At 37.4% G+C, this 138,670-nt stretch overlaps 3 protein-coding genes and 1 long non-coding RNA gene across 5 annotated transcripts; 2 read left to right on the top strand and 2 right to left on the bottom strand.

The window, feature by feature from the left end:
* The first annotated feature begins 56,712 nt into the window (after positions 1-56,712).
* Positions 56,713-80,730, top strand: ANXA10 (annexin A10). Its single transcript, XM_027738158.2, has 12 exons — positions 56,713-56,730; positions 64,052-64,133; positions 66,639-66,733; positions 69,852-69,965; positions 71,790-71,880; positions 72,278-72,357; positions 75,013-75,066; positions 75,189-75,282; positions 76,718-76,813; positions 77,464-77,522; positions 79,624-79,746; positions 80,581-80,730. The coding sequence occupies exons 1-12, from the start codon at positions 56,713-56,715 to the stop codon at positions 80,647-80,649; spliced, it is 975 nt and encodes a 324-aa protein (XP_027593959.2). The 3' UTR covers positions 80,650-80,730.
* LOC113996839 lies at positions 66,627-82,411 on the bottom strand. Of its 2 annotated transcripts, XR_005563240.1 has the most exons (4): positions 82,291-82,411; positions 81,163-81,221; positions 76,113-76,561; positions 66,627-66,941 (listed from the first exon to the last, which is right to left on the bottom strand). It is a non-coding gene; the product is annotated as an uncharacterized LOC113996839 (long non-coding RNA). The 2 variants fall into 2 exon arrangements; XR_003543902.2 differs by lacking the exon at positions 66,627-66,941 and having other exon boundaries at positions 75,818-76,561.
* A 161-nt stretch (positions 82,412-82,572) lies between these two features.
* LOC113996818 lies at positions 82,573-91,647 on the top strand. The gene is made up of 8 exons (XM_027738146.2): positions 82,573-83,326; positions 85,140-85,226; positions 85,409-85,642; positions 87,125-87,147; positions 87,907-88,052; positions 88,625-88,716; positions 88,811-88,906; positions 89,831-91,647. Exons 1-8 carry the CDS (start codon positions 82,784-82,786, stop codon positions 91,583-91,585), a joined length of 2,976 nt encoding a protein of 991 aa, XP_027593947.1. The 5' UTR covers positions 82,573-82,783; the 3' UTR covers positions 91,586-91,647.
* A 2,133-nt stretch (positions 91,648-93,780) lies between these two features.
* On the bottom strand, positions 93,781-137,818 carry DDX60 (DExD/H-box helicase 60). The gene is made up of 38 exons (XM_039380447.1): positions 137,689-137,818; positions 135,449-135,825; positions 135,254-135,323; positions 133,475-133,652; positions 132,991-133,332; positions 132,411-132,518; positions 130,824-130,985; positions 129,758-129,916; positions 127,406-127,547; positions 126,126-126,287; positions 124,654-124,756; positions 123,825-123,940; positions 121,626-121,789; positions 120,363-120,615; positions 119,372-119,535; positions 117,132-117,284; positions 116,696-116,845; positions 115,556-115,675; positions 114,689-114,784; positions 113,899-114,014; positions 113,219-113,364; positions 112,892-113,001; positions 112,680-112,784; positions 112,432-112,560; positions 111,711-111,838; positions 110,164-110,319; positions 108,788-108,932; positions 107,559-107,711; positions 106,791-106,895; positions 105,532-105,732; positions 104,366-104,470; positions 102,983-103,121; positions 102,179-102,300; positions 100,472-100,619; positions 99,260-99,402; positions 98,157-98,308; positions 95,137-95,199; positions 93,781-95,043 (listed from the first exon to the last, which is right to left on the bottom strand). Exons 2-38 carry the CDS (start codon positions 135,807-135,809, stop codon positions 94,941-94,943), a joined length of 5,472 nt encoding a protein of 1,823 aa, XP_039236381.1. The 5' UTR covers positions 135,810-135,825; positions 137,689-137,818; the 3' UTR covers positions 93,781-94,940.
* Positions 137,819-138,670: the final 852 nt, after the last annotated feature.

The raw sequence follows: 138,670 nt of genomic DNA, 5'->3' as shown, positions 1-138,670 counted from the left end.
TATAGCCTAGTACACCTATAGCTTTCCTAGAAATTCTGGTAAATAAACTAAACCAGTTCTTCTGAGTTAGAGAATGTCTCCCTGTGATAAAGCATGGCATTAAGGTATTTCTGAGGCCATAGAAATCAGTTATTCTATTTATTTAATTTAGAATGTGACATCAGCACCAGATAGGCAGTTGCAGTTCATCTTATCAGGTGCTTCGACATTAACAACTGGTCTAGAAAGGCCAAGGTTAATTTTGTTCTGATGTGTTACAGCCCTAGGCTTCACCACATCACTGTTAACCAGCAGTCAGGTTTGCCTTAGGTCACAGACACTAGAAGAAGAATATTTGCAGACCAGGGTAGCACAGACAATCACTTTTTTTTTGTTTTATATAGTACCATTCATTCAGCCAAAGTTCCTCGCTCAACCAAAATGAAGTACCCTGGCAGGTTTTGAGCTCTTTCAAATAAATGCTGTAAATAACAATGAAATAAACATTTTCAACTACAAGCATTTTTTTTTTGAAAAATGATGACTAAATATTTCAACTATTTCAATTATTCAGGACTTAAAGCAAACCAGCTAAGCAGACACAAACTTGCACACTGCTTCAGAAAACTTAAATGCACTCCCCCTTTTAAAATAACTGTTAAAAATTTCACCTAGACCTAACTGAGAACAATGTCAAAAAATGTATGGCTCACATACACCAATATAAATACACATATGTTATCAAGGCTACATATATAGCCTTGAATAGATGGAATCAAACCAGTAATTTTAGAAATTCAGTTACTTATTGCAAAACAATAGAAATATTAGCAAACTTTAGCAACTGCCTTTTCCAGATCTATCCTAAACACTGAGAAAGCCAAAAAAAAAAATATCTTAACCATTAACTATAGTAAAATCTACACTTTAGGTATGGATTAATTCTAGAGTGCTATTTATCATTTTCATATAGCACTTAGAGAAAGGAATATTGCTTAAAGGATTAATTTTTGCACCTTGCTAAAATGCTGAACTCGCTATCAAAGTATCACCACCACGACCAGCAGAAGATGCTAAAAAACCCCAGCAGTGCAGCAGTTACCCAGTTCAAATTCTCATTTTATCAAATTAAGAGCCTGGTGCTGCACCACTGATTTAATGAATACTTTCACCTCTCACACTAATGGCATCTTTTCAGCTTTCTGAAGAAACAATAATATATTATGGATTCGCAATCACGAAATGCATTGTGACTACAAATTCTATTTCATATATCTCTCCACATATAATTAAGATTCAAATTCCTTGCACCGTATTTGAGCTATAAGCAACCCTCCAAGGGTTTTTAAATGAGCTTTAATGATCGCTCCACATGAGGATTTTGAATACTAACACTATCAATAAAAATGGTTCTATAAAATATGCCATCTCCACAGATCTATTTCTCATAATATAATGCTATTGTTATCATTGTGAGGAGCTATATCATCCTATGAGCAGAGGTAGATAGGATAGTATCCATTAGAAAAAGCAAACATTATATTGAAAACAGAATTGCAAGGCTCATTAGTATTTCCTGCTAATATATCACTAAGGTTGGAGTCCAGTAGACTTTTCCTTGTTTACTTTGCCTTAAAAACGTTCACCCTGGGAGACGCATATGAACATTCAAGTAACATTTACATAGCACTCTAGTGTGCCCATGATCAAGGATAGCTATTCTATTTCCACCTACTGGCATATTGCCCATGAGAACTGAGAACTGTTCCCTACAGCGGTAACACCTGAGGAGCACCCACTGCACCTCACTGCTGTCCCTTCTGTAACACTGCTCCTCTTCTCAGAAAAAAAAGAACCAACACGCAAACAAAATCCCAAACTCCTTTCATAATGGCAGTTACACCACAGGCTAGCTGAATACCCTTGATTATTCACCTTATACCAACACTGTATTGCTTTAAGTCTTCTCTTTACAAAATGCAACAAATTATTTTAAGTGAAAGCTTGTGAAAACAAAAAACGGATGCACACTGCAATAAACTTAGCTCCCAATTATAACAATTCAGGTCTAACCTTGGTCCTAACTCTACTTCTCCAAGAGGCAGCCAACACAGTCCTAGGCAGAGCTGCAAGGTAACAAAGGAAACCTTATGAAGTTCAACGAGGGCAAATGCAAGGCCCTGCAATCTGGGAAGGAAGTGCAAGACAAGTCAGGCACCATCTGCCTGAGGAGTAGTTCTGTGGCGAAATCCCTGGAGGCCGCCAAGGTTTCCAAATCCCCTGGACAAGCCCAGGCAGTGGGGTTTACTGACCACCTTGGGCTTCTCCAGTCATCCCAACATCCACACACACCCACCCCTCAGGCTTCAGGGCTTACCACCCAGGAATTCCAGCCTTGGCAAAGGCTGCTGCATGCACTCCTCCTGCTGCAAAAGCCCTTCTTGGAGCGAGAGTCTGCAGACACCCCTGCCCCCAAGGGCCTCATGGCTGTCCTCCCCACACTGCATACAGCTGTGAGTTCTGTAACCCTGTTCAAGACCAAAATCAAATTTCTGAATGAAATTCATTCTGAGGAGAGGACCATCAGAGACCTCGATAATTCCAATTTCATGATTAACATACTTCCCCTTCTTTCCCCCAAAATGATTTACAACAGAATTGACTAATGTGAGTAAGATTTTCACTAGCCTAGTGCTTTGCATTTTATCATCAAAACCAAAACTGATACAATGAATGTTTGATAATAAAATAGCATCCAAAAACATGCAATTCCCCAAAATGACCTTTATAAAACGTAAGGAAAACAGAAGTGAATTACTTTGAACAAAGCATATTCTCATGTATTTAAGGTATTACAGAGATTGCCCTTCAAGGAGTAATTTACAGAAAACATATTGAAGTCTTGATTTAAAAACAATGTGCCAAATAAAATATGCAAGCATACAGTCTAAATAAGGCTTTTCAGCTTTTCTCTAGAAAAAGAAATTGTTCCCTGAAAGCACACTGGAGGCAAAGAAGATGCCTTCACAACAATTTAAATTGTGTTCCTTAGAAGCTCTGCACCTCTAAAAAAGTCATTTTGCTTTTTTGTGACTCTGTCATCATTAGCTTTTATACACTGGCTATCTAACAGATTTTTTAAAATAGAAAAATATATAAGGAGTCTTGAGTTAATTTTAAAATCAATAGACGCCTTGGGAGTCATTGAAGATGAACAAACTCAGAAAGAGCCAGTCCTTTAGCTTCAATTTTGCAAAGTTTCTAACCAATTTTACTTGTGGTCAGTCCTGACACCAGAGAGGCAGGACTTGGATAGAGCACAGCATAGTGGCAATCAACGTTTGGGACTTCGTTATACTGAAAACCCTGAAACACATTAATATATGAAAGTCTTTCCAAAATTATATATTCTATCTCTGGTTTTATAGCTCTCTATAAGATTAATTCTTCTTTACGAAAAAATGGGTTTTCTTCTGAGGGCACTTACATCCAAACAGGAGTTCAATTTCCACATAATCTAAATTGAAGTGTAGTGAATGCAATACTCCCACAAAAATCAATATTCAGTCACCAGAATGCTTAGCTTTACATTGGGCTGAATGCAATATGAGCTGGGCAAAAGTACACAACTCAAAAGTTTGCAGGAATGTTTGTGTAGGTCAGAGATTAGTTCAGAACAGACTTTATGAACTTGAGCATATTAAATAAATGTAATACTGCTTTGACAAAACCAGTACATCTAAGTGCTGTAGATGCATCAGAAAGCATTCTTTGTTTAGAAGATATTGTTCTTAAGATTTGTCTTCACAGTCTGTATTACACTAAAATTAATATATACATCTTTGAATTATTTTTCCTCATTAGCAAGGGTGTAGAAGCACTTTTCTGCTTCAGCTTATTCCAGAAAACTTCTTCCCAAAGGCATCTGAAGTCCCCAATAAGTTATTTTACAGCATTTCAGATACCGAATCCAACATCAAAGATCCAGTCCAGAAAAAAATGCTAAGAGTCATAATGATTGTGCTTTTATTCCCCCCCCAACAGCAATCTTCAGTTTTCGATACTAAAACATACATAAACTCCAGACTGTACTCTTGTGTGCTCAGTAGGGTGCAGTCTCCAGCAGTGGGGAAAACAGAAGTAGAAGTTTAACTTGCATTCAAAGTGGTGACAAGAAGATCTTCTGCATAATTACACTGATGCCAGTCTCCATGATACTCGGAATTATTAATACTCCCTGCAGGGAAGGGAGGGTGTATTACTTCAGGGAAAAATTAATGGTATTTACAAAGTCAGCATTACTAAATTTATTGTTTCCTATGAAGAAGTAGCTGGCAAAATGTACACAATCTTGCAAAAAAAAAAAGAGAAAAAAGAAAAAAAGGAAAAAAAAAGTCTTTCCAATTTTTGTCATCATACTTTTCTTCCTCCAGTATTTTACTTGGCTTTCTTCTCTATGACAATTGCCTGAAAGTTATCTTTTGTGATTAAAATCACTAATATATCAGAAAAGTGATGCTATAGCCACAAGCAGTAAAATTACTGGGTATATTTTTCATTCAGAATACACTTTCTGGCACAAAGGATAATCAAATTAATTTTGTGCTCCCTGCAGTGAATGGAAGGGGGCTTATTTACACAAACTGACATATGTAGCATTTGTTACACAAATATTTACATATATTCCCTTAAACAGTATTATGTTATTTTTCTGTAAAGCTAATGCCAAGTAGATCATGTAAATGCAGGACAGTTTCTACTAACGAAGACTAGAAGAGGCCTCCTGGATCATGAACATAACTTCTGTGCTGCAAAATTCGGTTATAACAAACTCTATAGATTTATTAAGGTTCCTTTGCAGAAACAAGTTCAGACTTTTTTTTTCCCCCACTCCCATCAAGGCATGTACAATAATAATTTCCTCTTACAACTAGATTGCCTCCTAATATGTAGCCCAACTCCATTGTCTGCTTAAACAAAGTTCTCTTAGTTATTTACTTCCCTCTCTCTTTTCCTTTTATTTAACCCTTCTGCGTATTAATAAAGAGAAATGGCACACCTGGACAGGCTCCATTTTGCTAGAATAAACAAACCAAAAATCTCTGGGTCCTAAGATGCCCTCAGAAATGGGAGAGGAAAAACAGTTTTCACTTTGCAATTTCAACAGTGTACGCATTAATGCAAAGACTTACCCTTTTGTTCTGACATTGGTGTTTCAATGTCTCCTGCCAGATTTCATAGGATCAGGATCAGTTGCCTCTGTTGCAATGTCTACAGCATTAGTAGTACATACTTTTCCTATAATATACTAAAGTGACAAGCCACATCTCGTAGCAAAAAGTTTCTTAAGATAACAACCTCACACTCTACACTGTTAAATTGCACCTGGCCCTACTAATATAGTCCTTTTTCTGAACACTAGTGATCTGTAAAACCAACAGCTCTTATGGAGATTGACAGCCTTGTGTAAGAAATAAATGCAACCTATCCCATTTTTCAGTTCAGGTCACCAATAAAAACAGGCAAGACTCAAAACCCCTACAAGGTTAGTGTGGCAGAACAGACACCATTATGGATCTCCTTAGTTTTCCTGAGCATCTCTCCATATTAACTTATCTAGAGAATCTGTCACCTACATAAACACTACAGAGCAATAGCTTAGAGAGCAGCCCTGTGGAAAGGCACCTGGAGGTCCTGGTCTATGGCAAGCTGAATATGAGTCAGCAGTGCCCTGGCAGCCAGGAGGGCCAACCGTGTCCTGGGGAGCATCAGGCAAAGCATCACCTACTGGTCAAGGGAGGGGATTGTCCCAGTCTGCTCTGCACTGGTGTGGCCTCACCTCGAATACTGGGTGCAGTTTTGGGCACTGCAACATAAGGATATAAACCTCTGAGAGAGCATTCAAAAGAGGGCTACAAAGATGGTGAAAGGACTTAAGGGGCAGCTGTATGAGGAGAGGCTCTATGAGGTCACTTGGTCTGTTTAGCCTGGAGAAGAGGAGACTAAGAGGAGACCTCATTGTAGTCTACAACTTCCTCCTGAGGGGAAGCAGAAGGGCCAGCATTGATCTCTTCTCTCTGGCAAACAATGATAGAATGGCCTGAAGTTTTGTCAGGGTAAGTTTAGGTTGGATAATAGAAAAAGGTTTTGCACACAGAGGGTGGTTGGGTGCTGGAACAGGCTCCCCAGGAGAAGTGGTCAAAGCACCAAGCCTGCCAGAGTTCAAGGAGTGTTTGGATTATACTCTCGGGCACATGGTGTGACTCTTGGGACTGTTCTGTGCAGGCCCAGGAGTAGGACTTTGATGATCTTCATGGGACCCTTTTAATTCAGGATATTCTATGATTCATATTTGTCAAAAATTAGACTGAAGCATTAAACATTTCCCAATGCTACTGATTTTTAATTAGCAATCCAAGACTGAACTTCCTTTTTTGTTTGTGGTTTGTTGTTTTTTTTTTTCCTTCTGGTGGCTCTTCTAAACCCCTGGGGCAAAATCTATTATCCCAAATGGATTTTTCACTGTAATGCTAAATTGAGCATCCCAAATTTGTAGTACACTAATTCAGCTCAATTTGATAAGCATTTTTGATCAGCAAGGCTTCAAGTGCTTGCATAGGAAAGGTGTAGGGCTATTCGACTTGAGTTTAACTCTGTAGGTTTCATTTCAGAACAATATACAAACTGAATTTCTCCTCAGGGTTATCCCTCTTAGGCAAGAAATGACCTCACTCAAAGGAGTGCAGGGAACATGAAAAATGGTCCAGATCAAACTACAAATACACATACTCTGGAATACTGGGGATGAGAGATCTCCCCAGCACAAAGCCCAGAAATTAATCTCTCACACCTCTAACTTCTTTTGTCATCTGGTGGAAGTTGAAAGCACACATGAAATGTAGGTATTGCTAATGAATTAGTCACAATACTTACTAAATCTGTCTAGAGTAAAATACATCATATCTGAAATATTTTGAACCAGAATCAAAAAGCTACATACACTTTCTCACTATTCAGTAAAAATAAGCAAGTTGACCAGAAATAGACTAGACAAGTCCAAAAGCCCTTCCCAGTCAACACTAAGCATGATTTATCATGAATGGTTGAATAAAAATCTACTGGCAACTTACACACAAAGATAGATTCAACAACATTTAGAGCCCTGATTTCAGCTGCAGCCTTTTACACCAACTGCTTAAAGAAACAAAAATAAAAGAAAACCAACAACCAAACACCCAAAACACTAAAACACTCAAGAATCATTTCTGTCCAAAGTAAATGCTGTTCCAAGTTACACAGGAGCATAAACCTTGCTATTATCTACTGATAGCATCTACTATCATCACCTTTTTAAGGTGATCCAGTGTTTCAGAAGCGTGCTTTGAACGGTAGGATATGTTACCCTTGTGGGTCCCTTAGAGGTTTCATCTGCCAAAGTTGCTATTTCAGAATCAGATTCACCTGTTAGTAGCCACATTTTACTACTCACTTGCTGTTGGCAGAGTTAGTCAAACAAACAGCATAATGTTACATCATAGATTTTGTTTCAAATTTTTTTTCTAAAACTTGCGGTCTGAAACAATTAATACCAGTCTCAAAGAGGCTTTCAGCATGTGCTCTGAAAATAACAGGTGCACAGGTCATTATGGAACGCTTGAATGAGAAAATAATCATGCTGCCAGGCATTAGGACTGGCTCCCGTAAGTAAATCATTACCCCAGGTGCCTGCAAGAGCTCTTTCTTCATAGTGATTGTCAGGTTTGGTATGCAATGTCCTATGTTTTTTTGAAGAGGGGATTTTGAGTAACTTTTTAAATACATACAAACTCCACACCTAGACATCCATAGACTTGGTGTACCTTCCCCAACTAAAATAAAAATTGGCATTTTTTTCCTCTATATTTTCACTGTAGTTGCTACTTATCGCTATATCTTCATCTTTGTGGAGTAACAAATTCTTCCCTGATGGCTCACACACATCTAAGAAGACTGAGCATTTACTATGTAACAGAATACACAGGTATAGCAAAAGTGCGTCATAGTTCATCTGATGGATACCCTGGCTATTTTTCTTTAATACACATTTTAAAAAGTCCCTGCTGTAACAAAGAGCAGTGTTGTGCAACCCACTTGGTTCCTTTCACTAGTATTAGAAGTTATGCTCAGTAAAATAATTTTACTCTACAATTATTTAGAGGGCAGCATTCTGAACTTACATCTACTCTCCTCCCCAAATATGTGTGTACAGAATAGTATATAACAAAGATTGACATTCATGCATAGCACAATGAAACACGGGAGGGGGTTTTGTTGTTAAGATGACACTACTCTTTATCACTTCCAGAAGTGGTGCAAAAGCAATTTTCCAAGTCTTTGACTTGATTTTATTGTCAGGGAGGTACTGAGTCTGAGGCCAGGGGGTTACTCAAAAACAGTGAAGAACTCAGGGATGGGTGGCTATTAAAGCCCTTGAATTGTGAGGACAGCTGTGTCAGCCAACCTGCAACACGGGCTTGTCAGTATTCGTTATGCTGTTCCCACAGCAGAAAGGAGCTTAAATGCTTATTAAACCTGGAACTCTTCCAGACATTAAAGCAGTACGCTGACTTGTCTAGCCTTTTAGATATGCCAGCATCATACCACCCTCTGTTTTTTATGATTATATCACCTCCTACACTGAAAAATTCCACATCTAAGCCACTTCCTTAATTTTTAAAAAATAAATAACAGCTGTTATGCCGTTAGTACTTATGGTTAGTCACACATAAATATATGGGGTATAAGAATTAAGAAATCTTTTTGATAGCGCTGCTTGATCATTTAAACACAGATGTTCTCCAACAGCAGTTCTTTATACTGACTGATCTTATGATACAAGTTTGCAATAATTTCCAGCAGCTAAATTGCTAAGGAAGACAGGTAAAATTCATTCAGTACTTTCTCAATATTCCTTAGTCATATACGCAATTGGTGTTTTACCCCATTCACCCAGCGTGATAGTAAACGAAAGGAGATTGCAGTCAGATTCCCCAATCTGCTCCTGCCGCGCTGCATCAATACACTGCAACTTACCCTCGGCAGAGAGCCAAGGCAGGCTCCAGTTCTAACTAACATTGCTCCCCCTCAGTTTAGAGGTTACTTTTTCCTGAATGAATCCCTGCACTCTTGTGCTGGTTTAAAAGTAAACCAGCGGGAGAAATGAACCCAACTCAAGAGAGATTACAAGTCAGAGTTGCAATTTACTAGAAAGATTACAATAAATACAACGATACAGAGAAAAACTGGTTTTAACCCACAAAGATGGATGTATAACCCTGCACCCTGGGACAAGAACAGAATGGTGTTTTGTCAACCCCTGTGCTGAGCATCACGTGCCCCCCCGGGTGCAAAGTAAAAGGAAAGGAAAACCTGTTGGTCTGGGTGATGGTTGCAGTCCTGTTGAGAGTGGCAGTCGCAGTCCTGTTGGAGCTCTGGTCGTCCTTTGGATCGGAGGAGTGGTGCCAGAAGTCCCAAACCCTGAAGTTTATACATGCTCAAATTCAGGTGGGAATGCCCAGTATCTCCCCCAGGATGGGGAGTTTCACAATGGGTGAATTAACTCTGTGAGTCATGGGATATTTTTGGAATCTTTGATGGTCTAGATGTTGTAGCTGCCTATTATGCCAGTCCAGTATGGCCCATTAGCAGCAATGACCCCTCAAGCTGGGTGTGAAGGTGTTAATGCCTTTCTGGAGGGGAGTTATCACAGCTGAGTCATTGGTGTGGAAACAAAAGAACACTCCACTGTCTCACAGGGTTTCTTTAACACTCAGCTTGTAGCCTGAGATGTCAGGTGTGCCCCGGGCAGCTACTGCAAACAATACATTTATTAACAGTCCATCAGAAATGACACAGAGGGTGTAGAATACACAGTTTTGGTTATACCCACATAGTGATAAACTGGTCCCAGTCCCTATAACTAGGACAACTCTATAAAGAAAAACATCTCGTATTTCATCTTATTCAGGGTTGGTTTTCTTAGAATGGCACAAGACTCATCAACTGTAACCTGCCTTGCGGCGTTTTTTATGATTTTTTGATGGATATCATTTACAAATGAACACACAGGGAACTAAACCTAAAAAGCAGACACAGAAGGTTTCCTGCATCACTATTTGATCACTGAATTACAACCATTTACAAAACTTATAAGACTCATAAGAACAAAGCTCATTGATTTAATCTGAGTTATTAGTTTACAGACATGGAAAGGTGTTATAAAGTTCAAAGCGAAGCTTATATCAAGAGAGGAATATATAATGGGGGGAAACATCTGCAACAGAATGCAGACTGCGAAATAAAATTAAAAACCTTTCCTACACAGGTCCTTTAAGTCACCAGCACCATCATACCAGCTAAAACACCCATGAAAACAACTACCCCAAAAAATAAACTACTATTCTTCACCTAAAGTAGGCATAAAAAGGTGATGTACTTTTACTCTTCTTCTCCTAGTTAAACATAACTCAAAAATAATACATCCCATACCCCATTCTCCTCCCTACTCCCTTTACATATTTCAGAAAACAATCACCTGGAAATCAGCTGTGATAATTATTCCTCCTGTCACCTTCTTATGCATTGCAACTGTCCCTTTAACCTTCCCTGGAACACTTGATATGGCCTGAACTTGGCCTGGAAATTAACCCCTTTCTTTCCCAGCTTTTGATTTGTGTTGCACCTGGTCTTGTATTAGCACAGTTACATTTTGAGTCTGTAAAAGAAAACACATCTATTTGCAAGTGACAATTCCAGGTTCAGACTGGATAAGACCAACATACTTTTCTTGGGTAAGGATTTTTGACAAATTAAAGTATAAACATATAATAAAGCACAGGAATAATATTCAGAGGTCCTTTGAGATAGTGTTTTTGTTGGTGGTGGTTTCATTGTACTCACAATCAACTATGAAATTTAGAAAGTATACAGGATAATGTCACAAAACCATATTTTGAAGTGAAAGAATAATGCTGATAACTGACCCACAGAATACTCTGGCCATGTTCTCAGTCTAGACTGCATCTATCAGGCAGGTGATTGAGTTACAAACAGCTGCTTCATTAAGTAAGGTTAATATATGATATGAAATGGAAGATTCCTCCTCTACCATTTAAACCTGAACTCACAGAAGTACCCATACATCTCTGCCAACACAGACTCAAAGTAATCTTCAGAACTTTTTTAAAAAACAGATGCCTATTTTTAAAATAAATGTGTGGGGAACTTTAGCGGGATTGGTTGGCAGTAGACACAATTAGCTATGGAAGTCTAAAGACTCAGAACTGAAAGATGCAGAGTGGGGAACTAAAATAGATTTCTCTAGGTAAAGTTTTTTTACTCTAAACATATACCAGTGTTATAAAACACTGAAAACTGTATAACACTATATTACATGGTCCTTGAAGACTACATACACCTTAGAGGAACCATAATACAGACAATGAAATGGCAGCCAACAGAACTGATAGGTAAATGAAATGGAAATGAATTTATATATATCAGTATTTATATATCACAAACTACAGCAGGCTGTCAGAAGTTTGCCCTTGGTATTTTTGTTTTCTTTCCTACATTTTACATTAGTTTTACTTACATTGCCTACATTCTTTACCTTTTACATCTCTTTTATAACTGCATAACAAATTTTACTTGTGATGGTTGCTTTGTTCTAAAAAATGGCATTCTTTTGTGCAAACAAACCACAAATTAAAGAGACATCATACAGTGTCCATTCAGTCTGGTTAGTGACATGAAATGTGCCATTGCACCATACTGCATGCCTTTACAGAAAAGATTCCTCATCATGAACTGGTAGACAAAGGACCCAGAGCTGAAGAGGAGCCAGATCTATGTGGCTTTATTTCCCTGTGTGAAGTGGAGGTGGATCCATGCCCAGCTGCCCTATGTCCTGCTGTAAATTCTCCCATAAGAATGACAGAAGTGCAAAGCAAGCCTCTTTGAGAGTCAACATCATAAAATTTTCCCAAGCAACAAGAACTTGAAAAGCACTTGAATTCCAGCAATTGTGTATCAGGCAATTTTCTTCACAGATAGCTCCCATTCTTTTCCTCAATACCCAGTATCTTGTGTTGTATAGTAGCTTTAATATGTCACTAATCACATTTATAAACCTGTGTTTATGTAGTGCGTGAGTTCATCTTCTGTGAGCTCTTTTACCAGGGACCAGCTGATGTACTGTTTTTATCATTTTATGACCAGCAACACGTTTGTCAGCACTGTCTAACTTAAGACCATTGCTTACCTTGATACACTTTCAGAGCAAAAAATGAGAATACCATACCTGGGAACTGAGTCCCTCTGCAAGCTATGAAATAAACACTGTGCCTTCCTCATGCCACTGCAGAGCAGGACACTGGCCAGTTGAGCATTTAGAGATGAAAAGTTCCATCAGCGGATAGAGTCTCCTGGCTACCAAAGAGCCAGAACAAAGGCAGAAAAATATCTTCTCAGATATATGGTTTCTCTTCGCACAGCAACAGTTTTGCTAGTGGCAAAATAACTTCCTACAACTATGCCTAGATCATTCACAGACAACCCCTTTATTTGAGCAATTCATGCAGAGAGAATGGGCAATTTTTAGGAAGAGGAAAATTGTAACCAATTGCTATGATGCTTTGGGGACTATTCCTCAGAAATAATAGGTCACAGAATGTAGCTAGAGACAGTGATGAGTTTCAGATTATCTCTATAGCAACTACATTTATTAAAAAAGAAAAAAAGAAGTAAAACCTTTTTACATCATATAAATAGTGGTGTCTGTCTCGGGAAGTTTAGAGGGGATTTTTGTGTTGACTGCTGCATGCACATCACTGCTGCTTCTTCAAAACCAGTGCTTGCATCTTCTGCCTACAAAGAAATATGGCATCGGGCTACAGAGGCAAATTAAGTTTTTGCACTGGTCTCCAAACATTAGTGATGTTTAAATATAATTTAGAATTTAAATATAAATATAATTTAGAAAATTATATTTAAATATAATTTAGAAAACATGATTGTTTTATATATTAGAAAACAGAATTGTTTTCTAAAAAAAATTCATTGGTGAACAGCAGACATCTGCATAAATACAACAGCAGTCAAGTGAATCAAACTCTGCTTCTCTTCCTTCCCCAGCTGACTGAATAGTGGAATATTTCTTTTCTCACCTGAAACATTATTTTTTAAAACCAAACCTTTACTTTAATAGTTCTGAGTTTTTTCCTGATTCACACAGACCTAAATTTGTGCACTCTTTCATGGAGGTAACTGGCAGGAAATAGTATTTATGCTAATATAAATAATATGAATAATAAGCAGCTTTCATAGCTCCATACTATGTAGACAGGATGTTTCCAGAGTTCAACCTCACTTAAACACCACCTTGTCAAGCAGCAACTTTAGAAACTGCAAATATGGAAGTTATGAAGCATAAGCTGAGCTGTGGCTGACCAAGGGAGCTCCATAACTGTGTGAAGTAGGAACCAACATAGGGTAAACTGAGCAACATTTATGGCAGATCAATATATTATCCTAACCTGCACACCAAAACCTGTTTTCCCTTCGTGGCAACTCCCAACAGAAATCTTTGATCAGAAACAGAAAAAGAAACTACAACTGCTGTTCAAACCATGAGAGGGAAACAAAAGAGATTTCAATCACAGGAGATTTAGGGCCAGCTGTTCCAAGCAGGCTGTATATACAAGCACAGGTGGTTCAGAGAAGGAAAGGGCATACACTTTAAAAGAAACACGAGTTTTAAGGAGGTTGGATTGTACACCTATGTCTACTGCTCATTTCTGAGAAGACTCAGCTCTTCCACACAGGCTTGCTAAACCCTGTAGCTGAGTTGACTGAAACCGGAGATTACTGATGTGTCTGATTTGGTTTTCTGATTTGGAGAGCCAAAGTGTTTTTAAAACTCTTCTTGAGGGAATTTACATACACATACACACATCCCCCAGCCCTCTTTGGAGATTTGTTTGTTTGTTTTGTTTTGTTTGCTTGTTTTTATTTTTACCAATTTTAAAATATATATCCAACTCTAAGCTTTGGGTTTAGCTACCTTAATCATCACTGAGTACTGTGCCATTTCACTCAACAAACAAGGAGGAATTTGATTCAGAACAGATGATCTATTTCAAAAAGGATTCATTAATAACAACATTAGGTTTTAAAAATTATAAAAAAAATATTTCTAGCATTTCCAGCATATAGAATAACTTTGTCCTAAATAAACAAAAATAATTTTTCTTAGAATTTTGCAACAGAGAAACATATAGTAACTTATTAACAGATTTAAAATAGACATACCCAGAGTATTAAACAAGTTCAGGTCCAGCTTGCAAACTATCTGCATTGGCTGAGAGCTCATCACAGCCTCATAATTTATTTAGTATGCCTCCGTGAGTTTTGAAGTCTATTCTGATATTAGGTGGTTAAAATAGGTCCACAAGAGCCTAACCTAAAAGGAATTTTTGCCTCTAACAGCCACTGTGCTTTGGAAAGAGCTGGAATAAAAAGCACAAGTGGATCTGTTGTCGTCGCATGGCTCTACAAGGTTTTGGAGGTACAGATGCATTTGAATGACCTACTGTGTAATCAAACTATTTATCAAAGTACCACTAGCTCACATTTTGAATCAAGCAAAGTGAAATGATAACTGTTGAACAAATTTAATCTATCAGATTTTGAGAAATCAGTGAACAACTTAAAAAAAAAACCTGTATTTTTATATTTTAAAAAAATTAAAATATTTTGTCACCTGTCAATATGATCCTAAACAGCAGCGTATTTTTAATATGTTCTCAAAAGTGTATGAAATACTGAAGGAATGCAGACAGCATCTTCAGACACCAAACAGAACAAGAGACAAAGAACCCAGGGATTACCAATCTGCAGATAAGTATTTTTTAACTTTCTAATAAAATAAAGAAGAAATCCTTTTGAAGGATGAGCATTCTGATTTCTTTTAATCTTCCCTACTTTTAGAAGGCTGAGCATCCCTCAGGAGGTCTTTTTCCTTCAGGTTCTGTTTTTTCCCCTGTATTTTTTGGTTGATTTGGGGTTCTGCACACTTAGCATAGCATAGCAATACATAGCATGTTGCTTCTCAGGACAAAACATTGCTGTTTAGGAAGACAGATTGTTTGTGATGAGTAATCTATACTACTGCCTTAAACCACTCCAAATGCTGCTTTCAGACCTCATATTGATGTTTCCGCAGTTACTTGAATCCAATAATCATCAGTGGAATTCCTTTTAGGTATACTTACTTATGTGGCCCTGAAAGCAGTAAAGACTATAGGACTGTAAAAGGAAAAGATTATTAGCACCGAAAATTATTTTAAAAAATTAAATACTGGAAGCTGTAAGTTAATGAACACTGATATTAACCAGGAGATTCTGAACCAGGAGTTTCATTTTTTTCTTAGAAGCGTGATGATAGAATAACAGGAAATAACCAATTAGGCTGCTAAAGGCATTTCATTTTCTCTTCTGTTTATTCCAGAAATGTATGGGTTCATGGAGGGAAGTTAGTTCCAGCACTTATTACCTTTCACAGCTGGTATTCCTATTCCATGCATTCTCTTCAGATTGCTTCCCTTAAGGACTCCAGGCATGAAAATATTACAGAGAAACAGAAGTCCTCTTCACAAGAAAAATTATGGTCAGGAAATCCAATTTATCTTTTCATCATCTAGTTATTTTTAGCCAAAGTCACTAGAAATCTGTAGTTGCCAGGCTAGTTATTAAAAACCAAACCAAAACACCAAACAAACAACTCCATTTGCTAAAAGAAATCTAGTCACAAATCTTTTTAAAAAACTTTTTACAGCACGTAAAAAGCAATTAGTTATATGTTTAATTACTATCTTCATCAGATTAATTTGCCTACTGTCTCTAATTAACTTAGCCTTTGTGTATCTTGCAGCTCAAGATCAGGAGTCAATATTAAGTAGAGCAAAGGAAAAAACATTAAATTTTTGGTAATTTAGTCCATCACCAGCTATTAAGCCTATGACAGCTATCAGAAAGATCATATGTGATAAGACAATCAGTAAGTTTTTCCAAGGAACTCAAGTAACAGAAAGATAACAAAACCAAACTCATTACACAAATTTAATCATTGCCTTTGTCAGGTCTTGGTGAACTTCTGTCTCTAAAAATGCAGAGAGGAGACAGGCTGTGTCTCCTCCCAGTCTCCCATGTGCTCTCAACTTCCTTGCCAGCATGGCAGTATGTAAACCCTGCTCAGCAATAACAAAGACATCTCTATATATCAATCCTGTGTTCAGCACAAATCCAAAACACAGCCCCATACCAGCCACTGAAAGAAAAATTACCTCTACTCCAGCCAAAACCAGCACACCATCTCCAAAATTATTTAGTCACATGCCATATCCTCTCCACTGTTTATCTGAGATCCACTGGTTTATGTTACTGACTGAAGCCTCCACTGATTTAGCAATTATTAAACAGAAGAGCATTGAACTGCTCCCTCATTTAGCCTGCATAAAGAGCAGCTGCTCCAAGAAGTTCAGATCCAAACCATACCTGTAGTTAGTGTAGAAGTGATTCAACTTTGTGAGCTGACAAATCAAGACGGTAGAAGCAGTAAGCATGAGGGTAAATAATATAGTTAATTTATTTGCATGATTGTTCAGCACTCCACTATTTTTTCCCTTCCTCCTACACATACACACATTTGAAGCGAACTGAAAATATGATATAATGCAGACTTTTTTAAAACTGAAATGTGACTGCATATGCACAACAGGTATGCACATTGGCAGAACAGTCAAAGATTGAAGGATCACATTCATTTCTCCCACGGGAACTAAAATATATAATGTGATTTATGTAGTTCATCTAAGCTAGTTCAGTTTAAAATGTTCATACAAACTCTTCACAGACAGTTAAATATCTGGAAACATTTATAGAAATATTTTGCTAAGAACTCCAAGTACTAAAAACATGAAGAAAAGAAGAAGAAAAACAATATCTTATTTTGTGATTCTATTAGCTATTCTATCACATGTAATTGCGACTTAGATGGCCATGCAAAATATGACCACTGTTTATATCCCTTATTACCCTCAGTTTTATTAGCCCTCCTTTTCTCAGTATTTTAGTTCCTGAAAGCAATACTTGACCTCCACAAGGAAGAACTTAATCGTGCTTCCACAGAGTTGGATTTTTTGTACAAACTGTTCAACTCACCCTCCCAGTCTGCCACTTTGGCAATAGCAAGCAGTATAATGGAAATGCAAAAACTCACAAATCCTACTACCTGGCAATTCTTTTCAAATACTGAGCTCTTTTAGCAATTTCTTTTAATAATGACCACATGCAACATAGGTGCACAAAAGTAAATATAACAAAAAGGGAATTTGTGAACCTATTCGTGAGTAAATATTGATCATGCTATATTTGCTCATGAAACTTTTTCTTGCAAGAATATGTTATTTAAAAAAATATTGAAATGTTGAAAATACCACAAAAATTTGTGTAGAGTAGAGGAAAATGCCAATAAAAGTTAGCATCCAGAAAAATGGTAATGATTTTCTAGTACGTATAGGTTGCATACAAAACTATGTACTGCAGTCTTACTACTTATTTAGGTCAATAATTTGTAGTGTGTGGTTGATTATAATATTGCATATGGTACCAGTATTAAAATTTCCCATACTTCATACAGTGTTTTCTATGATAAATTACACATACATTTGTTTTACACAGCTATATCTAAGAAAATAGAAGACAGCACATAATGTGAGGTGATTTTTTTTAATTTTAAGAACTTTCAGTTAGGAACTTTTTCTGGTCAAGTTTTACATGTTAGCAGCCCATTTGAATAGAAAAGAATAATGTATTCTCCTTGGTCACTTTTTCTTCCTGTTTAATGCCAAGGTCCTTCCAAGGAATAAACTTCTTAAGAATGATGACTACTCATTTTATGTCTTATTCCTTGACTATTGTGTAATTTCATTAATATTTCATCCAAACCTGCCTTTTTTGTATAGCAAAAGCCTCCTTCTAAAGATGCATTACAATATTTCCACTGCCAGAAATTTAAGACATGATTTATTCTGTATCCTATTTTTTAAGAAGACCTGATTTCAGCAATTTTTTTAAACTGGGCAATATTTTCCTACTATTCACAAATTCAATTATGCTTCCTTGATATGGAGCAGTCTTTTACATTATTTTATTTTGCAGCTTCAAGTTTTCTTCCTGCTGATTTTTTGCTTTGCTTGCTTTTCTAAGTCTGCCTGCCATCTTTTGATGATGTGTCAGCAGGTCTCATCATGGGGGAAACAAACAACAGTCAAGAAGTAAAAAGCAGCTTCAGTTTGAATCAAGTTAAGGTGCAGACTTCTTGTTTTCCTGCCAAGACTAAATCCTTCTAGTAGCAGTTCAAATAAAAGTGACTCTTTCCTCACTGTACATTCCTCCTGTAGTTGGCTTTAGATCTTCTCCCACCCCCTTCAGCTGATCTAGGAGAAAACAAGTCACTGGAGTTACATCTAGCTGGTGGCCAGTCACAGCTGCTGTTCCCCAGGGCTCAGTTTTAAGGCCAGCCCTGTTTAACACCTTCACTGATGACCCGCACAAGGGGATCGAGGGCACCCTCAGTTTGCGGATGACACCAAGTTGGGTGACCATGTCGATCTGCTGGAGAGTATGAAAGCTCTGCAGAGAGAATCTGGACAGGCTGGATTGATGGGCTGAGGCCAACGGTATGAGGTTCAATAAGACAAAGTGTTGGGTCCTGCCCTTGAGTCACAACAACTCCACATAATGCTACAGGCTGGGGGCAGAGCAGCTGGAAATCTGCCTGGTGGAAAAGTGCTGATCAACAGCTGGCTGAACAGGAACCAGTAGTGTGTGCCCAAGTGGCCAAGAAGGCCAATGGCATCCTGGATTGTATCAGAAATAGTGTGGTCAGCAGCACCAGGGCAGTGATCGGCCCCCTGTACTCAGCACAGCAGAGACTGCACCTCGAGTCCTGTGTTCAGTTCACTACAGGAAGGACATTGAGGTGCTGAAGCGTGTCCAGAGAAGGGCAATGAAACTGGTGAAGGTTCTGGATCACAAATCCTATGAGGAACATCTGAGGGAGTGGGAGGAGGCTCGAGGGGGACTTTATCACTGTCTACAGCTACCTGAAAAGAGGTTATAGACAGGTCTCTTCTCCCAGCTAACAAGGGACAAGATGAGAGGAAATGGTCTCAAGCGGGGTCTGGGGAGGTTTAGATTAGACACTAGGAAAAATTCCTTCAGAGAAAGGGTTGTAAAGCATTGGAACAGGCTGCCCAGGGAAGTGGTGGAGTCACCATCCCTAGAAGTGTTCAAAAAATGTGTGGATATAGCCTGAGGATGTGATTTAATGGTGAACATGGTGGTGATACTAGGCTGATGATTGGATTTGATGATCTTAAAGATCTTTTCCAACCTAAACAATTCTGTGATTCCATGATTCTAAAAAGCATTTGCTGCATAGTTTTATAAAATGTGCCTTCCTGGAACCACATGAATGAAAGTTTGCATCATTAAATGTACTTATATCCTACTGTCACTGGTTTAAGCAAAGCTGTCAGCACTTCATGACCTTCCCAGCAGCACAGCTGCATCACACTTGGCAGATACTCACCATGTCTTTAACTGCACTCTTTGGGAAGCACCATTTCCAGCACCTATTCTCCCAAGTTCATACTCCTTCCAGAGACATCCCTTTATGCTCCAGTGTTAATCTGTTTGCCTCCAACCACTGCCCTACTCTTCAGCAGCCCTGGCAGTTGTGCATGTTTAGTGGTTTGCGGTGTTTATATATTAGCTTGGCATCACTAGAACAGATGAAACTTCATCATTCCTGTATGGCACCAGCTGCAAAGAGAGCTAAGAAGAGGCAGCTAAACAGAGTTTGTGAGTAAATACTGGGTGACAGGCAGATGCTGATACATTCAGCTAGGTTTTATTATTCATATCCCAAAATAAGACTAAGAATGTGAACATGCCTATGGCACAGATAGATCCCAGAAGTCATTAATTCAGCTGAATTTGAATAAAAGATTCTACTCAAGACACTCATAAACCGCAAATTACTATTATCTAAAACTAATATGAAATGACCAGTATGAACAAATACTTTTTTTTTATATGGATGTTTTTCATATTGTCTAAAAATAACACAACACTGACTTCATGTTTACAGTAGGCCTAAGCATTTTGGCCCCCAGGCAATTCACACTGTTTGCAGTTATATTTAGACCTGCTCTTAAAAAAAGTGTACTCTTGCTCTTCATCACCACCTCAGATGTCAAGCTATCCTATCTCTCCCAGATAGAGACTCTACTAACAAAAGACCAGCTTTCAATAAATCCTTCTCTACAATTGTCATTTCTGCTGCAAACATTTTGTCACAGCACAAGCTGAATTTCTGTCTTGTTTCTCATTTTCCAGGCTGGCCTCATTCTATTCTCAGGCCTCACCTTGTTTGGTAACAAGGACTTAGGAGTACAGGTTAGATAAAATGTCCTGTTGAAGAGATCAGTTGACCTGGAAGTACTGACTCACACCAGGTTTTCTTGTCAACAACCTGTTGTCAGTGATGCCAGTCCTTTCTTCAGGAGAAATCCTCCCACTTTGAACAAAGCCTGTGACATCATAAATTTATATGAATTCCTCTGAGACAACACATGCTGCCCACTCTTTGCCATTCTAGTGGAAATAAGAAATTGGACTTTTAAAAGCTGTTCAGAAAACAGAAAGGAAAGCACTGTCATTCTGCATCTTGCTAGGATAAAATTGCACTTTCACAGATGTCGTGGTCCACTAAGAATATGCCTCCCTCTACTACTGCTTTGAAAGAGTTTAACAAAAGGTGAATTTCTTCTTTGCAAAGACTGATAGAGGACAAAAAAATATTGCAAGAAACTGATCAAGAAACAAAACAATGTGATGATAAAAGACCATCACAAATGATGTAGAAGCAATTTAGCAGAGCTGTTCCTGGGTAGATAAGAAGAATGGAAAGTTGCAGCTGATGTATTTGTGTAGTTAAATCCAGAGTTCAGATCACAGTTCAAATTCTCAGACGGCGAAGAACTGCACAAGTTTTGTAGTCCTATGGAATTGGAATGAAAAACGGAAAAAACAGGCCTTATATTGAAGTGCATTGAGGCAAAACCTTTGAAAGAGTCTCCATTCAATTTCTCTGCAAAACTATAGATACCTAATTTTCTGTTACTTCCTATCACTGTTATGAATCTATGCTGAAGTGTTTTTCTCACCCAAACAGGTGATTTTGGAAGAAACAGCTGTACAGGGAAACCAACCAGAGAGAGACATCAAAATCTCGAACATTCAGTTAGTCAGAGAAATTTCTCCATTAAGATGGTCACATCTGTAGCCTTGCATTTCTTGCTCCAGTTTTCTTTTTTCAAAGCTTCATTGCTTCTGTTACCCCTTCCTTCTATTTAATTTCTCATATTCAGCCTACCCTCTAAACTCGTAACATTAGAAAGGTATCTGCTACTCCTCAGATGTTGGTATTTCTGGTATGATGCTTCTTTTGCTCACTGTTGGCTCTGCTTTGTCTAGTTTGATTGTAAGCACTTATATTGTTATTACCGTACAAAAAGCAGTAAGATTTATGTGCTGCCACCCAAGTGACTGGGGGTACAGCAATTAGGAATTAAATCAGGTCCCGTGACTTTTAATAGAAAATTTGTAAGGATCATTAGGAGTCACATCTCCAGGACAGTCTTGCCATTCATGATAGGTGGCTCAAGCCTTTTTCATTTTGACTTTTTTATTTATTTAATATATACACAGCTGGGACAAGGGCTGACTTGGATCAAAATACAGTGACTCCTCAAACAGAAAAATTAACTGTTTTAAAGAAAAAACATTACCACCCACATGTTGCCAAATACCTACAAAATCATCAGGATAATAGAACCCTCTAACACCGCAATTTTAGTGTCAGAAAGCAAGACATTTCTTTATTCACAGCACTGGAGGGGGGGGAGGGAGTGTGGCCAACAAAAGCCCAGCCTCCACACAAACACCAATACAACCTTGTGGTCCATAAATTCTGCATGCCTTGTATCCAATTTCAATGCTACATCTTTCTTCTCCCAGGATTTCTTCATTGAAGCATATCAGTGTTAGCTAACAAAAAAAAGTTTTAGTAATTTTCCCAAGCTGTGTTCTCATGAAGTCAGCTCATGTTAAACTCTGCTGAATGCTAGCTGAAAGTGATTTAAGGCCTAACACACCACTCATGATTAAATAAAATGATTCATTAAAAGGTTAATTAAAATAATTTAAAATTATGAAAGTTATATCATTTCCAACACAAAGAAGTAACCTACCACATGGTTAGCAGTTCCCTTTTTGGGGGGTTGACCCAGAAGAGACCAAATTTTTAACTAAGCATTTAAAAAAAAGCCTCTGTAAATTCTTGACAGAATGCAGAAATTTCATTCATTGAATTTAATAGCTGACACAGCCAATTAAAAAGTCTTAGTGAGTAGGAAAATAAAGTTAGTATGATGGTCTGTGATTGCTCAGGTTATAGTCATCTGTCTACTAGCATTCTGGTGAGGGTTATCCTAAATTTCGGAGGGAATCTGTCATACCGCAGAGATGAAGTTGCCAGCCACAGCTGTTTCAGTGTACTGCTGTATGTATCTACTATTTGGGTTACTGTATCTCTATTACACAGCTTTGGCCAATGCTTACCAGGAGTATTTAGAAGCACTAGCAAGATACTAGGAGATGAAAATGGATCACGAAGCACTGAAAGGTTTCCAAGGTGTTCTACTGCATTTCTAATATGATATTTCACCTTCTTTTTGATTACTCCTTGCCTAAAGCCAAATTAACACAGAAAAATAATGGTATGCATTTAAAGTCAGTTAATATATTCTGAGTTACTGCATTATACGTCGCTATCATTTGGAGAAACAGTACAATTTTGGCCTAGGTTGACTTAGCAATGAATATCTTAAGGGTGACTAAGTACTTTCTAGCTCATCAAATATAGACATAGTTCCATTTTTCTCATGGTTGTTAAAGGTGACAAATAAAATTACTTTTGGCAGTTGCACTCCATTCCCCACAGAGCAAGAGTCAAATTGAGAACACATGCAATAAAAGAATGCTGCATACATGGTACTACTGAGTTCGAGAGGTTGAAACAATCTCAGCAGGATAGTAAGGACAGACTGAAACAAATAAGGCCTCATAAAGGTGTCCGCAGTATTTGGGGATTATATTATTCAAGTGGTAGAAGTGATGGAAAACTAACATATCCCTAAGCAAAAAGTGTTTCATGTCTGCCTCCCCCTCACCTTGGTTTCTAAGTTAATAACTGCTGCATAAATACCTTGTTGCAACATGAACTCATATGTTCAGGGTAAAGATGGTGTAACTGTATTGCCCTGTAATAATGAACTGTGCACAGAAATAAGCAGGAATTATTCCATGTAGAATAAGGCATTTATGGATAACCTAATAATACAGAAAAATACAGGCCTAGTGCACTAGCAAAGGGTTGAGAAGTGAAGAAACATGGGGAGCAGAGAGGAGTGCAGGCATGAGAAAATAAAAGATGGGGCACAGGCCCATCTGAAAAACCTGAAGCTGTAAACAACTCACCAGTGATCACTAAAAGAAAAGCGGTCATGCAACTAGACAAAAGGGGGTTTAGCAAAATAAAAATAGTAGAATCCAACACATGTAAAAGGCACAAAATTTGGTTTGAAGATGAAGAACAATGAGGAATGACAGCTGATAAAGAAAAAGCAATAGCAAAGGCAAACATACAAAAAGAGTCCCACAGAGATCCCACCACAGAGAAGAAACCATCAACATGAACATTATTCTCAGCAACCTGGCCAAGAAACCACTGTAGCACCCTCACCAACCACTGGCCTTATGTCCCATAAGTGTAGGGGAAGAGAAAGTAGAACAGTTTCTGACCCTTTCCCTCCTAAGAAGCATGAGAATAACAATTTTAATTCTTTTTTTCATTATTATTAAACTTTTCTGCATAGATGTATTCTTCTGTAATAATTGCACTTAGACCAGTAATGGTTCTTGGATTAGACTATTAAGATTTCAATTATGTTAGCAATACATTCTTGGCTTTGTGTGAGGTGCGTCTAATTTCTGCCCATAGAAAAAGTCTGGAGTGCAACAGTGGTTGGCATTCTAACCACACAGAAGTTCTGAAAAAAAATGAAACAAAAGCTAAGGAAAGGTCACCTGCAGACCAACTTAATTATTCAGTAATAATTAATTAAAAAAAGGGAAAGCAATTATTCAAATATTTTTCTTACTCTCACAAATACTTCTATAATATTGTTGTGTATAATTGGGACTGTATCTCTAATTGAGAATACTGTATTCTGTTCTCCTTCATGGTGGGCTGGCTTATTGTCAAACAACTTAATAAGACCATATTATAAAAACCCTTAGAAGCTAAAATGTTAGTCAGTATGTCAGAAAACCTACTACTATTGCTACTCAAATTAGCTATATTTTGCCAGAATATATTTATGCACTACTTGTACTTATTTCTTCCAATGTCAACACTGTCCATTACACAAAAATTATCTTCGCTACGCATGATGTTTATCATTCTAAAATACTGAGTGACTGCCATACTTCTCAGTCTTTATTTTGCCAAACTAGAAAGCTTTTTTAAATTTCCCAGTGAGACAAACTCTTATTTTCCTGTAACATCATTAACCCTTCTTTTTACTCATTCCAGTTAGACTCCATCTCTTCTGAACATGAATAAGAACTGATAGTCTTACTACCAATCCTTACTGTTAGTCCTTAAGTGCTTGCCTTGTCCTTTGTACTATTAGATTTATTTTTAGATTACATCAAGCTTTAGTTGCTTTAGTTCACAGTGCTGTCCAGCTTCTTCTGCTATTGCTCTCCACATTTTCTTGAGAATCTGTCAGCACTTTGCAAGCATACATTGAGCAGTACATTTAAAAAGTGTAATTTTGTGCCTCAATAACTTATGAAGTTAATAAATATTATCAGTTCCAACCCCAAGCTCAGAGGAACACTACTTAAAAGTTCCTTTTATTTTAGTAATTTCCCTGTCAGTATAACCTACTTCCTGTTTAATCTATTCCATACATAACTCCCACATTTTAAGTCCCCATCTTAATCTACCTACTGCTTTTCCATGTGGCACAATGTCAAATGCTTTATTGAAATCTATACATATTAATTATTTTCGGTTTCTTTTGACTGGCCAATCATCCTTTCAGTCAAAGAAAAGTATCAGGTCAGCTAGTATTATAAAAATATTCAAGCTTGAACTTCTATGACAGCCTGTTTTCCAGCTTCTTGTATTAATTCAAAAGAATTAAATTCCTGTGGTTGAAGGTCTTGCATCCCACTGCCCTCAAAGCAAATAATTTCAAAGTACAGTGTTTGACTTGTCTTCCTCTATTATTCCATGCTGAACAGAAAATGATCACCAGTTTTATGTTGATATCTATAATTGAAGATCTACACAGCTCTGCCAAATCCATAACCTGTACAATTCTACACACAGTTTTTTAACATCAGGAGGCTTTAACCAACACCGAAAAAGCAAGAACATATTAACTAAGCAGCCATTTAATGGGCATTTTTACAACAAACTGGAGAATGGTCTGTCTGTAGATATAATTGCCATTTCAGCAGTACAGCATCCTTTTCACCTCACTTTTTATCAGTGTAACTTACATCAAAACTATATGCTTTGAAAATTTCAGGTGAAGAAACTGAATATTTTCCCAAGTACTTAGATGACATCCCAAGCACTCATGAGTGTCTTTCCTAACCGATTTGCTTCCTCTGTTTACATGTAACTGTCTTGTCCATGACCTTCAAAAGCTGAAAGGTACTAAATGCCTGCATATACCTGTAAAATAAAAGCAGACCAAACCACTCATCTTCTAAACTGTTAAATGCAGTTCTAGCATTAACTAGTTATCTTCAAAATGATTCCTGACAAGGACCCAGTTCAGGCATTAGCACAAGATGGGGACCATTATCAAATCTGCAGTTTTCTCATGGTATGTAGCCTCCTGTTTTTAAGGCTAAGAAAGTTTAAAAGGAGCAGTGCAGGCTAATCCATGTCAATTAGTTGGTTTCAATGCTCAGAAACATTCCTGAGCATGTTTATTTGTGTAAGTATACATAAGTATAGCCTAGGCACATAGCTACTGAGGAAATCTTACACTACAAATTAAAAAACAGGTGTAAACAGATCCCTTTAACCTTTAATATACACAGAACAAGAAATCAGTTAGTAATTCCTCATTTTCTCCTTTCCCCAGTCTGGAAACATATAGGGACTAAAAGACTGCACTAGGAAGAATTATTTTGTGCCATATAAATTTATAGCCCCAGACACTCTCCTCATCTATAGGTATTTGATCCACGAAACTTTTCCACAGACAACCTCATATTATGCAAATAATATGTTTATCTTCGCACCTCTAATTAGGATAATGGAATCAGAGAACCATTAAGTTGGAAAAGACCTTCAAGATTATCAAGATGAAACTTTGATCAAATACCACCATGCTGACTAAACCATATTTCAAATTACCAGGAATCTTGATCAGCAACCGAATCTATACCGGAGATGTAACACCTAGAGGTCCTAGTGGCCCTGGCCAAATTTTTTCTGGGGCCAGCTTCCACACCACAGGCCCCAGAGTCTGCTTCATCCCAGCCCCAGGTGGCAGTTGTAGAGGAGTATCAGCTCCCAGCTCCACCACACACCGCATGGTTCCCAACCCTGACCTGTATGACCGACTTCCCAGCCTGACCTCAGGCCTGCCTCATCACCACAAACCCAGCAGGAAGTCTCAATTGTTGCTTAAGCTTGTCTGTCAGCTCTGGGTCTGCCCTGCTTGCTTCATCCAGATGGCAAGGGCCACATCCCCGGCTGGCCACACTATCACGCTCAGCTTCCTGCTCCCTAGGGAGCAGCCAGCCCCTGCTGCTCCCTGACAACATGCATCAGTGATTAATCTCTTGATAAAGAACAGATTTTGGGGGTTTTGCAATATTTCTTTTGAAATTCTGTAACATACGTACTAACATTGCACAAGGTCAAGGTGACTACATCAGCCACATCAATTCGCCAGGCCAAAATGCAAATTTTCAGCCTAGAAAAATGTTGCTATTGGAGTTCCTAGGAGGATGGCTTAGGGAACAGTCTTATTTAATATTGACACTCGTGGCCTTGGCTCAAGGAGTTGATATATACTAAAGAGGTCGAGTAGTGGCACGAAGTTGACAGGGATACAAGTGAAAGCAAAAATATGCTGGGGAAAAATAGAAAAAAACCTGCAAAACTGAAATAGTACAAGCTGAATGAGATCTAACACAACCAAACCCAAGCATGGGAAGCTAGCAGCTTCCCACATGTCCTTCTGCTATAAGCATGACTAACATCACTTGAATATGACAAAGGAGAGACCTTAATGGACTAGTTCAGCGTCTGATGGCTACACACCAACTCTGTGAAGTATCTGCAGAAGAAAAATATGAACAAAAGTAGTCCAACTGTTGTGACCAGAGCGCATTAGATAAATTCCTACAACACATTTTCCAGTTTGTCCAAAGTCAATCTAGTTAACAACCTGGGAAACCACTCTGCAGTGCAAACCAAAGCTCAGTAAGAGGACACAACCAGAACACTTGCTTCAAAGGTTTATTCTCCTTCTGAATTAAAACATGAGATTGTTATCGTTACAGCACTGCCAGTCTTAAGCTACACATAGTTTGAGATAGACAAAATCTTACCTTTCCATAGACCCAGGTACTCTCCCTGAAGTTAATCTACAGCAGAAGGTATTTTAGCAGATGCTTTCAGACCTCTTTTTGCCACGAGAAAAATATTTAGCTCATCCCACAACCCATGGTATGACAGCACTATTCTGGATAATCAAAACCACAGGTGAAGCACATTCTGTATTAAACAGGCATTGCTATGGCTTGTTTGAGAAGTGGAAAGCTAGTCACTTTTCTATCCTGCCCTATGCTCATTAAATATAAGCTTAAGAAAGGCAGTTTCAAGGCCAAGCTGAATTAATTTCTGTTTTCTGGTCTGGCCTTTTTTTTAACTCCTTTCCTTTAGACTCTCAATAAAACATTAGTTGTGAATGGCTGATTTGTTCAATTTCCAGTAGGTACACTCCAGGCTCACTGCAAGGCTTTTCATTTTGAAAATGTTTTTGACATAACATTGCTATGTTACCATCTGCCTGAGTGACAAATACCAGCTAAACAGCTTTATTGGGACACTCTGTCCCTTAACATCCAAACTATTCTAAACTTCCAGGGGCAATTTTAAATATCTTCAAACCAAAACCAAACACTACAGCTTGCACTGTATGGAATACATGGAAAGGTTACACTAGAATATACAGTATGAGAAGCCCATACAGAGAAAGGGAAGTGAAAAACAGATACTGTATATATTATTTATTAAGAATGAGAAAAAAGCCCAAACAGCCTACAATCCAAGCCATGATGTTTTTTCCATCTCATGATAGATGTCATAACAAGCTGCAAGACAGAAACAGGAATGAAAGAAGTGAGCCCTTTCCCTCGGAGGGGGGCTAGGAGTCTGAAGACTTTCTGTACTTCACGGCATATGCTGAAAGAGTAAAGGTCCTTTGCTGCCACCACCTGGCATAAATGAAACGAGAAAAAGAAACTTCCTCTTCAAGCAAATACACTCAAAACTCATTAAGTTATTGCTGTTATGCGGATACAATGACACCATAGCCCTGGTTTCTCAGAGAAACAGCGAAATTAGAAAACGGTATCTCTCAAGAGAAACAGATATATCTTCATTCAACATCTGCACAATGAAACCAAGCATGACCTCTGCAAAACACAGATACCATTCCACACCCCAACATGGCCAGGGCTTCCATACCTGCTATGTTCACAGAAGGATCTGGAAGATTAAACCTGCAATTACCAAAGTGATAAGAAAACAAAACAAGGCTCCAGGAGATTGAGGAGAAAAAGTAAGAAGGTAAATCAGAATCAGCAGGTGTATCCGGCATAAAGGTAGTGGGGCTGTCAAATCTCCATTTCTTGATTATGGTAAAATTTAGTTAAATATTATCAGTTTTCTTTATGTTCCCCACTGACACTAAAATACATTCAGGTGGTGTTTGGAGAGAAACAGACACAAAACAGTGTTCTAATCCACAGACACATGTAATTTGTCTGCTCTTCATTAGATGCCATATAAAAATATTATCTTACAGCTTGATGTGACAGACTACTACAGCTGAAACCAACAAAGGAATAGAAGAGACAACAATCACTGAATGCCCCTCATCCTCCACTGTATAATCATCCAAGAGTACACTGATCCGCTAAATACTGAAGATACACTAAGAAACTAGTAAGAGCTTCCCCACTTAAACGGGCACCACAAAGCATTTTTGGGTCAAAAATAAAGGTTATCCAGTAGCTTTGGATCACTTCTCAGAGATTTTTGTATCCACATTTTAACTCACTGCAGTGATTTAGTTCTATAAATACTCAGATGGTATGTGGACCAGCTCTATGTTGTCTGTTGTTTACATATATCATTGAGGAGTTTTAAGACTTTCAAAATCAAACAGGGAAAAGTATCCATAATTCTTTGAATGAAGTCCGTGTGGTCAGGAGGGAAATATTTACATAGCTTGACATTCAATAAATTGTCTTTTCTTATTTAATAAGGTAAAGAAAAATGTTGATGTTGTATTTCAAAGTCTGAAAGGATGAGATTTCAGGAAAGCTGCAAGTTCAAAGAGTAGAAAACTCAAAATACCGATGTATTTCTCCATTTTTTAAAGTGTGTGTTAACAAGGGGGTAAAGATGCACAATAACTGTCACTTTGATGGTTCCTGAACACTTGGCAAAAGCTGTCCGCTGAGGCTTTGATTTGGACAAGCAGTAAACAGGTTAGTGACCTGTATTCCCCAAGTTTTGTGGATGCAACACTAGCTAAAAACCCAGATATAAAATTCTTCAGTTAGTATAGATATTTATGGCTCTTTCATATGAGATATCTATTCCTAATGTTTCACTGTGTGCCTTTTCACATCCAGTCAGAAAGAAAAGACCAAAAAATGAAAATCAAAATGCACACACGCTCAAGTCGAATTTTAATTAAATCCTTGTGCCCACTTTTTGAAGATGTTTCTTAACTGTAACACCTATCCCTGATCAAAAATAATAGGCATCACAGACAGAAAACCTAGTGCATTAAAGATATTACATGAGAGAAACACGAATATAAAGCATAAGAATAGAAAAGCAGCTCTGTGGGGCTGGAGCGTGAGTGGTTCATGCCCTATAACGAGAGGCTGGCTCGTGGCAGCACACCTGAAACAGCAGCCTTTTGAGGAGGTATGCTGCACTACTAACGCACTGCTTGCACACAGAAATATTTCCAAAACGCACTTTTGAGCACTTAGCCTGACAAAAACCATTTAACATTTGTTCCCATGACCAACCATGAAATTCATGAATTTGTCCCAAAAGAGAATCTCCAGAGAAGACATTTTGAAAATAAAGTCAGATGCCAACACTAACTATGAAAACCAGCAAAAGCGAAAATATCAACATAACCACTAATTTTAGTTTTGCATGCATCTCCTTAGCTTAAAAAAGAAGTAAAGCACCTATGGGAAGGATTTCAAAATCTGTTAAAAACTTTAGAAGCCCATATTCCACTGGAAGTCAGAGATTTAAAGGAGATTAGTATGATATTTATATATTGTTTCTTCAAGGTCCTGTTGGATCAACAGGATTAAATTTCCACTCCTGGTTTTGTCACATATACATAGAAGCAAAGAATCATGGGATAATGCAGGTTGGAAGATACTTTTGGATCATCCTGGAAATCATCTTGCCCAAGCCCCCATTCAAAGCAGAGACACTTCTGAAGTTAGAGCAGGTTGCTCAGGGTCTCATGCAGGCAAGATTTGGAAAGCTCCAAGGATGAGTATTCTGCATGCTCTACAGGTAACTTTTTTCACCTTTGTCAGTTCATTCAATCAATCGGAATCCCACCTGTAAGATGGAGTAAGGACACAACCTTACTTCAAGCAGTTTTATGGAAATAAATTCAGTGCCTATGACACATATTATTGATTAGGAGACCTACATACACACATAATCAATGTGTCTAATTCTCATGCATTTGAATATGTCTTTGCTAATATTTAAAAACTTGGAAATGTAATTTTAAAAGGTCATGGAAATCAAATACTTCCGGAAGGCAATTCCAATTTAAATATCCATTTTGGAATATTTTTGAATAGTGCAATATTTAAAACTATAAGAGAAACTGGAATTAGCTGTTTGATGAACCTCTACAATATGTTCTTATTTTTTTTAAAAGCTTCTTTAGAAGAACTGCTCATTACCTTGTTTTTGTAGAGCACACTGCAAAACAAACCATTCTGTTTTCTTGCCTTATCCCCATTTTAGTTCAGGCCTTTTAGAGCCGCTATAAAACAAAATTGTAATAGTATCTTTTAATAAACCCATTCAGACTTTATAGGTAATTGTTTTTGCCATAGAGTGACCCTCTCTCAATTCAGGCACAGCTGCAGACTGCCAAGCAACAACTTTAGTCTAAAATATTTCCTGATACATTTTCTTTACATGAAGTTAATGGGCCCTGAGTCATTGCCTCAGGCTATCAACCCTCTCAATCAGTCATTAATCCCCTGAAATTGCCCAGAGCCTCAACTGTTATTGCTAAACAGACTAAATTAGGTTTTGAACAAACAGAACAAATGAAGGTCAATATCAGGAAACAGAATTTAGTAAAAATTAAAGAAAATTTTGAGAAGTATGTAATAGGTCGGGATCAGTTCAAGGGATACGAGGACTTGATCACAAGGTCTTCTCTGGTTAGTAACAACAAGACCAGAAGAACAAGGAGTTTACCTCTAACCTGAATGAGATTTAGGTCAGATTTTAATGCTATAAGCAATCATTTCTAGCACAGGGTCAGGTAATAAAAGGTGCCTGTACTGTCAAAACACTGAGAACAAAATATAGTTGCATAATATTTTTAGTTATCCTGTTATAGGTGATGCATTTCAAATACACTGTCACAGAATTCTACAGATATTGGAAATGCTTTTTTCTAGACTTTACAAAAGGTATTTGGGAGCTACCTTTATGATGGGTTTTGTTTGCTCCCAACACACACAAATAGGAAAAGAAAGCATAGTGCTCTTCAGCATTACAAATTATATGCATGAATCCTTGTAAAAGTTGCTGTTTCCTTTCCCCTCTTCATTTTCCAGCCTCATTAATTAGTCATTACTATTGCTATTAAGCAGTTATAATCAACATTCCTAACCAAGAAACATGAAACTTACCAGCTGTCTTTGGATTATTTTGTTTTCCTGTGTGATGTAGTCAGCTGACTACACCTGGCCCATAGACGCCCTCCTGCAAAGGCAAATACTCCACTTCTACAAAACCAGTTGAGGTTGCACCACTAACACCATCTTCCCCCTCAGCTCCTGGGGAATTCATATATGAGTGTACACAGCAGCAGCATATGGGCTAGTAAGGCTTAATGGACCAGAATCAACTCAAATGCAGTACAAATATTTAGCAACAAGAAAGCAAAAATGGAGCACAACATTCATAAGCCTAAGCAAAATAACACTTTCTTAATTATGCATTGTATGATATACGTCTGCAGCTCTTACAGAGAATAACAGGGCAGAACTGAAGCAATTCAGAAGCTGTAAACATTGATAACAAACTATAACATTGATGTTGTAGAAGTAAAAAACACATCACGTAACATCTGTAGAAAATGTCTATGTCATTATTTTATAGACCATTAAGTAACCAGTGAAACATGCAACTTAGATAATGCCAAATAATTAGGTAAGCAGGACTTAAATGGTGCCTCGAGTTGGTCACTTCAGTCCATACAGGGTAATTAACAGAACAGAGAGGACTGATTTTCACACATTCAGTATTGCTTCAGAAATGCTGTACAAGGAAACCTACTTTGTTTTGCATGGTCTCTGCTAGAGCTCCTATGTGTTACTGCAGTACCAAAAAATCACTACATTTACACAAGTACAGCCACTGGCTACCACCATAACATAAGCAAAGATTATGCTGAAAGGTTTGTTGAGGAGGATCACCCAAGCGACTGGGAAAGATTTAAGGCCTGAAGGGACTTGTATGGGGCCTGAAAGGACTATTGATCCACAGACTTTCATGTTATTCCCCAGTTTCATACTTTGTTCAATGTACTCCCATCTTAATTCTCCTTGGTTTGTACTCTTCAGGGCTTGTCTGGACTTGCCCTCATGTTTTTCCCCACCAAAAGTTGTTTACTCCCTTGTTCTCTCCTGGTTTTCCCGCTCATCTCTCACCAATTGGCTGATGGGTGCCGCAGTGCAGAGTGAGCTCCCATTGGTCCCTTCCCTTGGATACTCCTAGGTTCCCCCATCTTCTCCTTTTTCTTCTATCCTGTTTCACCCTGAGTTGTCAATCCCATTCTCCACCCCAGTTATCAGACCTCCCCTTACCCAAACCTTATGTAAGTCCTTGTTCTCCCTAATAAACTGGCCATTACACCGTGACCTTCTACTGTGTCAGAACCCTTTGTGTAGTGTTGCATCCCTATTCCCTTTTCCCTCAGGCCATGGCAGTTTGTCATTTTCTTCTAATTAATACCTGATTTTTGTTAGCTATACCTACCTTTCATAGCTTTCCAATGCAGAGTAACAGCATGGGACCTGGGTGGGCTTTGGTCACACATGATCTACATTGAAAAAAAACATTTCTTGCTATCTTTTGTGAGCATCACAGACTGTACCTGCCATGTAACAGGGCACATAGGATACTTTTATCCTAATTTCCACTTTTGTCTCAGATAAATAAAAGCAGCAAACAGACAGACACCCTTCTATACTTAACAATAAACCCATTCTGCTAATACACCCCCAATACTTTTACTTAGCCAGCTATTTAGATCTTGGGAAGATCATACACATTGTTTAAAATCTACTATTGTCTATTGGGTCTCTTATTAAGCCAATATTATGCACTGACTAAAGCACAGCTACAGAAAACTACATAAAAACATATTTTAATCTCTTTTTATTCCTGCCTTATTCTGGACAATAAGCTTGTGAGTAAAATTTGCAGCCAGTTAGAATTCCTTTTTTTTTCTTTTTTTTTTGACCTATTGTAAATAAAGACTTGTCAAGGTAGTCACTTTTACTCTGCTGCTACTGCTCGTTAATACAGATCAGATCAAGCAATAAAGATCTATATTCCCAAAGAAAACATGCCACATTGAGCAAAAGTAAGCCAAACACAGATGACCAGCTGCTCATCTGTACCAAGGAAACAGGGATTGTGTGTTGGTGTGCCAAGTACAGCCAAACTGGCCTTCCTCCTTCAGCAGTCTCTGGATTAGTGTTAGAAAGTGGTACTCAGAGCTAGCTACTGTTTTAGGAAGTGGCCTCCCACAGCAGCAAGAGTCACTACCCCAGCCCCAGCTGAATGCTGGCAACATCAGGAAAACATCCTTATGAAAGGCTGCTCCCTCCCTAAGCAGCCATCCAAGAGACACAAGGGTTGCTGCTGGGAGACACGAGCTTTCTCCTATGGTGATGGAGAAGGTCACTGAAAGTGCAAGTGTAGCAGTTTTTTATGAAGGGGACTGAGAGAGGAACAGGCTGGCCCAAGAGCAAGAGCAAAATCATTCCTCAATCTTTGAAGTTCCTCTGAGCACTCCCAGTTCACCTTCCTTATCAAGAATCCCACTTCACCAGCAATCTCTGGTCATCCACCTTGACTCACTGGCCAGTTTTCACATCACTTCTGAGCATCACAGATTCCCTCATGTTCTTCCAGCTGACCCTCAGAAGCCCTATTAATTCTTTTCCTAGCCCTCCATGCCAGTCTCCCAAAGCATCCTCTGATCCTCAACTCCACACTCTCTGAGACATCATGCTTGAATTTCAAAAAAACAGCAGAAAAAAATATATGGAAAAAATACATAGACAATTTGACAAGAAAAAACCTGCTATATTCTTTTGCACTCTTTTCCAAGCACCTACTATTGGCTGTTCTCAGAGTCAGGAAACCATCTTAGATACACAGTTGGTCTGATATGCTTTTACAGTCATGGTCAAAAACAAGGGGTTGTTTATAAAAATTTTGAAACCCACTTGTCTTTCTTAGGTAATTATTTTCTCTGCTCTTTTGCTTGGCATTGTCAGAATTACTGATCCTGTATGTTTGACTCCAAAAGTAGTTGTCATGGAAATTAGGCTGATCTTGCAAACTGTAAACACCATTTCCCTCTAAAAGTGTTTAGGAAGAGAATCAAGAGTTCTTGTTTGAAAGTGAAACAACAAATTCCAGTTTGAGCTGGACAGTCACATTTCACTGGCAGACAGTAAGAGTAATGAGCCAGCAGAAAACATATTTATACTGCAGAATTTATCTAAATTTACCTGGCTGAGGCTGACTACATCCTCCCTTCTTTCTTCCCTCAATATTTTATAGTAATTTTCAAATCAGTTTGGAGTTGCATCAGTAATTATTCAAACACTTTAATTTCTGTTTATTTAAAAAATGTTGTAGTAAATGAAAATGGACCTAAACTCAACTGCCATGTATCCCAAAACTTCGGTGAGAAATGAGGAATTTCAATATTAATCAAGTTAGAAGTTGGTAGGTGACAAAACAAATCAAGAAAATAGTTATAATTCCAATGTAGAAAGTTTCTGTCACAAACCTTCTTTTAAAACAATGTTGCCCTCATCAATGTACTTGAGGAAAATGTATCAAAGTACTTAGAGTAGTTTGCATTCACTTCTTCCTATGTGTCACTCCTTTTTCAATATTTGTATTGCGCTGGATTCTATGAAATTATAACATGACTAATTGGATATCTAGCCTCAATCACAGCACTCAAAATACTAATATTAAAGAAAAAAAAAAAAGAAACACACCCACCCCCCCCAAATGACTACTCTCCTGCTGTAGAATCCCAGAAGATAAGGGGCTAATATGTAATGTGTCTCAAACACAGATAGCTTGATGGCTGTGGAGCCAACTAAGGATTGTTGGTAAGAATTTGCTGTGATAAAGAACAGGATGTGGCTGGAGAAGGGGGCCATGCAGAGACAAGGCAAAAATTTTCTGTGACAAACATCCTTGTTCTGGCTCCTGGAAATAACCACAACACAATACAGCGCAAGCACAGGAAGAAGGTCAAGAAATGGGCATGGACTGCCAACTAAAGGTCAGTTCAGTAAGGGGGGATCAAGACCACCAAAGATCCCTAAAGCCCTTGACCCATTTCCAGAAAGGTCTAGAAGAATGAACTGCACATAATAGCTCATTTGCATAGGAAGAGATAAGTTTAGCCCCAGGACTGAGAAAAATTATCTGTAAAAAGCTACCCCAAAAAAGCCCAGGTGGCACCCCCAGGACCCTGGACACCCCATCAGCTGGATCAACATTGGAGCCAGGACTGGTGATCTTTCATTCTATCTTTCCTTCTTTCTTTCTTTCTTCCTTTCTTTCCCTCTCTTCTCTTTCTTATTTTCTTCTCTTTCACCTCATTCAAAATTAATTGCCTTATGTTTATATTAGAAGATAAAGGACTAGCTTACACCAGTGTCCGTGTCATTTGTAAAATTTACTAAGAAAACTCTGTAAGTATTTGCGAACCCTCGGACTTTTGTCATTCCATTTCAACCATGGGCATTTACTAATCTTGGGTTTGTATTTACTGGCTTCTCTTTCTTCAAACTCCTGATTAGCTAAAGGTATCAGAAGATTAAGTCATCTCTTCATTGCTATGCAGAAGAGAGACTAATTAGAATCCTACCTACTATATATGTAGCAGCTCTACTTCACATTTCAGCTACTTAGGATTAGGTTCTCAGCTCACTGGGATCTCATCATACGTGTAAGTTATTTCTATCTTTAAAAAGTTCAGCTCAAACTTTGTATTTATGATAGGAAACAAAACCTTTTGCTTTCAAAATTACCATTTACTACTTGCATCTGTATTTTGAGCTTCAACACCTGCTAGCTACAGACTCAGTTATTTGCAGCTTTAAGACTTTCTGATGGTTGTGTTTTGATTTGGTTTAGGGTTTTTTAACTAAGTAATTAATTGCTGGTAGCCAAGTCTTAAAAAGAAGAGTGGTTCATCTATATTTTTATAGATGCCCCTGCCAAGATTTGAAGGCAGATGCTAGAAGTGAAACAACTTAGAAAATCAGGATGCCTAATTAGGCACGAAAATGAGATTTGGGAACTATATGTCATGCATTTCTGAAACCTTGGAAACAAAATTCACTGGTATGTCACCAAATTAACTTCCTATCAGGGTTCTGCTTCATGATAACATTGTTAAGATTTTCAGAATTATTTGTTTGGGAACCATAAATGAAAGCAGTGAAAAAAAGGCACAAGATTTTAAATTTTCAATTAGACCCATGTGAGCTGCTCTCACTTCAAAATTTTACAACACTAATACCCAGAATTCTGGCTTAGCCTATCAGTCAAGGTTTCAAGTAACATATCTCTACATAGAAAGGATACATATGCAGTGGATGCTGAAACTTACTGCTATTTCTTTATCTACACACACCATGTGATATGCTTATGAATGTAAGACAGTATTTTAGATCCTCGAATATTTCTCCTCATCCTAACCAATCACTGCAGAAGCATAAGAAAAACACAGACACAGTTGGTACAGTCAGTTTGGGTCTGCTTGCACGCTGCTTGATGATCTAATTCTGGAATTTTTCCCCAAAATTCTCATGGAAGCTCTATCTTCCCCCAGAGAAAAATATCATTTGCTCTGCTGGAATTTTCACTTCCTTCCCTTCCAACTAGAGTTGCACAACTAAAGAAACAGTAGTTGGAAATACTCCAAATTTGGGAAGGAAAAAACGCAAACCTATCTGCCAGCCCCCTAAGAGAAATTTTCTTCTTTTCTTTACCTTCTTTTCAGTACGGGAAACAGTGGAAGTACAGCCTATACCTGTAGCCAAGGACTCAATCATGGGAGTATAATTACAAGCCCATAGTGTCATTTCCCCTTAAGATAAATAACAAAACATTTGTTTCACTTGTGTACACTTTTCTCTTTTCTATACTAAAAAGAAGTGTGATATTAACAGAATAATGAAGAAGCTTTATCCTCCTTTCCAATACTTAATATTCATAATTACACAGCTGTGAGAGGACAGAGGTAATGTTTGTCACATGTTGTACTTCAACCTTTAAGGATTCAGTGGCTTCCACTTACTCTTTTTGAATTCACAAGCATTGCCAGAAAAAGTCCAATGCACTACTGCACATTAACTAGCAAAACGTGTGTAATTATCTAATAAACAGGCTGATGGATCATTTTGAATAATTTTCTTTTAAAGCACTGTCCAGATCATCACAAAGTTCATAGTATTATAAAGTAGTTTAACTTCATATCACTTTAAAAATTTAGGTAGATTTTCACATAATTATTGACAGAGATTAACAGCCTTAACAGCAAGTCCAAACCCAGCATTTTTAGCAATCTGCTGAACTGCACACAATACAGCACGTGTTTCTACACAGCTGCGTAGCTAGACTGGTTTGGAAGCTGCTACTCTGCAACTACATGCTATTCAGGTGTTTATTTTTCCAGAGTTCTGTTCCTAAGCCAGTAACGTTGTACCCTTCCTGCCACTAAACAAATTTAAGCTAATCCATATTCATCAGAATTAAGCTGGTATGATTTGAAAATATGACTTTAAAAAAAAAAATAAGAAAGAAGGAAGTAAAACTGTAAGATGACTATGTTAAACATGTTACTTTCCTAACTATTGTTCCTGGTAAAACCTAAAAGGAATTCTTTTACCAAGAAAGCTCTGGTTCATGAAAAACATTTAGGCATATTTAAGTATTGTATTTTCCTAAGGTCTATCAACATACCAAATTTCCCTGAACTGTAGCACGCTAAGTGCTGCTTTTAAATGAGAAACATGTTCATTTTATTCGCTCCTGTGAAAAATCAGATATACACAACAAACCTGCACAACCAAGAGTCTCTTACTGAAGATCAAGTCATAATGCTCCAGGCCTTTTGCCCTCAAACTGTAAGAATCCTTCCATTGTAGAAGAAGCCAAATATCAATAATTACAAAATTTAGAGGAAAATTCAGTCTCTCAATTCTTCTGCTATTCTAAATCCTGCTCAGCCGTTTCAAGATGCCTCTAAATAGAATAAGTGACAAAAGAACCTAAGGCTCAGTGGTAATATTACTCATAACAAATATGTAGGTATTATTTCAGAACGGTATTTCTAAGTCAGTTGCTGTGTATTAGGCCATGACAGGAGCTTTCATAGTGAGTTTGTCAGTAGCACAGACCCTGATGCTAATACATCAGTAAGTAAGGAAGACGAGAAGGACAGTCTTTCATAAAAGAAACTTACTTTCATTACGGGCCACACTCTTTCTACACTAGTGAAACAATGCTGATGGGGGCTAGGTTTGCACTGCATTCCTGGGACAATATGTAGCAGCTGGAGAATTTTGGGATGATAGGGGAGATCTACATGAAGCTCACAGTGCAACAGCTGATCCCTCCTGTCCAGAGAGCACGAGCCTCCTACGCTGTCAACTGCTAAGTAGGTGCTGGGGGCTGTAGCTGTCTTCAGCTGGAAAAGACTGAGCAACTTGCTTTAACTGGAACTGGCTTCATGTCCTTAAAAATAGTTCCAGAGCTCTTAATCTTGATCTGTCCTCTGAGAGTAGAAAGATCCTGGCTCCATGTGATCTGCACAAGGCACATAGACCGCTGCTGGATTTCCAGTAATGGGCACATGTTACCATGACAGTGTCCTCAGAAAAAGACTCCAGTGAAGCTAATTGGCCATGGGTGTCAACATCATCTTTCCCCCTTTAATTACCTATTGTGATTATGAAGTTTTACCATTTTATCTTCAGAGAGTTATAACAGAAGAAGCCAGGCAAGCTGAAAGATGCCTGGTAGTTGAGACACAACAGAAGAGTTAATTCAGAAGATTTCATGATAAGGGGAGGAACTAACAACTGAACAGAAAACTTCTATTATCCTGTGATTTCCCATTGCCTAATCATTGCTGGAGAAACAAAAATGAAAACCCTTTACAGGACTGGAAAGGAAGCTCATGTTTTACAGATTGACCAAGAAATAGCAAGATTCACTAAGCTGTTTTTCATCACATTTCTCACACTCTGCCAGGTCAAGTGAGTGGAGGGTCAGCAGAAAATGCTTTGGCAACAGAAGCATGGAGGGTGGGGAGAATTTCACAGGCAGTGCCAGCCTCGGAGGACAAAAGTGCATTTAGGTTGTCATCCTCCTAAAGAGGAAAACACTGCAGCAAATAAAGAAAAATTAAAAATACACTAAAGCAAACAAATATGTTTGCAGAATATATTCTGAAATGTGATTATGTGTTCTCCTTTCATAACCACCTTCATCACAGAAATATTTCCATCTTTACATGAATATGACAAAAGCAAACCATTCTTTCATGGTTAAACCTTGCCTAATAACATAAATTACTCTCAGTGATCTAACTAATAGACTATATAGTACTTCTCCAATAGAGAAGTTGTATTGCTGTTGGAGCATCCCACATCTAGACTAGGCTCACGGCATACAACAGTCTGTGCCATAACCCTTCTCCTGCAATCCTTGCTGTCAGCTCCTCACCACCTACAGACCTACTGGTTAGCTGCCTACAAGCTCAAGGCCCACTTCTGACAAAACACAGCTGCCTCACCTTGACTCAGACTGCTTTACACTTTTGGGTTGTATATGTTCAACTCACAGAGTTTTTCTGTACCAGCTAAAGACACCTAAATGTACCCACACAAGCAGGGAAAAATGTGCTCCTAGCAAGAAAGCAGAGGAGAGTGAGAGAAGCTCACACCAACACCAGCTAATGCTACACTACTGTTCAGGGCACTTACTGCCCTAGCAAGCAGAAGCATTATCAAAAACAGCCATTCCTCCCACCAAGGCAAGATAAGAACTGTGCCAGGCAGACACAAGTTGATTCAATGGCCCCAGGCAAGCTGGTGCAAATTACACCTCCGGCTACAGACCACCTTCTAAGTTTGTTTAAATTTATTTTTTAATTCCAAAGTTCTGATACAATACAGATATTCATCCAACTGAATTTCTTGAAAACACTATGAATCACTATTGAAAGAAGAAAGATTTCTCAGATACCTTTTTCTTCATGACCTGACTTCAGCTGTACTATGAAACAAGATTACCTCCTGCCTGTAGCCTTCTTCACAAAGAAGCAGAAGTGACTCTCTGATGAGCCATTTAGAAATGTGAATGTGCTGTGAAGAAATACCTACTCAGAAGCCAAAATCAAGAGAACAGATGTTAGCCTAAAAAAAAGAATCAGCAAAAGAGGCAGCAATTTTTACATCTGAGAGAAAAGTTAATGTATCCTCTGACAGGAGAACTTAAGCAAACCTGAATTACAATCAGCAGCTTGTTTTACAGGATTCCTAATGTCTTCAGTTCTTTTTTTTTTTCTGAGGAAGGAGGAGTCATAAGAAGCCATAGTGCCTAATACAAGCCATAGGAAGATCAAATCCATTATGTTGATTGGTAAAGACCAATTGTAAATTATTAATAAATATGAACATATTTTTTCTAATGTTTTACCCATGGGATTATCAATGTCTGTGATGTCCTCAAGTCCCTTTTTTGCCAGAATTAACAATTTCCAGGATTCACCAGGCAGTATCTAAAAACACTCAGAAACATCATTATATAAAATGATGTGTGAAGTGCTGGTTCAGTAATGCAAAAAATAATGCATTTTTCTAATGTGCTGCCCTACATCTACGAGACAGGTCTCTGTCAGTTACCATGTAAATATGAAGTGAATTTTATTTGTCCATACCACATTTTCTGCTCAGCATCTTCTTTCCAAATGCCTTTTAAAGCCATAATACCTCTTCCACTCTCTTTCTGTCACCATCATGGCATCACAGAATCATAGATGTAGCAACATTTAGCTTTGAGAAGCCCTTTAAGGTCATCAAGTTGAACTGCCAATGCCACCACTAAACCATGTCCCTAAGCACCACACCTACACGTATTTACAGCCACCCCAATCATGAGCATCCAGTTTCTCCAGAATACTATGGGAAATGGTGTCAATGGCTTTTAGTAATGTTCAGTTAAATAACATCCACTAAGTGGGTGTAACACCCCAGTCCTGAAGCATCAAGCTTTCCTGGGAGCATCACTTTATATTTAAGACTCCAAGAGTTCGCAACAAACTTTTGCAGAGCCTTTCATTCTTAATACCTTGAAGTCACTAAAGAGAAAAAGCTACAGACTTTTTCCCAAGAGATTTCTTTTAATTTAGTGAGAAAACAGGCATTTTGGCAGAAGATTTACAGAAGTAACATACAACCAAGGAGAAGATTCCACTAAAGTACCCAGCAAACACCAACCCACATAGGACTTAGTAAAAATACAACTCATTGGTTCTAAGTTACCCACAAGAGATTAAGGAAAGAGTAAAGGAAGAAAACAGATTAAGAGAAGAAAGGAGGAGTGGTTAGAATAACCCAATTGCATAGCTACCACCGAAGGGTCACATGTTGATGGCAGGTCCTGAGACAAAAGGCAAAATGGAGCTCTTGTGCTCCTGTATTTATCTGCTTTGGCTACCATGGCCACCTCTCTCAAGTGGGACGTCCATCTCAACTGACCACTCAGTGCCTTCCAGGCCAGAGTGAGGGGTGGTGCAGCCAGTCAGAGGAGCCAGGTGGGCCTTTTGTTTGACAGCTGCCCCATGGGAGCATCGTGGTGCCCTTAGGCTGTGGGCCATGTGCCTTCTGTCCTGGTCAAATACACACACACACAAGGTTTGTTCTGACACAACAGTCCAGTGGGATTAATCCAGTCTCTCACAGTGGGTCACCTTATCATAGAAGGAGATCAAGCATGACCTGCCTTTCATAAAACTATGCTGGCTGGACCTGTTTGCCTGGTTGTCACATATGTGCTGCATGATGTCACTCAAGATGATCTGCTCCATAACCTTCCCCCAAACTGAGGACAGGTCTCTAGTTCCCTAGTTCCCCCTTCTGGACATTCTTGTAGATGGGGCATCACATTTGCCAATCTCTAGTCACTTGGGACCCCCCTGGTTAGCCAGGACTGCTGGTAAATGATAGAAAGTGGCTTGGTGGGCTTTCCACCAGCTCCCTCAGTACGTTTGGGTGGATCCCACCTGGTCACATAAATTTGTGTGTGTCTAAGTGGTGTAGTAGGTTGCTGACTATTTCCCCTTGGATTATGAGGGCTTCATTCTGCTCCCTGTCTTCCAGCTCAAAGAGTTGGGTACTCAGAGTACAACTGGTCTTGCTATTAAAGGCTGAGGCAAAGAAGACATTAAATACCTCAGCCTTTTCCTCATCCTTTGTCACTATGTTTGCCTCCGCATCCAATAGAGGATAGGTTGGACTCGATGATATCAGAGGTCTTTTCCAAGTTGATTCTGTGATTCTGTAATTCTGTGGATAGTGATTCTTCTTAGCACTCCTTTTGTAGCTCATGTACTCATAGAAACATATTTTATTGTCTTTTATGGCAGTAGCTAGATTAAGTTCTGATTGGGCTTTGGTCCTTCTAATTTTTTCCCTGAATAAACTCACAGCATCCTTGTAGTCCTCTTGAAATACCTGCCCCTTCTTCCAAATATCATAAACTCTCCTTTTTTTACCCCCAAGTTTCAGCCAAAGTTCCCTATTCAGCCAGGCTGATCTTCTTCCCTGCTAGCTTATCTTTCGGCCCATGGGGATGGCCTGCTCCTGAACTTTTATGATTTCCTTCTTGAAGAATGTCCAGCCTTCTTGAACTCCTTTGCCCTTCAGGACTGCCTCCCAAGGGACTCTGTCCACCTGCCTCCTAAACAGGCCAAAGTATGCCCTCTGGAAGTCCAAGGTAAAAGTTCTGCTGACTCCTCTCCTTACTTCTCCAAGAATCAAAAACTATTGTTTCATGATTGCTCTGCCTAAGATAGCCTCCAACTATCACATCATCAATCCTTCCCTGTTTGAGAACAGGTCCAACAGGACACCTCCCCTGGTTGACTCCCTCACCAGCTGTGTCAAGAAGTTATCTTCCACACACTCCAGGTACCTCCTAGACTGTTTCCTTTCTGCTATGTGGGATTTTCAGCAGACGTCTGGCAATTAAGTCCCCACAAGTACAAAGGTCAGCAATTACAAAACTACTCCCTTCTGCTTATAGGGTATTTCATCTATTTCTTCATCCTGGTTGGGTGGTCTGAAAAGATTCATACCAGGATACCTACCCTGTTGGCCTCTCCCAATTCCTACCCATAAGTGCTCAACCCTATCATCACTATCATCAAGCTTTAGACCATCATGCTGCATGCACTGTTGTAGATGCCCTTCAGTTGGGCTATTGATCCTGCCCCTCTTTGGGGCGAGAAGCCCTAATTCCTACATGACCATTCTCAAGCACTTCCATGGTTTCTAACACATCCATAGTCCTTGTGTCTTTGCTGCCTCATGTATCTCCATCCCCTACCTCCACTGAGACAGCAGAACAAAGGACCTCATTAGCACAATGAGGTCATCCCTCAAATATTGGTGTGCTGCCCCAGGCTTAGCTCTATCAAGTTTGGGTTAATCTCTTTCTGCCTTCAAATCTGTTTTAAAGCTCTTCCAATAAGTCCTGCCAACTCCTAAGGTAAGATCCTTTTCTTCTTTTGAGACAGGTGTACCCTGACTGTCACCAGCAGGCTTGGCGTTGTATAAACTAACCCATGATAAAAAAAAACAAAATTCTGTCATCAGACTCAGAGACAGGTATTGATCTGCTGTCTCTTCCTGTTTCCTTCATCATTCAGTGCACCAGGAAGGACAGAGGAGAACATTACTTGTGCTTCTGATCCCTTAACCTGTTGTCCCAAGGCCCCGAAAGTCTCTCTGGATTGCCCTTGGATTTCTTCTTCTTCTTCTGGATGATAACCTGAGGGCCATATGAGGGCAGAAAGCTTTCTCTTCACATCTTTAGCCTGCTGCCCAGGGAGGCAGCAGACTTCCCTGAGAAGTGGGTCCAGTCTGTATATCAGGCCTCTGTTCCCTTCAGAACGGAGTCTCCTTTGATCATGACCCATCTGTTATGGAAGCAGTTTTGAAGCAGGGCATAGGGCAACTTAACCTTGGTGACACCTCCAAGCTAAATGAACCATCATCCTTGCTAACCATTGTAATTTTTTGGTTCTGCTCGTAGATCCTCCTACCTATTACGCCAGGGCACCCGGGAAGGTGGCTAAGGTATTCACCCCAATAGTAATATCACTTAGTCAAAGCCCTCAACGAGCTCAAAATTTCAGTCTTATTCCTCATATGTTAGAAGAACAGCCTAAACCAAGATGAGTATAGGCTTGGGTTTTGTTCTTTAAAATCTAACAATACTTTTATCAGCTGAATGTTTCTACTTCTGCTTGGTAGTATGCCAGCAGATTCATTCAGCCAGTAACACTCCTGTGTCCACACTTGTTACTATCACCTCCAACTTTAGCCACTGGCACAAAGGTGCAGAGGCTCACAGTCTCCTCACAACTTGTTTCATCATTGGCTGAATTATGAATCCCACTGTATGCTGAAAAGCAGGAGTGTTCTTGAAGGATGCAAAGTCACTCCATTGTATCCTGCCTGGATTTTGTAGTTTGCTAAGGAAAAGTTAACACATGACTCTTACATATGCTAGGGTCAGAGAAATATGGAAACATCTGTAATCAAAGTTTTGGTAAAGTAAGGTTCAAAGATAAATAGCTATCATGAGTGTAAACACAAGGTTGAATTCAAATTACAGCCTCTTCTGTGAAATCTTCATTCAATCAGTCACTGATGAGGAAACTATCAGATCATGGGTATCGAATCAAAAATATAGACTATAATATTCAAGGCCGAAATGTTTACAGGAGTCATCTGTACAACATTTTCAAGTACTATGCAATAGAAAAGAGAAAAAATCAGAATAGATAAAAAGAGATTCACTGACTACAGTTTTGATGACAGGTGTTGCAGAGTTTGTACTGAATGCTACTGAGATTACTCTAATTATCTTTTTATTAAAGATTTTGCACAACATCAACATAATGCAAAAACACTGTTACCAGGTAGGTCTCTTATTGATACATAAACAAAAAAATTTGTGGAATTTTTTTTTAAACCCTTGAAAGATAGCACGAGTAAAGGAATAAGTATAAAATATTGATTAAACATATCTGGAAAATAAGTTTCCCAGCATCATGCTGTAATGGTTATTCTTTGTGGAGAGATGTTCACTGGAGGACCTAAATATTGCAGGAACATATAAACTGGTTTGGTAAAAATGTAATGGCTTCAGAAGAATGAGAAGGAAGTATAATGCAAGTTATGCAAGTTTCTACACGATGTAAAATCTGTACAGTGGTGTACCTCCTCCAGCTTAAATATAAGAGTCTATGTACAGTGAAAACTGTGGTTGGGTGTACATAAATTCTGCGGACTGGAGGTAAAAATTAATGGTGATCTTTCAATATAGAGATCAAACCAATCATAAATGAAATATTCATTTGTCTCTGAACAATAAAAGAAAGGGGACTCGTACCTTCTTTGCCATGGAGATATTGGAAATCAAGCTCATACTGTTTGTTTTCAGCCTAATGCAATGTTTCCTGTCTCACTTTGTAAGTTATTTATACTCCCAGAATAATATATTGCATACAAGATAAGACACGTGTGTATCAGTTCTTATTTAGTGCTTTTCAGGAACAGCATCTATGTAACTTTATAAAAGGTATCTTTATACCCACTTACGGAGAGAAGATGGGGCCTCTGCCCACTGATTGTATATCTTAGAATGCAAATCAGGCATCCTAAAGTCCATTTGGGGGTTTTATCAGTTCTTTCTCACAATACTGAAAATTATGACCAAAATACAAATGATCACAGAAAAGAGCCATGTTCTCAACATTGGAGAGGGGTTTAAGATGATTCTTTCTTTTTGTGGCCAACTTTGGAAAATTAGGCTTATATTACTGGCTATATCACTATGCTTTCTTCCTTAGGCATAGTAGACATAAATAATGTTATTTTTTTCAGATGAAAGTGCATATGCTAGTGCCAACCTTACTCAAGTTACTAAGGCAACAAGGAGAACACACACACAAAATTCACAAGGCAGATAAAATCAGCTCCTGTTTATGCATGAGTTGTGACTATCAGCATTGGCAAAGATTTTAAAAACAGATGACTGGCACTGGAATATTAAACAGACAGCATTAATTTTACTCTTTCTTCTTCTGTACACATCACATTTTACTTATGCTCTTTTGACTTCACTCCCTAGCAGAAAATTGTTCTAGCTTAAGTATGGAAGTTATTATCATTCCTTGCTTCAGATTCAGGCATCCAAATAAATGAAACTTCAACAGTGCTTATAATCAAGCAGCTTCCAGGCTCCAAGGCTAATAGAATCACTAGGATTAAAAGTGGTAAGAACAGGCTTAACTCTCTGGAATAATGTAAGCAAAACATGTCATTTTTATGTGAAGCAATTTGATGGTGAAAACATAATATTGAGCCTTACATTGTACCTAATCAAGGCTAAGTTACAGCATCATATCAAGCCTTTATTAAATTAATCTCTGGAAAACAATTCTCATAAGTTCATTCACTCTACCCACAACACTTTAGTCACAGTAGCTGTAACTCTGCTGTAAACAACTTGCTAATTGTATTTCTCAGTCTTTATGGCGAGAGATGTGCTAATGGATTTAAGCATGTCATTACAACAGAAAAGTTCCTCACAAGAAACAAAAGCTCACAAACAAACCACTCTCCAGCTAAATTGTAGTTGCCCCACGCACACACCCACAGCCACTTTGCTTCTTTCTGAGAGTTTGCATAGGAGATAAGCAATATCCATTGTCATTATAAACATGCAGTAGAGAAATGTTTCATCCTCTGCAAGATCAAGTGCTTGCATAATGGAAACGATGCTGTAATTTGACAGCCTAGCACACATCAAGTCATATATTTTGTTTTCTAAAAGTGTCCCTGTCAATCAGTGGTCTCTAATCACTAATTAATTGTCTATGCTGATTTTGGTGCAATTCACAATACATGACAGGACTTAACAACATTTAAAACAGTCATTAATGTAGAAAGTTGCAGCTACATCTTCCAAACATAGCCAGTCTCAATAAATTGCCTCAATTGACACCGTTTTATATTTTTTTTATATATATTTCATTAAAAAAGTAATGTGTCATCTATAGGAGCACAATGAACATTTCATTGTATATATAAAGTAATTATTAAATGTTCTTCATAAAAACATATCAAATCCTCAAAGTGCTTTCAGTAAATTATATATGTATAATTACCTGATTTATTTTTGGAACTGTTATCAGATAAATTACATGTCTATGATTTATATGTCGTGACATTAATAAATTTAGTAATAAAATACTGCATTAATCAGAACCAAGAGTTAATCCATGTATAGCTGTATTTCTAGAAAACCATATTAAATTTAAACTGGAACACCATCGTATCAAGAAGGCTATGAAACACTGCTGCCATCTACACAAACTGGTAGTGAAGAAATTTGGAATGCCTTTTTCCTCTGATATGGTTCTCTAGCAAAAGTGAATTTTGTTGAAATTAATAAAACAAGGCATTTTTGAACACTATGAAAAACATCCAGGAGAATATTTTAAGTTGTATTTAGTAAAATTCTGTTTAAGCATAAGAAAACAACTTCAAGGAAGACTCACTTCCACTCACCCTTATTTCCACTACCTTGCCCTGTAACTTCCTGAATTTACCATACATTCACTATATTCTGTAAGTTTACCTCTGTCTCAGGCATGAATTAATTCTCTTCACAAAAAAGTCCTAATTCTCATGCCCAACCACCCCATGAAAAAAAGTCAAAATAAAGGAATAGTTCATACAGTGCTGGACCACAGCCAGTGCTGCTATGTCAGCAGAAATCTGTCTTAGTTCATATAAATATTTCATTTCTATAGTGAATATATTTAAAGCTTAGTTTTTTTCTTATAAATGCTAATTACTTTAGCCTTTTGAGTCATTAAAGAGAAATTATTAGAAGGAAATTAGAATACTTGAAATGTAATTCAGAGAGATGCCACCATAGGACTTCAGTGTAGACATGTGCACATCTTCTGAAATGGACAGTGGACAATCACTTGAACCATGCTAGACAAGAAGAAAGCAAGAAATCTGGGCACGTCACTCAACACAGTGTGGCACAGAGATCCCCAACTGTCCTAGGCTACACAAAAATTCTGGTATGCACCTTTTCTTTCCCCCAAATATGCTTTTTTGGCTTTTTCATGTTTTGCATTCTTTAAAAGAGTCTGAACTGCTAGTGATTAATGACCAAAATATTTGAGCACCTGAAGTGACTGCCCAGGTGCTGGAGGACACTGGACGATTGGTGCTGACGGCTTAGTCAGCAGTGTGCTTTGCTAACAATATGCAGAGTGGCCACCCAGGCCAGGGGCTGAAGGTGTGCACACCTGACACCTCAAGCTACAAGCTGGATGTTAAACAAAATAAGAAAAGAGGTGGGGTAGTGTTTCTTTTTCCTTACACAGATGACTCAGCTGTGATAAGTCCCTGGAACATTCCCACCCAGTCTGAAGGGGTTCATCTCTTGCTGATGAGACCTAGGGGGTCAAAATGGACTCAGCTGCACTGATGTAAGAGACCACTGCAACATCCTAAAAAGTGTCAAATACTCCCAAAAATATCTCCTGACTCACAGTATTACATTATCAAGTGTACAACTCCCTGCCCAGGGGAGGTATTGGAGGTGTTCCCACCTGAACCTGAGCATATATAACTCTGTGTTTTGGGGCTTCCCTCACTGCCTGGGGCTCCTACCACCACCTTGATGGATCCGGACTGTCACCATCACTTCAACAGGAGTACACCCACCACTTTGACCAACAAACATGGAAATTGCAACAATGAAGTCTTATCCTTGGATCCAGTGAGTGTCTTGCAGGTCCTTCCAGTTGCATGGGGGGTCTGCAGCCCTGCTCTGACTGCCTATACCAGCATGGCAACCTCATTCAAGCACCATGAAAGGGCCTGCTGGCATTGAATCCCAGCTATCTGCTGTTTCCTAACAGCATCAACTTTTCAGCTATTCCTGACAGGTTTTCTGGGCAGGAGGAGGTGAATCTTGTGGAAGGGCAGCCACCTTGTCTCTGTCCTGTGACAATGTATGTTCTTCCAGGTGGGGGAGGCTGGCTGCCTCCCAGTTTGGTCTGGTGGGTGGGGCTTGGGAAGTTTCTCCTCATCAGTTGGTTTAACCCAGTTTTATCAGTATTGTCATTAGCATTTTTTCTTGGTAATGTTATTTTTTCATTTACATCCCTCTGTATTGGAGAAGCCAGGGGTATTGAATCCAAGGGAGGAGACTTCTGAGGTCTCTGCCCCTCCAAATTGTCTCAAACTGAGACACAAATGCAGCACGTACTCAAAGTGGATATGTACATCCACATGTTCCAGGAGCACTACAGAGCTGTTGGTACTGAGCTGAGCCTAAGTTTACAGCCCTCCCACTCAGAGCCAAATCAAAGCTACTTGAGTTTACACCAACTAGACTATGTGGTATTTGTGCCCTATCATTAGTCTCATGCCTCTGAAATAACCTTAATGGCACGTGCTTCTGTCAACCCATCACCTTATGAGACTGTTTTCACTAGAACAGCATTTCTGACAGTCTTCCTGTGAATGGAAATCTGTGCTAACCGTAGGAGAGCAATTTTACTTAAAGGTCTGAAAGCCTTGACACCTGCTACCAGCTTCCAAGGTAATATTACACAAGTGGCTTAATCACTATTTCCTTCATTTGGGAAATAAGAAAATAATCCTGTTTTTCTGTGGACAACATGCAATAAATCAAAGTGAGGAATATAATCATTTATATGGTGCTACAGACATCAACAATTAGTAAACGCTTCTGTGAAGTGAGATATTGATAGGAAAAGGGAATTATGAAGTTAATCACACAGTTTTTACTTAAGCAAATGATCCTTTAAGCTTCATATTCAATGAAGCCTGAAGCTGATAAGAGCTTGGCCAAAATTCAGTGTAATTTACTAAGCAGTGCTAAAATATGCAGAATACAGCTCAGAGTGAGATACAAGCTGTAAATAACTGGTTGTGGTAAGACCTTGCCTTTAATTTGCTCATTTGAATGTCTATTCTTTCAGTAATTAATCTTTTGCTCAGTTTTACTGTAATCTTGGGAAATACAACAGTTGAGAGGTAAACAAGGGAAACGGGATTAGACATAAACTATGAAGCACAAAAAAGGCAACTTCCAAATAAAGGAATAATAAATTAGACAAAGCAGAATGGTTTTTATTGCATACTCAACCTTTGAGGCAATATAAGTGCTATGAACATGTTTGATAAATATGTACTTTATTTCAAGTCGTAAAAACAATTACTATGGCATTTCCTTCCATCTGTATTGCATGGCTTACCATGCTATCCATGACTAATCATTTAAAACTAACTTCTGTAAAGAAAACATCTTCCCTGAACAGGATAAAAATCAGTTTAAAAGGGAAATAATTTTTAATACCAATTACCAGTTGCCATGGTAATAACAAAGACTCAAGAAATATGTATTTTACTTGTCTGGTATAGACAATATGCTTCCTAGAAAGGTGTACAGTGAGAAAGTGAAATGTCTGTAGGAAGACAATACCAAGGTCAGATTCTCATTCTGCTGGAAGTTACACATTGCCATTGAAGTTGCATGCTGACACTATTAATTAAGCTTGGTTGACTCCTTTTCTTTTTTTCTTTTTTTAGGCAAATAATTGGAAAGTGAAAAATTCCTTCCATGGTAGAGAAAAATATTTTGAAATAATGTGATTTTCCTTGCAGTATGAAACTTAAAAAAAAAAAAAAGCACTCATGGTGACTCAAATACAACTATTCCAAAGGTATCAGAAGTTCTGCTGAAATACTTGTATATAGGTTTAATAAGTTTTTAAGGAAAAGTTTTTCTTGGCTGGAAACATGCAGTTATCTTTCATGTAGCTACCAAGCTTTGAGAATGTAAATCTTGAGTCCTTCATTACCATAGGTGTTAAAATTGCATGTATACAGATGTTTGCTTTAATACTTTCTCAAAATTCAGAAAAACAGTTGCAAGAATTTTAGAAACATGCAAACTTGTCAGTGGAAGTAAGGTCCAAAGAGCAAGAAATCTTCCTCAAAATGAATTCACATCAGCTGCTTCCATTCCTAAACACAATTTTGTAGAAACAGTTTTCACACGCTTAAAACACACAAGTTACCCACAAACACTAGCACTGTACCATAAAACAAGAATAACTTTAGAGGAAAACACAGCATGACACTAAGAAATCATATCTAAGCAATATCCCTAAATAATATATAAACCAAATATATTCTTCTATAGGAACAGACCCAGACTTTTTGTTGAGAAAAGCATGCTTCAAGCAGTTCCCCAAAACAAGTGATCAGAACACTAGGAAACCTAGGCACATATCTGCCACAGTCTTAAACATAACCTAAATAGGTTAAACATGAAAGAGCTATACAAAGACTGTAAATTAATGCCATTACAGTGGCAGGAAGAGTCTATAGTGTAAGATTAAAAATTATAAAAGTGATTTTTATATCCATCCCATTAAAAACAAACCTCTGTCCAGACAACACTCTAAAATTGCAAATGTGGTAACAACTGTATATATTTGTGTTCACCTTCCCTTGCCTAACAGTAGTTTAAATGTAGCTTGCAGATTTAAGAGGAAAAGAAATACAGAAAACTTTTGAAGGGTAAAATGGGAGGAGGTTTTGTGAGGCAGTGGAGCTAAAGGGGAAACTGACCCACTAGAACTGTTTTCTCTTAAATCAGGGATCTGTTCTTTTGATATGCTGATTGCTTTTTTTTTTTTTTTTTTAGATGACCTATGCTTGTCCCAAGAGAAGTCACCTGGATCCTCTCTGGGTTTAAAGATCATAAAAATCTAGACTCTTTCCAGTTCTTTAACTTTCCTTCAGTTCCTTTCCCTTCCTATGATACCACATAAGGTCTTTTGTAGATGAAAATGTCACATTAAAATAAAATGCCTTGCACTTTCTGAAGTCTAGCTTATAAATCACTGACTAAACTTCAGAGCCCCAATCTACAAAAGCTTTAGCTACCTGGTTACCCCTTCAGGCTGCTAAGCCCATGTGACATTGACACCTCAAAGTCTCCTGGCCATACCCAGCTCCCAGTAGAGGCAAGCATCCTTGTCACACCAGAGCTTCAGAAGGGAACAAAAATCCAGCATGTTTTGCTCCTTCAACCCTGACATCTAGTTTACATGGGTACCTACCCAGTGTGGATAATCAGGGGACCAGGATGAACAAGGATGCTAAGAGCACACCTGCTCCAGAGAATAAATACTGCCTATGAAGCTGCTGGTGCAATCCCTAACTCCTTCCAAATAAATCTTCCCCGTAGCACACCACTTGAAATTCAAAGAAGACCTGAACATGCTTAATGGCTTTACCTCTGTATTGCCATTGGCAGGTTGGGAAGAAGAAAAGAGGAAAGAAGGAAGATCCACTGGACCTCTGCTTTCAGCATCTCTCTTTGAGGCACCAAGACCACGAATGTTCAGGGTGATGCTGTTGGCTCTACCCTCCAGCTCAGGAGACTTGCAGCCACCTCATGGAAGGATGTCACAAAATGTTTGCTGTGAGGCCTGATGTTTTGTATTGTGGAAAAAGCCTGCAATTTTTTATGGGAAACAGCAAGCACTTTGAGAAATTAAAGGAGAGTATACCGCATCTTCCCTAGTTTTAAATAATCTATGTGATACTTAGAAATGAAGGCACCTCTGATAGTGTGCTCATGCGTTCTGTACTCTGGTGAGAGCTAGAAATTCTACCAGCCCCAGTTATATTCAGATTTTCTTTCCACCACATAAACTGCACGTTCAGAAGCACAGAGTACTAAGTCCCATGCTTTTAACACATTACTGCTTGCCACTGCAGAAATATTGGACAAACATTTCAATTATCTGATGAGACTCCAGAGCAATACCAAAAAATTATTACACCAATAATGTGAATTTTGTTTTCAATTTATTTGTAACCGATATACAAGAAGCTAATTTTCAGGGAAAACAAATAGAATTATTTAATATTTAATAATTTGTAGTTCTAATTTTAATAATATAATTTTTTAGGCGGATCTCTAATAAAAATGAATTATGTTTCATTATTTTTACTCAAGGTTTCCAATAGAATAACATGGAAATGATCAGTTACAATGTCTAAGCCTAAACACATCAACGAGCAGGACTGGGGAAGTTTGAGAAAGAACCTTTAGCACAGGTGAGAAATTCCAATATTTGTGAGGACCTGAAGAAGAGGTAATGGCCCCTCCTTGCTTCAACAGAAAAGAATGAAGATTGTCCAAAAAAGAATAGGTAACAAAGTGAGAGATGAGAAAATTAAGAAAGAACAGAAACAAGAAACTTTTTAACAACAAAAAAGAAGGAAAGCAACCAGACCAGTAATTAAATGCCTAGTAACAGAGTAATGAAAATCTCACCCTATAACTGTGTGAGAACTGCAAAGATTAAATAGAGGTGAAACAGAAAAAAAATTTAATCTGTCCAGTTCACTGTGAACAGGAAGACAAATTATTTTTCCCTTTCCCTTGCAACACCTTTTCTTTTCTTTAATTATTAAGGCTCCTTTACTGTTCTTTAGTTTAAACAAACCATGTGTTTCCTATCTTTCTGCCTAAGTAATTACTGCTGCTCTCTTCTGCAGTATCTCCAAGCAGTCTTTTTTTTTCTTCAAAAGTGATATTGCCAAAAACCCTTGCAACACAACTTTGGTTTTCCCCCAAAATACAAGATAAGCAACTCGTCTAGAAATGACTCACACCTCTGACCTACTGAATCCTGAAGAAAATGTGAGGTTCAACATGTTCACTCTGGTATACAAACACTGGATCCATTTTGCTGAGCATTACATGGGCAAATATGTTATTCATTTCCTTGTTGGTAAGCCCTGCCTCTTGCCTTGGAGGGGAGATGGCAAGAAAGGACAGCCAAAGGACATTCAAACGGAAAAGCAGGTTGAAACCTTTCTCTCCCATTTTCTCTAGACTCTCACCACTTTTCTCAGAAAGTTTCACTAAACAGAATCTAGTTCATTAATCAGTTAAGTGCTTTCCTCACATCACGTGCCAGGCATTAGTGTTTCACAAAACAACAAATTTTGACTATTTATTTACATCCTATGGCTCCTGACCACTGAAGATTTTGACACAAGCAGAACAAAACATTAATGTAATCCTGTAAATTTAATCCATTTTCTGTTGTATTGAAGATTAACTGTATTACATTTTAATCCATATTTTTTTGATTCTTCCCAAAGCCTTCCTAAATTGTAAGGAAAAAAAGAGAAGTTTTAGTAAGTGCTTCAAAGCCTGTTATGGATACAATAAGAAAACCAAGAAAATTTGGAGTCCTTTAATTCAGATTTGCCGCTACTACTACTGTCAAACTATTGGAAAAACATTACCTCTCTATGCTGGTACCCAATCAGGATAAAGGTAGCCTATGCCTTCCATTCAAGTTGTACTAGAGGATATATAGACTGATTTGCACCCCTATTTTTATATTCCTCTATTTTATATTCCTTTGTGTGTGTGTGAGAGAGAGAGAAAACTCACTATTTTATCAATGGTTTATTACAATAATAGTTATCTTGAGCAGAAAAATACACGTTATTAGATACGAAAAACATGGGTTTGCTGTCAGTTGGCTAGTTCGGATTCTGTAGAAGTCCTCAAATACAGCAATGTTACAGGATTTTTTATGAGCTCTTCACAGGATTTTGTGAATTGTAACTTGCTTGAAAAAGCCCTTCATCTGCACAGTTCTCCTGAGGCCTACCCGATTACTCTGGGTAACATACAGGGGCTATAAAGCATCTTCCTATGCACTCCAGCTACAAAGAGTTCTTGGAACGAGCGATGAGCTGAGCAATTTCAGCATAAGGAGAAAGAGGAACTAGACCAGACCGAATCTGAAAAGTAAATCATTAACACAAGCACTTTCTGTAGGCGAGTGTTTCACTCGCTGACTAGCAGAATTCTGATTCTTAAAATCAACACAGCAGAACAGAGGGTGTCGTACTAATGGCTCTGTTTACTTACATTACAATCACACTTATTCAATACATGACTAATGACTAAGTATACAGTGAATCTATAAAACCCAAGGACATACTGTACCCACAGGTGTTCTGCTTCATTATTACTTTGGAGCCTTATTCACTTGATATCACTTTGATTGGATGGTTTCTCTCAAATCTCCAAAACAGAATAAGACTTAACTATAACATTAGTTTACTGAACTATTTATTACTTTTAGTCTGGAAAAGCTACTGTTTTCATCTCAACAGAACTTGAAGACTCAAATCAAAATGTATTGTGGAGCTTATGTGAGTAGAATGATTTGTTCTCTGAAATATTTCAAAACTTTTGATTCCTCTTGAGTTCTCATCACATACGTTGGGATCCATTTCCCTCTACTGATAGAAATTAATCTCAGGTGAAGTTAATTTATTTGTGATTTGGGTCTAATTCTGCTGTTACTTACAGTATATATATCAAGTGTCTGAAATGAAGATTAAAATATAAAGAATTATCAGTTCCTGTCTCAGAATTTTAGACCTTTCAAGAAAAAACAATTTGAGCCTCCTTGTGAGGCTCTGTTTGTGGGTTTTCTATGCTTGCACTTAGCTACTACACAAGAAACTAAATTACCTACTAGCACCTAATTGTATTTAAAATAAATATGTGAATTTCTCAGAAGATACCTATTCCTGGTACTATTTTGAGGGGCTTATAACTTCACAAGACCATCTGTAACTGCATAAAGTAACTGAATAGATTTAACATTTATAAACATCTGTTTTTGTTCACAGTGTGAAAAATATTTTAAAGCAAAGAAATGCTATCTCTACAAGGGCCATAACTCATATATCAGTTATTGTTTCCCATCAAAAAATGTAGCAAGATACTAAATGGTTTCATTAGTGTTCTTTAAGAAAAGTTCATAGTGCAATTTTAAATCTCCATTGTGGAAGCTATTAGAGTTTCTTGACAACAAAATATGAAATTGCTCTCTGTACCTGGCATACTGATAATTATGTTCACTAAGGACTATCTTTTAATTATTATTAATAAGAATAATTATTCATTCTCTCAAATTTTTTTTCATGTACATTCCCAACAAACTTACAAATCAATACAGAATTTTCTAAAGGAGAAAATTTTTTCCTTACTTAATTGAAAGTATAATTGACTAATTAATCCAATCCTGTCAGTAAAGTATTTCATCTGATAAAATTCTACTGTATATATTTGTTTTTCTAAAATAATAGTTATTGAATGGGCATTATTAATGTGTTTGGTTTTCTGCAATTTGGGATCTCGCATCCTTTACTAGACCAGCTAAGAATTTAAAAGGGATTTTCTTCTTTGTTTCTTTTTTTATTCTCTTTAAATTAGAGTGATGCTGTAATCTATTTCTAATAATTAAATGAATACAGCAAGACTAAATCTACCTGACGAAGGTAGTAGATTAATTTCTGCCAGAGATTTCAAGAAATTCGGTTTCTTTTCTCCTACTGATTTATTGATAACAACTGTATTTAAATAATTGACACTGTATTTGCATATAGTATGTTGTCTGATATTAACAGTAGTACATTATAAAATAACTTACAGGAGAAATTCTTTTGCTTTTCAGTCATTACAATTGGCAATTATGATATTTGTAATAATAATAATGCAATATTTTGATAGTATTATAAAGAAATTCTAATACATTAGATGGTAATTCTTAATACTCCAAAATAGACAATGTTAATACCATCTCTTTATTTCCTCTTCTTCTAAACATAGAAAGGCACACCGATATGCCCTTTGTTTTTTCCATAATCACAGAAGTAAGAAAGCAGAGAAGCAACTGTAGACAATGGGGTGCATATCTATAACCTGATTACAGGCTTTCTCTGATGGATTCACAGGTTGAGTAAATTTTTTATTCTTTATTCCCATTTCCATGTGTTGTGGAGTAGAAAGGGAGAGAAATTAGGGTTATTTTATGAACTAGATTACTGGATCCTAACCAGTGGAGATTACCCTGTTGAGACACCCAGACAGAATGGGGACATGTAATGCAGGGCCCGTGTAAACATTCTCCCCTGGGTGCCTGCTGGTTCTTCAAGATAAAGTCAGTCTTGGAGCAGTGGCAGTTTTCTCAGAAGACACTCAGCAATAAAATAGCAGAAAAATCACTCTAGCAAATCTCAAACAAGAAAATAGGGCTTACACAGGACTGAGTGGTGAGGCTATCACATTAATTTCTTGTCTACTCTCCTGAAAGAGAACATTAAATTGAGAAGAAGTCCTAAAAGCACACTTTAGACTTAAAAATATTTTTTAAGGAATCCTCAAACATTGATATACCATTAATTCAGAAGCATAAGAAACATGAAAAAAAGAATTGGAAGCACTACTTTCAGAATGTACTTGGTTCTTTAAGATTACCTCTGTTATATTTTATGCCACCCATATTAGTAATTACGTATTTTATCTATGAATAACTGGATAGGATGGAGTCCCCCCAAGATCAAGAATGAGATGTACAAACTATTAACAGCAGCAGTCTTGCCAGATTCAGCAATGCAGGGCATCATCATTATCAGAGATTACATAGAGAAAATGGCTCCCCACAGTATCACAGGTAAAACTACAAGAAATTAGACAAGATGAAATCTGTGACCTCTGAAATACACATTCAGGGAGAGATGGGAGGCTTTGGAGAAAGAGTTTTCTATATTTAGAAGTATCCCTTCCACTATTGCAAAATTTATTTTTCAAATTAAACGTAACACATACAATAAACACAAAGCAAATAAAAATACTCATGAAATTTTTATTTAATAAAGTTGCACACAAAAGATATCTTTGCCAAAGTATAGCTGGCTCACAGCACATAGCTATGCAATAAAGCAAGCACTTTATTTCAGTAGACATTCCCTATGGGAAACATTCAGACTAAGGAGTCTGACTTTGATTGTTTGTTATCAGCAGACTGACTTACTGAACAAATATTATTAGAAGGTTGTTCATACTTCAGATTGCTTTTTCCATCACAAGACTGAATTGCCTGAACTTTACATAACATAATTTGATAAAAGCAGCCTCAGCTTTTACTGATACTTTTGTTGAATGCTTATGGCTTCGGTCAGAAAAAGCTGTAACTTCCTTGCTCTTGCACAGAAGGAAGGTAAATTGCGAATATCATTTTTTAGAATTATTATAAATTTTTCAGTCTCTTTCCAATTTATTTTGTTGTTTTGATTCATTCAACCAACACCACACAAACCTGTCTGCATTCCATCAGCACAGTTGACTGTGGAATCAGTTCCTTACAGGCGAGTTACATGAACACGTGTGAACAGAGAGATATGTAGAAAGTGCTCACCTGCGCCGCCTCTGTGGAAACAGATCTGTGTTTTTGTAGATGAGTACATGAGGAAGACAGCAGAAAGAGGATTAAAATCCTTAAAGTCAGAAATAACTGAATCACCTATGGAGATTTGTTTGCCTTACCTTTAGGTGCTTGGACACTTTGTGAGAAAAAAGCAAAATACTCTTGCTATTCTTCCTTCTAAACAATAGATACGCTCTTCATTAGGATGCTCCAGGAGAAAGCCAGTATGAAAAACATTTCTCCGTGCTCACATACATCATTTTGTCTAAACTAAACCATAAAAAGGCCAAATTGCCCTCAGAAATAACGTTCTTCAGATGCCCTTTGAAGGCGCTCTCTTTCCAATGCAGAAAGCCCTGCCATGCTGAATGCTGTGCTCACAATGGGTGCTCCACCAAACTGGTGCACATGTCATGAGAGATGCCAGAATCCAGATACCAAAATTAAAAGTCTTTTAAAATGTGCAATCCCTCACATCCTTTCAACGACTATACCAGACATCAACCCCTGGTTTCTTCAGAAAATCTGGCTGTATTTGTGTGTATTTGTCCATGTATTTGTTTCTTACCAGTGACTTGGAAGTTTACAGTGAATTTGTATCATATTTGGCAGAGGAATACAATCTCTTCTGAAGAAACCCGTTGTTATTAGCTGCAGTGTTCACAGAGGAACTTGTATCACAACACGTTGAACACACCTGATTTTGTATTTCAAAACAATATACCATACTAATATCCACAAAATCCACAATCTTGCACCCAACTTGAGGAACTGAATCTGACATTGTTTGGCAAGCAAAACACCTTGTGTATGCACTTGTGAGGATGGATATTTGTGAGTGCAGATAACTTGAAGGAAAAGTTTAGATTTCTGTATCCCGTCCACTGTACTAATGAATATATCTAAACATATGCAAATCTGGGAAGAGCCACAAAAAATTCATGAGTTTTCTCAAGGTTCACTATGAAGGTAGTGGGAACATGTAGCATATTAGTAATGAGGATATTTGAAGGATATCTGAGTAAGAGAGGAGTTACAAGACTATTCGTTTAACCATCATCTTGTCTAAAACAAAGCGTTACTGACTTTGACCAAGTTCTGTACATTTACACCAATTGAGGACCTAGACCATATTTCTTCTTTGCTTCTTATGCTTTTTATATCTGTGTTTCCTTAAGGCAATATTTATTATTAAAAAATTTATTAAAAATTTTTATTAAAAATCCCCCTCCCCTCTTTTTACAAATTACTACATTTGCCATGAGATGAATAATGAGCTGTCTGCACTGACTTTGATCTTCTCCCAGATGCTTAGAAGTTCAACTCTGCAGTTTTACTGTATGCCAACACCCCTTGGAAAGGTGTAGATACATTCAGATACAGATGAAATAGTGAACAGTTTTTTCACTATGGGATCTGTCCTAGATTATTATAAATAAAACTCATTTAGGGAAGGAATATTTTTAATGTGAGTGATTTATGACTGGTAAAAATAAACTGGCTTGCTGTAGCTTCCATACAGACATTACAGTTAGGTTCACTTAATATCATAGAATCATTTAGGTTGAAAAGACTTCCAAGATCATCAACTCCAACCATAAACGTAGCACTGCCAAGTCCACCACTAAACTATGTCCCTAAGTGCCCCATCTACATGTAAAAACCATAATTATTTAAATATTTAAATATCCATAAACAACAACTTTATTTTATGTGCAAATATCAGTCTGTCACTTCTAATAGTCAAATCTCTTAGGCTCCTTGCTCATTATACCTTTGCTAATTTCCATTTTTAGGAAATGAAAATGTATAAATAAATTGCACATGAAGTTCATAGTGGTTCTGAAAATTCTTTCCAGCATGATAACTCAAATAATCACAGTATGTACACTGGACAACAGTGATCACCAGATATAAATTTCACCAACACAGATTTCAGGTTTTGTGCCTGATCCTGGAAAAAAGTTTAGAATTCTTCAAAATGTATGTCTGGAATTAGTATACATCCTATGGGACTGACACACAGAGAACAATGCAAGTACCTTTATCACTCAATCCCTTATCATTGAGACAAATGGGTGTTTGATAATGTTTACTTATTTTAAAAATGTTATTGGAGAAATTTCTGTTACTTTTTTGCATTGAAAAAAATCATAGAATTATCAGATTGAAAGAGGGTTTTTAGGTCATCTAGCCCATTGTCCTAGTTAGGACAACTGAGACCAGTTCATCATGGTATGGGTGTAACCCAAAACTGTGTATTCTATAGCCTTCCATGCCATTTCCCAGGAACTGTTGTGAACAGACTGTTCGCACCCTCTGCCCATAGAGCCTGACTCCTCAGGCTATAAACTAGGTGTAAAGAGGCCTGTGAGATAGGAGGATGCTCTTGTCCTCACACCCTTTGTGGAACTCCCCGCCCTGAGGGAAGTACTGAACATTCCTGCCTGAACTGGAGGGTATATAATCTTGGAGTCTTGGAACATTTTTAACCACTCTGTGGGATCCAGAGAAAGACTGCAACAGCTCTTCCCCCAGCATCTCACTGCAATCACCACTTTGACCAGACTGCAACAGCTCTTCCCCCAGCATCTCACTGCAATCACCACTTTGACCAGACTGCAACAGCTCTCCCACCAGCAGGTTCTTCCCCTCTCCCTTTACTTTGGACTCAAGCGGGGCCCAAGGAACACCACGTTGTTCATGCCCCAGGGTACTGGGTTATACATTTGGGTTTGTGGGTTAAGACCAATTGTTTGTTTGTATGATTGTACTTACTGTATTATTTTAGTAAATTGTTATTCTGACTTATAATCTCTCCTTTGAGTTGAGTTCATTTCCCCTGCTGGTTAACTCTTAAACCAGCACACCCATCCTCCTTGTCAAAACAGGAGCCACACTAAATTCAGACCAAGTAGATTAGAGATTTGCCCAATTCAGTTTCTACAACCTCTCAGGATAGAGGCTCCACAATCTCTTCAGGCAACTTCTTCTACTGCTTGGTTATCCTCACAGTAAAAAAATGACTTCTTCATATCCAGCCAGAATATTCTTTGGTTTGTTTTATGACTGTTGCCTTTCATTCTTCATGTACCTCAGTAAGGCGGATGGCTCTATGTTCTTGATGGTCTTCCCATAGACACTGCAGAGCAGCTGTTGGGTCCCTCCAAAGTTGACTCTTCTCCAGGCTAAGTCAAATTTCCTGAGCTTCTATTCACAGGGCAAGTGCCCCTTCCTTTTGACCATCTTGGAGACCCCCTACCATCCATTAACAAGCTCTCCTTACTTTTCTCAGCAATATGTAAAACAGTTTTACTTATTAAGGGCACAACCTAAAAGCTCCCTGAAATCAATAAAAAGACCTCCACCAATGCTGTCCATGAGATGTGGATAAAGTTCTAGTATTAATAATGTTAAGTGATCCAAAAATGTCTTTGGTCTTCTCAACTTACAAAAAGATTCCTGTTACTTCTGAATCACAATTTTGTCTTACTTGTGTGGGTGGGTTGGAGAACATTGTATTTAGAGAAATGATATTCAGTATGAATGCCCTCAAGGGTTCTGACATCACCAAGACAACCACGATACAACTTTCACTGCTGTAGATTTAGCTTTGCCATGAAGTGTAATTCCTGCTCATTCTGGTAGTGACCATCTTAAGGTACGTGAAAGAAAAGTCACAAGATCATACTATTAGCATTCATTGGTTACAAATTACATAACTTGTTCATTAATTACTAATCAAACCACTACATGCTAGCTATACCTGTTGCTTCTCATGCTAATTGTCTGTATGTGCAGTTCTTACCTACCTTTGAGTCTGGAGTCTACTTTGAGTCAATGAACTGGTGGTCATGAACAATGAGTTGATGGTCATGAACTCCCCCGAAGGAATTACCCTTCCCCCAGTCACTGCTCAGTTACTTCTCAGTTCTTCTTAGTTATTCTCAGTTGTTTTTCCTTAAAACAAAAGATTAGCCAGGCATGCAAGATTCACAATGCAATTGCTTAATTATAGCTTGTCCAGCTATAGCTACTGATTAACAGCTAAAAAAAATTTCAGTTTTGTTCAAATCTTGAGGCACTCAGACCTTAAAATTTCTGACCATGCACTCTTTTCCTCAGTTAGCCACAATTTGTTACCCTCATGAGGAAAAGATAATTTAAAGTTACGACTGTTAGTTTTCAAAAGAATTATATACGCAGTGCTATAAATGTTAAACACCTCAATTAAAGTCTGCTTTCTCCTTCAGCAGACACAAGGAACGATTTTTCCTGCTCCGAATTTTAACCCTATTATGGATGCCCAGTTGCTAGGAGGAGCCCTACAGGGAATTAGTAAGTATTCTGATCTATTTCCTTTTTTTCTAGAAAGCTCTCATAAAACAACAAGCATGAGGCAAAATAAAAACACATTAAACAAATTAAAAGTGTCACTACCTATCTGTTGATTCTTCAAGGAATCACAATAAGACACACTGATGATGTCCAAATAAATCACATATTTCCATTTACAGGAACTAAGAGATGATCAATCTAAAGTCTATACCAACACTTAGAGTAATGAACTCTTCCTTGAGAAAACAAGAAAAAGAAAACAGAATCTGTGATATGTCACTACAGTGAAGGCTGAGAAACGAAAGGTTTTTAGTTGTAACTTCAACAATTAACTGCTACCAAGGTCTGCTAACTATTAATCAGTCATCAAGAAATAAAAATAAATGGAGTAGAAAGTTTAAAGAATTTATTATCTTTGACACAGGAGCAATCTTTGCTTTCAATGTATGTACAAAAAAACTTTTGTTCATCAAAGCATTATTCTCTGTTCAGTTTTTTGTTCTCCTGTAGAACATTGTTGCTATTGCTAAGAGTCAGAATATTGATCTATTTTTTTACTATCTGAAACATTTTCCTCACATGAAAATTGTTTTCTGTATCAGAACTTTTATATGCCTTGGGCTTTTCACAAGATTGTACAGCACCAAATCTTGCATTCTGTTTTCAGTTTCTTTAATGTAAATGTGAGGACTCAGACTTAATGTTAAATGAATCACAATGAGCATTAAAGATCAAGGGGTATCTGAAGTATCTTTATGTTGGCTACAGATGAAAAGTTTCAAACATTTTGCTAAACTTCAAAAAATACTTTTAATGCAATGTTGCTAACATGAAAAGGCAGAGATGATATTCTTTATTTAATACTGTAAGTACAAGCACATTAACCTTACTTTCAGTGCGGTTGTGACAAACGTGGGTAGAGACCTTTCCCTAATCTTCGTTCGCGAAGCCCAGCCATGAACCTTACTTTCAATCTACCTATCAGAGTACATGGAACAAAGTTCTAATTTCAAGGACAACTGGCAAAAGAAACAGTTCAGTTTCAGAGGAGTTAAAGTCATCATATCCTTTACAGGCACTGACACCCTGACCCCGAATCTTGTACACGACATTCATTCTTATGAGGAGGTTCAGTCACATACGATGTCCCACTGATACCAGCGTGATTACAGAAATGAATAGAGCTATTTATATTTCTAAATATTTCCTGGATCTGGATCCTTCTTATTTTTACTTTAGAGACCACGTAAGCCATACAGATTCCTGGTGATAATTATTTTCTGAAAAGTAAAAATAAATCCTTATGCACAGTTTCAGTAATACTTCTATTTTATGAGTTTGATGGAAATGAATCAGCCCAATGTTAAACTGGAGTCTTGCTAAAAACCTGGTGTAATTGTGGCTAGATGATCCAGCAGAAAGAGAACTAAACCTGCGGCATAAAGAGCACTAAACCTGCGGCGTAAAGAGCAAACACACAACTGTTCCTCTGCCAACTTTAAAAAAAAAAGTATTCAATGCCCAGTTGCAATTGTGTCAGAATGGAACCTGACAGTTATAGATTATATGACAATAGCTGCCTTACAAAGGTGCAATAAGTACAGAATGTGTATCTGTAACATATGTATATATGCCCATACAACAGTGACTGCTAGAAACTTGAGACATTATCCTACTCCATTCAGATGCTAACTGAACCCCATGCTTCCCAGTCCAACTCATCTAATCATCACAAAGTCAATTGATTTACACTTGGGGATGCATTTATGCTGGAATGTCACTAAAATGCTCAGCCATCTGAAATTACCAAAAGTCAACCTCTGGGATGCAAAAAAAGTTTTATAATTCTAAAATAATTTTCTGAATATGCTAGTCATCTTCTTTTTCACAAGCAATAAATAATGACTCATTATAGAAGTTTAGCAGTATGCTCTAGCCATCAAGCAAATGATCACAGATAGCCTTCAATAAAATGTCTTTGGAAATGGGGTAAAATACAGGGGTTTTTTAAAACTTCATAATTTATTTTATACAGTTCGTCTGAAAATATAGCTGGCTTTTTCAACTAATGGTCTAACCACAATTTGTCATCCCCATAAAAGAGATCCCTAAGCCTGAAATGACTATTTAATCAATATCAACAGGGCATACAAGTATGACTTCCAAGGCTTAGCCACAAATCCTGTTACTGTGCCTAGTTCTGCATAAATGAAAGCCTCTATCTGTTTTATGGATGCTTTCAAATCCATTGAGCTTGAGAAAGGTGATGATGCATCTGGTAATAACAGACTACTTCACCTTTTTATGGTATTACACCAGCAAGTGCAAGATACATAAGCAGGGTAAATATAACTAATATTGGTAAATACCAGTGGGATATTAGTCTATTGACCTAACTTTTTGAGAAATTACTATAATCTTCTCGAATAAAACACGAAAAATCACAGATGTAAGTAAATAACAACACACTGCTAATTTAGAGTCTGTGTCATGTTTCCTTTACAGGTTGTGAAAAAGATGTGTTGATTGATATCCTAACTCAGCGTTGCAACTCCCAGCGGCTTATGATTGCCGAGGCATACAGGGACATGTACGGCAGGGTACGACACAGCCACTTTGTGCTTTCATTTACTTCTTTCTCTCTTGCCTCCAGTGCAGCTGGTCAGCTCTTCTCTCAGGTCAGTCACTGGAACCAAAAGCCTGTCAGACAGCTGGCTGGCACCGACAGGTCAGCACACAACTTCGCTTGTTGGCTATCAGTACCTCTGACAGTATCAGACTGACATTTACCACACAGTAGAAGCACGTCTGCCACACAGAGTTAGAAAAGGACATGATAATAAAATAGTATTGTAACCAAAGAAAAACATCATATGAACAGTTATAGGCTTTTTTATCTTACATACTGATTAATGTTCTCATCTCAAGCACTGACATTCTAAGGCCTCATTTCATGTAAATCCATCCATACACTAAGCACAGTACTCAGCTGCTTAATGTTAAATTTATGAATCTTTGAAAGGTGTTTAAAAAATTTTAAGACATAAAAAGTTAGCCTTTTTTCAAATGTAGTTTATCTATCTTTACTGTATGTAACAATGTAATTTTTGTTATATGAATTCTTAAACATACACAGAGATAGATATCCTCACTCTATTTCCATATCTACTATTGATAACCAAATAACTTCAGGAAAGTTGCAATGCCTGCATTTTCCTTAGTTACACCAGCTATACAAGGGCAAAAAAATAGCAACACCTTTTCCAAAATTAATGTGAAATCTACTGATGAAAAGTTCTGTATGAAAATAAATACTGTTGGATTAAATTGACTAGACATGCTCTTCCCCTAAGAGAAGCCAGGCAAACACAACAAAATCCAGTTTTCTTCTTTCCCTGAAGCCTGTAAAACTAGCAGCTCACTGGAAAATTCCTTTAAGGTCAGTGTCTGCTTGCCATTGAATCGATCAGCGTGAATGAGAACAATGAGCTTGCACAGATGCTACCACACAGCCATCAGCCTTAATTAGAGTTAATCAGAAATGGTTCATTCAAAAACTCCATATGATGTGGCACTGTTACACCACCAGTTTGTTAACCGGTAGAACAGTGTATTTTTTCCTTTAGGTAGCCAACATGTTTTCCACAGACAACCTTTGTGCCAACTGTATATCAAAATACCTCAAAATCATTGATTCCTAAATATGTTGAAACACTCACTCTCCTAGAACTGGGAGCAAAAGAGCTGGATTTAATCAGTGTAGTGGGTTGATTTTGTGTTGTTACTCATCTCTAGGAGATCATTGACTTTATTTGGATTGTTAGCAAAAATCAAACACATAATATTTGAGATACTTTAGATGTAGCCTTGAATGGATGAGTGTTTTTTGAACAGACATTAAAAGAACAATAATTGAATCACAGTTACCCACCTTCCAAAGACTGCAACAGTGATTGAAATCAGCGCACCTAAATGATTAAAACTGTTTTTCTACTATGAGGTATTTATTAGGTTACCATTACACTTGCAAACCACACACCTTGAACTGCCGATAATTTAGCACACCAGTGATAGCACTTCCCTGGCTGTGATCTGTCCTAATGGTTATATTGCATTGAGCAAATGTGCTATTTGGCAGTCCCAGTTCATGAGTGGTAAACATTGCAGGGCATAGAAGACATGCAGTGAGGCAATAGCAGTTTTAGCCTTCTCACTTCAATTTAAAGTAAAACTGGTGGTCCAGTCCTCTTCCCTCTTAATTTCACTTCAGTCTGCTCAATATGGCAGCCGCTATGCCCATTCATTAGACAACATCTTAGAAGGAGAGAAATATAAGAAGAGGAAAGAAAGACCTGAACTAGCTGCATGATTCAGACATACAGAGAACCTTTAAAACTCCTTCCTACAATTAGCCTTCAAAGACTTTGTACAGCAAAGATGATTAGGAAATTAAAATAATGACAATTTAGAGTTGTCTTTTCTTATTTTTTAATACTTCACTTCCCTTAGCTCTGATTGCAGGAGTAATTTTTAAATAGTATCCATTTTTATTATTAATCCATTTTCCCACAGGCATGTTGTCAGAAGTGAAATGTCTTAATGAATTAATTTCTACTCCAGGTGTGATTTAGGGGTTGTCAAATTCATCTAATGTGCATTCACTGAAGACTGCGTATGTTTCTTCAGCATAAATTTAATTTTTAATGTGTATTTGTCCTCCTTCATTGCTACTTTAGCTATTAATTTTATTCAGAAATATATCAGTTATATTCAGAAATGTATCAAAAGCAAAGTACAGGCCTGAAAAATGTGCAGCTCTGAAAATGTAATAGTTTATATCATGGGAACCATTTCAATTCAGACTTAGATCAGAACATACCTGACAGCTGTCTAGTGCTGCACATAAAATACTAAAAAAAAAAAAAAAAAAAGCATGCACAAGTATCCTTTAACAGAATCCCCAATAGTAAGTATCCTTTAACAGAATCCCCAGTAGTAAGCTAACAAGCTTTTGCATTTGCAGTGTTTTGAAGGATGCTACCGGGAATGGAGAGAGTGAGGAGGAAACTCTGATCCATTACTCAACTATTTTGCAAGAAAGAACTGAGACACATGAGGGGGAAGAGGGAGGTTCCTTATTATTAATCCAGTATCTGTCAAAAGTAGTGAATTTATTTTAAATATAAAATATTCAAAAGTACATAACCTTCCAGCAACTCAAAGCAGGTATTTTTATGTACTAGGAGCAATACAGATGATTTTTTAATTTATTCACATGGTGAGTGACACTGAAAAAAGCACAAGAAATCACCTGGATTCTATGTGATTCAATTTCCAAAGGTGCTTACCTCCCACAGATTTGCACAGGGAATATGCCAAGGAAAGCTGCAGATGCTCTGCCATGATATTCAGTGTTCTAAAATTTTAAGTAGTAGTTGCACTTACAATCCTGCATTTTCTTCTGTATTCTAATGAACCAGAAACCAACAAACCATTGTGGTCTACTAGTTTATGCATCTTTTCTTATCTTACCCATACTAGTAGAACAAGCTGGTACTATTTAAAAGAACATTTTTTTCCTAATCTTAGCCAGAATTCATCTTTGACAGTCCATCTTTATTCATTTACAGAGAAAATCACTAATAATTTTTTAATCTGTCTTAATAAAGTGCAACTATTGAAATAATCCTGTCTATGCACTTTCTTTTTCTTTTCAAGGATCTGATAACAGACCTAAAAGAGAATCTCTCTCATCACTTCAAAGAAGTTATGGTTGGCCTGATGTATTCACCTGCTTCCTACGATGCCCACGAGCTCTGGCATGCCTTGAAGGTAGTTGTCAAATTCAGAATTGCTTAGAGTTGCAGTCACTAATTAGAGTACTGAACATATGTTAAATTATTTTTTTTGACATTTAATTGGTTGATAAACTGCTGGAAGTTAGTACACTAGAGTAGTATACTACCACATAGTATACTAGGTCATCAGAAATACAGTGCTATATGAACTTTATTCATCGGTATGCTAAAACCAGCAGAAATAATATCCTTGTAATGTAACAAATATAACCCATTTAACACCCACGGTAAACTCAGGATATTAAGAAATATTATACAGGGAAATGTAAGGCCCTGTTCCTGCAAGCTATTATGTATGCTAGAAATCAAATTTATTTGCACACCCAGTGCCATACACTAAGAATCCACCTCTGGAAACACCAATATTTCTTTAGCAGAACATGTCTTTGCATAAACATTTACAAATTACCCTGTGACAAAGCAATGATCACTCCACTCAAACTAAACTGATTGCCTATTTCGAAAAAAAAATTTCATTTTCTTCACAGGATCTGAGACTGTGCTCCTTACACAACTGAAGCTTTGAAACAAAAATATTTTTTCACATATCATGTATAAATATGTATATTATATTTATGTATATAAAAGTGAAATCCATTCCCACAGGGCACTGTGGAGGCAAAAAGCACAAGTACTTCAATAATCTCTTTGAAAACAGGTTCACTGTTGGCTATTGAAAATAATCCTTCTCAGAAAATTCCTGAATAGTCCATTCCTGAAAGATAGGAAGGTATATCAGAGTTCAACACTGGTTTTTTTTCTTTCCATGAATATTTGCTACTGTCCACTGTAACAAATAAGTCACAACTTATACGACTTTGTGCAAGATGATCTATCTTGACAATTTTGAGATTCCCCTCAAAAAAAGAAAAATATTAACACTTCTTCAGACTCTTAAATAAATGCACTTTGTAGAGCTACTGATACGTTTTTATTACAGTTGTCATTAAAAGAATTGTGAAATATCTTTGTTAACAACAGAATCATGTCCTTTATTAACATTATTGACAAGATTGCCAAACTTTATTTTTTTTCTAAATGTGGCTCGAAGTTGAACTTTCTTATAGTATTCTATCTTGGTCTGGATTTATATAGCCAAAGTAAAAAAATAGGTCGTGTATCTACAGGTTCAGGCTCAATGTCATGTTTTCCCATTATCCCAAATGCAGAATACTCACCAACACTATACATGTGCATATCAAAAGCAGCATACGCACTGCATCTTACGTCAACTCAAGTTTATAAAATTAATTCAAATCCTGCGTCAAAATAACAGTGATTTGCAGCACTGAATGCATGGCCATGATGCTTTCCTTAGATACTAAGTTCTATGGTAGAAATTTACAGACTGTAGCATTCCTAAATAAATTAAAAAAAAAAAGAAAAAAGAAAAAAAGGAAGAAAGAAAGAAATAAAGAAGGGTACGATAAAAGACAAACATAATAGCTGTGCTCACGTCTACTTCAGATTGCCTTAATATTTGCTGGGGACGTTTGCTCAATCTTTGCATCTGATTTCTTTCAGCAAATCCTAAATTCTTACTAAAGCTCTAAAATCATTCCCATTATGTTTCCGTCAACACTAGTCTTGCTTCATTCCTCACTCGCTATATACATGCTGAAATTCAGATTAAGTAAAAATATATTTTAAATACAGGGGTTTACTATTAACATGCACTCTGCACTGCTCCAGCAGAGACTGCTATTCTTTTGCTACTTCTGATAAGCACAGCACTGCTTTCCTTTAAAAACTGTGGTTTCTCCTACACATCTTTTTGTATTTACTTCTTTCCACACAGGGAGTAGACACAGAAGAAAAATGCCTAATTGACATATTAGCCTCAAGATCAAACACGGAGATCTTCCAGATGAAAGAAGCCTACCTAATGCGTAATGTTTTCTAACAAGTGCACTGTAGCAGCTGTACTATGTGTGCTCTGGACATATTAGCACACACAAAGGAGGAGAACTACAAAAATGACTCCTCAATACTGACTGGTTCCCTTCCCCATCCCCTCCCCGACTATATTCCAAAGGCTTAAACAACGTGGGTGGGTGGACAGGCAAGTGGGGACTGCAGCTGAGGGCCCCCAGCAGGGCCAGGCAAAGTGCCAGCCCCATGGCCAGGTCCATGGAGAACCTGCTCAGGTTCCAGTGGAATAAACACCATAGAGAATGGACAAGTATTTGAATCCTATTTATTTATCCTTTGTTTGATAATCTTCATTTGTACTATGCAGAGCATAATCATTTGTGATTTTGATTACACGTTTTTGGTTTAACCTAGAATATAATACTGATCTTCAACAAGATATCAATTCTGAGACTTCAGGGCACTTCAGAGATACCCTCATGAACCTTGCTCAGGTACTGTAAAACCAAGTAGTAAGATTTACATTTCTAAAAAATTCATAATAACTTTTGATACTATTTGAGAAGTCTCAAATTTTAAGGTGACTGTGGTTAAAGCTAGTTTAATAGGACTACACTTCCAAAAAAGAGGAGGGGGGGCAAATCAGATGAGGGAGAAAGTAATCTTCTCAGACTTTGGCTATCAGATGGAGGCAAAGGTTAAAAGGTTATTTTATAAAGTCCCCTGATTATTCAACTGCTGATCCTCTGCTCCATCTGTCTCTTCTCAAAAGGAGTCTAGTTGCATGTACAAATGAGATTGTTATTTTTAAAGCTCTCTTTTCTCCATTATTAGAATATATAATCCAGTTGAAACATTATGTGAAAATGGAGACATATCCACATTTGACTAAGAAATAAAGTATTAAAGAGATCTCTGCTTTAAATATGATGTTCTTTGTGCTACTGCATATGCTAAATCACAGCATGTTTGCACAGAGGCAAAGTGTCACTATGACACACTAACTTCTGCAGTTTTACCAGTTTGTAGTTTTATACAACAAAGTGGTCATCCTTGCCAGATCATAAGCTCCCACTCTCATTGTAGTCACTGTGCTCATTATCTTAAAAATCTTTTGTAATCCAGAGTAACAACTAATGACAAAGGCACCGCAAGGAAATAACAGCATACATAAGGTATATCTGTATGTAAATATATGTATGTCTGGGGAAAAAGTTCCTACTGAGATATGAAAGAGCAGCAGGTTTCACTGAGGTACAAAGAGCAGATGCATCAAAAGTAGAAGCTATAAACAGGAAATATTTTTTTCTCTTTTTTTTTCCCTAATAATGAAAATTCTTACTTGCTTAAAAATTAAAAGCTAGAGGTTAAGCAACCTCACTTCTCATCTTTATTAAAACCATATTTTACCCATCAAACAAACTAAATTTAAAATAATCTAGGATTATACATTATTAGTCCTTATTTTCTTAAACCCCAGGCATTGATAAAGAGGTCTAAAATCAGCAACTTCTTAGCTAATAAGATCTGCTATTTCTCTCAAGACAAGGAAAAGCTGCAGGAAACTTCAACTTTACTCCATTATACTGTCTACTTTTGAAGATTGTTAGTCAAATCACCCATGTTTGGATATGATCTTATATTTAAACTCAGTGATATTTTATTAAAATAGGTCCTTTCCAGTTCCTTTACCATGCAATTTACAGAAGATTATTCTATAGCAACATTCCAATGCATCCTTTAATGCTTTTTTTCAGAAGCCCTTTGCTTTAATTTCTATTAAATCTTGGGACTGATGACACACATATCTGACTACAGTTGGAAGTAAATGTGCTCCACATATGGAGAGCAAACTATTCAATTACTATTGTGTTGTATTTACAGTTTTCAAGTCCAGCATGAGGCAGATTAGAAGTTATAGTTTATAGTCCTTCTTAAAGAAAGTACAAATTCAGGCTGACTAATATTCTAGTCTGAGATGAACAAAATATGATAATTTTCTACAATTTAAAACATAATTATACAAATGTTACTGGGAAAAGTGGGCATTTGACTCATGCAGAGTATTATTTATGTTATTGTTCACTTGTCTTTGTTTCCTGTGTTTTCTTGTGTATGTAACTTTATGCAGTCATTCCATCATAATTTACTTCAAGTAATTTATCTTATTGCTAGGAATTTCACTGTGTGAAATTCTTACTGTTTAATTAAAATATAAACTAACATTTTTAACAAGAAAGAGCTACAAATCAGTCGTTCTACAAGATGACAGCCAATACATAATTTTAATTCTCCCTTTCACATATAAGGTAAAATACTGTAAATTTTAAACTAAACTGTTTCAAACACATATTAAGGCAGTGATTACATGAGCTTGAGATTGTTAAGAGTTCTGCAACCAAGGCTGATTTCTATCCTTACAAGATTGCTATGGTCAAAAAAGCAATTCCAAGAGTTGTGTGCTCTTCTCTTTTTCTAACAGCTATACAATTCAGTTCATAGTGTGCTTATTAAAGAATTTAGCTCGATTTGTGTAACTGAAAAGCTATTAAATATATGGGAAAATTAGAAGTATTCTTCAGTGTTTTGTGTATAAAACTTGTCAAATGATTTCTTAGTCTTGGTTCTTAATTTTAGACAATGATTGAGCAAGCAAAATTTCCATTATTTGACGAGCTTGCTCCTATGATTTGCACAGGGAGAAAAAAAATTGAGAAAAGATTCTTCTGGTATTATGTATATTGATAAGAACTAATCAGTGAATGGCAAATGTTACTCTTACCCTTATTTTCCCCTCAGAGTTACATATTACAGTAAGCAATATAATATCCATACTTCTGAAAATGGTGGTGGGATGGTGGTGGTAGGTTAAAAGCTTATTTAAAATGGGACTAAGAATGGGATAGGTTTATCCAATTCCCCCATTTTTCACTCTCACGACTGTCATTCCAGAGTTCCTCTTATTAAAGAAAATGAAGATATAATGTGACAACTTGAGGCTATTTTCTACATTTGCAAATTCAACCATGGAATATACTTTTCCAATCTAAAAGCCCATATATGCGAGTTAGCTTCATACAGAGATAACTGTATATTCCTACAGTGTTTTAGGATTTAATTTTTGAAGAAAATGTTATTTTTTTTCCCAGGGAACAAGGATGGAAGGATATGCAGACCCTTCTACGGCTGCTCAGGATGCAATGGTAAATATGCTCAGATGTGAACTTCTCAAATATTAAAAAAAGAAAAACTTAGAAACTTGGAAAAGTGATTTAGGACTGACTTAAAATATTTTGCATGTTTTTTCCTTTTTCTGGTATACTAGATTCTATGGGAAGCATGTCAGCAGAAAACAGGCGAACACAAAAACATGCTGCAAATGATTCTCTGCAACAGAAGCCACCAGCAGTTGTGGATGGGTAATCCAGCAGTTCAGCTGTTTAGGCAGAGTGGAAAGGAAAAATCTGACTTGCTAATAAAGCCATGCTTTGCATACCAAGACACTCAGTGTGCAGCAGGGCATTAGCCTGAAACCTAAGTGTGAACTGTTGGAGCTCAGACTCCCACTGATGTTAATGGGATTTTGGAAGTGATGCAAAACTGAACTTTGCCTGATGACTCCTGACAGCTGTAGACAGAACAGACAGGCACCAGGATGCCTAATAACAGAGGGAAGAATGCATGACCAAAGAAAGGCAAATGCTATGGCTGCACAGAATTTACACATGACACAACAGGATGAAGTGGTTTTTCTTAATGATTTTCTTCATTTTCCCTAAGTAACTTTTGCGAGGGAAAACACCTCAGGAGAGGCAGATGGAGTATTTTCAACAAATGTTTGTATGTGAAAACCCATTGCTGTGTTGAAGCTTTTCCCTGGAAGTTTCAAAGAAGTTTTTGATGGGAGCACTTCAGTGTGTACATCCACTCTCCCATAACAAAAATACACACAGAAACACAAGGGCCATTTTTATTCAAAATAGAGAATCAGACATAATTGCAGACTGCAAGAAATTCATGTGAGCTCATCCAGATCTTCCACTGTAGAAAAGAAACCTATAGTATCTGTTTGGTGACAAGTATGAGTTTTTGCTCTGCAGTGGAAAAACTGTCTGGTGACAAGTTTATCACTGTGCAGCCAACTGTATTTCTTATGTCAACTGCTAACAGTAGCTTAGAGTTACTTTGCTATCATGGATCAACAAATTCATTCAGCTGGTGTTGATAGGATTAAAATAATGTAACACACCTGCTTTATGTTCTGCTCTCTTCCTGAGATTTGAGGGCTCTGCCTGTACTGTAGTCCTCCACAAGTTTTGTAGTAAGCAGTGAGCTGAAAATTTTCCTCCTTCCCTAAAGGAGAAAGCATGCTCTGTATATTTGTATGTCTGGATACACACATTATGCAGAGAGTGTCCAGGTCTGGATAGTGACATGTTACACATGTCATGCAAGCCAGGGCTTCCTGTCACAATCCATGAATCTCTGGCCAGTTTTAGTCAAGCTGAGCAAGGAACTTGCCTTAATGACCTGACAGTCTTATGTTTCATAAACAGATGTTGCTAGATGGAGAATTTATTAAAGCTTCCAGTGAAACAGGGGCTGTGGCATGCATTCATTTCAGACTGTAGACTGAAGAACCCAGGCAGAGAATCTCCTGGAAGCCAGGTTTCAGGCTACTCATTTAGATTGTCTTACCTGGGGAATATAAACATAATGAAACACTGTGAATAATAAGGCAAAAAAATGAACTCAATAGTTATAGTACTGGGGGGAGCAATTAACTAAAAAAAAAGCAAACTGATCATTATTAATGAACTAAAATAAAACAAGGGGTTTTTTTTCCCCTCCAAGTTTTCCAGGAGTTCCAAAATATCTCTGGGCAAGACATAGTAGATGCCATTAACGAATGTTACGATGGATACTTTCAAGAATTACTGGTTGCAATAGGTAATGTAATAAAATTATTTTTACTAGCACTAATCTCTTAGTAAATATCTAGTATGTTATCTCTTGTGCATCAAGAATATTATTTTCTGATATTTTTATTCACTTTAATCTCCTACATTGTGCAATTAAATTCTCAGACATAATTACAGAAGAATATTTTAACTACTTTCCCATGTCTGTGTAAATCCAAAAATGTATCCATGCAGCACAAGCTCCTCACTGACCAGAACTAGTATTTGTTCTTTATTTTGTAACAAACTTTGTGTGATCAGTGATAACTGCATTTCCAACTGATGTTAAAAATATTAAATAATTGGCAATGTTTTCAGGACTTTGGTGGATGTAAACACGTTTCAAGCTTTATGTGCCTTTGTTCTTCATTGACAGAATAAGAATAATATTTCAATAAAGAAGTCATTTGAGTGTATTCACTGATATTTAATAACCCCTTTGATGCAACAGCAATGTGGACTCACCCAAAATAAGTACCATATTTTAAAAATATCAAATACAGTTATGTTAGTGAATATTGGTAGCTTAATTTTAAGCTGAGTCATGAAAAGCCAGCTTTATATTTCAAGGAGCCCAAAGCCAAAAGAAATTATTTTATAATAATTTCCTGTTTATCTCTTGCAACTCTTCTCTCCTAGTCCTCTGCATTCGGGACAAGCCTTCCTACTTTGCTTACAGGCTTTATAATGCAATTCATGTAAGTAGTCATTTTTGACACGTCTTAAAAATCAGATTCCCTTTTTTATTTGTTTGTTTGATCATTCTTAAACAAGTACTTACAAATCACTCTGTTCAATCTTTGCATGTTTTAAAACTGTTGGTACCTATATAAATTTCAAAGCAGTAGTGCCTAAGCTACAGTTAGCATTTGGCAGTAGAGGGTTAAATATTTAGATACCTTAAAACAGTATCTGTCTGGTAACTTTGTCAATTTTTTTTTTAATTGAAAACATTTCTTTTCTATGGACGGTATCTCCCCCTGCTGTGCAGAACTCAATGTGCACTTTTCCTATGATGTAATTTTTTGTCTGTGGAGATTTAATAAGTATTGGTAAAAATTAAATAATAAATTAGTGTTACATAAAGACAAATGGTTATATTTTCTTGTGGGACTCCATGCAGGTTCTTTTATTTTTTGAGTAAGTGCTAATATACTAAAATAAATGAGTGCCAGGGAGAAATGTGGGTAAATGCAAAGAAACACTTTCAAATTCCTCTTACTAGGGAGGAATGTCACTGGAGACATTTTCTTTTGGTTTTCATTCATTAATGAAAATAATGATGCATTATGTTTTATAAAAACAAAAGTATAATCTTATAAGGCTAATCTTTTAAGTATAATCTTTAGAAGATTGTCATAAGAGTAGGCCATGAGTAAGGATCACCTAAGAGTAGAAATGACACAGGTAGGAATTCCAAGCCAGAAACATCGAACAAAACTTCCGAGCAACACTCCAAAAGTGCCCCAGTAACCTCTGCCAGATGCTGCCACTACTGCTGTCCAATGTTTCAGCTAAAACAACAACTGTGGCAGCAAAGAAACAAGAAAAATCCCGGGGTCTGAAAGAAAGAGGCAATATTTTGTCTGACTTGTCAAAAGGGGATTCTGGTACATGACATGAAAAAGGTTTGCCAAAACTACCAGGAAATATCAACTATCAGGAGAAGTGATATTTCTCAATGTTCTGTATCAAGACTGCTTTTCAAGTTAAAACCTCCTTTCCAATTTTAAGAAATATCACATAAATAGCTTTCTTCTATATTATATTCAGACAACATATGTGATACAGAAATAAGGTTTTAATTATTAAGAATAAACCTCTACATTTTGTTTTAATTAATATTTTACTATATTTTCTCAGTGTTTTAAAGAACACAGAAAATTCGCAAAAGAAATGTAAGAATTTAAAATAGTGTCTGGTTTTACAGCCAAGCTATATCCATATTAGGTCAAAAGCATTTTATACATCAATTTATAATACAATATAATAAAACCCACCCACAATTCAAATGCTTGAAAACATAGTCCATAATGGTTTAATGGTTCATAAGAAAGATTTTAATCTAGCCAATCAAACATGTATCAGATTTTCTACATGCAGCTTTTTAACACAGTTCACTTGTTTTTGGAGAATAAGATTTCAGTATCAATGATTAGCTGATAAAACTACAATTTAGCTTTAAAGAATCTAAATTGGTCATCAGTTGTCCCAGACCTAAACCTGTTTTGACTACTTTTATTGTCACTAGATGTCCCCATTCTCCACAGAATTACAATATGAAAATTTATTTAGAAACAGAATAAACACGTCTGAACACACATTATATGAATTCTAAACCAATGGTTAGAAGTCTCACTGAATTCGCATGTGGCAGCAGTTCTTGTGAAACACATTATTGGCTTCAGCATAATTTAAATGGACTCCACAATGACAGTCAAAACCGCTACACACAAACTGAATTCCTGAGACTACTGACAAAAGATCATCAGATTTTTGTTGTTAAAAGTTTTGGTGCATGGATAAAACACTGGCATGTGGGCACTCCTTCTTATTCAGTAAGATAAATTCTATCATTTGAGCACATGAAAACTCTATAGGATAAAATCCTTGAATGTTTAGACTCCTTTAAAGTCTAGGATACCTTTATGGATATATCTCATATATCCTATATACCTTCCTACACTATATAGATATATCTTATCTTTATCTATTAAACATTATTATGAACATATACAGATAAGCAAACACATATTGCCCAATTGTCAAGTTTCCGCTCATCTTCTCTTTTCATTTCAGGACTTTGGGTTTCACAATAAAACAGTTATTAGAATTCTCATCGCCAGGAGTGAGATTGACTTGATAAATATACGGCAGCGATACAAAGAAAGATATGGGAAATCACTCTTCCATGACATTAAAGTAAGTTTCTGCAAACTTTTGCATATATTCAGCACTGGCATCACACAGACTGTGCAAAGCCCTACCAGGAAAATACAGAGGGTTAATCTCCATTTAACCACTTGGTTTAAAAAAAAAACAAAACACAAAACCAAACAAAAAAAACAATGTATAAAAACAACAGAGAATTTTCAGTGCCTTGGTTTGGCTTCAGTAAGCGAGTAGTGAATTCTCAACTCACTCCCTCTCTGTGATTTTGTCCCTCCCCAATGCAAGAGGAGTATATAAACAGGGCAGGACAGTGTGTGCTGAGGAGTAGTTTGCATGAATGGTTTCGACACTAATTGAAAACATCTTACTGTTACCTTGCTGTTCTGCAAGGTTAGGCTGATACCACTTTTGTGCAAAACTGAAATAAATATCTGGTTTTATCCTTATGCTTAGACAGCACTTTCACAAAAACTATTCCTCTTGTACTTTTGGTCTGTATCTTAAAACAAAAATTTAAACTGTTTAATTGTACAAAAAAAATTACTCTTGCTAAGACACTTTACTTTTTTTATATCACTATAATCCAACTGCAAGATGCACAGCAACTTTAAGAAACTGCTCAGGATTTTTCGGTATTGAACTTAAGAAGTAATAAACAGATTTGATCCAGCATTGTTTCTAGGTGCCTGAGCAACTAAAGACCAAGGTATGTGAAATTAAAAAAAATCTCAGCCTGTAATCCTTATGAAAACAGTGTAATATCTTATAAAACCGTATAGCAGTCTAGTCCTTGTCATACACCAAGAGAAGAAAAATTCAGAAAAGGTATAGTTACTGAAATGTTGATTTTTTTTTTTCTTGCAGCATTTTGCATCAGGGCATTATGAGAGTGCTTTACTTGCTATCTGCGCTGGTGATGCAGAAGATTATTAAGTAAGAAGACGAACTTTGAAGAGTGCAAATCTATTTTAAATAGAAATTGAAGCTATACACAATGCAGTAACTGTAAGAGATCCCTACCTTACATAATAGATCAGCAAAATCAGTACTATACATCTGCTAATATTAAATCTTTCTTGAGGAAAGAAAAAGATATTGGTAGGAAGCTGGTTTTATTCCTAGTTCTAATTAATATTTCTGGTTTTATGATTAATGTAAATTAATGAAGCAAGTGGTAAAATTACTCCATGTAAGCATATGTTTATCATTTCGTGTCACAACACTCCAAATATTTGTCAACAGGCTCTGGAAGAATCTACTCACTTCCACACTGGAGTAAGAAAAAAATATTTTGCTTTCTTTAATTTTATCAGCAGGATTTCTTCCTTTAGGTAAATTTTTTCTGCTCTTTCCTAGTTCTTATAGCTCATATTTTCTGCTCTTGAACATTATTGTTTTAGTTACTATCAAATCAAGCATCTGCCCCGTCTGTTATCAGTGACTCACCAGAATCCTTTAGTATTCTCTTTCATTTGGCCCACATAGTTCATGGCATTTCCCTTATTCTGTTTGAAACAAAACAAAAAATTAGAATCAAGTACCCAAACCATTCTTGATTCAGTGCCACGCACTGGAAAACCCTGGAAAGTGAAACATTACTTAGCTTTGAGCAGAGTTCCATGGAATAAACTCTGAATTCCATCTGTACCTATTTCATTTTAATCATTAATTAAATATTGACCTTCAGAGCATGGAGGTATATCCAGGATGCCCTGGGTGGTTTAATTCAGGAGCAAACTACTAATCGATGACACTGCACCTCCAAATGAGGCTGAAGATGTGGCGCTCCCTGGAATACCTGCAAACACAGGCTGACAACACTTGGTGACAGCAAGTCACATCGCAAGGAATAAAGACAGTAGAGCTCAGCCTTGAGTCCCCGTTCCACAAGAGAACGTGGCGCTGCTTTTTAAACACCCCGAGTCTATGGAGGGCAGCCTATCCATGCGACTTCCCAGCCTGTGTGCACGTACCTGCTGTCAGCGTCTTACGGACATAGAAATGAGGGAAAGTGTGGTAATATTCACTGAAATATCTGCCCTTAGTTTTTGGCCTGCAGCCACAAGGTGTCCGACCGGGAAGAGCCGTTCTCCATGTTTTTACACGGGCACTTCTGCAGGTGCAGCTCAGTGAGACTGAATAAAGCACTGCTACAGAAACCTACAAATATCTGGTTGCTTTGCTGCCGCCTGCTCCTGTCCTTCCCTCAGCCGGTGGAATTAACACTATTTGCAGCGTTATCTGGCTTCTTTGAAAATACTGACTTCACGTTACAACTCTATTGATTTATAATAAACTTAAAATTTCATTCGAGTCCCTCTTGAGTTTAATTAATTTCAAAACATTTCGAGCGCATAGTTTAATTGTTAAGCCTGAACTTTGGGAGGAACGGCTTTGGGAGCAAAAAGAAACTAAGGGGAAAAAAAAAAAAAAAAAGAAAAATGAGCTGAGCACCGTCCCAGCTTCTAAACACCAACACAACCCTAAACCGAAGTCCTGTTCTGATTTTGCAGCTGTAGCTAGAGGCAGCTCGCTACAGCCGTACATCGGCGCTGTGGAGTCACTTCGTTTTACCCCTGCACACCCGCAGACCGGAACGAGGACACATCCCTGGACCGCAAGCGCCCCGGGCTACCGAACTTCCCGGCCGGCACGCGGGGCGGGAACTCCGCGCAGAGCCCGTCACAAGATGGCGGTGTCGGCGCTAGGACCCTGCGCGCTCCGTAACGCAACTGCCCGCGCGTCAAGCACGGGGCGAGCCCCATAACCCTCCGCCCCACCCCCCGTGTCGTTGCCTGCTTTTATTGGACAGCAGCGACGTCAATCTCAGGCCTCCGCCTATCGCCAACGCGGCTCTCCTCGCTCCGCCCTCTGCGGGCGGGTGTCGCTCCTTCGGGAGTTGCCGGCTGGAAGCGGCGCTGGAGGCGCCGTGTTCGGGGGCTTTCGGGCTGCTCGGCCGCGGCCGCAGCCCCTCGGTGCCGCCGAGCTGGAAGCGGCGGGGCAGCGGGACGAGTCAGGCCCAGAGCAGCAGCAGGAGCGGCGGCCGCCCGGCTCCTCACCGCCGCCGATGGAGGCGAGCCTGACGTGCGCCGTGTGCCTGTCGCTGCTGGAGGAGCCGGTGACGCTGCCGCTGTGCTCGCACAACTTCTGCCGGGGCTGCGTGCTGGAGTGCCTGGCCTCGGCCGAGGCCGCCCGCCTGCGGCAGCTGCAGCGGGGCCCGGAGCAGGCCCGCCTGGGCCGGGGAGCGCCGGGGCCGGGCCCGCCCTGCGCCCGAGTGCCGTGCCCGCTGTGCAGGAAGCTGTGCCTGCTGCCCCGCGGCGGCGTCGCCGCCCTGCCCGTCAACACCACCCTGGCAGAGGTGGTCAAGCTCTACCGGTCCGGCGCGGCGGGCGCCGCCAAGACCGGGGAGGCGGCGCCGGGGCCGAGGCCGGGGTCCGACCTGCTGTCCCCGCTGGCGCTCGGGGGAAGCTGCCACAAACACCCGAGCCGGCCGGTGCAGCTCTACTGCCGCATGTGCCGGCAGGCGGGGTGCGGGCAGTGCGTCTCCGAGGAGCACCAGGGCATCTTCCACTCCGTCAACCTCATAGACACGGTGTACCAGGAAGAAAAAGTAAGCCCGGGGCGTCCCCTCCGCGCCAGGGTCCCGACTGGGAAGTCGGGCTGTCCGCTGGGGATTCCACCAGTCACGGGTTGTGTTTACTCAGAAACGCAGGGAAAACCGCAGTGTGGTGGTCAGGAGAGAGGCAGAGGGATTGTGCTGGTTCGAGCCAGAGTCAGGAGTTGTTCATGTCTGCCGGGGTGTGCCTTCCCCTGCTGCCGTCACACTGCATCCACCACACAGGGGACCAGGCAGTATTACAGTATGAACAGATCTGAACCCAGTTTACCGAAGCACCTGGAGAGTTTTTGTTTCGGTTTCGTTTTTTGTCGTTGCTTTGGTTTGTAGTGGGTTGGGTTTTTTTCATATAGAGACTTGCGGTCTTTGCCGAAAAAACACTGATGCTAAGAGTTTACTGCATGTCTGGATCCAGTTTTTCCAAGTTCAGGAAGATGCCAGTCTTACTAACACCACCAAAATCCACCTACAGCTGTTTTGTTTATAGGTTCTCTGAGCTGCCTTAGTAATTTGGGTCATAGATAATTACATATTTAGGAATAGATAGTTTGGGTGAGTAATAATTAGATAAATGTAAAACCAAGATGCCTTCCAGTTTGCATGAAGGAAGCAATTGCCTGGCCTAATGCTTGGTTGGCTGGTTGTAATGGTTGTGTTTTTTGCCAAAATATTAGGATAGGATGAGCTCTTCATGCCCTGTTCAAACTGGGTGCAGGTTGGCATGTCATACATCAGTTCTGCTGTAGAGTAATTGAAACAACTGCATGGTAGTGAATGAAAAGTACTAAGTACAGCACTGACTATTCTTTAAGACAAAAGTTGCTTTTACACTGATTTTTCTCCTGCCTTTCCCATCACCAATTGCGTGTCAATCAGGAAACCAGGGGAAAACAGCCTTTGCACTAGACATCCTACATAAAATTTAGTGATACTGTAGCAAAAAATCTGTGATAATATTAGTTTAAAACAAGATGTCTTGGTTGTGAACAGCTTTCTATTATTTGATGTGAGGTATAAAAAAAAAAATTACTATCACACAGTTTGTTGTCAAACTGGAATTAAAACTTACATTGTGATAGATGTGTGTGAAGGGAGAGGTTAAAAAAAGGTTGAGTAAAACAATATTTTAACTATAAAGCAGCCATTTCAGCAGTACGCATTGTAGGTAAGCCTAAGAACGTTACTTTGAGAAAGAGCGAAAGAAAGTTTGTGTACTGATCCAGGAAAGCATTAAATGTTTTAAGTGATATTTTGAATTGCGACCTTTGTTTCATACGTTGTACAAAATATCACAGAATAGTTGGGAGGGACCTAACTCCCCTGCCAAGGGAGGGTCACCTAGAGCAGGTGACACAGGAATGCGTCCAGGTGTGGTTTGAATGTCTCCAGAGAGTGGAGGCTCCCCAACCTCCCTGGGCAACCTGTTCCAGTATTCTACCACCCTCAGTGTAAAGAAGTTCTTCCTCACATTGAGAACTTTCCATGTTCTAGTTTATGGCTGTTGATCCTTGTTCTGTTGCTGGGCACCAGTGAAGAGTCTGGCACTATCCTCTTGGCACCCAGGTTTGAGATATTTATATGCATTAATGAGATCCCCTCTCAGTCTTGTCTTCTCCAGACTAAACAGGCCCAGCTCATGCGATCCCTCCTCATAAGAGACGTGCTCCAGACCCCTAATCATCTTTGTGGCCCTCCACTGGGCCCTCTCCAGTAGCTCTATGTTTTTCATGATCTGATTCTAGATAAAGACTGAAGTGTATTTGTGGAATGGATAAACTCATAATAAAGTGTTTCAATTGTCTTTCAGTTAACCTTCTTCAGCACTCTGAAACAAATGAGAATAATAAATGAGAAGCTGATGAATGAGATCTCAAAACGACCAAATGATACGGATGTGAGTTACAGATGCTGCATATTATGTGTGTGTGTGTCTTTGTTTCTCTTCTCATGATAGCTTAATCATAACATAGAGCATCAGGTCCTTCTTGTGGCATAGATGTCCTCTGAACTTACTTAGAGAAGTCAATATACACTGCTACTGCATTTGCATCTGTTCCTATGTTCTTGCACTTCTAGATGATGCTGAACAACGATGTGGAGATAATTGAGCTGAAATTTGGAGAAATTTTCAAAACTCTAGAAATGAAAAAACAGCAGTTACTAGAAGATGTTGAAAATCAAAGAGGTAAAAAAGAGAAAGAATTTCAGATTTGGAAGAAAATGAAAGAAACTCACAAGAAGACCATTGAGAATTTTTTGAAAGATTGTGAAAAGCTTGTCCATGAGTGTGATCCTCAGCGTTTCCTGGAGGTGATGGCCTTTTGTTTCTATTTGATGTCACTTGTATAATGAACTCAAATAGAGCCTGCTATATTGTAGGTTATGATTATGACTCAATCAGGAAAAAAAAATTTGATAAATAAAAAATAGACTAAAATTATTTAACTCTTCATACTTTATTTATAACAAAGTTTGAAAAAGCTTTCTTTTCAGCTTATCGGTGGTGATTTTTAGTGTATTCAGTAGACACTTTTTTTTCTTCACTAACAAATGAAATTAAAGTTGACTGTATAGTTGTTGCTGTAACACTTGCTGTGTTACGCTACCAGCTGTGAAAGTCAGCTGCCTTAGTGCAGGATGAAGAGTTATTTACTAGTACTGCCTTCAAAGTTGTCTCATATTTCTTTATTTTTCATATTTGTTTTCAAATACTTAGTGTATTAAGCACCTCCATTGCATTTTTAAACTTGTAAGATACTAAAAATGCTTTCTGGGGAAAGATTTGAGGCAGAACTTTTAACTTGCCTGTGCTGCACAGTGGAGTACTGTGTTGAGATACCTGAGCTAGGGTGATTATACTGATGCTTAAGCCTGCCCACCAAGGTGTGCAATAGAGGTAAATCAGGCTTTTCAAAGCTAAGCTTTGATACTTCTGGCATACGCTGTGCCTACGTAGTATGTACACTTACGTATGGAAGACCCTGAAAGTCTTCATCATAGTGTTCAAGGGAACTGTGCCTTCTGTTCCTCCTCCACTTTTGCCTTTGGTTCCTTCTTACCCTTCTTACCTTCTTCCTCCCATTCCTCCTGTTCATTTTCTTCCTGTTCCTGCTGTTTGTTCTCTTCCTCTTTAACTTAGCACCTCCCAGCCTGCCCTCCATAACAATATATTGTTTTTCTTTGAAGATTCATTACAGCAAGATCACCAGGTTTTTATAGGAAAGCAGCTATAATCCAGTCAGTTTTTTTACTTTCCATTACCTGTTCTTTGGGAAGTGCCACTTGATTACAGTACAGTGCACTTCTTACTGCCTTTATCTGCCTGATTTAAAACTAAAACACAGCTTTTTAAATAGTGTAATAGCATATTGAGAGCACATAGCAGATGTTTTCCTCATCAAGAAATACAAAATAGACTTTCATTTGAATATTAAATAAATATCTGAACATCTGAAGTGGATTAGGTAACCATATGGATCATGATTTAAATCCCTTCATTTGGCTCCGAAGGAGTTCTTTTTGTCTTTAACACAGAATATTACAAGATAAACCATCCTAGGCTTTTTAACATTTGAATGGTTTGGGGGTAGTGGTTTTTGTTTGCTTGTTTGTTTTGTTATTGGTGTTGTGTTTTTTTGGTGGGTTTTTTTTAATATTTTAACAAGTTTATTTCCTATAGTTTCATGATATGAAGACAGGCAATTGAGTCTCTCATGTATTTTGATAAAGCAATAACCTTCTTTTGACAGTTGGACGAAAACTCTATCTTACAAATTCTTGTTTTATTTATAGGTTGCCTGTGGCTTGAATACAAGGTATATTTTAATTTTTTTCATGTTTTGTTTTCTGTAGTGTTATTTTAGATATTTTACATTAAAAACTAAAAAAACCAGTTACTTTGGATATCATCAGATAAGCGATTTAAAATGAAAATAGTATTGAACAATTAAGACATAATACTTTATGATTTTTGGATGTTCTGTATTCCAAATTATAGAAAGTGCATCAAGAATTTTAATAATTGACTACAGGGATCAGAGATAATCAAGCTTTTGAATTGGCTACCTGACAAAAAGCGAATATGGAAATTCATTAATACTTGGTGATTGGATATTTTTAGGTATCTTATTTAAACTCAGGAACACCAAAGCATGCTTGGACTTTTACAGAAATCTTTTAACTGTAAGTGTGTGTGTGGAGATTTTGTAGTGCCTTTGTTTTTGTGCTTTTAGTGTACAAAAGTACACTAAGAAAACTGTAGAAGGGTAATCCTTTTGCTGAACCACAGGCACTACTTCTTACAATTTTCATTGAGTATGGAACCTAATTCGAATGAATCATCAAGTAATAAGTTTTAAGAAAAAAAAATGTGAGGAACTTGACATTTTATCGGAGACTTAATTTTTCTGATTTCTTCTCCCTCCTAGTGATTTCTTTTTAAAATAATTTTTTTCATATTAGGCGGATGTAGTTTCATGGCTAGGCTTCACGAACGAAGATTTGGGACAGATGTAGTTTAGTTGGCATGTAAACACTAAGTGTTGTAAATTAGTTAGTTTTTTTTCCTTTTTCAGAATGAAAACTCAGCTTGACGTGATGAATATAGCATCCAGCTGGGAAAGACCACCAGTGTGTATGCCAAAGAAGATGGATATCAAATCTGTGGTTAATGAAATCATAGCTTTGGAGTTAACACCTGTTAATGTAGGCATTGTTAAAGGTAGGGAAGAAGGACTTAATGGAGACAAGATTTGGGAGGTCACTCTAGCAACCTGCAACTTGTGGAATCAGTTCCTAATGAACAATCTGCATGGCAGAAGCATGCGAGTGTTCAGAAAGCATCAGGGCAAATTAAATGGATGATAAACTCATTGAGGGCTTTTAAATGCATTTTATAAATGTGTTTTCTTTAGAAAGTTCCTAGGCTGTATTTTTGGAATCTGGGGGAAGTATACAGCCCAGTCATATACAGCCAGTATCGCTGCTGTCAGAAGTGTGTTGCTGAACTAGATGGATATTTGTTGTAGTGTAATGTGCATGTTGGCTATGCTCGGAGTAAATGGTTTTACCTCACAAGAGAAAGCATTGGATTGGGCCTCTCCAGACATTTGGAAAACTGCTTACTCAGGCCTCTGGCTTTATATCACAGAAGTTTCAACAACGACTAGGGTCTCATTTAGGGCAATATACTCTTGTTCTTAATTGGAATCAGTATTTAGGTACACAGGAGCCTTTCTGTGTTTTCCATATTTAATACACTCTCCATCCATATTCCTGTGTTCTTTCTAATAGGATTACCATATGAAGGAAATGAGAACTCAAGTCTGTTTAAAGATATCACGAAGCAGTGTCAGGACCAGAAGAATATACCAAACACATTTCTTGTAAGTTATTGATTATGTAGTCTACAGCACTACTATATCATCTGTTTTGGCTTATCAAAATGAAATATAATGCCTGCTGCAAAACATTTTTCAGCCTGTGGCGGGACAGGATGAAGCAGACGGTAGCAAGATCTCTACTCGTTTTATGTCGATATCACAAATGTTAGCATTTCAAAATATGAGTCATGAGGTATGATTGCACATCTGTTGTAAGTATGGCTGAGTTACTGTAAGTTATGATGCAACTTTCTAAATAACTGAAAACTGTTTTAAAAGCTTTTCTTAGTAGAAAGTTACCCTTCCAATTCTAGAATGAAATCTGACTAAGTATTAAAGCTGTCAGGATTTTACTTTTTTTTTTTTTTTTTTGTCTTCAGAAGGCTGGAACTTAAATCTTACTACTGGCTTCAAATACTTACTTTTATATTTTAGTGTGGCTTTTTGAGTCACATCTGTAACTTTCTAATCCAAATAAGCTTTCCTATGCTTATATGAAGAGAAAGTCATCTGCCAGTGTTCTGTTTTCTGAAGATAATAGAATTCTGTCTTCTAAAGCTGTATAATTTGAAATAAAACTGAATCCAGTCTCTTTTTTGTTCGGTTTCCAATGATGTAGTTACACAATTAGATTTTTTTCACTTACTAACAGTTCCATTTGGTTGGCTGAGTATTGTTCTGTACAGAATAATTTTGGAGAACATCTATTTTCTGTTGCCATTAAGAATGCAGTTTCATATAATAACAAAAACCCCACCACCCAAATTGATTTCAGATGGCTGTTTTTAATGAGAAGTTGTCACTTAATATCTAAGCTAGTATTTTTAGCTATTTCTGATTCTGATAGTGACTTTAAATACAGTTTCCTATAGTATCGTGTTTCAAAACCTACTTTGTCATCAGGATTCCTTGTGCATCTTGTTCAATTGTTTTTGAAGAACTTTTTTCTGTAATGACTTGTGTTCTGTTGCTTTCCAGTAGCAATGGAAAAATGCATCATAAATGCTATAGAATATATGAAAACTTTTCTTCAGTGTTAGGATCATATGTGAGTTTTATAACCTCTGAATCCACAAATGCCATTTTAGATAACGGGATTTTTTTGCTGTCATTGTAGGAGTTACGTTACAAATACTATATGGAACTTCAGAAACTCAACAATTTGTTCAAGACACAAAATTTACCTGCAAATAAAAAATATAAATTTTTAACTGCTGAGGCCTGGAAGGATAAGTCCTCAGGAACTCCTTTTGTATCTTCACCTACCAAAGCAAGTAACACAGATAAAATAAAAGTGGCAACCCTGCGAAGAGCAGGCCGCTTTGACAAAAGAAATTTTCTTGGAAGCATCCCATCCACAAATACAAACGTTTCTGAAACAAATGGTGACTTAAAATTGTTTCATGAGGGAAATTCCCAGGAAGTAACCACTCAAGACTCAGAGAACTCTAAAGACTTGTTAGTTAAAGAAAAGTTACAGCCATCCTCAGTTACTGTTTTCAATGAAATGGACACAAATTCTAGCACTTCATCAGGTGTAAAACCAGCAGCAGCAGTAGCTGTTACTGCTGCAAGTTCAGAATCTCTAGATATTTCTGCAGAGAGACTTTCTGGTGTACCTTTTACTTTCAGTGCAACTAACAACTCATTACCAAGATTTATTAAAGATAGAGCTATATTTTCCTTTAGAAAGCAAGACAGGAAATGTGCTTTCCCTCAGTTTTATCTAGGGAAATGTGATAATGTGGATAAAACTGATAACCGGGATAAACGTGGTTGTGAAACCAAAACCACAGTTTGTGATTCTTCAACCAGTCCTAATTTAGACTCAGCAGAAAGCGCAAAGCCATACATTTTGTTTCCCTTTGGCAATTCAGAAAGAGATTGGTTTGTACGATCAGAAGTCAGTAATTCATTTAAGGTTTTACCACCATCATCGTTTCTTAACCAGTCTGAGAAGCCATCTGACAAAAAAATGTTATCTCCCATGAGAGAAAAAACACTTTGTGCAAAAGAAACTGCAGAATATGGTACACAGAAAGCATCTGTCTTATGGGAACAAAGATCTCATGCCTCAGAATCCAGCACAACTGTAGCTTGCGTTACTTCAGAAACCAATACTGCTGCTGGGGTGAATGATGTCTCTGAATCACCCCTTCTAACCAATAATTGTGCATTTGCCTTCAAAAGTAACTTTCCATTATCTTCATCAGTATTTTCATTTGGAGGTATTGTCAAAAATACCTCTGAATCACCGACTACTTCTGTGGTTTTTTCTGGAAACAGAACTGAAAAAATGGAAAAGGAGAAGAGCAAATCTCCTGACAAAACACTTGAAAATCTAGGGAAGCCTGTATCCTCTGAGTCTGCAGAGCCTGCTTCTAGTTGTAGTCATCCATGTGAAGGCTCATGCTTTCCTGTGAACTCAGCTAAAAAAGCTGAAAGTGCAGAAATGCTTGATGATGATAATGCTTCCTGTAGTCAGCCTTTATGTTCAGTTATGCTTCCAGCTGAATATGAGAATACATCTTCCATTCAAATTACTACAGCAACAAAACAAGAAAAAAAGGTAGAAGATGAAGAAACTGTTTCTGCAAACAGCTGTATGCGTCCTAGGAGGGAAGATGAACTTGAGCCTGTACAGTTTCAGAATGCAGTGTGTTCTGTTCCTGGCACATGCAATGATCCGTCTTTAGGAGGTTCTGTGCATGCAGTAAATGAGACAGGAGGAATGCCAAGTGACAGCAATTCTGACACTGAGGAGCTAAGTCAAACATGTGTCTCTACTGATACCAACCACGCATCAGAATACTTTTCTGTTGCAGAAGACAAAATGTCTACTAGAAGAAAATCAGACATGAAGAAAGAGTGAAATAGAAGATAACTATACTTAAATAAACTAGAAATAAATAAATTCTACTTAACACTTTAAAAGGTGGGGATATTAGTGATTTTACAGCTGTTCTTCTCCCTGATTCTTGCCAGTCGAGGTATCAGCAAGTACAGTGCAATAAAGCAATATTTGTAGCGTAATCACAAAGTCAGGCAACAACCAAAAATGTCATGTCTTGATCAAGACAGAAGTATGTCCATAAATGCTGCATCTTCAAGGATGCAGACCTTCTGAGAAGTGCAATTGGGGCATGTTTGGGTGGTGTAGAGCTGAGGTGTCCCAGAAGGCAGGTTGGGTGAAGCCTCAGCAGCAGGATTGCTGTTTGGGTACAGCAGCACTTGCACTTGCAGTAGAGTACAACCAATAGCATTCACCTCACAGGCAGGAAGGGAAGAAAGCCACAGGGAAAATAAAGGATGTTAAAGGCATTACTGAAAATTGCATTGTGTATCTCACTTTGGCTGTTTCCTTTTCTGTGATGTATTTAATGTATATTGAAGGTGCAAATTCTAGTATAATTTCAATAATTTCTCTTGCACTTTGGAAATTGAAGCATCACATCAGTGTTCTTGTTACACATTGCAGAAGGGTGTCAGTTACGTTTCTGAAATGCTGCCTTTAGGAAAAGGAAACATCACAATTCACTTTCAGTTCCTTTTGGCAACAGCTTGAGTATACTTGGACGGATATTAATTTGCTGTTTTGATGAAAGCATTAGGAGAATCTAGCTTTTAAAACACAAAATCTTCCTTTTAAAATCCGTGTAACAACAAGAAAAAGGGAAAACAGCACTTCTTTCTGTGTATTAACGATTCAAAACTCATTGACTTTTTAGCCTGTGAAATATGATATAAAGTGAGGATAAAAAGACCATCTTTTCTACTTTATTAAGCCTTTTGTTGGATCCAAGATATAATTGTGCTTTAATTATTGGAATACACAGACAGTAGTACTATTTCAGAGTAAAGCTCTATTTCCTGTTCACTCTTCACCAAAAGCTGGTGCCAGATTTTAAATTAATTTTACATCAGATAGATATGTCAACTGGCAAGTATTAAATCAAAATGCAGAATGTTTAATACTCCTTCAGACTTTTTCAGTGGCAACTAGAAAAATCAATAATCTGCACATTATCTCTGTAACTTTATAAGAGAAATACTACTTAAATCTCTGCAACACTTAATATACTTACTGTGACATAGTACTTAGAAATACTATTGTTGTTCTAGGAAATGTTTACCTTACTTGTGTTGAATTCTTGGCCTCAATTTTTCTGTGGCAGTGCATTCCTTTATTAAATGTGCTGGGAATTTCTAGTATTTATAAAACTTGAATAATATTATCTTTCTGTCTGCATTATAGTAAGGAAGGTGGTAAAAATTCTCTTAATTGTCAGTTTTCTAGTTCTTTATGTTCATCTCTTAAATATTACTGTATTTCGGTTTTCTCCTAAGAATTTCTTTGCTATTATGTCTAGACATTCTTGTCATGTTCTTCTGCATGTGTAGGAGAGAAATGGAAAACAAAGGCTGAGTGAGATGATCATTGCAGAGATTGTCACAGATGGAAGTTGGTCTCACTCTAATAAAAGTGAGAGAAATGGAACAATTTTAGAGAGTCAGATAAGGCATCTATAAAATTTGTTGCCAGAAAGTTGTAGAAAATGTTTTTTTTCTGCTAAAAAAATTCCTAATGAGCTAGGGTTAATCCCAAACTTTATGAAATTTTTAGAGTATTACTTCTTTTCAATGTGAGGTGGTATAGAATAACCTCCATGTCCTAGCCATGCCCGCTCCTGGCTACTACAAAAATTCACCCTGTCCTGTCCAGAACCAGGGGAATCAGTGATCTTGGATGAACACTAGAGCCAATTCAAATAAACTATGGGATTCAGAGCTGTCCTTAGTGCATGACTGCTAATTATCAGTAGAGAATAACTTACATCACTCCCTTGGTCATTATGAAATTCGGCATGACGATGAGGATTGTTGTCAAAGCCTCACTTTCCTATGTTATCTAAACATAGGTATGTGTGTGTATATATTTTCAGATTACAGGTAGATGAAAAGGTAGTGTTAAACTGAAGCATTTGTATGAAAATACTGCTGAAAACTTTGCTCTTCCCAGAAAAAAAACCCAAAACAACCCACAAAAAAATGAAACACCAAGAAAAATAGTTAGAAAACATATTTTACTGAACTCAGTGATTTGTATTACACAGATTTCTTGACAAGTATGTATCGATGGGGAGGCTCAGAGACATAGCAACAAGACCAATGTGATCAAAGCAATGTCCAATTTATTATTTAAATCAGTTAACTTTTATACAGTTTAGTTTGCTCAGGGTACATGCTCACAACAAGATGATTGGATAGCTCAGTTTGTGCACGCGTCTCATGCTCTCAGTTTATTGGATCTGAGGCTCTGTCCATGCGACCTGAAATCATTCGTGGCATAGAAACCTCTTTCTAATTAATCTGCTTTTAGGGGTTTTTCCTAGATCTGCAGGTGTACTTTTATCTCTAGGTTCTCAAGGTTTTCTTACTATAAACATATTATGTTCTCAAACCTTATAATTAGACACACAGCTAACAAGTATAAACATCACATATTTCCACGCAGTCTATAAGTATAAACAATACACGTTTGTCACTTCCATGGCAAGCAAGGCCTACAAAGTGCAGGAAAAATTGTTCAGAGAAATCTCTCTGTTCTGGCGACAAGTATGCCATAAGTGTCCTGGATCTTTCTGACTCTTAAAGAGGTGAAAAATGAAGCAATGTGGTTGGAACTTTTTATTAATCAAACTTCCGTGTTCTCTTTAAAATTTTGTAAACTAAAACTGCAGACCAGTTTAAAAGCTTTTATAATGGTTCATGAAAATAGTACTATTCATGATTTAATAGAAACCTTGGAAAACAGAACAATTTCTTTTATAATTGCTGAACATCCTTCACAAAGGAGCTGAAAGTTTCTAATACTGTCCTACTGAGAGGCTAATCTCACCAGCTGTCAGAACTGTGACATTTGTTCAGTACATATCTGAGAGCTATCTTAACACATATGCCACTGCCTGAAAAAAAGTGCAACTGAAAGATAATGTATAATTACTTAGTTTTGTAATTTATTAAAAATATTATTTAGTTGACATTAGAACTGCTAAAATGTCAATTGGTAAAGGTTAGCTTCCTAAAGTAAACTTTTTATTACTAGTACTGATTATTAACTAAAGCTTTATTCTGAAATTTTACTTGGTAACTCAGATCTAGTAATTTTTTAACCTAAAGGCTGCTATCTTTGGTAAGAATATCTGCTGCTTTGGGTTTGGTTTTTTTTAAGTAATACGCTTCAGTTTCTCTTCATATTTTTCACCCAGTTGTTTAAATGCCAGTAGAACATTATCATTTGGATCATCACATAGTTCACTCAGACTTGTTCTGGTTTAAAAAAAAAAAAGATCATTGTTACATTTTAAGTTGCTTTTAAAATGAAATATATATTGTATTCTAAAAAGTACAAGTTCATCATACCCAACAGACTTAATGAGGAGTGAAAAATCTTTGAGGGCGTAGTAAGCATCTCCTTCATTTAACCTGAAGAAATAAAAAGAAATAATCAAATGAATATGCACTATAACTGTTTCACCTTTAATAAACCCAGCTATGTAGGTTGGGTAAGGATGCAGAGAGCACATTGCATGACCTCTTAACACTGACATTAGTTCATTAGGATCAGTGGAGAAAAAATATAAGCTTAATAATGCTGCAGAGGCTAATGTTTCTATAATTAAACATACAAGACTCAGTAATATTAGAAAAGATAATTTATTAATATTATATTTGGAGCATGGTTTCAAATATTGGAATAACTAACCTGTCACAAGCTAAACTGGAACACTATACTTCAGATGAACCTGCTGGCTAAACTGAGCAGGAGATTGTGTAAGCTTTCTACCAATGAGGAAGATCCTATATTTTGCAAAAAGGACCACTGATTACTATAAAGGAACTTAATAAACTCAGTTTCTAGTAATTGAGAAAAGCACTTTTTTTAATCAATATTGTGTTGAAATACTAGAATTATAGAAGGGTTTGGGCTGGAAGGGACCTTTAAAGATCATCTAGTTGATCACCTGGGTCAGGGCAGTCCCAAGCACAAATCCTGGCTGGGCAGAGAATGGATTGAGGGCTGCCGTGCGGAGAAGGACTTGGGGGGGTAATGGTTGATGAAAACTCAACATGACCCACCAATGTGCGCTCGTAGCCCTGAGAGCCACTTGTATCCTGGGCTGCATCAAAAGCAGCGTGGCCAGCAGGTCAAGGGAGGGGATTCTGCCCTAGTGCTCTGTTCTTGTGAGACCACACCTGCAGTACTGCATCCATCTCTGGGGTCCCCAACGTAAGAAGAAAATAGAATTGTTGGAGCAAGTCCAGAGGAGGGCCACGAAATTGATAGGAGGACTAGAGCACTTCCCCTGTGAAGACAGCCTGGGAGAATTGGGGCAGTTCAGCCTGGAGAAGGTCGCATGGAGACCTCATAGCAACCTTCCAGTATCTGAAGGGGGGCTACGGGAAAGACAGAAGGGGACTGTTCGCCAGGAACTGTAGTGATAGGACAAGGGGGAATGGCTTCAAACTGAAAAAGGGTAGGTTTCGATTAGACGTTAGGAAGAAATTCTTTATTCCAAGGGTGGTGAGGCACTGGAACAGACTGTCCAGAGAACCTGTGGATGTCTCATCTCTGGAGGTGTTCAAGGCCAGGTTGGACAGGGCTTTGAGCAACCTGGTCTAGTGGAAGGTGTCCCTGCCCATAGCATGGGGGTTTGACCTAGATGATCTTTAAGGTCCCTTTCAACCCAGGCCATTCTAAGATTCTATAGTCCCAACTCCCCTGCTATGGGCATGGACATATTTTACTAGATCAGCTTGATAGAATCAAAGAACGTGATACTATAATTGGTATATTTCCATGTGTCTCGATAATGTGGCATTAATGCCAAACTCTCCTATTGTAACCATAACAGTGCATGGAATGTGTATTCTAATTATTCTGATTAGAATCTGCTTTGAAGAGTTTACAAAAAAGCAGATAATATTCTATGTTCCAAACAGCACCCCCGGGGTGAGGTAGTATTCTCTTACTCAAAAGTTACTGGCTATGAGCATGACAGCAAAATTAAGATACTTGATAAGAGGAGCTGAGAGAGGGAGCTTGTGGTTGAGCTTTTTTGAGCCAAGGTTGGAAATAAAACAGTTATGTGAATGGCTTCATTAAGAACTGAAAGCTAGACATTTTATAGAGAGATGGATTTAATGAATGAGGTTACAGAAGGCCAGTGAGGATCAAAGGCAAAATCAATAATGATGAAAATTACACATAACATTTAGCAAGTGCATCTCTAAAAGTTTGAAGAGGACAACAGGACTGTAAACGGCAAGAGCAAAATAAAGAAAAAAATTTAGCTTCTGAGAAGAAGACTAATGCAGTGTATAAATTGCTTAATTAGGAGGTGAAAGAGTGTCAAAGGTTAGTTGTTAGGAGCTGTATTAAGTGTAAGAGCTTAATTGGCTTGTCAGAACTTTCAGGGGTTTTTTATGTAATCAAGGTTTTCTTCACAGTGAAGAACAGGGAATTCCCTGAAATGAGGATGTCCAATGCAGTAGTCCAGAAGATGGTAACACAGGAGCAGAGAGATGTCAAAAGATTGGTCGAATAATACAGAAACAGATTAAAGTGAATGAATGATCAGTGTTAAAAGATACAGGCAAGACAACCTAAAAGTAAAGATTAAAACTGCAGTTTTGGAAAAACTGCAGTGTAAGTGATCCAGGCAAAAAGAAGAGAGGAAGACTGCATGTACCACGGACTTAAACATGAAAATATGATTCCATATGGCAGTGGTTGGCCAGCTTGGGCAAAGAGGTTTTTTTAGTGTATGGTTGTGCATTGGTTTTGCTTTTGTTTTCTTTAAAGAGGAATCCTAGTATGATGGATTTATCAGGCCAAGTTGCTAAATGCTTAGAAAAAATTAGGAAAAGGGAAGTTTTGAAGCAACACTAATACAAATACTGAATTACTGACAAATTTTGTCCAAGCTTGTGTTTTGGATGCCTGTATCTTTTGACACTGATCATTCATTCACTCATTAATCTGTTTCTGTATTATTTGACCAAGCTTTTGACATCTCTCTGCTCCTGTGTTACCATCTTCTGGTCTACTGCATTGGACTTCCTCATTTCAGAGACTCTTCTTTTTCATTGTGAAAAAAAGGCTTGATTAAATAAAAAATGTTGTGAAGAGCCTGTCAAAATTACTCGTGTTGCTGAAGTCAAGACTTCCCACTTATGGTCCTATTTTGAATAGCCAGATAATATTTTACAGCCATTGCCATTAGACTTCAGTTTGGTTTATTCCTATTAAAACATTTGACTAATCACATTTAACAGCTGTTTCATCCCTAAAGTCTGGAGGGAGAAGGCTTTAAAATCAAAAAGATGAACTTGTGTACCATATTGTAATGTTTAACAATTTTTTAAATGGTAGTACATACCAGTTATCAGTTGTCAATGCAGTCAAGGAACCGTGCTTATAAAAGTCCAGTGCATATGCATTGAGTGGCCTCCTCCTTCCCTGATTATCATACTTGTTCAAATAAAGCAGGGGGCAGTTTGTGACATTAACTCCAAGAGAATGTAAGACAGCCTAAAACCAAAAAATATTATTGAATAGATACTGTGGTTTTGTTTATATGCCTATTTTGTCAAACCTACACCTTTAGACCCACAGCTAAAAAGTTCCACACTTCTAATCCAGTCCAAAAATCTGCACAAGTACATGTAGACTGTAGACACAGGAGAGAGTTTGTTAGTAATGTGATTTAAACTGCTAGTGCAGCTATGGAGTGTTCTGAGTAATTTAGAGTTTAACTAGGCAACTTTATTTCTCTTGAGTTTTAGATTAGGATTTTTCCATATGCATAGATCATCTATTAAGACTCATTGATGCTTTGAATTCATTAATTACACTTAAACATGGAACATTTTAAAGATGAAGGTGAATTTCAAATCTCCAGTTGTAGGAATTTAATTTTTTACTATTACAGAATTATGAGTTGTGTTAATTCCCTAATATTGCAGAGCCCATGTAGAATAACACAGGAAAATGCAAGTTGACAGTAAATATGTTGGTGTATATTAGAATTAAGCTAACTCGTGCTATCTAACACAATGCTAGTTACAAAGCAATCAATGCCATATTGCATCCATTCGCTAGGATCCTTGAGCCTACTGTGTGGTTGATTTAAAAACAGAAATGAAAACTCCTGACATGGAGAAAACAAAATGGGGATATGGTTTGAAATTTTAGAGTATTTTACTTGTGTGAGAGTCAAAAGCAATGGAGACCTTGTAAGAAAGCAAAATATTTACAGATTTTTTTTCCTACATCCATCTATTCTGTGATTTTTGCACTGTGACAATGAGGTGCTACTTGATGCTGGATATTTATTTTTTGACACTTTCTGAATTATTTCTCCTAAAGAGTGACACTTGCAAATAGTGCTATCATATTAGGCAGAGGGAAGAAGATTGTGATTAAACAAATACTTTATTGAACTCCAATAAAATTTTAGCCCCCATGAAAAAAATAACTTACTTTATTAATGATGTTCTCATGAAATAGATCATTATCAACCACTCCAGATAAACATGCAAAAGGTGAGATGGCAGATATGCTTTTGGTGTTGTCCATCAAATAAGATGCTAGTTCAGAGCCGTGCCAATTCTGAGATGTAAAGTCTAGACAAGAAGTTTCATATACAACATCAGCTATTGAGACACAAACCCCTTTTCAGCAATCTAGTTTGAAAGTGGTAAGTTTTCAGTGCAGTAGATAGTGACAGGAAATAGAGTTAATGTTCCAAACTTAAATCCTTCTTGATATATCTTTGTTTATTTTGTTCACAAGAACTTCTGTGTAGCTGATTATAGTGTACAAGAAAGAGCTTTCTAATGGTAAGAATTACTATGTCTCAATCTCCCCCCTTGTAACTTAAACCTTTCTTCTTGACTCATCTGTAGCCAAAAGTTATGCCAAAAACAAAGGCAATGTTACCATTAGAAGACTTAGTTTACCATCATCTTTTATTCTGTCTTACATTGAAGGACAGAATAAAGGACGTCCTATATTTGAAGTGCTTTCTTATTGCAAAAATAGTATTTTTGAAGGCATGTTTTTTTAGAGCTAGATAATGGGATAGTGGTATATTACATTGCTTTAATATCTGTCTTCCAGGAAATAATTTGAGATTATGAAGTAGTTAAATATTTTTCACCCAAGGGCAATCTATATTGCTTGGTAATTTGCTTGCCTTTTCATATTGCTTTTCTTACTGAATATCACTTATTGGCATAAATAACTCAGCTGATTTAAAAAAAAATGTGAGGTTCTTTAATTGATACTTAAATCTTAAGGCTGTTCAGATGTTGAAAATCTAATCTTTGGTAAGATTCTGAAAGCAATTCAAGTATTCTAGGTATTTGAGGATCTGCAAATGCACTGATGATCAGATAAAAAGGCTTTTATTCAATAATTTTACTTAGTTTTTTTTTCTTTTATAGTCCCTTTGGTTTTTTCCTCTACAGAATAATGGAAGAATAGCAACTAAAATGATCCTTTCTCTGTACAAAACTTCTGCCACATACAAATTAATTGGTAATACTTGTAAAACAAAAGTGAAATAGAAATTGTAGGTCTTTATTACTGTATCTCAAGCCAAATGTTTTTTCTTTACAACATGAGAATTAACCTTATCTTCCTAATACAATTTCACAAATTATAAACATGCATTAATTTTTCACTTCATACCTGTCTTTGACAGTGGAAGTTTGTATTCTTGTTCCATATCAGCCAGCTTGGCAGTTGTCAGAAGAAAATGAGCAAAATTTTCTTGTACTTTGGTGTTGTATTCATTTAAAGCATCTGCAAAGTCTTCTGGTAGATCTTCTAGGAAGACCTTAAATAACACGCAGTTCATTGCTTAATGTAGGTGATTTGTCCAAAAGTGTCAGTTCTACATTGTTCCATACATAAAATATTAGTATACACAGAGCATATTGATAGAAAGAAAGAAAGTGTGCAATTTCAGACTTTACCCAGCTTGTCACACTGCCTGGACATTTGGAATTAACAGACCTTAAAGAGTGAATTTCAAGCAGAAAAGGCATGGAAGATAAACAGTAAGTATAAAATTCCTTACAGGGTACTTGGCAAACAGCTTTACTAAAGATGTTTCTATCTAGTTATAAGTGGCCTTTTGAAGGGCTGCCTTTCTCAGATCTTGTTTTGTCTATCTTGGTGTTCAACAGGTTTCCCTGTCAAAATGACAGACTGATGGCTGCCATTAGCCACAACAGTCCTGTAATCCCTCCTACATGACTAACCACTTCTCAGAAATAAATAACATTTTTTCTCTTGTAATGCTTGCTGGAAACTGGCCACATAAACAGTTTAATACAGAAGAAGTTTCCTCTGTTGTTCCAGCCATAGGTGTGTTCTCCAACATTTTAAGGCCTTGCGTGGAAGAGCCAACAGCAGCACCTTATAAGTGTTTCACTTCCCTGCCTGCACCCATGGTGAGTTAACTTTGTGCAGAACTAATGGTAATGCTCATCCTACTAATACTGTCCCATTTTTTGAAAAAGCCTTAAGCCTACAGTGTCATATACCACAGAGCATGCTGGTGTCCTTCTGGATCACTGGTATGTGTCACAAAAAGCTTCAGCTCCCTAGATGGAGACAAAACTCTAGCAGAGTGAGAAGGGGGAGAAGGTGCTCCAAGTAATGAAGCAGATTCCCTTGCAGCCTATAGAGGAGAGCACAGTGGAGCAGAGATTTCCTTGCGGCCATTCTGTGGAGAGGACCATGCCAGAGCAGATTCACTTCACTGCAGCTTGTGAAGAACCCCACACCAGAGCCACTGAATGTTTTCTGAAAGAACTAGAGCCCATGGAGAACCCACAATGGAGCAGGTTTATCCTGAAGGACTGCAGCCCACAGACAGGACTCACACTGGAGCAGGGGTGACATGGATGAGGAAGGAGTGACAGAGAGAGCTGTTAAAAATGGACCACAGCTCATTTCTCATTTCCTATCAGCCATGCACTGCTTGGGGTGAGGGAGAGGTAAAGGAGTCAGGAATGAAGGAGTAAAGTTGAGCCTGGGGATGGTAGAGGCAGGGGAAGGTGCTGCTGAATTTTTATTTTTTGTTTCTCACTACCAAAATCCATTTTAATTGGCACCAAATTGATTTCATTTTCCACAAGTTAAGGCTGGTGTGCCCTTGATCATAACTGGTAAGCAATCTCCCTGTTTCTTGTCTCAACACATGAACTCGAGCTCCTCCATACTATTTTCTCCCACAGCCTGCTGAGATGGAGGAGTAAGAGAGCATCTGGGTGGGCAGCACCAGGCCACTGTACATCCATAAGGACACCAGTCTAACTGAGAAAAGGAAACAAATTGTTTGAAGTGGTACACAACACAAGTTACAGTAAAGACAAATGCTTTCTCTACCTTTGACTGGGAAAATTGGCGTTTGTATTTCATTGAGCAGGCTGGAAGATACATTCTCCCAAATAAGTTTGCTAGAATGAGAACTAACTTTTCCATGACATCTTCTGAAAAAACAGTTGAGTCTGTGTCAAAACAGAAAGTGCTTGGGTTAAATATGAAAGTGTAAAAAAAAATTATGTGCTGTTGGGGTTTTTTTGCTTACAATAAACAACTCCCATTCAGGAGTTTCTTTGACCATAACAGCTGTCAGGACAGAGGTTTTGCAAAACTATGTTGGATAAAGATCAACTCATGAGATACAAAATAGATAGTAGTAGATCATGGTAGATAATTAAGCAACTAATAGTATGTACAAATCATTACTGTATTCCTATATGTTAACATATTGTATCATATCTCAGTGCACACAATAGATTTAACTCAGGTAATGAGACATTAGTAGTACTTACTTTTTTCATTTGTTGATATTCAGAGTAGTCATCCATTTTATTTGCTAGATAGAACTCAAATCTTACTCTGGAGTCAGAATTATTAATTTTTCTATGTATGGCATTACTTCTTACCTCACCAGAATGTTTCACAAACAGCAAAGATACAGCAAATGATACCAGCATTGCCAAATGTGTGCCTTGGCTTTCTCAGACAGAAATATAAGCATATGCAGAGTGTGTAGAGGCAGAGGTCAAGGATCTGAAGATGAAAGTGAGGCAAGCAAAAGGTAGCAGCAGCAAGAAGGTACCCGGTATCATTGAGGCTACAGAGCCTGCCACAGATTGCAATTAACTTGAATGGAGTATTACTTACCTTTAATTGGCTGGCACAATTTGTGCAATAAACCTTTCACAAGAAAGCTCACTAAAACGAAATTTGAAGGTTCATGATAGTACAAGTGTGTCACAAGTCCAGCAAATCCTACGGGGTTACATTCTTGATCCAAGTAGCCCTATTTAATTTGAAAGCAAAAAAAAATAGCTTAGTTGTAAAAGATGAAATTAGATACAACAAAAATATACAATTGTGATATTCAGAACAGTCTTTCAGCCTAATGTATAGGTACCTATTGAGACTACTGAATTTACAGTGAAAGGCAAAAATTTCTGCAAGTATAGATTTTGACCTTATAGATTTAGATCATGTTGCAAATGAAACGTGCACATAGTCATCAAAGTAAGGCCTGATGCAATGTGCGTTAAAGAGAAAACTATTAACCTAAATGTTTGACCAGATAAAAGCCCAGCAAGCAGTGTTCTGTCAAATGTTTTGCTGCAACATGTTTGGATGCTAGAAACTTATATAGTTTTAAAAAGCAACAGGACAAGCTCATGGATTAAAACTCCTTTAAAGGCTCTAAATTCCAGGACAGCTCTCCTATGAGAGATCAGTCTGCATTATGCCTTGTAAGCAAGTACAGAGTATTCAGAGAATCATCATATGGTTGTTTTTTTTTTAATACACTAATTATTGGAGACAGGATACTAGGTGTGTGGGCCAGGCTTTGTCCAGTTCTTATGCTAACTGTAACTTTTTGGAAACATTACTGAACTCCTGTACATTGATCAGATTCTTCTCTTCAACAGAAGCATCAGACCCCTCATCTCAAAAACAGCAGACACCCAGAAGAGGCAGAAATATTGGTTAGGAATCATACTAGGAGAAGGAAACCTGGGCACAGATGATTTTTTAATATAATCACTTACTGCCTGTAGTCCTCAGCTGTAAGCCAAAATAGAGTCATGCATGAAAGTTTTCCAAAATGGTATCCACCGAACATAAAACTATTACTATGGAGAGATGTACAACTAATTTTCAGTCTTATCTAAGATCTACTTTCTAAACTTTTGCTTTGGAAATCATGTCATCCTTAGTATGTCTTAAACTCCTATCATTTCACATGCATGCATTTTCATACATAACATAAATGCACAACTCTAACTTTCCTAATCTATTTGTAATCTTATAGACCATACCATATTGAATTTATTGCATAACATAAGTAGCTCAGAATTAACCTCAAACTTAAAACGTTAGAATTTTATCTGTTTCCTTAAATTTGTAACAGAAAGAAATAGCCTACTGCTATGAAATAAAAAGTATATGGTTCTTTAAATTAAAGCATGCAAATATAAACAAATAAGAATCTGTAGATTTAAGAAAAACTATCCTTTATGGGAACAAGTCAAAACATACCTCTTTGATAAGAAATTGCAAGGAAAACACAAAATAAATTTTTAATATTTCAGCATATCTTTCTTTTCTGAATGACATCAGTGAATGCTTCAACACTGACAAAGCCTGGTCAAATAAAAAGGAAAAAGAAAGTAAAAAACCCCAGAAATCAGAAATCCAAAGGAATGTTGATATTGTAACAAGAAAAAAACGAATATCCAGCTTTTATGCTTTGTTTATCAATTGGTTTTCAGGATAAAAAATGCTATGTAGAGGTTATTTAAATTTTATGTAAATTGAATGCCTAACTCTTGGAAATGCTAGTGAAAAAGTCTATCCTCTGCCAAATGTACGCTCATTTTCAAAATGCATGCTGGGGTTTGTAAAGTTAATTACATTAAATTCATACAGAGATCTAAAAGACAAGGATTTAAATATCAGTAAACTAAACCCAGGAAGTTTTGAAATTACTCCTTTCACTATAATACCTTTTGAACATAATAAGTATTTAACACAGAAGTTTACCAATCTCCATTGTTATCTTAAGAATTCTTATGTCTGAATTCATTCAGTGAGTTCTCAAAAATAAATGTCTATATGCTGAAGTGGATGTAAAAATCAGATCATCTGGAGGTAAGAGTTCCTTAACACTTACAAGAAGAGATCTCTGACCAATTTGTAATCTTTATGGGTTGTTTACTTAAATCACTGCATTAAATGGCAAGAATAAGAATTCGTTGATTACAGATAGTTAGTATGTGTATTTAAACAAGTTAGCAATACATAGAATTTCCTCATTGTTTCAACTGAGGTAGCACTTCATAGCACCTATCTTCCCTGTGGAAATATATGTTCTCATCTTTTCTTCAAATACAACTAAAATTTTAAATATTGGAAGCCTTGCTGGTTCTCCGGTTTAATGCAAATACTGCATAGAACAAAAGCTGATAAAATTACTTTGCTGCTAGTGGCATTCTTTCTGATGATAAAATTTATTGCAAAGAATAAATGCATGACAATGGACAGCAGAATACTGCGGAGAAGATGGCACAGGTACTAGAAGCAGTTATAGCAGAATATACCATTTCATTTGGGCCAGGCTGGTTACCTGTGAAGTGCATAACTTTCTGCTCATGTTAAGGAAACAGTATTTAATTATATTGAAGTTAAGAAAAAACATATTAAACCTTTGCTCTAGCATCTGCTTTGTCATCAGCCTTTGCAGCCAACAGCATGAGTCTCAATATTAAGGAAATAGTCAGAGGAAATTGGCCTTTCAACTGAGGTACATTGGATTTGATAAGTCTTTCAACTTTGGGCAGTGGGATGTCATAGAAGAACACATTTCCAATCATATCTTGTCCCCGTCTTCCAGCACGCCCTGACATCTGAGAATAAAATATTCATTAATCAAATTATTAATACAATAACATTATTAATTTTTAAATAAAAATACCTAACTTGTATATACCATCTATACAGTCTTAATAAAGCATTTATGCAGAATTATTAAAATAATGTGTGCAAAATATGTTGTACCTCAAATCTAGCTGGTTTACAAAAGTGGTGTGTTTCTTTACTTTTTTTAATATGAACTTCCAAATTTAATGGAAGACCTAAACACTGGCCAGGATACTTAAATTCTCTCAAATGTCATTTTAACATTTATTTTTCTTCAAGGTAAATTTTAACTTTATTTATATCTATACACCAGCTTTGTTTTCAAGTTACATTTAGTTCCGAATAATTTCTGAGTAGATTTGGAGCAGAGGTAGTCTCAGAATGAATAAAGAGCAGAGAATATAAAAAAAGAGCAGGGAGAACCTTCCTAAGGGTATATTCTCTTGCTTGGATCACCTATCCTTTGTCTGGTCCATTGCAGGGACTTGCCCCTTGTACCAGATGATGTGATAAAGCTGGAGTCATATATATATATATGTGCAGCAGAAGGGAGATGCACATAGGTCCAGATATAGTACAGATCCACTCACATTGGCAGTATTTCATGAATACTGGTTTGAAAAGTAGCACAGGAGCAGGAAACAGGTGCTGATGAAGAGGTTAGAGTCTCTCAACCCACCTAGTAAGTTGTGCCGTGAGTAGAGACATTCTGCTTTGTTGCATTTGCAATCTCACCTCCACACTGCTGTGTTGCATTGTGGAGTGCCACTTCCAAGACAGAAAGAACTCAAATGTACCCATTAATCCAGTCAACAATCTTTCCTTTCATTGTTACAATCCCACTGTATGTTCTTACAGTGTAAAACCCTGGCTGGAACCAAACAGCTTTTGTTTTTCCAGCTTCCATAACTAAAAGCCAAATATATGCCTTTACTTCACTCAGCAATTGTAATCTTTGAATTGCTGAAATAGGTCTTTTGACTACACACTGTAGTACACCTGTATAGTGTTCTTGTAATAAAAAGTGGGTGTTTTATTTCCATACCTGTCTGTAATTTAAGGCATCTAAAAAGACAGAATCTTCAGCAAAGACAACAGATTTACATGGCATGTTGATTCCCAGAGCAAGAGATGAAGTAGCTGTGACTACCTATAAAGTATCAAACACGAGTGTATCTATTAGAAATGGCAATATTCAATTTAAGAAAAAAAAACAACACCTGTAATATTCAACTTAAATCAACAGGAATTTTATTATAATTTCTCATATTTTGCTTTAATTTCTCATATAATGCTAAAATTTCTCATCTATCATGCTTTAATTTGGTGAATTTAACAAAGCTATGAACATAAAGGAATTTCACTCTTTAGTGTAATTCATATAGTTATTACATTTGCATATTAAACTTTTTATCCTGAAAGTTATACCATATCTATTATGAAAATTGAAATAACTAATAAATTGCAATAATATTGGAATTGAACACAAACTGAAATATTTCATGAAGACAGTACAATATATAATATATATAGACTTCATTTAACTAAAGCACATTTGGTTGGGTGCTGCAGTGAAAGACAAAAAATGTTTCTATAAATACATTAGCAACAAAAGGAGGACTAACAAGAATCTCCATCCTTTACTGAATTGGGGGGAAACATAAAGGCAAAGGGTGAGGAAAAGGCTGTGGCACTTAGTGTGTAAATGCAACATATTTTACCACTAGTGAAAGTACACTATATTTCAAAATTAAATACATGGACAAACTAAGACCTTAAAAAAAAAAAATAAAATTGATCCCAATTCACCAACCTTCACGTATCCCAGCCTGAAAAGCATCTCCACTACTTGTCTTTGCTTAGCAGACATAGATGCATGATGATACCCAATTCCCCTCAGTGCCATCTTTTGCTGCAGATAACCTCTTCTCTCAAACCTAAGACGATGAAAAATCTTCCTCAAAGTCTACAAATAAACAAATGTTAAGTATAAACCACAAAAGTATTAAGCATAACCAGGTGTTGTTAATTTTTCAGTATTTTCTGAACTTCACTCTACAGCTAAGTGTTATCTGTTCTGAAGTTTAAGCTACTTCTTCACTGCCTTAACCCATGTGCTACTGTGGGAAGCAGTGTTCCTTCCACATCAGCTGACAACAGTCCAAAAATGCTATTAGACTTAAAAGTTCCCAAGATAAGGCATCACGAGTTTGATCCCAATGCACACAATTTTCCTCTTTCAAGACAAATCACAATAAGCAGAAAGTATTATCAAGATACTTCATCAAATTAAGAATTAAGAGCTATATATATCACAATTACATTTGCTCCATGAAGAGACAGCTATATGAACCACAGCCATGTTTTACAAAATTTAGACCAGAGGGAATCTCTTGGATCAAGGCCCAGGCACCCACTACTGGTGAAAACAACCTCATATAAATATATTTCATTAATTATTCATTAATTATTTCTATCCAAATATATACATTAATATTTCTGATGAACACCTGCAGATTTTCAATGGTTTTCTCATCTTTTCTTTCCTTGGGGGACATAAACACATTGAAAAGCGAAGAAAATTTTGCTTTGTGAGGACTAGAATTTTTGGAGTCTAAAAAAAATTATTATTTAGTATTTTTACAAGATATGAAGGTCTGAAAAATCTTTTGTTAAGTACATAAATGTGCCATACACACTATGCTGATGATTCAGAAAAACAGGAGTCAATAAGTAATAGAACTGCATTGCTGGAAGTTCATGGAAGTGAATTAACTGTATTTTATCCCAGGATTCCTATCGCAAGAAGTCAACATCTTTTTATTTGGCAGAATGAAAGTTGTCCATACATCTTAAAAGTAAAGTTATCTAAGATTGGAATCACATTTAAATGGGAATATTCAGAATATTTCTTGAAGTCAATGAATGCTGTTATAAAGTACAACCGCATCATTATATGCTTTTTATGCATTTATGCATGAATTCACGCATTTTAGACATACAAGAATAAAACCAAGTTAGAATTATCAGTGAATTACTTACATCTTCATCCACTGCTTTATGGTCAGCGTAAGTACACACAGAAGGGATCGTAGTTAGTGTTTTAAGCCTTATTTCTAGGTTGGTTTTTTTAGTTGAAAGAAGTTCCATCCTTTTTATTTTATGAGGGCTCAACTTTTTGGTATCCCTATGTAAAATATACAATTAAAAATATTTTTTTTTTGTAATTAACATACATTTCTCAATTTTAAAATGTTCTTTGGATACTGAAAGATGCAGACTCATTCCCTTTTAAACTGTAGGCTCAAACTTGTAGGTATATATGTTAATGTAAATACTGATAATGCTAACAGCTTCATTTTATCATGGCTCATATGAAAAACTGCAAGTAATTTGGGGTGAAGTAGAGAGGACAAAAATTAAGGAAGATAAAGACAGAGACTATAAGTACCTCAATTAGCAAATTTGTAAGCTAACTAGATTTCATAGGAGAAGGATTAAAAGAAAAACATGATGGATTTACTGCCAATAATGTCATGAACGGCAAGGATTTAGGACAGGATTTGAAGAAGAGAGGGGAGGGAAGAGTATTTAAGGGCAAATTTTTAAGGTACTTCAATGTCTAAATATGTGTCTAATAGTAGTAAGTGAGAACTTGAAAATCCAGTAGGAATTTAAAGTCAGCTAAGTTCATTCTTCCATGATATGTCCAAAGAATGCACTGTAAATTGTCATTAGGAGGACAAAACGAAGATGTTTTATGTTCTTGAAATTCCTGATAACTATAGCCATATTTCACTCCCAAATGTCTTATAAAATCCATACTCTATGATCATAAAATTGATAAAATGAAAGGTTAAGGGGGGAAAAATACAGTACAATCCAAACAAAAGGCTGACAAATATTAAAATAGGATCTCACCATTTGGTGAACCTGTATTTCATAGATCCACTACCCTGGTGAGGCTAAACTATGAAAATATTCTCCCACAGTGGCTGACCCAGAAGCAGGGTCAAATGCTACACTGTTTTTAGGACTTGCACAACTAAACTTACTGTTTGGAAAAAGAGCTGTTCTGATATGTTGATATCTCAGTAGTTAATTACTCCAAATTGACCAATCTCATATACTCAGGTCTCTCTTTGATTCTTTTGTTGTAGTGCCAGCACCTTACCCAACGTCAGCAGTGCTGGCATCTTCCTGCTGCCTGACTATACAGTAGGTACTGCTGATTGATACCTGCCACTCGGCTGCTCCAGCAGTGTGGGGTACTAGAGCACAAAGAAGAACAGGACTACTATTCCTCAAGCTAGATGGATGTGCTGCTGAAAGGTGCAATCCCCAGAAAAAAGTTATCACAAAATTACACTCTGTCATAATACGTAAGCTTTTTAATAACATCTTGTTATAATACTTACTCAGGGAATTTTGTTAGCATTTTGGTCACTTTTCTTAGTTTTTCCCTTAAATGCTCTTCTTCCCTCTCAGGATCTGGACCTTGTATACTTTCTTGTTTTTCCAGCAATTTAGAGAATACAGTCTTGGCTGCACGTTCGACTGAATGGATGTTAAATCTTGAAGTAAACAATATATAATATACATCAGATAGGTGACTCTAATACAGTTTTATTACAATTTATATGTAATACTGTTAAAATAGTATTCATGAGCCCTATCATCTGATGATAGTTAGAATCTAAACATTAGAAGCTTATCCCTATTTCATGTCCAACATACTCTACGTTCTCTTTCAAACAGCTATTATTACAAAACCAAGTGGTAAAATGATTCTACCAAAAAATTATCTACAGGAAGTATGCTCAACTCTATGTTTCCCTAAGATGGACACTTGGACATAAAGTAAACTGCAGCTTAAGTCACTTTAGTTCTTCTCAACTACCCAACTGAGAATCAGTGCCTGTCCTCATCTTCCACATGGCTGTTCTTCCTCATAGCTTTTTCACTATTGGACTGTGGAGTTTAACTGGGATGAAGACTTCTCCAGCTTCACTCTCAAAAAGAATTTTTTTCATTCCTCTTGCTTCAGGCGGATAATGTTAATTAAAACCATACAAGATGCTGGCAACACATACAGTGAGGCTGCATCCAAACCCATTAGAATATTCACAGTCAAATCTGTCAGACACCAAGATCAGGAGCAAAATTTTCACCTTCACATAAGCACGTGAGGACTGAAATTGCAGTGAGTATGCTAATCCTAGTGTCTAATGCAAGGACAGGCAAGGCTTTATACTGAGATGAGCAAACTTTCCATATTTACATGATTGTTCCAGTGCATTATTACAGCAAACGTATGCACTAGACAGCTGTTTACTGATAAGTAGCTTATTTTTATTAAGTCCAGCATTGAAGTACATGCCTAATTTACTAATATAAGCAATATCACTGACAATAATGGTATTATCAATATGATCAAAGTTGTGCATATTTGATATTACATAATTACACCTCATATATGCAAACCAGGTTGATTGATGCATTGTCACTGGATGTAAGATGTGATTTTTAGAGGTTATGCAGTGGGAGCATCACCATGTAACAAATGAATACATTAACTAAATCACATCTCACCCTTTTCCGTGGCAAATCTGCCTTTACATAAATCATTTCCACCTCTAAATAGACAGCATACACTTTCCACAAGTTTTACTGACTACACCAGAGCAAAGCAATGGAGAATCTGATTTTAATGTGATTAAGTTTCTTGTAATTTTCTCAGACATCATGCATGGATTCTACCCTTTCCACACAGTAATTAAGTGCTCCCAGTTTTATTTCAGCTAAACTTCAGTGCCATAAAGATACATGGGTTGATAGACCTTCACTTTTAAGGCAAAGGTAATAAATACCATGTAAATGGCATTTGCTTATCAATGCTTATCTCCATACTCATTTTTCTGAATATAGGCAATACACATATAATACCTGAAATGTACATACTTACATAAAAAATATGGCAGGCAACTTATCCATCTCATGTAATTTATCAACAAAGTTTGCAAAATGTTCCCACTTCTGCTGTTCTGAGCAATCCACAGATTTTGGCTTAAGGTGCTCCAGTAGTTCATTCACCTGAGCGAAGTAATAGTTTTATGGAGATTTTAATGGCAGATACTTCTGTCTGGAAGCTAGCAAATACAAAGACTCCATTTTCCTGTGTAAAATTCTATCAGTTCAAATTTTTCAAATCATTCAGAACTGGAATAGTCACTTATAGTTTACAGACTAAAAGGTCTGAAAGTTATCAACTGACTTTGGCAAGAGCTCAAAATAGAATTTTCATGGCTACCATGTTTTTCAGCTCATTGCTCGAATTTCTGTCTTTTACATGGGAACATACATAATGTTACACAGAAGGTTTCATATAAGCAACAAAAAAGAAGAAGACTGAAAAAGCAGATCAAAGGTACAATATTCTCACCAACTGTAGGAGGTACCCAAAGGAATCATGAATTGATATCTCACAGCAGTATCAGAAATCTGATTCCAAGAGATGAGAAAACATCACCTTAAAAATGCTTATTAAAATGCTACAAATAGTGCTTATCTTTCAAGTAAAGCAACAGTTAAATATGGACAAACTCCCATAATTATGTTACTAGATATAATTACTATTATACTAAAGCTGGACAAATCTGAAGAAAGTGCCCTCTAGCAACTGTTACCTTCTGCCTTTGGCCAAGTACAATCCATTCGCTTAGTTCTTTCTTCAGTTCCTGTTCATATTTCCTTGCATCTACCTTTTTTATTACTACTTTATTCTTGAAAGAGACAAACTCCTCAGGATCTAGCTCCTGGAACAATATTAATATTTAATGTTAATTTAAAGAGTTCTTAATCTATTACTTTGTTACTCTAGTACTTTGCCATCTATTTATTTTGATAAGTTTTGCTTACAGCTGTGTATGCCCACCTGTGCCCTTGGCCAGTCTTGCCAGACTTTTGCCATTGTGTCATAAAGCTGGATGCTCTCTCGTGGAGACAGAGAAAGATCTGAAGGAATGCCATAGTTCTCAATCTGCAAGGAGTATAAACAAAAGAAAAATACAGAAATAATTTTGATGGAATCCATGTTGCCTAAATGTAATAGTTGCTAAACAATGTTGACACCAGTGTTATGCTTACATGATTGACTGTTAATGCAGCACATGGATGACAGTGTTCAATGGTAAAATCGCTACCCTTTAGAGAACACACATACTTTTCCAAATCATTGTATCTTTCTTCATACAAGACTGTGAAGAGACAAAAATGCTGTCATGTTGCACTTCGTTGTTTGAAAAAGCAAGTATTTAATCCTGTAAGGTTTGTTGTTATTCAAAAGAAAAAAAAACAAACAAAAAAACAACAAACCAACAAACCAAAACACTTAAGTTTACACACCATGACTTAAGTTTTTGCAGAAATCACACTAAAGTTTATTTCTTAGTTACAAAATATTGCAATACACACCTAGTCTAACACGATATGATTTCTTTTGTTCTTGTACTTTAGATTTCACTTTACATTGTCTTGTAAAGTTCTTTTCAGAGTTTGTAGAGCTTCCTTCTATTTTATTCTCAGCACGTTGCCAATACCTTTTCACAGATTGTAACCACCTACAATGGAAAAATCAAATGAAAATAAGATTTGTAAAATATATTTTAAGAAAATCAGTACAACTATAACATATGAGTTACTACGATCTGCTTAATTTCTCCTACAGAATTTCCAGTCCCTTCTCACCAATTCAGTGCAATTTTCTCCAGCTTATCCCAGGGTGCAAATAAAAAAAATGTGAAATAGTACCTATACACACACACACACACATATATATATATATAGTGTAGGAGTCTTCTCTGACTGATGATGGATAAGTGTGCTTTGGCAATTCAAGCAGATGTAAAAGCCTCCTGAATTCCTCCACACAGCTCAGAGTTACAGAGTCTGAAGGAATAAGTAGAGTGTGTTCTCATTACAAAGTTAAGAATTACAGTATAGTTTTGTGTCGATTGGGGAGTGACGGTACCATAATACATATAACATTGTAATTCCAAATCAGTTGTCCTTCCAATACTAATTGACCTATCTATCTAAAACAGCTCATATCTAATGTAAATATGCTCCCATGGGCAATAAAATTCCACACGTACTCAGTTAGGTGTTCCGGGTTACTAACAGTAGCAGAGAGTGCCAAAAATGGACATCGAATTGTTATCAGAAGATGTTCCCAAATCTCTGCTCCAATTTCACCACCAAGACAATGTACCTAGGTTTTTGGGAGAAAGGATTAAAAGAAAAGAAGAAGTGTTCCTTATGAACGTGTATCCATAACAGGAGTTTTGTGTTTTGCAAAAATCAAAAGTTTGGCAAGATCAGAACTGAATAATCCTTATGTTGTAGCAAATGACCATGGATCCAAATCAAATGTTCAGTAAATACCTCTCCAGACTTAACTAGATAGCAAATTAATTTAAATTTCAATACTACATTTACTGTTTGTACCCTACATGTTCACTGGTGTCATTAGCAATTAATTCCATCTACAAGAAAGAATACAGGAGGAATTTTAAATTTAACAAGATTAATCATTGACTTCTTCCCTGGAAAGTCTGACCAATAGAGTATGATGTGTCATGTGTATGATCCCAGTCTGGTATGTTCTATTTGTGCCATTGAGACTACAGTGGCGGCTTTTAGTTTTTCAGTTGACTGACTTGAGAGAAATAAAGGAAGTTCCTGGTAGTTTTTATTGAATTGTATGTCCTCTTGAAGAATAACAGAGTTTTAAGTTCTTTCACTGGAGGACAAGTCTGAAATAATACTTCTGAAAGCTGGTTTTTTTACCAGTAATAAACTGTGTAATGAAAAAATGAGTCACCAACATTTTTCTCAAGGTTTTTCTTATATTTGTTAAATTGGTTACTATTAAAAGATGCCTACCTCATCAAATATAACATACTGTATTCGTTGGGTCCATTTCTGGCAACGAGGAGACAGCATCAAAATTTCTAAGCATTGAGGCACTGTCACTAGTATCTAAGAAGAAAGGTTTGAAAAACATTATTTGCAAGCAAACAACAAGCAGATTCTATATTAAAAAAGCATTTAAAAATATGTATGTATGTGATTTCAAGGTAAACAAGAGTGAATGCATGTTTGTCACTGCTGTCTTCAAGAAAGGCAAGAAAAAAGACAGAGGAAATTACAGGCTGGTCACTCACCTTCATCCTCAATGAAGGTGCAAGTAGACACCAAGTTAAACATGAGGCAACAATGTGCCCTGGTGGCAAAGAAGGCTAATGATTTCCTGGGCTGGAAACTAGGAGGAGTCCAAACTAGGAGGAGTTTGGACAGCAAATCAAGGGAGGTGATCCTTCCCCTCTACTCAGCACTGATGAGGCCATACCTGAAGTCTTGTGTCCAGTTCTGGGCTCCCCATTACAAGCAAGACCAGCCTAGTGGCCTTCTATAATGAAGTGACTACATCAGTGCACAAGGTAAAAGCTACTGATATGTTCTGTCTGGACATTTATAAGGCATCTTCTGTATGCTGGTAACAAAAGGATTTTAATGGTTTTTCTTTTAACCACAGCAAGTCCACTTTTAACCTGCATGTCCATTGATGATGACGAGGTGAGGTTGTATTCCACAGACTTACATACCTAAGTACAGGTATGCATAGATTTTTCCTGAACTTTTGACTTAGCAATGGCTCAATTGTTCTAATTAGAATTAACATTTTCAGAAGCCAGATGGAATACAGAAGTCATTATTATTATTATGTGTTAAACACCCATAAAAATATACCTGAGAATTCATGACATCATGGCGATAATCTCGTGTAAAGACTCCACACACTGCCAATCCATCTGGAAGTTTCTTGGTGAATCGACTGTAGACAGTTCCTACCACTTGGTTTACAAGGGCCTTAAATAAAGATCATTAACAAAACTAAAGAGTGTATGTCTAAAGATATATGACAGTCTGAGACATTTAAAGGCATTCAATTTTGGCACTGATATTAATGTACTAGACTATAATGTACTACGTAACGTCTTATTAAGTGTAGACTTTCACCAATGTTAACTTTAAAAAGATATGGTACTTTATTTTCAATTATACTCCAATGCTTTCAAAGAAATTTAGTGCTGTGTAAAGTGAGTTATTCATTATTAATTCTGTATTTTAATTATTTTCAAAGCAGTTAAAAATAGATCGCATTTACTTCATCTACAAGCACTTTAAGCACTTTACTTCATCTACAAGCCCAAAGTCCTTGGGCTGCATGTTTAAAATACATTTCTGCATCCAGACTGATATTCGAATGAAATTTTGATACCCAACCTGAGTACAAACACAAAAAAATTTGATTTTACTTACAGAAAACAATCCACAGAGATTGTTCTCAAATAACAGCACATGTAATTCACTACCTAAAAATCATATCACTGAACATTAAAATAAATTTTAGAAGAAATCAAAACATTATGCCTCAGTACTTAAATCAGTTTTGAACTATTAGGATGGAATTCTCACTAAAAAATATCCCACTACTTAGAGTTTCATACATTTTCTCTGGAACTCAATTAGAGAAACATGACTTGCTTAGTCATTTTTGCTTTCTAATATTACTTTCATCATATTGGTAGACTTTTGGTACTCTCATCATTTACCTAACATGCTACCTACAGCTTTTTTTTATATATTAATGTTTTTGACCTTAAATTATCTATACAAATATTAATAGACAAAAGCTCTATGTGAGCCAAAATATTTTGATGATTTTTTATAAGCATGCTCTAATGCATGTAAATATAAAACAGAATGTAAATATTGTTTCTAATAAAAAATATATATCAACTAAAGTTGTGTAACAAGTTACCCCAAACAGTTTCAGAATCATGACATAGTCATACATACAGAGTATGTAGTAGGAAACAGCCTTACCTTTGTAGGAGCAACATACACAACTACTCCTTCGTTGCTTGTTTTCAGAACTTTTTCCATGCAATAGTATGATGCATATGTTTTTCCTGAGGAAGTGGGAGCAACAATCACCGCGGATTCATTATTATCTACAGCATCAAGAAGTTCTCGCTAAGAGAAGAGCAGATATCAAAATATCTTGTCATTAAGTTCATATTGAGTGTTCTTTCTGTGAAAACATCTTTTATTTTTGTATGTACAATTTAAATACAGATTTTAGACTACAGAGGGTCAGAGTTAACTTGCTTGTGTTATGATTGTATTCTTTCCCCTTAAATTGTTAGTGGAAAAAAAATGGAACTACAAATTATAACTTGTCTATTTCAATTATTTGGTCTGACAGACAAAAAAAAGATCATTTCTATTAACTTCATGCTAAAAGTTTGTGTCTCATTACCTGCCATGTGTCTGGTATGAAATGTTGCACTCTGGGATCTGGATCATTTCTCTCTTCTCTGAGCAAGTAATAATCCATGTATTGTAGCTGAAAGCGAGCTGAACCCACTTCAATAGCATATTTGCTTGTATTCTGATTATTGCTTTTTCCTGTCTATAAGGTCAAAAGAAAACTCGGGTTGGTTTGAAAGCTAGAAAGAGATTAAGAAAATGGCACGTCTTTTGCTCTGTTGAACTGTGCAAGCTCTGAAAAACATATGAAAGTGCAGGTGGTTTTTTAATAATTTCTCTGAGAAATCCACACCACGCAGTCTTACGTTAGGGTTACATTCAGTGCTCTTGGAAGGAGACTAGGTTCTAAAACTACTATGTCTTCCACAGCGAGTATTAGTGTTGGTATTGCTTTTGTTATCAGAAGAGCTAACAAAACTGGCTACCAAGCAAAAGCTCAGCCTCTTCAAATTATTGCCTGCCAGAACCTTCTCACCATATATTTATGTCTCTCTTCTTCACTCTGCCCCAATCCCTTGTGCAATGAATCCCACTTGCAAAAAGAAATTCAATATAAAGTAACTGTGATGTCAAATTTTGAAAAGCATTGTATTTTTAAAGAATGCCTGTATACCCTAAGACATAGCAAATTTAATGTTCATGGATGCATCTGGTTACAACATCTGATCCTGAAAGCTGTACAAAAAAGTGTTATGCGTATAAAATATACTAGAAACTCAGAAAATCACATAACAATTTAGGTTATCAGGGTTTGGACTTGATGATCTTGGAGGTCTTTTCCAACCTTAAGGATTCTACAGATATCTGGATGTCAATCCAACTCACTGATAGAAACAGTTGCATTTAAGATGGGTCACTCAGGATATTCAGCCGAGTTTTTACTGTCTTTAAGGATGGAGATTTCCCAACTTCTTTAATTTCTTCAAGGAAATATTTTCAGCTATTCCTGAAAATTTCAGTTATTCCTAAAGTTTCTCCAACTTTGCAAAAGTAATAATCCTAAACAAGGAGCTTCAAAAGCAAAAGTAAGTCCAAAATGCACCAACTGATGTAGAACCCTCCTGAGCACGAATTAAACCTGCCAACATATCTCTTCTATCATCCTAAGCCTTTATAGCAAACTTTTTGAGATCCCTGGATCCCTTAATTCTACTTCCTAAGATGTAGTATAGCTTCTTTGGAACACCAAATACCTTTACAATAATTACGTAGCCAAGAACAGGTAATCATCGTCTACCAGTTGAGTTCACGCAGAAAAAGAGACAAATAATTTCCACTCTTAAAGAGGAGAAAATTTCTTACAAAAAATTCACTTCCTCTCTCTCCTCTGTCCTGAACCTCAAGGAAGGATGATAAACAGTTTCCAAAAATAAGCTTCCAAAAATTCCTAACTGTACTGCACCTGAAAAATGGGACACTGAAGTAACTGATACTGGTTTTACACTTCACTGTAATCTTCCTTCCTTTTGCTATTGACTTCATATTCTTGCAAGAGAAGCTACCTACTCCCTCTTCTGCCTGAGAGCCACTCTAGCATCCCCTCTCCCTAATAACATACCATCTGCACACAAAGGTATCAAACTGCTCTTAAATCAGCCAGTGGGCAGAAAAGCATAAGGTCGGTCCTTGGAGAAATTACTTCAGACCAAATTCAGTGTAGCTACTGGCGGTCTCTGCAGTGCTAATAACGACAAGCAATTCAGTATCGGAAACTGTTTCCTTCAGAAGCGATTAGAAATACCATAACATCAAACAGAATAGATTTCATCCACCTCCACAGCCTCAAAAGATTTCCTGTTCTAAAGTAGCACATTTGGACCTGCTAAAGAGCTGCTGCTCATTGCTTAGCTTTTAACACTTATTTTTAACATGCAGAGCTGAGCTGATGCGATGGACTGAACTTCAGGTACCTCTCAGACACATCTAAGGCCTCAGAGGGACATAACTAGAGCAAATTAATCTTGATGTCTCTTTCAAAGGCTATCTTTGCAGCCATATAAAGTTCTATTTACTGAAGGGGAAGCTTACTAAACCTACAACTCACATCAAGCAGAGGAATGTATACATGAACCTAAAGAAGATTAATACCTGAATCAAGAATAGATAGTTCCAAATCTTATGGCACAATGCAAAATAAAATAACCTCAATATTGGTGTCCTACACATTATTCACTGCTTAAGAAATCACTGTTAATATTCAGCTACAGATCCAGTTAACTATAAAGTTACCTGGCCAGACAGGGAGCATGCCAAATTCTCAAATCCAAGGAGTTTTAGATATTTGGTCAGCTTTTGTAGATGTGGTTCCTCCAAGAGATCTTGATATTTTTCAAGAAGGATATGAATTCTCCTCATGACTTGAACAGCTTTGCTTAAATCTTTAGATTTGTTTCCTTTAAAAAAAAAGCAGCCTACTGTTATCTGAGAGCTGATCGTATCACTGAGAGAATTCTGATATCAGGTATTTTCAGAACAGACCTTAGCCACATTTATAACAATTAAAAGATTAATTTTATTTAAAGACAGCTAGACAAAGACGACTCCGTTCACCTCTACAATGAGTGCCACTGAAGACCAAGGACCCAAATAATTCTGTCTGCTTCTGCATACTCATCTATAAAAAGAAGTCATACTTCTGACATCTACACAATAACTGAGCTCCCCCATTTTACTTTCCTGATGCACAAATTTGTTACTCAGTCTTATTAGCAACATATTTCACTCCAATGTTTACAACTGTTCTGAACACGTTTAGAGCAGTGTGTGTTTGGACTCTCCTGACTGAGAGTATGGACTTAACAAGTTAATTCTGATGAAACAGAAGGCTACTTACCATGGCATCACAGATTTCTTGTGCAAATTGTCATTATTCAAACTGCAAGCTAATCACCTCAGCTAAATAAACAATCCATGATATATATAGATACATTTTACTGTGCATGCTAGATAATTATTAAAGATCTATAAATAAAATTATTTATGTATGCAATGTTTACAAACAACACAGGGAAACAGCTACAATCTAATTTCATTGGATACTTCACATCTTGAAATTGCAAAAGGGGATCAGAGCCTGTTAACACTTAAAAGCACCTTTCATGTTCCTGAAACAGGGCTGTATTTACATGTCTTTATTACAGCTGAGAATGCCCAAAGTCACCCACTGTCTTGGTTAAAGGAAGTGGAAGTTGACTACTGAACGTGAATTTGGCTATCATACCTTGCTCTTTGCAGTGTTTCTTCCACACTTGTAAACAGGCAGACAGTGCTGTCATTTCTATGCTGAACTTCACAGATTTACTTTTAAAGGTCTTGAGAAACTTCTCCAATTTATTTATTCCAACAGTCTGGTTTTCTTTTATTTCCTTTACAGTTGTCATATATAATGCTTGCCATTGCTTCTGTTCTTTATCTTCTTCCTTAGCTTTTAGTCGCCTGTTGTTTTCCTCTGTAATTATTTCCACTTTACTTTTCTATCCAATAAAATAAAGATATTTAGAAATAACCATCACTCTGTCCAAGCATCATCTAAAACAAGCTAATCACTCAATCACAGCAGGTGCTTTATAATTTTCAACTAATCTGTACGATGCATTGTGTTTTGGGAATTTTTTTAATGAAGTCATTTTGAAGAAGACATAATGAATCCCAATATATGTTGCTCATAAGACCTTCCCTAAACTTCATTTTAAGCCAGTATAAAGCTTCACAAGTAGTATAAAAAGAAAAAAATGTAGAAAAATATAATAAGAAATGTCTAAAAGTTAAATTTCAAGCTTTCATTTTATACATGGCTAATAGTAATTCTGATCATATTTGGATGCTTTTCAGTAAGTTAAATAAAATTAAGAGTTTAAAGTTACTTAAAGTTATTTTATATACAGAGTTTTAGTGGCAATGCAACAGTCCACAATCTGTAATCCATACTACAGGTTATTATGAAATGTTACTCAAATTACCATTGCTCAGTATTGTTCACAAGTATGCAAGCACATGCTACATACCCTATGATGTCTGACAATGTTCACATAGCTAGGATTAATCGCAATATCTACAGGATCTTTCACAGAGTATGTTTCCAAATAGTGCAAGGAAATAAGTAATTTAATAATGGGGTTTTTTCTAGTATTTCTCAAGTTTCTAAAAGTAAAATTAAATTAATGAAATCCAGTTTCCCTCACTCCACATTATAACACTGATCATGTGCCAAAACCCCTTAACCTTCACAGAGTTCATATTTATTATTTTTTTTTACCTGTGCCTGTTAAAATACAATCACTCATCAGTATTCTTAACTAGGAACAAAAACACATTTGTCAATTAGCTAATTAGATTTGAAGTACAAAACAAATTTGAATTTCTTCAATTGTGAACCACTAGTACATTCAGAATATAAAACTTCAGCTGCGGAACTCATATAGTAGAAATCTTTTCCTGGATAGTAGAAAAAAATATTTTGAAAGAGCAACTTGAATATACTCACGTGCTTCTTTTGTGCCTTTTTGACAGCAGAATTAGCATTCTCTGACACATGCTCTTGATATACAATATGTTTGGAAGGGCTGTCTTCCAGAGTGCTTCCATAAAAGTGACGAAAAGTCTGTAACTTCTGTATTTCTCTTCTTTCTTTTGGACTTTTGGATTTTGCTGCAAACAAATATAATTGATTAAAAAATGCTCTGATAGGATTCCAGACTAATCTGTTACCAACCAAAGATAGCTGGGTAATTGACAAATTTCCTAAAAAAACTCCTAATTGACCTAAAAGATAAAATCTCATGTTGAAAAAGGCTGGCTAGTAAGACTCACTGAAATCCAACAGTACTTTGGTCTATCTGAGAGACAGGCAATAGACCCAAATTGAAACTACTTTAGATGCACGTTAAAAATATTGGAAAACTTAAAAAACAGGATGTCTGGAAATTATTACTCTTTGAGTCTATGAAAATAGAAAGGTGTCTTCTGAAGGCAATTCAAATGATCAGAAAGATACTTCTTCCCCAAGAAAACAAGAGTCTGCCATCAGAACATAAATAAATAAATCTGCTGGAACAACACTTATGCTAGGCAATGGAAGATTCTGAACTGAGCACATGAATACTTCCACACTCAAGCATCTGTCTTTCTCTGTCCTAAAATCAAAATGGTGAGTCTGCTTCTGAGTGTGAAGACTTATCTCAATAGATAAGAATATTCATGCAAGGTACGCATGGATTGGTCATAAACCTTCAACATTATAGAAAGTGCTCTAGATACTGTTCTGCAGGGGATGCTCTCCAAACTTCCCACTGAAATCACAGTGTACAGAATGCAAAAAATCATCCAGTCAAAAACAGGAGGAGATGGAATTTTGGTTTCATAGGTCAAGTAATACAAATACCCACTCAGGAAACAGTATTTCTAAGTCACGGAATAAAAACCATAATCAACCTTAGAAGCACCAACAGTAACCCATGAATTCTCAACTTCTGGTAGGTTTTTCACAATTTCATTCACCGCATGATGCTATTGATGATAGAAATATCTTTGAGAGAAATTTTTGAGTACTTCCTGCTATATACAGTATTGTATAGCTAATTTCATGTAAATTTGCCAATCTAAGTTCCAAGCTAAGTCCAAGGCTTGTTTTCGGTAGTATTGCAAACTGGAAAGAACTTAATAGGAAATTATAATGTGTAATATCAAGAATAATACAAACTTAAATTTACTTCTTGCTGGTTTTAGTGGAATAGAGTTAATTTTCTTCATATCAGGTGTATTATTGCTGAGCAGTGCTTACACAGAGTCAACACGTTTTCTGCTGGTGAGGGGCCTGGTGGCGCACAAGAAGTTGAGAGGGAACACAGCTGCGACAGCTGATCCAAACTGACCAGTGGGAGATTCCATACCATATGGTGTCATGCTCAGCAATAAAATTTGGGGGAAGGAATGGGTAGATGTTTGGAGCAATGAAACTTGTCTTCCCAAGTAACTGTTATGTGTGATGGAGCCCTGCTTTCCTGTGGATGGCTGAACACCTGATTGCCCATCGGAAAGAGTGAATTAATTCCTTGTTTTCCATTGCTTGTACATGTGGCCTTTGCTTTACGTATTAAACAGTCTTTATATCAACCCATGAGTTTTGTCACTTTCACCCTTCTGATTCTCTCCCCCATCCTGCTGCAGCTGAGGGAAGTAAGTGAGTGGCTTTGGGGTGCTTAGTTGCCGGATGGGGTTAAACCACAACCACTTCTTTTACTTCTTATTTTAATTCTGTTCTCAAAAGATAAGATTGGCTATGCACGCACTGTGCAACCATCTGGGTAGATTTTCCACATACGTGAATGTGCTCACTAACCATTATCCTAACTATATATTTAAACATTAAACTTCATATGGACATAGTTTGTATAAATCTGTGAAGCATTTTGCAGGCAAATGGGAATATATGATGAACATCTGACCATGGGTGCTCATTCTGTTATATTCAGACCAATTTAAGATAATACAAAATTCATGCACATGATGCACAGGTGTATCAGTTTACGTGTAATTTGGCTACTGCAGTAGCTCCAGTTTGGCAGGTATTTGTACAGCTGCAAATGTTTTCTGAAATGAGAAGTCCTTCTGCAAAACCATGATAACCTTTACAGTAATGTTCTGTCCAATACAGACCCATGGGCTTTGTGTTAGTTATTCTTACCATCAGCATTGCATGGCACTCGCTCATATTCCTCAGTCAAAGGTCTATCAGAATGCCAGTGATGACGTTCATCGAATTCCTTGTATTTAATAAGTGAAGTAATTGCAGGGTCATTGCTGAAATATATAAATATGAAATAGAGCAGAAATTAAAAGGGTTTTCTAGCTTCTCTCATGAAACATTTGAAAATTGGGTCTTTATCAAAACACAGTTTTACTGTGTAGAAAAACAACAAAGGGTTTAATTCTATCCCAAATATAGTGTGTTAAGATAGCCTCAATTTTTCATAAAGAAATACTAACAAGTAAAACACCATTTTTTCATTTATTTTCATACAGATTAATCACAGAATGAAATGTAACTACATAATTCACACAACTATAAAATACTCATTACATAACACAAAACCCACTTCCACAAATAGCACAGCAAATGTAGGATAACTTCTTCTTACTTTTTTCAGTATTTTTATTTAATGTTTTTCTTTTCCTGAAATCAATATGAGCCTTGCAAATTACGATAAGGCTTTTCAAACACAAATTTTACATTTAGAAAAACAGTTCCAGAATGTAGACTAACAAAGACTATAATGCAAACAAATAACAGTATGAGAAAATAAGGATATATTTACTCTTAACCATTCTTGTTCTGAATTTTCTGTTAATATTTATACCAATACATGTAAACATGTATGTGACATTTTACCCAGGTATAATGAAAAACATTTCTACATTTGTAAAAATTTAGCATAGTATGGATGCAAAGTGCAGGGGAGTAGAAAATCAGCCCATATAATGTTATTTCATTAGAAAAAAAACCATATAGGTACCTTTTTAAAACAGGTAGGTCTTTCAAAACATCTCCAACATAATCTTGAACAAGATCAGATTTCACTGGGATTAGTCCAATGTTAGGAATTTCTTCTTCACAGACTTTACAGTGTAAAAAAAATATTGTTTAATTAAGAATATATATAATTGAATATCATTCTTAAAAATTCTGTCAAGTTACATTATAAATTAAATTCTGTAAATTAAAATTTACTAAAAGTAATCAGCAGTTCACTAGTTCCACTTTTCTTTTTTCTTCTCAACCATGCAAAGAGTGTAGCAGACATCAATATCGCTTTCAAGTAGTTGTTCTCCTGACCCATTTTAGACACCTGTGCTACTTTCTGAATGCTACAACCAATCCCATCTCACACGCATTTGTGTTTCTGCACTGGTTCCATAAAGATCACAGTCTCCTAAATACGGACTTTCAAACCGCACTTACGTTGGATGACTAAAGACTACAAGTAACATTGTGTATCCTTGGCACATTTGAAGTCTAGCCACATTTTTGGTCTTCAGCCAAAGGAGATACAGAAATAGGCAATACAATTGCCAAAAGATGCCCTAATATCACACAGAAAACAAAGAAACTTTTTTGCCCACTAGATCCCACTTCGCCCACTTGAAATCTTTGAAACCAGCTGAAGAACGCTCACAAATTTAAGCAGAATTCCAGCCTTTACTGACTTTTTTATGAACTGTCTCTTCTAAAGATTTATACAATTTCTTAAGTTTAAAACAAATATTTTAAGGCTGTTACAAGCTGGTTCTCAAGAAATGTCAGATATCTGGCAAAAAATTCTACCTAATCCTTTCAGATATTCAGAACAGGTCTTGTATGTGAGGGAAGAAAACCATCCCTGAGCCAATCATGCATTTCCCCAATTATGGGCTACAGGATGATGGTGTAATTTAAGACACTTATGGACAACTCATACTTCTAAAATCATCAAGAATTGCAGTGTGAGCTACAGTGATGGCTGGACTCTCTACCATTAAGGTAACAGTTCTATATTCCACTTAATTTGCTGATTCCATGCCAAATATCTGCATAACATGTCAATGTCAAAGATGTTCCTCAGAGACAGTCTTTCTGCAGCATAATCATTACTTTAAATATGAGTACTTAATATGTTTTTTTACTACTACTTGTATTACACTACTCAACGTTTTTTACAATACATACAAGAGATTTGGGCTAGTAGTCGTGGAACTAAACCCAATTCCCCATGAAGTTAATAACAATACTTGTGCTGTCCACAGTGGAGTCAGAACTTCACCCATAAGGCCACGTCAGACTTCTTTTTGCATCAGCTGCAGGTTTTGCTCGTGGGTTGGAAGGATGGAGAAGATCCATGAAGCATGGATGAATTTGCGATCACAATAAAATCAGACCACCACTCCTAGCACTTTCAGTGATACCAATGAGGATCATGCTTTTAAAATTAATGTGCGGAGTTGCCAGTACCTCTAAATAATGTCTGCTCCTGTTCAAGAAATACTTGGGATGTTTTTCGTATTGGGAAAGCATCTCCAAAACTGTATTTCACTGCCAATTTTTTTACAGCGTCCCATAAAAATTGGTAGTCATTCTCCATTTCTTTCCCCAAATCCTTTTGGAACTCTAATCCTGCAAAGGAAAGGTGGGGGAGGGAAGTTGCTTTAAAATTGAGTTTACTCGAACTAAACCTATCTATTTACCTATGCAGCATCAGGCACAAAAACTTCACTTTTATACTAGGGCTTTAGTCACTAGAACAAATTAGAACAGAATGTTGTACACTCACAGTTTTTAATAGCCCAGAGTGTAAATAGGGAAATGTACTGAGAATACGTGTTTTGGAAAAAAAAAAACAGATTTAGACTGTCTGTGAAAGTTTGCAAGCTCTACTGCTAAAGAAGAGTTTCTCTGACCTTTGCCTCCTGCAAGGTAGAATCTTGAATTGATATTTTTTTTTAGTGCCCAATAAGAGGTATCATTATAAAAATAAATGTTTTGTATTCCTAATTTATATTTTCTTTAAAAATTCCTCTACACTTGCTTTACTGAGGTACATACAGGACCTCTTGTAACTAGATTTATAAAGTGTTCTGGTTTACTACCACACAGACAGACTCATGGCAGAGGATTACCAACAAGCAATTACTCTGAAAGAACATTTGCTACAAATCTTTTGCCGTATTTTCTTTTTCTGTAAGATTTGGTAACTTCTTTTGCTAATCTTAACACATCTGATGGTGTTCATAAAGCTCCAGCTCCCAAATTACTGTACGTTTAAGACAATATGTGACCTTGTCTGAATCAATCTCATCTGAAATTAAAGTATTATTCAATGTCACAGTGACAGTAGGGATTAAATCTAGTTTCTGACTGTGTTGCACTAAGATGAAATTAATAAAAAACTGGCTAAAAAACAAACAGAATTGAGAACACCCAATAATAGTGACCCAGAACTCTTGCTACCTATGTTATATCACTCTTTTATGTATTAGTACAGGTGGCACATTAGAGATATGATATGATAAAGTATTCTGAATGAGTACTGGTATAAGACACTTGCACATGTGATTTTCTGAACTTGGTTACAGAAAAAATGTTTCCTTATTATTCCATGAAATGTATCCATTGCTCTATGGGTCATTAGAAAATTGTGCTCATTTCTGCCCATACAAGTAGTTTTATTCCCATTTTGCAGCTTAATAAAGTAAAAAATATAAGAAAGTAAACTGTTCAACAATGATAAATACCTTTAGTGTATTCGACCTCATAGTAATGTGCAAGATTTATGAGCAGTGACTCATCATTTAAATCAGGCAGGTAAGTTAAATCCAATTTCCAATCATTTGTATCACACAGCTGTACCAGAGCAAAATGCATACACAACTGTTGCTGTTAAAAATAAAGCAAACAATTAATTCTTATGGAGCACCTTTACATGTGGAGGTATCAAAGCATCTCCAAAGGAAGGTTAACTACCACAGATTTATTGACACAAAAAAACCACATTGTTACTTGACTTCTCTGTGATCAGAAAACTGCCTTCACGGTTCTCCTTCACTGCAATAACCAACTTTAAACAACGAAAGAGTCTAACAAACTTGCCATACTGGATGAGACTAAAAAGTCCATCTAGTCCAGTACCCTAACAGTAACACTGACTAAATGCAGATGTCCAAGAAGAGGTCAACTACTGAGATCTTGCCCCAAACATTCTCCTAGCTGCACTCATTTGTGGCTCACAAGATTCCTGAACCAGGTATGGTTTCACAGAATCACAGAATGGGTCAGGTTGGAAGGAACGCAGTGGGTCATCTTTTCCAACCTCCCTGCTCAAGCAGAGTCATCCTAGAGTACATTGCACAGGAATTGTGTCCAGACAGTTCTTGAATATCTCCAGTGAGGGAGACTCCACAACCTCTCTGGGCAATATGTGCTTGGTCACACAGTAAAGTTCTTCCTCATATTCAGGTGGAACTTCCTGTACATCAGTTTCTACCCATTGCCTCGTGTCCTACTGCTTGGCAACACCAAGAAGAGCCTGACTCCATCCTCTTGATACCCTCCCTTCAGATACTTACAGACTTTAATAAGGTCTCCTCTTAGTTGTCTCTTCTCAAGGCTCAACAGGCACAGCTCCCTCAGCTTGTCCTCTTAAGAGATACGCTCCAGCCCCCTAATCATCTTTATCACCCTCCACTGTACCTGCTCCAGGAGCTCCATGCCTCTCTTGTATTGAGGAGCAGTACACATACATGTACAAATGCAGTGCTGTGTAGGGCTGAGTAGAGGGGTAGGATCACTTCCCGCAACCTGCTGGCAACGCTCTTCCTAATGCACCCCAGGATACCACTGGCCTTCTCAGCCACAAGAGCACACTGTTGGCTCGTGGACAGCTTACTGTCCACCGGGACCGCCAGGTCCTTCTCTGCAGAGCTGCTTCCCAGCAGCTCAGCCCCCAGCCTGTACTGGTGCCTGGGGTTATTCCTCCCCGGATGCTGGACCCTGCCTTTGTCTTTGTTCAACTTCAGACAATTCTTCTCTGCCCATTTCCAACCTGTTGAAGTCCCTCTAACGGGCTGCACAGCCCTCTGGGGTATCAGCGACTCCTCCCAGCTTTGTGTCATCAGTGAACTTGCTGTGGAGGCATCTACCCCTTTATCCAAGTCACTGATGAATGTTAAACAATACTGGGGCCAGTATTGAACCTGGAGAGACACCCCTAGTGACAGGCCTCCAACTAGACTCTGTTCCACTACCACAAACCTCTGACCACAACCAACTGCCCTTTAGCCAGTTCTCAATCAACCTCACTTTCCACTCATTCAGCCTACACTTTCCATGCTGGCCTAGGAGGATGTCATGGGAGACAGTGTCAAAGCCTTGCTGAAGTCTAAGTAAACAACATCCACTGCTCTCCCTTCTTCTATCCAGACAGTTGTTTCATCATAGAAGGCAATCAGGTTGGTTAAGCATGATTTCCCTTTGATGAATCCAATCCATGCTGACTACTTCTGATCCTATTCTTGTCTTCCACATGCATAGAGATGATCTCCAGGATGAGTTGTTCCATCACCTTTCCAGAGACTGAGGTGAGGCTGACTGGCCTGTAGTTCCCTGGTACTCCTTCTTGCCCTTTTTGAAGACTGAGGTGACACTTGCTTTCCTTCAGTCCTCTGGCATCTTCTCCAGACCGCCATGACCTTTCAAAGATGATTGAGAATGGTCTTGCAATGACGTCTGCCCGTTCCCTCAGCACTTGCGGGTACATCCCATCATGGTACATGGACTTGCAGATGTCAAGTTTGACTAAATGGTCCCTAAGCCAAACCTCCTCAACCAAGGAAAAGTCTTCATTCCTCCAGATTTTTTCCATGGTCAATTGGGTCAGGTATTTCTGAGGGTAGGCCTTGACAGTGAAAACTGAAGCAAAGAAGGCATTCAGTATCTCAGCCTCAGAAACAAACAAAGGGTTTGTTTCCAGTGGGTACATTACGTTCTTTAATCTCTTCAGATGACTGAAGCAGGATATAAAGGAAAATGAAAACTGAAATGACAATTGCACCCTATGTCAGAGGAAGTTAAGACGGTGCTACACATACCATTTTTAACAGTGGTAAAACTTGCTTTGTCCAGCAGGATTTCATGTCCCTAATCTGAGCTCTCTGTGAAAGAGGCATATGAAGAAGAAAAGTCACTGTGAGACATTGCATTCTGCACAGGTCAGCTGCTTCTTCAGGAGATACGTGTTTACTTCTTCTCTGTTGAGAGATGACAGATAAAAAGTTGACCACATCCTTCATTAGAATAATTGTGTTCACCACTACTTAATTCAGTGGTATGCAATTTGTTAAAGCAGCTAATAATTTAGACCTATTTGACCATTTTAACTACTTGTGGTCACACTTAGTTAAAAATGAACATTCTTGTAGTGCTGGTAGATGCAGATCAGTTATAATGTTAAAAAAAAAATCTCTTTTCCAAAGAGGAATATGACTATGAAAACCAAGACAAAACTTGAAAACAATTTTCAGTTTGTCTGACTAGAAATGTTATTATTTTAAGAGGAAAAGTTAATATCTAGATATAGGCCTATGCTCTTTTCTCAACTGCACTGCAAAACTCAGTACAGAAATTGAGCTCTGCTAACTAACTACTTGTAGCTATCCTCTAGTCTACTGAATATGTCTATAATAAAATATTACTGATATATTGCATCTGTGTTAACTTGATGAAAATACAAGGCTCGTAGTATGGTCACAAAAATGACCACACATAGAAAGAAACCTTTATACTGAAATGTCTCGCTAACTTGAGGAAAAGCATATTCTTCTATGAAAGCTAGCATAGCACTGAACGTTAGGAAAAGAAAAATAATGAGTGCAACTACCTTCTTAAGATAAAACTTTCTATGAAAGTAATTGTTCCTAAGGTAAAACTTTTCCCAGAAACAGCCACTGTGACAGGGGGGCCAGTGCCACCCACAAAGAGACCATGCCCCTTTGAAAAGCTGTGACCATAGCAGTTATTTGACCCAAACCATTTAGTGCAATCACAAAGGAGGCACCTGGGCCTCTCTTCAGCTTTTTATCTAGAAGGACAGCCATCTCTCCTCTTAGCAAAATGCTTAGGGTTACCATGCTGAGAAGATATTTACGAAATTCTTACTCTTGCTGATTGCATTCCGTTTGCTCCCATAGGAGTATTTGCATTTCCCAGCACGCTGCTGTATATTTTTAATCCCACAGCACAAGCAAGAACACAGACCACACGGCGAATATCAGATCCTTCAGGCCACAGTTGTTTCAACAAACGGATAGCCTGGCAAACCTGTAGTCATAACATTATGAATAGCATAAATTGTCACCATAATAAAAATTACAAAGAAAAAAGACTATTCTTATTTTATACAGAGTTTCATCAAAGAAGGGGAAAAAATGGATAAAAAACTGCAGAAGAAAAAGTGGGCACAATCATTAGTAAAAATTTCCCCTTTTTGCCATGTCGCTGAGGGCACCAACAGCCCTGACTGTACCTGCCTGACCCCTGCGACCTCCTCTCACCTGCCCTGGGTCCTACCTCAGCCCCTTTCAGGCTGTCAGTCCTGCCCCAGCAATGTAGCAGCAGTGCTGGCCTCTAGCTCCCCACAGCCCTGCAGGCTGACAACCTGCTCTGGCCTCAGCCCATCCCAGCCTGATGCCCAGGGTTGCAGATGTCCCCCAGCTGTCCTGCTCTTGCCTGGGGCAGTGGGTCAGGCCATGGCTCCCAGGCCCTGCCCTGCCCTCCCAGGTGACCTCCCACGGCCCCAGACTCGAGTGAGCAGCCATCTGCCCTTCCTGCACCCTGATGTGGTTCTGCTCCTGGGGTATTCAATTCCTGACTGAGCCTCAGAAAAGATAATTATAATTAAAAAAATATTGGCAGTAGCTGGGCTTTAAAATGCTTTCTGAGTAACACTATATTTTTCTGGACTAAAAATTCACTTTGTTAGACTAGTATCATTCCCACTGAAGTCCAAGGAAGCCTTGCTGTTGTCCTCTGAGGGAGCAGAAGTAGGCTCACAACACGGCAGTGTAACTTTATGCTCAGGAAAATGGCAGGAGTATATTAGGCATTAAAGGTGTCTATGTAACCATAGAAATAGCAATTTTTTGAAGTTCAAATATCGTAGAACCACTGCTTTAATCATGCAAGTACAGACCTTACAACTCTAATCTAGCTCTTGAAAAAAATTCCCAGATCATGAATAGTCAACTGAGTGCGCAAACCTTAGCAGCTGCAATAGTGAGGTTTAGATTTTGAGACACATCCCTAGAGAAGAGGTTGCTGATGGCAGCAGCACTTACTCTGGCCCACTGCTGCTGCCATGGGGATGGGGCAACGGCCACAGTGCCTCCAGAGGGTAGTAGCTGCAGCCCCCACAGTGGCTAATGGTGTTTCATGCTAAATGGGCTGGTTTCTATCTTCTTCAAGACAAGGCGTTTGCTGAGACAGAAACAACCCTTAAGTGGCATCCCACGGATCAGCTTTCAGCTGAATCATGCTACTACAGTGAACTTTAAAGAAAGAACAGTTTCAAGCTGCTGTGAAGAAGAGTGGCCACAGAGAAGACCTTCTCAGACTTAGGGCGTCACTTCAGGATAAGGCAGAGAGCTCCTAGTTCTGGTTAGAAAATAATTTCAGGTAAAGGAATGAAGGAAGACAGTCAACAAAAAGAGGAAAAAAAAAGAAAAAGGATCAAAGAGGTCAAATTACCTCTTTTTGTATGCTTTTCAGGTTCAGCTTGAGATGTTCATATAGATGGATCAAAGGTTCTTTGTGCCTGACTAGGTTTTCACAGGCACATCGCAGATCTTGTTCATACTAAGAAGTCAAAGTTATATGCAAAAGTCAATAGATACAATGCATTAGGGACTACTAGGCACTGACAGAAACCATTAAGATATAAGCAAATCCTCAGCCTCCAAGAAAAAACTGACTAGAATTTTAAAAATCACATCACTGGCCTAAACACTAGTCTTCCTCTGGCATATTATAAGTCAACTAAGACAAGTGATAGTGAAGATAAGGGAAAGGCTACATTAGGGACTATCATATAGAAAGTGAAAAAGGATGTGAAATGAGACTATAGAGAACAGGGCACGAATTTGCCACCAATCACAAAGTTTACCTGTTAGTGATTTCGAGACCAGTAGATTAAACAAAAAAGCCACATATCAATTCTTTATAATATTAATATGTAAATTAAAATACTCATATTGAGATATTTTATTTAAATCTTCTAATTCAAACTAACACTGTTATTGCAAACCAACAACAAAGTAGTGTAGCTTACCATTTGAAAAAATGATCTGTGTTTATATACACTCTGAACGTGATATCCATAAACTCTAAGAAGATCATACTCCTGTCCTGAAGCAAGCACAACATTGATTTTCTTTGACAATGAATGAGCAATTAAAACAGATAAAAAGTCTGTTTGGCGAGAGCTCAGTCCTGTGTCAGATACGATGATGAAGTAAGGATAGCTTTGCTTCAGGAAAATCTCCCACTTGGATGATAAACAATTGGAAAATTCTGTATGAACAGTTATGCTTGTATTATGCCTCAGGTGTTCTATTAATGCAGTACGTAAGAAAAGAAAATGAGGATACTGAAAGAACATCTGCTCTGCATCCTGTGGGAAATAAACACAATGAAATTATTCAGTTACATTTGTTGACACAATGAACGGATTCCTCATCCTGATTAGAATCAAGCAGTTGATTTAAAAGGAATGCAGTGGTTTAAACAGAAAAAAAATGTTATTTATTCAGTACCTTGAAGAAAGTAATGACGTATCTTGCTCCTTTTTCAGCGAAATCATGCAGAAAGCATTCAATTTGGTAGAAGAAGTTTAGATATTGTGTTTTCTTATCTATAAACATAAGTAGTAAGGAATCCCCATCTATTACAAAGAATTCAGACTCAACAAAGTCTTTTAACAGACTGACATACCTGAAAGAAAAACACAAAACATGTACCTACCATTACTGCAAGAAAAGTTGGGCACATGAGATAGAAGAAATTTTCTTACTAATACATTAAACATTAAATGTATAAATAAAATCAATAGGAAATCAACTTTCTTGGATCTAACTCCTAAATAGCTTGCAATCCTTTCAGTTACTGAATGTATTAGAAATTGTCTCCTTTACAATTCCAGATACTTTTGTAGCATCTGAGGTTTTTGTGACTTATATAACACCCTTTGTCCATGCCTGCTTATGCAGGAAGCGTTATCTGTTCTAAAAGAAATACCCCACAGGAAGTAATAACAAAGTATATTTTGAGAGCCTTCCTGCCTGAGCTTTAACTAAAAATAGCAACTATCACGACAATGACGACTACCTCCCTTATCCAAGGAATGTCTATTGCAGAAAAACACGTTAACAGCAAGAGAATCCAACCACAATCCATTACTTCAAGAGACCAAAGAATTAAAAAATTCTTCATCCAGTTCCTATTTCAGATAACTATGAGAGTTGATAAAATTTTCATTAATGAGTCTTAGGTCAAAATTTAAACAAATCCCTTGCATCTGAACATGGTAAGTATAAACCTTAGTTTTTAATATATCCTAGGAATTGAATGCATTCTTCAGTTCCTTAAGAATCCATGAAAATCCAGCAACATGATGTTGGATTCATGCAGTCAGAATAACTTTTGTAGGCCCAGATGAGGAAATGGCAAGCTCTTCTATTAAAGCTTCTCTGCTTTCATGTTTGCCTATTACATATGACACTGTTTATTATATATTACAGTGCTAATGCATAGTAGGAGAATATACTCTAATAGTACAAATGTGCTTGTTTTCTTCAAGGCTGTCAAAAATGCTGGATACTCACCTTAGTCCCACACCTGAGAAGACCTAGCTTTCCTTTCTGGTTGAGATAACAGCTTTTGATTCACAGTCCCAGTTTGCTATCTGATGCAATGAGTAGCCTTCCACGAACAAAAAGTATGCAGACTTCTTACACATTTGTCTGCCTTTATTTAATATTAATCTCTTAGGTGAGCTCAAGAATGCAGAGGAGACACTTCAACGGCAATGTGAGTGTCACTACTGGTAATTCCTTTCCCGTATCAAGCAGGGAAAGGAAACCAAATCTGGAGAAGCAGAAGATCATGCATGAGAACTGACATGCAAAACTATAGAAGGTATAAATGAAAAGGAAAATTTTGTAGGCAAACTGTTTTAGATACTGTAAAAGTAGTAGCCTTAAAATATGTGAGGAAAAATTCTCAAAAAAGCATGACAAAGAATTTGAAAAAAAATAAATTGTAATAGTTAAAATTGTAGATCAGTTCCCAAACATGCAGACAATCCCTACTCTTTGGGCAGACTTTCTATTATACTAGGAATCTTCCTTCATGTGGCTAGAGGAAGTATGAAATCCTAAGCATGCCTTAGGTCTCCTGTTTTTCCACAAACCTAGGTGACAAGCACATAGCTCCTTTCTCTAAGGGGTACTACACTGTGATGTCTACTTAGTTCAAAGAAACTATTTCTATTACCATTTATTGCATTTTTTTCCCATGAACCCCATGGTACTTACTGAGCCTTTGATAGGGATGCCCAAACGTGTATCCTCAACTTCTTCAGAAATTCATGACATTTTCTCATTCCTAAAATAATCACATACATGGTTATGGATAGAACCATATAACCTTAACTCATCAATTAATTACAAAAGAGTCAAAATGTAAGATAATGCAACAGACATGAGCATATGCTATTAGCAGCTCCTCACCATGGCTTTGGGAATCATGTTCATGCTGGACAACTCTGAAATCTTTATCTTCAGTTTGTGATGCTTCCTGTTTCACTTCTTCAATGCTACTGTAATTTATGTTGTTGACTTCTTTTTCTCTATCTACCTCTTTTTTAAGCATCCGCAAAACAGCTGCTTCCACTTTGTCACTGATCTTATCCTCTTCATCAATGTCAATTGTACTCCCTCTGTCTTCATCTTCCTTTGTTGCAATGAAGCCCATTTTCTCACTGTCACTACACACACTGTCCATATCATCGCTACTCTCATTTGTATCTTCATTAAGAACTTTCTTGGAATGATATTCTGCAGAAGCCATCACAGATCTTGATTCTGGCATCCAGAAAAAGAAAACTCTAAGTAATGAAGAGATAATTTTCAGGAAATATAGTATGCTCTTTGGCTCCAACCATTAAATTACCTACTTTGTAATCATACTGGAATAAATTTTAAGAAAAAACAGGAAGCCTTTTTTTGAACATCCCTGAGAGACATATTTTCATTCTAAAAATAATAAATAATTTAATGAAATGCAAGGAAAACATCAGTTTGTATTTCTTAATATATACTAAAGAGGAGCATTACATATTAGCTTTGCACTTTGCAAAAATGGACCCTTGGGGAGGTTAGATATAATTTATTATATTAGGTATATCTACATGGCACGTTCCAAGGAATGATTCATCTTTCCCGATTCAAGTGATTTGTACCCACACTGCTCATGCTAGTCCAGTCACAAATACACATGCCACAACATCTTCACTGCATGATGGGAGTAATCATGGTTTGGCATCAATCCTACTTCTTAAATCAGTTTTACCTTTTTTCTTTTTTGTTTTCCAGGGGTAGAATTCTCAAACCAAGTAAGCACAGAACTGTAATGGTTACGGTAACTCCATACTTCACTAGGTCACAATGTTCAGTTCCTTTGAGGTAAAAAGCAAACAAGTAGCTTGGGATAACACTGCACAGTCCCTACCACATCAGCTCCGCTCTTCTGAACTTCAGTTTTCCCGAACTTCCACTTAGGTGACAGACTCATGCAGTACTTATTGTTGCAGTATTTGCCATTGCAATATTCACACAGAATCAATTAGGTTGGAAAAGGCCTCTGAGATCATAGAGTCCAACCTGTATTCATATGCCTTTAGATATAGCTACCCTTCATTTCCCTATGGCCATAAAAGGACTATATGATCTTTAGATGTCATTTTTAGTCTTATACTTTTTCTTAAAACCTTTTTTAAAAAATAATAAAAGAAAGCGAAATCTACATTTTTCAGATCTCACAAACAGAAAACTATGCCCCAGTTTTCTTTTGTGTTTTCCCCTTCCTTTAGTATAAGTTCCTTGCAAAAGAAGCTGCAGAAAAAGGGAAACAAAAATACATTTTTATTAATTACTTGTAAAATACCGTGCACATAATGTGCTATATTACAGTGGTGTGCTTAAGGTAACTTGAATTCTAATACCTATTTTCACAAAATGTAAGTTATTTGTACACATACATTTACACAAAATCATTTTCTGTGTACCTGCATAAGTACTTTTTGTCAAAGCAGCAATAAGCCTGAGACTTTTCTCCATTTTCTTATCTAAATTGGAAAAGTTATATCAAAGGCTTCAGTACACAGTTCTAGGTTGAATCATGTACTTCTTCATGCTGAAATTGTCACTAAGCGAGAAATTGGCCACCACTACTTCAACAATCTCCTAACCAAGAATGACTTTCTATTTCTGCAAATGTAAAGTCAGCCATTCTCAAAGAAAGAAAAACTGTATTTGTACATACGCATGTATGAACTGCTATACTCCTTTCAGAAAGAAAACCAACAAGGCTTAAATATTTTGCTACCTCGATGCTTTTCTTCAGTGCACACGCTGACATCTGAGGTGCCTGGGGCTACATGTGGGCAGAGGCAACCAGGCGTCTTTTACTCCCTGCCAGCGCTCCTCTTGACCCTCCACCCTGGGGAGAGCTCCCTAGCTGCTCGCAAAGTCCCAGGTGTTCCGCAGCATGCTGTCCAGCCCTAAACCAAACCCAAACCAACTGCAACCCTACGCAAACCTCAGCCCCAGCTCCAGCATCATGCCTGCAGCCAACCACGAGCCTCTCAGAACTAAGGCCGACCCTAACCCTACCCCAGGCTCAGCCCCAAACCCCACTCCAAAGGCAAGTCTAGCCACAAACTCTAAGCAAGCCCCGGCTCTGACAGTACCTGCCGCCGCCGCTGCTCCTCGCCCGGCCCGGCTCCGCCGCCCTCCCGCCTTTAAGGCGCCGTCGGCGGCAGCTCCGAGTTCGGAGCCCCGAGGGCGGCTCCTGGGGCGGTCCCACCGCCTCCCGTCTCACCAGGTTTCGGTTTTCTTTCCTGGCGCGGACCTGCCTTCAAGTTTTGGTTTCGTTTCCCAGGTGCCGGGATGAACTTCGGCCTTAGATACGGCACTGGAAAGCATCACGTGTACTTCCTGGAAAGCATCACGTGTACTTCCTCGCTTCCATCAAGCTATGCTTTTTCTGTCATGATGGCTTCAGCTAGTGGTCCAAGAGCCATTAAGCCTGCGTTGCTTAAGGGTATTGTTAATGTAAGCTGCATATACGGTGCAGAAAACACTAATTCCTGTTTCGGTCCCTTTATTCACTACAATCTCTTTTCCTACCAGCCTGCTTTCTTATAGTAGGAAATTCCACACAAAAATAAACTAGGAGATACATTTGATACACCTTTTTAGCATTTCCAGCAAATCCTTTAGCAGGAACAATACTGGTCCCCTATCACTTATTTTAGAATAGCAAAGCCTCAATTTGCAAGGGAATCTGGCTACCAAGTATTGTTGAAATAACATTTAGGAAACTAGAGTTTACATATCAGATTGTCTGGGCAAGAAGTGAAAAGCCTTTTTAGATCAGACAATTGTGTAGAATACAGCACAGAAAACTTCTGTGTAAGCAATCTCCTCATGAATCCAGGTGAGTTTTCAACAGCCTCCCTGGCAGACAGCTGACACATGGCGCTTTTCATGTAAGCAGATCAGAGGTCTTTTCCACACCCTGCATTTTCTTTGAGACCTGTACAAAGATTCCAGAAACTCAGGAGAACAATATATTTTACAGTGCAGTAACACAGTCATAGTTCTTCAGCATATCAGAATTGATACTACCCAAGGTAAGCCTCTACTCCCTCCTCTCAGCACACTTCCCTT

The sequence above is a fragment of the Pipra filicauda genome, unplaced genomic scaffold (genome assembly GCF_003945595.2).
Source record: "Pipra filicauda isolate LSUMZ 115617 unplaced genomic scaffold, ASM394559v2 scaffold196_size3971931_pilon, whole genome shotgun sequence".
In the NCBI taxonomy this organism is placed as follows: Eukaryota; Metazoa; Chordata; class Aves; order Passeriformes; family Pipridae; genus Pipra; species Pipra filicauda.
Note: the sequence above shows the minus strand (reverse complement) of the source record. Positions and strands in the feature narration are given on the sequence as shown.

Excerpts from the sequence above, each read along its gene's own strand:
- DDX60 (XM_039380447.1), bottom strand. The coding sequence starts at position 135,809 with ATGCCAGAATCAAGATCTGTGATGGCTTCTGCAGAATATCATTCCAAG. Across the intron at positions 123,941-124,653 it reads GACCTACCTGTTTTAAAAAG|CAATGACCCTGCAATTACTT; the intron begins GTACCTATATGG and ends TATATATTTCAG. Across the intron at positions 107,712-108,787 it reads ATAAAGCAGTGGATGAAGAT|ACTTTGAGGAAGATTTTTCA; the intron begins GTAAGTAATTCA and ends GTTTATTTGTAG.
- LOC113996818 (XM_027738146.2), top strand. The coding sequence starts at position 82,784 with ATGGAGGCGAGCCTGACGTGCGCCGTGTGCCTGTCGCTGCTGGAGGAG. Across the intron at positions 83,327-85,139 it reads CGGTGTACCAGGAAGAAAAA|TTAACCTTCTTCAGCACTCT; the intron begins GTAAGCCCGGGG and ends ATTGTCTTTCAG. Across the intron at positions 88,717-88,810 it reads ATATACCAAACACATTTCTT|CCTGTGGCGGGACAGGATGA; the intron begins GTAAGTTATTGA and ends AACATTTTTCAG.
- ANXA10 (XM_027738158.2), top strand. Across the intron at positions 72,358-75,012 it reads CCCTCATGAACCTTGCTCAG|GGAACAAGGATGGAAGGATA; the intron begins GTACTGTAAAAC and ends TTTTTTTCCCAG. Across the intron at positions 76,814-77,463 it reads AGAATTACTGGTTGCAATAG|TCCTCTGCATTCGGGACAAG; the intron begins GTAATGTAATAA and ends CTTCTCTCCTAG.